This window comes from Papaver somniferum, chromosome 3 (genome assembly GCF_003573695.1).
Source record: "Papaver somniferum cultivar HN1 chromosome 3, ASM357369v1, whole genome shotgun sequence".
Taxonomy (NCBI): domain Eukaryota; kingdom Viridiplantae; phylum Streptophyta; class Magnoliopsida; order Ranunculales; family Papaveraceae; genus Papaver; species Papaver somniferum.
Window position 1 is genome coordinate 32,691,103 of NC_039360.1, and position 144,179 is coordinate 32,835,281.

A 144,179-nucleotide genomic window follows, 5' to 3' on the forward strand; every position below is an offset into this window, starting at 1 on the left:
TAATTAAAAGGAGAATTTTTGAAGTTCACACAAATAATTAAAAGAAGAATTTAAAAAAAACAAGCAAAAACACAAGTGTTCATCCGGAATACGGCATCGGAACTTCACTGGTACCACCGGAATACGGCACCGGAAAGCTCCATGTCGGTTGTTGGAATCTTCATCTCCGCTGACAGAATATTCCGTCCCGTCGCCGTTACAGTTAACAGTCAAACTGGTCAAGCTGTCAGTCAACTGGGTCAAGAGAAGGATAGTCAGCTAAGTCATCTGATCTAAGTCAGGGTCTGAGTTACCTTAGTCGGCTGACTCTCCGAGTTAGGTTTACCGAGTCACTGAGTCGACTCATTCGAGCAGAATTGCGACAGAGTTTTGTTTGTTTCTGGGTGTTTCTCCCGGACAATTTCTTCTCCCTGCAACAACCTTACATACAATTCAAAAGCAGCATTTCATCCATTCCCTGTAACACCAACTCTACCACTTCTCATCTCAACTTCTCATTCATCTCAATATAATTTCAGTGAAAACCCATATCAATTTCAACCACAATCATCTCATAAATTGATTCTCGGCTTCAAATTCAACATCTTGTTTCTTGTCAGTTCCCGTTATGGATGTGCCCCCATTCTCGATCTCAGATTCAATTTTAATCTCTATTCGACAACATTTCCTTCTCCGATTCGATGACAACAACATTTATACCAAAATCCTAGCTCCTGAGATACCAAATTCTCTCAAATTACTCACCAATTTTTTCCAATTCTGAACTCATCTCAGATTTCACAACAATCTCTCGATCATAGCAGCATCGATTTACTCTTGTCTTGGTTTCAACAGCAGTAGCCGCTGCTTTTAGTTTCAGGTGAATGGATGAATGAGAGGCAGACTCCTCTCGATTTTAGGGTATAGGCATTAGGGTTGGACGACTACACCCCAGGGATAGGAACCACCCCAGTTTGGGTACTAACATCACACACATTTTCTGGCTAAGGGCTACCCAAATTACCATCCCCTTAATTCTCAACTGGCCTGTCCCTAGTGCTATTCCAAATAGAGCTGCCCCTTAACATTGACTGGACTCCAGATAGTGTTCGCCCATGAAATAACAATTTTTCCCTTTTCTTCCGCATGACTCCAAAGTAGCTACAAAACTCAAAACATGCGTAAAATACATAATTTACAAGAAAAATAGCAAAGAAAGAATAAACTCTAGATAGTAAATACGGTGTATTCTACACCAATCAAATTCCCCCGCACTTAGACTTTGCTAGTCCTCGAGCAAATCAAACTAAAACTTACAACTTCAAAGATTTCCAGCGTCTCAAACATCTAAAGAGCTATGAGGACATAGAGTTTCTGCATGCTAGTAATGAGAAGTTAGAAATACTAAAGAACATATTCTCATTCTTAAATGTTGAGTGAGAAATAACCATACCATAATGAGAGAACGTGTGTTTGAGAGCGATCAATAAGCATTTCGCCTCAACTTCTGCCTAACCAAAAAGGGTTTTATGAAATTGCACTCAAAAGACGTACTTTATGGTTCTCACATGTGTGCAGGTAGGAATGAAGAGAGAATTCATGCAACACGTTGAATGGTGGGAAGGACAACTTCCGAAATATTTTAAAAACCCACATGTTTTAACATTTTGAAAAACCATTTTTCTGACGATCTCTAAGAAAGGAAATCAACCACTATTATTGAGGATGAGATTATTTACTCACCTTCACATTCGATCGCCAATGATGATAACACCACTCTCACGGCATCCAATAGAAACGTCTTCCGCTCTTCGTTTTCATCTTCTTGGTATATGTCTTCGGCTTCAACTATTGATGATAAACTCTCGAACTTCATAGATCCTTGACAATTTGTAACTCTTTACTCTTCGGCTTCCTTATATATTTTCCTTCCCTACGGCTTATTATATAAAAACAAAAAAATTAAAATTTTCTCTTGTCATCAATTTTTTTTCATTTTTTTTAATTCATTTTCTTTCTTTTTATTATTTTTATTATTATTTTATTTTATTTTTATGACTAGAGAAATAAAATACAAAACAAAGTGAAAATAAAACAAACCATGGCCGTGGGAAAAGTACTTTACCGCTTGATTCTTCACAACTTGTATCGTCTTGAAATCATAAACTTCAATAATTCTCACTTTTTGATTTTCTTTGCTCTTGTAAATAAGTCTTCAACATGTATATATAAAAATCCGCTCATTATATGTTGCTTTACTTGGATATAAAATTTGCTCTTTTCTTGTTCTGTTTCTTGTAAACCTTGAACGCCTTCAACTTTCCTTGTAGATTTTGATGTCGCTCCCTTGTTGATGATGATGGTGTTTCTATGGACCCGTTGTTGTCGAGAGAGAGAATGGTGCTAACTGCAAATCGAACTACAAGAAGGAGGCTTTCATCTATAGACGTCACCTTCATGATTGACAAAATTAGCACTCAAGAGATCAAAGAGTAGTGCTTCTATCGGTGGGAGGTTGGGTAGCTCACCGTTCTACCCGGAATTAACGTACGGTGACACACACTCAAAAGAAAGCTTTTTTTAGTCATCTACAAAGAATTTTTGGTCGGTTCCTCACATGATATAAATACCGGTAGTCTCCACTAATGATTGATCAGCAACTCTAATAATGCATTTCTCCCTGCTCCTAATTTGCATCACCGGCATGATTAAATCCATTATTTAACACTCTAACAAGCAAGAAATCCGAACATAGTTCCCTAACACTTCCAAGTCCAGTTATGTCGGTCAGAATTCTCTATGTAAACATACCTAGAAGTATGCTACAGACTCTAAAATCTCTACAAGTTGGAGGTTTTACGCAATTTTTTTTTTAAATATGCTTAACCACTCCCCCACACTTAAACCTTACATTGTCCTCAATGTAATTGAATCGTCCTAGTAAAGTCAAGGTGGGAAATCCTAACATGATATGGAACAAGAAAAATAAACAAACAAAAATAAAAAGCAAAAGGATAAGAAATACAAAACCTATGGGTTTCCTCCCATGAAGCGCTTGTTTTAAAGTTGACGGCCCGACTTAGCCCTTGCTTCACATTACTCCTCCAGAGGGAGTACATCTTCAAATGGAAGTTCGTCCAAATTCACATAAGCGATGTTCTCATAGTATGGATTCAATCTATGGTCGTTGACCTTCAAAACCAAGTTGTCTCTAAGACTAGTAATTTCAACTGCACCATAAGGAAAAACATTAGTAACAACATATGGTCCAATCCAACGGGACCTTAACTTTCTAGGAAATAGTTTAAGGAGAGAATGATATAAAAGGACTTTTTGTCCCACGATGAAGCTTTTACGAGAAATCATCTTGTCATGGAAAAGCTTAGTCTTGTCCTTGTATATTCGGGCACTCTCGTAAGCATCATTACGTATATCCTCTAGCTCATTTATTTGTAACTTCCTTTGCTTCCCCGCATCATCATACTCCATGTCGCATTTCTTTATCACCCAATAAGCCTTATGTTCAAGTTCAACTGGAAGATGATAAGCCTTACCATAAACCAACCGGTATGGAGACATACCAATAAGTGTCTTATACGCTATTCTATACGCCCAAAGTGCATCATTGAGCTTGGAGCCCCAATCTTTCCTTGTTGTATTCACCATTTTCTCAAGAATAGACTTGATCTCACGATTTGAAATTTCCGCTTGTCCACTAGTTTTTGGATGGTAAGGCGTACCAATCTTGTGTCTTATGTTGTACTTCTTGAGGAGAGCGTGGAAAGACTTCTTGAAATGTGAGCCTCCATCGCTAATCACCACTCTTGTATACCGTGCCTAGTGAATATGTTTTCTCTTACAAAATCACAAACAACTTGAGAATCATTAGTTTTGGCGGCTCTAGCTTCCACCCGTTTCGAAACATAATCTACGGCAAGAAGTATATAAAAATTTCCATTTGAATTGACAAAAGGGCCCATAAAATCAATTCCCCACACATCAAAAATCTCAACGGCAAGAATTGGTGTGAGTGGCATTTTATTTCGAGCACCTAGATTGTCGTTGGTTGACATCTATCACACGATTTACAAAAAACATATGAATCTTCAAACAAGATGGGCCAATAAAATCCACTCTCGAGAACTTTGAGAGCGGTACATTTAGTACCAAAGTAGCCACCACAAGCAAGAGTGTGACAAAGGGAGAGAATGGATTGAAACTCGGAGTTAGGTACACACCTTCGTATTATTTGATCAACGCCATATTTCCATAAGTATGGTTCATCCCACACATATTGCTTGGCTACCTTCTTAAGTTTCATCTTTTGGAAGTTGGACATTGTACTAGGTAGCTTCCTTGTTACCAAGTAATTCACTATATCCGCGTACCAAGGTGTTGATTCTTCCAAGAAAAGTTGTTCATCCGGAAAGCGGTCTTGTAATGGAAGTTCTTCTTGAGACATAACAAGTCTACTAAGATGATCCGCAACGTTATCTCCACACCTTTCTTATCTCGAATTTCTATTTCGAACTCTTGTAGTAATAGGATCCACCGGATTAGTCTTGGCTTATTTTCTTTCTTCTTTATTAAGTGTCGAAGTGCGGCATGATCGGAATACACAATAACTTTTGTGCCCACCAAGTATGATCGAAATTTTTCCAATGTAAAAACTATAGCCAATAACTCCTTCTCCGTGGTAGAGTAGTTGATTTGTGCATCATTAAGGGTCTTAGATGCATAATAGATAACATGGGACAACTTGTCCACTCTTTTACCCAAAACAGCTCCAACCGCATAATCACTAGCACCACACATTAATTCAAATAGAAGATTCCAATCCGGTGACTTGATAATAGTTGCACTTGTCAACATTGCCTTCAAGTTTTCAAAGGCATCCTTTCATTCCTTGTTGAAATCAAAAGGTACCTCCTTTTGTAGTAACTTGCACATCAGCATGGAGATTTTGGAGAAATCCTTGATAAATCGCCTATAGAAACCTGCATGGCCAAGAAATGAACGTATCTCCCTCATCGAAGTGGGATATTGTAAGTTTCTTATTAAATCTATCTTTGACTTGTCCACTTCGATCCCTCGAGAGGACACAATGTGACCAAGTACTATGCCATGGTTTACCATAAAGTGACATTTCTCCCAATTAAGGACAAGACTTGCGTCTATGCATCGTTTAAGAACTAGTTCAAGGTTGTCTAAACAACTATCAAAAGAATTGTCATAAACACTGAAATCATCCATAAATACCTCGATGATGCTCTCCACATAGTCCGAGAATATACTTACCATGCATCTTTGGAAAGTATACGGTGCATTGCAAAGACCAAACGACATCCGTCTATACGCAAACGTTCCAAACGGACAAGTGAAAGTAGTCTTCTCTTGATCCTCCGGTGCAATACCAATTTGGTTGTATCCCGAGTATCCGTCCAAGAAACAATAATGAGAATGCCCCACTAACCGCTCCAACATTTGATCAATGAAAGTTAAAAGAAAGTGATCCTTTAGGGTTGCGGAATTAATCTTTTTATAATCAATGCACACTCTCCAACCGGTTTGAACTCTTGTAGGAAAAAGTTCATCGTCTTGATTTCTAACAACCGTAACACCGGAATTCTTTGGCACCACTTGTACCGGACTAACCCACTTGCTATCGGAAATTGGGTAGATTACCCCCACACTTAGCAATTTGAGTATCTCTTTCTTCACAACCTTCATCATGGGAGGATTAAGCCTACATTGAGCATCACGTACCGGCTTCACGTTCTCTTCCATTAGAAACCTATGCATGCACATGGATGGACTAATGCCTTTGATGTCCTCAATTGTCCACCCAATGGCCGTTTTGTGCTCTTTCAAGAGTCTGAGCAAACGGTCTTCTTGTATCGGTGTGAGGTTCTTTGCAGTAATCACCGGAAGCTCGTCTCCATCTCCCAAGAACGCATATTTCAAATGGTTCCGAAGTGGATTGAACTCTGGTTTAGGCTCCTTCACAATAGATGGTACAAGTACTTCATCATTCAAGGGTAAATAAATATATGAGCATTACCCTTTTTTATCTTCTTGTAATGCCGTCAAGGCACCACACATCTCCACCAATTCCTTGGAGATTTCAACATCCAAGTTAGACAAGCCGTGGACGTCCAATTCAATGCTCTTTTGCAATACCACACCAAGTTCATCCTCTTGACTCAATTCCATTATTTGTTGCGCTAATGAACCGATTACATCAATGGAGTAAACGAAATGCACATCACTTGGGTAGCGCATGGTTTCAAATATGTTGAAGTGTATTATTTCCTTGTGAAATTTCATAGGTTGTGTACCCTTATCAACATCAATATTCGTCTTTGCGGTCTTCATAAATGGCCTTCCAAGAAGTAAAGAAGTGGGTGACCGATTCTCATTGTTGTCCATATCTACCACAAAGAAATCAACCAGAAAAATAAGCTAATTCACTTGCACGAGCACGTCTTCTACAAGTCCCTAAGGATATATGTTAGACTTGTTTGCTAATTGGATAATCACTCTTGTCTCTTTGAACGGTCCAAGATTCAAGGAGTCATATATATCGGCCGGCGTCACACTAATGGAAGCTCCCAAGTCAAGTAAAGCATGTTCAAACCTTTTCGTACTAATATTAATGGGCACCGTGAAACCACCGGGATCCGTGCACTTTGTAGGAATCTTCTTCAATAGCATAGCCGATGCATTCTCGCCGACTATAGTAATTTCATTATCAAGCAACCTATCCTTCTTTGTGCATAATTACTTCATGAACTTAGCATACTTTGGCATTGTCTTGATGGCATCTATGAATGGGATGTTGATTTCGATCTTCTTGAAGATATCCATGACTGCCTTGTCTTGAGCTTCTTTCTTGGATTTAGCAAAACGACTAGGAAAAGGAGGTGGAGTAGTGAAAGTAGGAACTGGTTCCTTGGATTGGTCGGTTGGTGTTGAATTCTCCTTTGGTGCGGCTTCCTTATTATCTTTGACTACCTCTTCTTCATGATGAACCGGACTCTCCACTTGTCTTCCACTTCTTAAAGTATCCGCATTAACATTCTCTATTGGATTCACAAATGGTCGTGAAGGAAGCTTTGTGGATATTTGAGCTTTCATTAAGTTCATATCGGTCGCCAATTGTCCCATTTGAGTTTCCAAATCCTTTATTGCCGAATCGTTCTTTTATTGGATTTATTGAAACATAGTGGTCATACCTTGCATGTCTTGCATCAATGCATTGAACTTGCCATCAATTGAAGAATATTGCTTGTTGACTTGTTGTGGTTAGAAGCGTGATTGTTGGAATCCACCTTGTTGCACATATGGATTAGGAGTCACCGCTTGCTTGTTTTCATAACTAAAGTTAGGATGATCCTTCCAACCGGGATTGTAAGTATTTGAGTATGGATCGTACCTCGGCCTTTTATTTGGAAACAAAGCATTTACTTGTTCGGTCTCCTCTTCATATGAAGGAACAACTACGGAAGCTATACGTTGTACCATCTTTTCCAAATTACCCATCCTTTGTTCAAGGTATGATGATGAATCACTAACTTCATGCACTCGCCTAACCTTTGGTTCATCTCTTGTGTAGAATTGTTGCGAGTTTGCATCCATACTTTCAATCAAATCGGTAGCTTGGGTCATTGTTTTGTTCACTAGTGCACCACCACCCGCGGCGTCAAGAAAAGATCTATCACTTTGTTGAAGAGTGTCGTAAAAGTATTGGAATATCATAACGTTACTGAATTGATGGTGTGGACAACTTGCCACCAATCTCTTGTATCGCTCCCAACATTCATACAATGATTCTCCCACATTTTGCTTCATCCCACAAATCTCCTTACGAATTTGAGTAACTTTTGATGCAGGAAAATATCTCTCGAGGAAAAGTTTCTTCATCCCATTCCATGTTGTGATACTTCCGTAAGGAAAATAATACAACCATTCCTTAGCATTGCCCGCCAAAGAGAACGTTAAATCTTTCAACATTGCTCCATCCTCATTAGTCTCCGGTGGAAGCATGGCCATGATTGTGGTATAGAAGTCCATAAGATGTTTGTTTGGATCTTCATTCACCATGCCATGAAACTTTGGTAACTCTCTAATCAACCCCGGCTTGATCTCGAAGGTTGAGTTAGTTTGGATACACCATTGTTGTGTGTCGAGCTTGTGAGAAGCTAGATCCTTGAGTGTACGATCACCCATTGATTCTTCTTCTATGTCCGAATATGCGAACTCACTTGATGAAGAACGAGGAAGCGGAGTGTTAACAGCTCGAATAAAGTCCTTTAGTAGAGTTCCGGATCGAAGACGTATACCAATTGGACTCGGTCTACCCTCTTTAATCATTCACCAAAGATATAGTACTTGAAATAAGATTCTCAAAAAATAAGTTAGATACGATATAGAATCCAACAAAGCAAGAATAAAGCAACAAGAAAAATAAAAACAACTAAAATCGTCCGCTGCTCCCCGGCAGCGACGCCAAAATTTGATGCGTGTCGTAACCACAACAAATTAGTTAATATTTTTCCACCTAATTAACAAGTAATATAATGTAGTCAAGTTCGTTCCCACGAGGAGCAAGAGGTTTTAGTTGTTTAATTGTCACAAAGGGCTTTGGTTTTAGATTTTAAAAACAAAAAGAAAGTAAATAAAGCAATTAAAAGTTTAAGTTGAAATCAATAAGAGAGATTAGATCAAGGAATCCTTCTTCGTTGCAAAACAATGATTCAAGTTATGTTCTTTTCCACTTTTTATTAGTCACAGATTATCACCAACCGTAGGTAAAGAAGCTAGATCAGTGCTAAACCCCTAATTCCCTTGTATCACCAGATACAGAAGTTCTCGACTACCGGATTCTATTTACCAAACCACCTAATAGTAGATCACTCAAGATGTAATTTAGTTAAACGCATTTAAGATTTATGAACTTATTAGGTTGATATTAGTTGTTAGACTCTTAGATCAAGGTCTACTTGCTAACGTTGTTTTCACACACAATTGCTCCACGGAATCCCTCCTCAAGGTCTTGTGTTTGCTACTTCTGTTAAAGAGTCAAGAAACGATTACTTATCCCCTAACTTTCTCTAGCTTTAGATAAATTAACAAATCAATTTAGTTGGCCACCTAAACAATCTATCAATCAACCATGAATGTATAAACATTCCAATTAGTGAAAACAAACGATAATCATGTGAAAAACGCCAAAGTAAGTTTAAAACAAAAACTCAAATCATGTGTTAAGAACTAGGAATTCATCATCAATCAATAAGAAAATTAGCTACTCGTGTTTTTGAAATTCACACAAATGATTAAAAGGAGAATTTTTGAAGTTCACACAAATAATTAAAAGAAGAATTTTAAAAAAAAACAAGAAAAAATACAAGTGTTGTGTGTGTAAAAGGGTATAGAAGTGTGTAGATAACTTCTCTATTTATAGGCTTCAATTTGCTTCAACTCTTCATAGGAATAGAATCCCTTTCCCTTTGTAACTTAACTTCCAAATCCAAGTCTTTCTCAAATATTCCATATTCTCTTCCATATCCAAGCCCAATTCCTCAAACCCATGAGTCTAGATGAGTCTAGAAAATTCTTCACTAATTGAGTCGCCGGAACTTCACTGGTACCACCGAAATACGGCACCAGAAAGCTCCCTGCCGGTCGCTGGAATCTTCATCTCCACTGACAAATATTCTGTCCCGTCGTCGTTACAGTTAACAGTCAAACTGGTCAAGCTGTCAGTCAACTAGGTCCAGAGAAGGATAGTCAGCTAAGTCAGCTGATCTTAGTCAGAGTCTGAGTTAGCTTAGTCGGCTGACTCTCCGAGTTAGGTTTACCAAGTCACTGAGTCGACTCATTCGATCAGAATTGCGGCAGAGTTCAGTTTTTTTCTCGGTGTTTCTCCCGGCCAATTTCTTCTCCCTGCAACAACCTAACATACAATTCACAAGAAGCATTTCATTCATTCCCTGTAACACTGTCTTTACCACTTCTCATTCATCTCAACATAATTGCAGTGAAAACCCATATCAAGTTCAACGACAATCATCTCATAAATTGATTCTCGACTTCAAATTCAATATCTTGTTTCTTGTCAGTTCCCTTTATGGATGTGCCCCCATTCTCGATCTCAGATTCAATTTTAGTCTCTATTCGACACCATTACCTTCTCCGATTCGATGACAGCAACATTTATACCAAAATCCTAGCTCCTGAGATACCAAATTCTCTCAAATTACTCACAAATTTCTTCCAATCCCGAACTCATCTCAGATTTCACAACAATCTCTCGATCATAGCAGCATCGATTTACTTTTCTTCTCTTGGTTTCAACAGCAGTAGCCGCTGCTTTTAGTTTCAGGTGAATGGATGAATGAGAGGCAGACTCCTCTCGATTTTAGGGTATAGGCATTAGGGTTGGACGACTACACCCCGGGGATAGGGACCACCCCAGTTTGGGTGCTAACAGCACACACATTTTCTGGCTAAGGGCTACACAAATTGCCATCCCCTTAATTCTAAGCTGGCATGTCCTTAGTGCTCTTCCAAATAGAGATGCCCTTTAACATTGACTGGGCTCCAGATAGTGTTCGCCCTTGAAATAACAATTTTCTCCCTTTTCTTCCGCATGACTCCATAGTAGCTACAAAACTCAAAACATGCGTAAAATACATAATTTATAAGATAAAATAGCAAATAAAGCATAAACTCTATATAGTAAATACGGTGTATTCTGATCTTGCCATGTTCTATCGTGATTGATGCTATCTTCTCTGAGATTTGCTCGAGAGTGATCTCCGATAGGAAAGATAAAAAGAAGTCATAAACATCTCCGTCTCATCGTTTGTGATTCCATAATATCTTGTTTCGCTTACATACGATTAAGATTATTTTGAGGTGATTGATAATACTAGGATGTTCTTCGGGAATATAACTCTGGCTTATCAATTGGTTCCCACGCACCTTGATTTATAAAAATACGGAACAAAAACTCTTGGGTATTTCTGTGGGAGACAGATTTATTCATTCTATAGATTTTTCTGTGTGAGACAGATTTTTTTATCAAGTGTTCGACTTTGGGTCGTAAGTAGAATCAAGTGAAATCGGCTAAGAGAATCAAGTGTGTAGTATCCTGCTGGGATCAGAGACGTAAAGATCGCAACTGTACCTTAAATCAGTGGGATATTGATTAACGTTAAAATACAGTCCAGTCGGAAGTTTATTGGTAGTAGGCTAGTGTCTATAGCGGCTTAATACAGTGTGGTTTTCAAATCTGGACTAGGTCCTGGAGTTTTTCTGCATTTTCGGTTTTCCTCAATAACAAAATTCTGGTGACTGTGTTATTTCTTTTCTGCATTATATTTTATTATATAATTCAAATATCACAGGTTGTGCGTTGAATCAATCAATTGGGAAATCCAACCTTTAGTTGTTGATTGAAATTGATTGATCCTTGAACATTGGTCTTTGGTACCATTCTAGTTATTTCTCTCATATTCAATCGGGATCGTAAATTCCTATTTGCTGATTGTAGATTGAATTGTGAGATAGAGATATAAAACTCTTTGATATACAATTTCTCTAGATTGAGTCTGACTGTCTAGTTGATTCTCTTGAAAGTATATTGGAGTTTGTCTATTCAGATTGCCGAACGAAATATTGGGTGTGGTTGTTAGACCCTGATGAGTGCCAAATATTGTATATATTTATCCCTTTTTGTTGGCATTTAACTCATCTTTTGTGCATTAATTCTACATTTTATCCCATATTCTGTATTTTCATTGTTTTCAAGAATAAATATTTTTCTTACTTAATTTTGCATTTTTAGGTAATAAATAAAGTCTGGATGACTTGCGGAGTGGAAAAGAGCTGAAGAGTGGTGAAAATCCGGAAGAAATTACGCAAGGAAGCCGCAAAGAATGGAGCGCACGTCCAAAAAGCTAGGAATGGGCTCAAGAAGGAAGAATTGTTCTTAAAGAAGATATGGGCTTGGCATACCCAAGGCCCAAAACCCTTACCCAAACCCATTTTCTATATCCAAAACCGCCTCCATTCACAGACGTCAGATTGGATCCAACTCATCATCCTACGGTCGCTCATTCATAGAGCATCAAAATCTGAAGTCTCTGTCAAACACCACAGCGCTTAAATTCCAAGCCTTCAGATTAGATTGTAGTTGAATCCAACGGTCGCTTCTTTGCCTGCGCATCAAACCCAGATACTTCCGCTTAACACTACAACACCTAACTCCATCTGGCGCCGTTAATTTCGTTGTATATATGCATCCAACGGTCGCTGCCAGCATCTTCACTTTTATCCGTTAGATCTATCTACCATCTTCACATCCCATGGCTTCGTATTGCTAGACATCAAAACTCTATGCACCCGCATCACACCGAAATAACCCTAGGATATATAACCCAAAAAACAAAAGAAACCCTAATCATAACTTCACCACCTTCTTCACCTCTACCCGCACCACCACCTTCTCCACACCGTACACCACCAACTCCACTGCCACCACCGCCGTACCTCCATGTCCGCTACCACCAACTCTCCACCTGCTCAACCACCGAAACCCCTATCACTCTAACATGCCTCTCACTTCTTTTCACTGTTTTCCCCTAGTCTAGGGTTTTGAAAATAGAGAAAAAGCATTGATAGACATGGTAGAGAATTAGGTGAAGCTAGAAAAGAAATCAAGGTATGGGAAAGGCACCAGGAGAGTCAGAGGAAGAATGGGTCGAGTTTAATTTGATGTTGCTACATCAAATTAGGTAAAAAAATCAAACCCTAGGTCTGTAAAATTAGGGTTTTTAATTTAGGGTTCATAGGTCCATTTTTGTATAAATTGAACACAAGGGTGTCGAATAGAGGGTGTGCTTGGACTAGCCAAGTCTCCAATTAGGTTTAATTTCAGTTCTAGTTTCTTCAATTTCTATCTCAGTAAAATTAGGGTTTAGTTTAATTTTAATTTTAATTCTCAATTGTTTCTTGTTATTTCTGTTTGCTTTAAGTTCCAATGAAGTTCTTTTAGAATCAATTTAATTTTCAGAAATGTTTAATTTTAATTTCATGTTATATGATTATGTCAGTTTAATTTTAATTGTTTTGATTTTTTTTGCAAATGTTATGTTAGTATCCTGTTTAGGTTAATTTTGTTCATTGTTAATGTTTGTCCCCTGTTAATGATAATCCTGTTAGTGTTAACTCTGTTTAATGTGCCTTTGTTAGTTTAAATGCTCAACTGTTGTTTCAATTCATTGTCAAGAAGTGATGGAATGTTAGGCTAGAAGCTTTGAAGCATTGCTTTGATTGAGCAGTGGGGAGAAACTAGTGCTCACTAGTGACTGTGAGCAAACTGGTTTTCTTCCCACTCTATTTGTATGCTTAGGATGCACTGTTTTGACTGAGCAATGGGAGAAATTAGTGCTCATAGCAAGCTAATTCTCTTTCCATTCCATTTGTATGCTTAACTCTCTTGCATTGTCATCACTGTTAGCTTCACCATCTCCCCTGCCCTTGGCTTAGGCCTTGGTTCATTTGCATTGTTCTCTGCTTGTTTTCTTCATTGTCTTCACTGTTTTCTTCACTGCCGTCTCTTATTTGCTATATTGCCTTGTTTTGCCCTGTTTTCTTCCCTTGGCTTGCTGCCTCCCTTCCACTGCTTGTGCAGCTGCTGTGCAGTACTGCTGCTGCTGCTGCTTTCTTTGCCTTGTGTTGCTGCTGCTGCCTCCCTTCCACTGTCTGCTGCTGCTCCAAATCTCACTTCAACACTGAGCCCAATTCACAGTTGAACTGTTGAGCCCAAAGCTCAAATCATTTCACTGAAACCAAGCCCAGTTCATTGCTTGGCTATAGGTCCAGTTCAATACCAAGCCCAGGTTTGAACCAAAAGTTGAAGCCCATTTCATCATTGGGTGAAGTTAAGCCCAGTCTACTGTGTACATAACTGAGGCCTAGCTCCCAAAAGCCTCTGAGGCCCAGTTCAGCCCAAGCCTAAGTTTAAGGCCAAAGCCTAGTTCACAGTTCATTCCCAAAGAACTCAAAGGCCCAAATTCAAAACCAAAGCCATTTCATTGTTAAAAACAAACCCATTAAGCCCAATTTACTCAAAGGGTATTTAAAGCCCAATAGCAAATTAGAACCCAAAATAGCTAGAAAACTCCAAACACACCCAGTCTCTGTGGATCGACCCGTACTTGCACGAGCTACAACTGACGACCGTGCACTTGCGGTATTACATGTAGGCCCGCGTTTCTTCGCTTCATTTTTATACGCTTCCCCGGGCCCACCAGACCCCAGCTTTGTCAATTGGTATTAGAGCAGGCAAACACATTTAAGACTTTATAAGTCTGTGTTTGTAACGATTTGAATATGGACAAAAATTATATCTCCATAAACATACCACCAGTATTTAATGGCTCAAATTACTTATGGTGGAAAATTGTTATGCGTTTCCTTCTTCAAGCGCATGATTTTCAACTATGGGTTTGTGTGGTTAATGGCTATGATCCCCCGGAAGTTACAGAAGGCAATATAACAGTTATTAAGGATATTGGTAAATACGATGTTGTCGAGATTCTTGCTGCAATCATCCATGCCATTACCCTAGTGCTCCAACATCATATGACTACTTGCACAAAGTGTAAAGATGCTTGGGATATCTTAGAAATAGTACTTGAAGGGAATACCCGTGTTTGGGAAAACCTTCGTATGACAGATGAAGTTTCATCTAATGAGTTCAATCACAAGTGTCTGAAATTGTTAATGCATCTTTTGCATTGAGTAAGACTATTCCTGAAAAGGACGTTGTGATAGAAATTCTCAGATCGATGTCATCTAGATACGATCCTAAGGAGCATGCCATCATTGAAGGAAATAACCTTGCAACTCTTTCCAGAAACTCTCTTGTTGGAAAGATAAAATTACTTGATCATGATCAGAATACAGTCAAAACGTCTGCGTTCAATGTTGTAACCATTATAAGTGAAGCTTCTAACTTGTCATGTTCCAATCAATCTGATCCTAACAGATCACTAACTATATAAATGATCAAGGATATTGTGAAGAAAAGCAAGAGATCCGAGAGACTTTCTTCTGTATCAGATGATGTTGATGAATCAGTTCAAGAAGAAATGTCTCAGTGTGTTAATAATATACATACTTTTGTAGTGTGTTCAGCATTTTCATCCCTCTTGACAGAAGTCTCCATTAACTCAAATTATAATTTGGAATGTGAGTCTACAATGAGATTTTAGATTTCTTGGATAAAAGTGAAGAATTTCATAAGGAAAATCTTTAACTAAATGTTTTGCTGAAGGAACTTGAATCATCACTTCAGGTGAAAACTCTTGAGATTGACTGTCTTAATGATGAATTCACCAGAACCCTATCTTTAAAAGAAAAAGAGATTAATTCTCTCAAGTGTGACCTACAAAGGTTGTCAGGAAACTCCGACAAGATTTCAACAATGTTATTTGGTTAAAAGGCTTTTGGGAACACAAAAGGTTTAGGGATCGAAAATAAGACTGTGAGTACAATCAACTCATTTGTTCCAGCCGGTTCTGGAACAGCTGATTTAAAAGGTTGTGATAAACAGGAGTCATCTCCACAAAGAAAAAATCCTCGCTATTTTGCTCATTTTGAGAAAGTGCAAGTCATGTTCAAACTAAGTGTTGGAAATCCAAGAGGAATAACAAAAGAATTGCCAAGCTTCAAAATGACATGCGTATGATGAATCTGACTCTGGAGAAACACAAACGCCTGGGTACAAGAAGAAGATGTCCAAAAGAATCAGAGTCAGACAAGATAAGTCTGTCTATCCAACAAACCTTGATATGTCACCTTGTGACACAAGAAGTGAACATTTTGTTCACTCCATTACTATCTAGTCATAGTAATGTAATGTATCCTTATTTTTTAATTGAGAATAAGGATCACATCAAGGTTGCTCAAGTCCTGTAAAATATGTTGGTTATTTCTCATCATTCTTTTTATAACTAAAAGTTATTTTGAGCAAGTGAATATCTTGTTGTTAAGATAGATAATGGATAATGAACCATGTAGGATTTTTCAAAGGTTCTTTAGGGTTAGTCATCCTATAAGTCTATTTATGTTCATTTGTTATCAAAATTGTACTTCACTTTTTTCTCTTTGAAAGATTCAGTCTTATGGCTCCTATAATTAGAGGTATCACAAAAAGGTATGCAATAGAAGTTGTCAATGTGTATCTATGTGAAGGAATCCAGTCCTCAAGGAAAAGAAAGGTGAATGCGACGATTAATGATCCAGGTTCTTCCTCTAACTGCCAATTGTCTATTTGTCATTCTGATAACAACTTCAGGGCTATGGTGAAAAATTTCATCAAAAAAATAAATGATTTAAAATCTCAAATCATTTCATCTCAAGAAAAAATAACTTACTATGAGAAAATGTTGTCTCTAACAAAGAACACTCTGCGTAGACTAAAAAGAGAACTTAGTGACTTAATTGATATTTCTGAAGATTTGGAGGAATTGAATGATCCCATTATCAATGGGTTTTTCAATAATGATAAGGAATTCTCAGTAGATGCCTTGAGAAATCTCTACAATGTCTAAGAAACTTCTTATGATATTTTTATTCTTGTTTTTTAAGAAGGATAACTAGGGTTTGGAATAACCATTATTGTGGGTACACATAGCTATTGCCAACGTTTTCATCTTGCAATGTTTTTAGATTTATTTGTTTAAATTTTAAAGTTAGTTTGGAAGATGATTTTTGCCATTTTAATCTTCATGGTTTCATATATTGCAAATTGTTATGGGATATATTGTTTACGTCCGTGAACCTTGACTATCCTATATGTGCTCAAAAGTTATCTCTATAATATGTCGGGTATGAAAATACTAATAGAAGATAGAATGAGCTTTTGACTAGAAAAGTTAAGCCTATTATGTCATTATGCAAATATTGATGGAAAATAGGATGAACTTTTTTTTTACAAAGATTAACTCTATTATATATCATTGTGTAAATAGTGATGAAAAATAGAATGAATCTTTGTTTATTCCACAATATTGGTCTTTCCCTGATCCACATCTTGTGTATGTACTATGTTGCTCCGTAAGCTTTATTATGTCGAGCATGTCTAATTAAATTGATCAGTTTCCTTGTGGTTAATTCAATTGATGCTTTGGATACAAATTCATGTTCTCATGTGATTTTATTATGTCCAAAGAAATCTTTCTTTTCTTGTAAAAGTAAGGTTTCTCTTGTTGTTCTTTCGGGAATGACATTTTATGGGGGAGAGTTATTTTTTGAACTTGTGCTTAATTTCCAAATCTTTGTGGGGAGTGCGGTTATGGAATATTGTAGGAGTTTTCTTGTATCTTTATAAACTCCTTGATGAATGCATTTAGCTTCGGTTGTATGATTGCATCTAAACAAGTCAGTATGTTATTGTCTTTTGGTCATGAAGTATCTCTATGGAAATTTCATTAGGATCCCACTAGTTTTCGTACCTTTGCTATTATGTAGGGGGGGGGGGGGGGTGGTTTTCATGTGAGATGAAGTAGTGACTAAGGGAAGTGGTACATATCACCACATTATTATTGTCAAAGTTGTGGTGTAATTGAACTTTGATGATGTATAATAATACAATGATATTGTATAACAATGATTGAAAGCAACTGTTTTCTCATTGTTATTGCTACGGATCTTCAACAACTATGATGCTGAATTGAACATCTATTGAATCATGGGAGTACTTGGAAGTGACGAAGATTTCAAGTGACGTTGAAGAACCAAGGAGACAAGCATTTGGATGAGAATCTACAAAGTCTTATTTATTTTGTAATCCATATGTATTGATAGTTTTGTCATTAAAATTGACAAAGAGGGAGATTGTTAGAGCACTTCTCGGCCGAACTCGCAAGCCTTGCTATCTCAAGCTTGTTTGTCAATGTTAGTGATCAAAACTAATAAGTTTTGATTTCTAGTATACTTATAATGATGTCTCAGACTAGGATAGATTGTGTAGTTGAGCATTAGACTTCACGGAGTTCATCATTGAAGATGAAGAACTACTATAAGGAGAGCTTGTGGAACTTCATCAACAAAAGGTATGTGGAGACTGGAACTCATCTATCACTTGGAAAGTCTATTTCTACTTTATCTCCTATATTGAGACAAAAGTCGTATTACGATACAGTTTTCGTTTATACACATTTGAGATTTCGAGCTGAGTTTAACTCGCTTACATATTTCTCGAAATATGTGTTGGTAAGATTTCGCTTAAATCTCGTTCATTATATTCTTGTCGAAAGTTAAAAGATGATCATGTGAAAATTGCCGAATAACATATTACATGGTTTGTGTGATGCAATCATTTGGTGTAGACTTGGAATGTTTCGTTATGATTATTTCAATTTCTTGAAGATTGTTTTGATGCTAATAGTGTGTGAAAACGGCTATTGTCATCCTCTAAGAAAGTTTAGGAATAGAGTTTAGAACAATTGGATTTGCACATAGTATGCGTACTTGCGTATATGTAATCCATGTTCGGGAACCATAGTATGCATACCCGTATGCATACATGTTGGTTTGTGAAAGTCCGGGTACTTAATAATTTCTTGCATCCATCTGTGGCTAAGCAATGCAGTTATGAGATCCATTCTAAGAAATCTTCACTCGGTGACACAGTTGGTGATGGTGGGAAACTGGACACTAGAGGTTATTTTTTATATGTTCATATGAGACTTCAACAATTTGAATTTACAGCTGATTTCCATTTACTTGATATAAGTGGTTGTGACGCAGTTTTGGGAATTCAGTGGTTACGTGCGTTAGGGCCCATTAAATGGAATTTTGCAAACTGAACCATGCAGTTCCACATTAATGGCGCAGTTGTTTCATTAATACGGAACAACAAATCCTCTGTAATGATTTTGGAAGCAAAATCAATGCAGCGTTTATTACATCAGGAAAATCATGGTTTTTTATTTCTTTCAATTATCTGCATTAACTACTTTCATGAATACTTCTTTTGTTGTTCCTTCAGCAGTGCAGCAATTACTTTCTCAGTTTGATGATATCTTCAAATTACCGACTGTTCTTCCCCCGGAACGTGTCCATGATCATCGTATTCCCTTATTACCTGGCTCTTCTCCTGTTAATGTGCGGCCATATAGATATCCACATTTTCAGAAAGAGGAGATAGAGAATATAATTATTGAACTTCAACAAGATGTATTTATACGACCAAGTTCGAGTCCTTATTCTTCTCCCATCCTTATGGTAAGAAGAAAGAAAGATGGCTCTTGGCATATGTGTGTGGATTACATATCTTTAAACAAACTGACCATTAAGGATCGTTTTTTCATCCCAATGGTCGATGAATTACTCGATAAATTATATGGTGCAACTTTGTTTTCGAAGCTGGATTTACGTTCTAGATATTACCAGATCGAATTTCATCAACAAGATATTCCAAAAACCGCTTTCAGGACACATGATGGTCACTCTGGATTCTTGGTTATGCCTTTTGGATTATCAAATGCACCTGCCACCTTTCAAAGTTTGATGAACCACATCTTCAGGCCACACTTACAGAGGTTTTTCCTTGTTTTCTTTGACGCCATCTTAGTCTATAGAAAGAGCATGTTTGAACATCTAGACTACTTTGCTACTATGTTTAATATTTTACGTACTAATAAGTTGTTTCTCAAACATTCAAAGTGCACTTTTGCACAACCATTTGTTAGATATTTGGGCCATGTCATCTCTTCTGTAGAGGTTTCAGTTGAGAATGATAAGATACATTGCATATTGTCTTGGCCACTCCCGACTACAGTTAAAGAGTTGAGAGGTTTTCTTGGTTTAGCCGGTTACTACCGAAAATTTGTGAAGGATTTTGGTAAAACCATTGCACCTTTAAGACAATTACTAAAGAAAGATGCCTTTATTTGGAATGACAAGGCCACTGTCGCATTCAAGATGTTGCAACATCCTCTCACTACAACTCCAGTTCTGGCACTTCCAGATTTTACAAAAGAATTTGTGTTGGAAAGTGATGCCTCTGGGAATGTCAATGGGGATGTTTTAGTGCAATCACATAAAACAATTGTATTCTTTAATAAACCTCTTTCGGGAAAAATTTTAAATCTCTCTATTTATGACAAATAGATGTTAGAGGTTGTTTCTACAGTTCAAAAATGACACCCACACTTGCTTGGAAGACACTTAAAAAATATATACGGATCATCTCAGCCTCAAGTTCTTTTTGGATCAGAAATTGTCTTCAATAGAACAATAGAAGTGGTTATTCAAATTGTTAGGTTATGATTATGAGATCATTTTCCATCGTGGAAATGAGAACCCTGCAGCCGATGCACTATCAAGATGTACAAACGCATATTTTCATATATCTACACCTATTTTTTCTGGTGTTGATGACATTAACCGAGAATGTCATAATGATGCAGACTTGACAGCTCTAATTCAAAGGCTATGACAAGATGCAAGCTGCAAGGCACATTTCTCTTATATTGATGGTCTATTGCGTTACAAAGATCACATAATTGTGCCATCAACCTCTGCATGGTGTGTTAAGCTGCTTGAAGAGTTTCATTCTAAGCCTATTGGTGGCCATTCTAGATACTTGAGAACTTACAAGCAACTGTAACAAAAAAAATTACTGGAAAGGGATGAAGAAATCGATAAAGGATTTTATTTCTAAATGTGATACTTGTCAGCCCAATAAGTCAGGGTCGATAGCTCCACCTGGTCTTTTGAATCCTCTTCCTATTCCCGCTGATATATGTTTAGATGTTTCGATAGACTTTGTTGATGGATTTCCAACTTCTCATCGAAAGAATTCGATTCTCGTGATAGTGGATCGATTATATAAATAGGCACATTTTATACCTCTCACACATCCGTATACTGCCAGTTCAGTGACTGAGATTTTTGTACGCGATATTGTACATCTTCATGGCATGCCAAAGAGCATTGTCAGTGACCGCGATCCAATATTTATCAGTAATTTTTGGGAAGCCTACTTTGCTTTACAGAACACCAAGTTGTGTCGTAGTTCTACATATCATCCACAATCTGATGGGAAAATTGAGGTTACAAATCGTACTTTGGAATGTTACTTACGCTATTTTTATAGAACAATGCCTAGTGATTGGGCAAAGTGGTTACCATGGGAAGAATGGTGGTATAACACCATTTTTCACTCTGCTATTCAGATCACACCGTAACAAGCAGTGTACAGTCGACCACCACCTACAATATCATCGTATTTACCAGGATCCACTTCTGTTCACGCTGTCGATTCTAATTTGAAGGCAAGAGATTACACTTTAAAGCTTCTGAAGTCACATTTACAAGCCGCTCAAGAAATAATGAAGAACTATGTTGATACCAATCGTAAGAGCGAAGTTTTGCTATTAATGATTTGGTTTTTCTTCGTCTACAATCTTACAAACAAAAAACTGTCGCTTCTCAGGCATATTCTAAACTCTCTCCGAAATTTTATGGACCTTTTTGTGTTTTGGAGAAAATTGGACCGGTTGCTTTTCGGTTGGAACTACCTATTACAAGTGGAATTCATCCAGTATTTCATGTTTCGCAGCTGAAACTGAAACTTGGTTCGACCAATACTATTGATACTAATCTGCCAGTTACAGTTTACTATGCATATTGGGAACCATAAATCATTTTAGAGCGTCGAATATTCAAGAAAGCGAATCATGCAGGCACTAAATGATTGGTTAAGTAGAAGGATCATTCGGCAGAAGAAGCTACTTTGGAGGATGCTGATAAGTTGCTGTTACATTTTCCGGATATTGATGCTTGAGGAAAAGTAAAATTTTCATGCAGGGAGGGATGTTGTGATGCCAACTCCTAAAAAATCTAGTTTTCCTTATTTAGTTTTACTTTGTTTAAATTTTCTTATTTAGTTGAACTTATTTAATTCAACATCTTTATTGCTTGATCAACAAGCTTAGTAGATATAAATATTTGGTTTCGAGTTGTAAAGAACATCAATCAATAAAAACTCAAGTTTTACTTTTATTTTTCTTCTCAAGCTGGTGGCTAACCCCCAATTCAAAGGGTTTATCCGGTTCTTTTTCTTGTGTCAAAGCTTTCTTCAGCGTTAAAAGGTCAAGGACCCTAACATATATATTGATCAGTTTTAACCCATTCTTGGTATTCAGGATTTGGGATTGATTTGTTTGTGATTGGATCTAGAGTTTTTTTTTTTGAAGATAAATGGATTGATAAAACAGAGAGGACCTAATCGTTTGATTCAGTCTCATCTGTAACCAATTCAGTGTGAATTGTTCTTCCGATGACTGAATCTCTTAGATTAGTTTATTCTGAAAGAATTACAATAGAGTTACTAAGAGTACATAGTTCATAAGATTTTTCAGTATCAAAAGCAATTGAAGGAATTAAGAACAGGGGGATCGTTATAGCCAAGGCTGATGTCTAATGTTCTTCTTCCCATTCTTTGCTAAGAGGTCAGCTACTTTGTTAGCTTTTCTGTCAACGAAATTGAAACCCAAAAAGTGTGTTAAGTTTGCTGTTTGTTTCCTGACTTCCTCCAATATTGCCAGACTTTGCCATGGGATTGTTGAATCTTTTCCTTGTAAATGCTTTATGATTGCTTGATTGTCTCCCTCAATGACCAGATGTTGTAAGTTGTTTGTGATGGCCCAATTTGTAGCTTGCAGGAGAGTTAGAGCTTCTGCTTCTTCAGCAGTGGAAGTTCTGAAGATTACTGATTCTGCTGCTTTTAAAGTTCCTGTCCGGTTGCGAATCACAAATCCAAAACCTGCATTAGTATTTTCAGAAATGCAAGAAGCATCACAGTTTATCTTAACAGTGTTCACTTCTGGGAATTTCCAGTAAGGTATCGGTTTTATGTGTCTGACTTGTGATTGGGCCAAAGTATGCAGACGTGTTAGATGCCAGTAATCATAATGACGTGTTATATCCAAGGCAAGTTGTTCAGGAGTTATAGATTTATCCTCAAAGATTTTAAGAAACCTCTCTTTCCATATAAACCAACATTTGGTTGCAACAGGAGCCTTTGAGATTGAATTAATATCACATGCTATCCATTCATTATATTTATGCAAGAAAGTATTATGAGAGTTTAAAGTTTGAGTTACTCCCTGTGAGGCCATTGGCTGAAGACTCCAAACTTCCTTTGCATAATCACAATCAAAAAAGAGGTGATAAGTAGATTCAACAACACTATTACAGAAGACACACATTTTATCAATAGACCTGATCTTTTGTCTAGTTGGTAATGCATCTTATAAGCATTTCCATATAAACAATTTAATCCTCTGATAAGTATCCATGGCCCAGACTCCTTTCCAAAACTTTTTTGTTTTGGAAGGAACTGAGCTTGAAGAATCAGAGAGTTTTGCATAAAGAGTTTTAACCGAGAATTCTCCATTCTTTGTTAATGTCCACCTAAGTTTGTCCCTTTTCAGACTTCCCTCATTTGTAGTGTAAAGTCTAATGGTTGTAATTTCCTGCACGGTTGAGTTGTCAAATAAAGAATGTAACATATCAGTGTTTCACTTTTGTGTGTTTGAGTCAATGAGCTCAGACACAAGTGTTATAGTTGTGTTTCTAGAAGGAAAGGACTCTGCCAAGGTCTCCCCTCTAGCTGGAATCCATTTATCTTCCCAAAGATTTATTAGCATACCATTACCTACTTCCCCAGATGCTATACTTTTTAATGGGTGCTATTCCTTGTAGGATGCACTTCCAAATCCAAGAAGCCTGAGATTTCTTCTTAGAGTGTAAATCTCCTGGTTTTTTAAAGTATTTACCCTTGAAAATTTGAGATCACAGGTCATCAGGGTTACTAACTAGTCTCCAAGCTATTCTACTGATCATAGCTTGGTTGACTTTTTTTGCTTCTTTAAAGCCTAGAACCCCTTGGTCTATAGGGTTACATAAAAAATCAAAAGACTTTATGTTATTTATTCTTTTAGTTATCTTTTTTGGAAGGACAAAACAACCCATGCTAAAAATGGGCATGCTAGAAAGAACAACTTTGTTCAAGACAATTTTACTTGGTTTAGACAAGATCTTTCCAAGCCAGGTTTTTATTTTTTGTTCCATTTTTTCAATAATATTTTCAAAAGCTTTCAGTTTTGATCTATCTATGAACAATGGTACTCCTAGATGTGTATCCTTTATGTTATTTTTCTTTATCTTCATTAATCTACAGATTATGCCTATGTGTTTATTATGCACTTTTTTGCTGAAAAAAGACCAGAGTTTTCGAAATTTATGACTTATCCTGATGCTGCACTAAAAGTATGTATGGCTTCTAACAAGTTCTTACAACTTCCTAAGTATGCCTTAGTGAATAGAAGCGGATCATCTACACAGTGCCCCATGAATACTCATGAACCTCCTCCAAGGGATCCAAGTATTTTAAGTGGTTCATATGCACCCGGTTACCATTAGAGCCAGGTAATATTGCGATGCCCAAGAGGAACAACAGATAAGCAGCGATAGTGTGATGAATTTGTTCGGCATTCAATTCCTTGCCCAACGTATGCCCAAACAATTCTCTGAGCTTGACGACTTTAATAATCTTTGTCATGGTATTCTTTGACAGGTACATATTTGCTTTTGTCGTTTCCTCGTCCCAACCAAACAACTTTTTAGTCATCTCATAGATCTTGGACCATTCTAGGGTCTTACCGTCATCTTATTTCTTAACGGCTTTTCCAAGGATCTATAGACCTAATATTCTTTGGACATCTTCAGGGATAATGGTCATATCGCCAAAAGGAAAATGCATGGTATCAGTTGAAGCAAAAAACCTCTCCAAGAAGCAATTCGCCGTCACTTGATCAGTGGCACATAATTTTCTACCACGGGATACAACCCAGATGCTCTTACTGCCGCTTGAACAGCCCCACACTCCCCTTCCAAATCCCATGTATCCATTTGTTGATGGCGGCAAACACGGTAGGCTTTCTTTTGGTCCTATCCAAACATACCAAACAAACTTCAATTCACGGGATGTCATATATAAACAATATAATAACAAGATGCAAACGTCTTACATAAGTTGAATAGATCCAACGAGCCCAAGATTCCTTGTAGTCAAATAAGAGTTTCGGAACTCTCGGCTGACCCCAGTGTTAGCCATCATTGCGTTCTGGAATCATGTCATATGTTTTTGGGAGTTACTTTGGTGGGTCCTTTTCCTTTTTCTCACCGACTTCAACTTCAGGTTGTCCTAAGCCATGTGAGGATGAGCCACCTGCTGGATCTGGAGGTACAAATTTCTCCCACTGAGCATCATCATCGCTGCTTGTGTCTGTCTCTAGGGGAATCTCCCGAATCATGACCTGACCACGTTCTGGATCATCTCGACTACGTCGAGGCCGAGAAGACTTAGGTTTTCCTTCACCAACATCTTTTCCCTTTCCTTTCTTTGTTTTTGAAGCTATGGACCTACGTACAAAATGAGATTTAATAAAATAAGAAAATCAGAACCGGCATGGCCGGTGAATATAACGATACTGTCGGAAAATGTTCCGGCATTGTAATCTGAAAGGATGTTATACCGGTTTTCAGGTACCGGCATTGTCTGTAAATAAAATCCTATGCCGGTAATATGGGAATTGTCTACAGAGATTTAACAAAATAAGGTGATCAAAACCGACATGGATAGTGAACATTACGATACTGCCGGAAGAGGTGTCGGCATTGAAATTTATAAGGTTTGTATGCCGGTATTCTAATAACTTACATGCAATAAAAGGGGGATAAAGGAGATATAAACCGGCATTGTATTCAAATTTAATGGTACGCCAAAACTAAATTCGAATTTCAATTCACTAAATTCAATTTCAAATTCACTAAATTACAAATTCAAATTTCCTTTTACCTAGTACAAACAATAAACATGCAAGTTTCAATTTGTGTTTCTTATACTATGAAATAAACCCTAAGAATGCTTCAATAAACATATAAATCACTTACCTCATCATCTCTGTTATTTCCTCCTCATCATCTTGTTCAATAGATGCTTCTGATTTCGATTTACCACCAGGATTACGTTTTTGTTTTTCAGGATGTTTGCGAGGACCCGTTCTTTTTTGGGTTTGAAGAATTGAATGAATTTGGTTCAGAGGATGAAACCAAATAATGGAGTTTAGTGGTTTTGGAAGTTCTTTTGGAATTGCGAAGTGAAACAAAGAAATCGAAAGATAGAACCGTTTCCATTCTATAACCGTCAATTTTATGTAATAATGGAGTTTGTAACCGTCACAAAAATGGAATGAGGGAGATTGTAACAGTTACTATGAGGGATAATTGGTGCGACTGTTACAATGGAGAAGAATAAGCAGTTATAATTAGTTGTAGAACTTTCATAAGTGGAATTAAGGGGTTTGTAACTGCCACATAAATTGGGTTTGTAACAGTCATAATTCCGGCATGGACATATGGTACAATTCTATGCCGGCATTCTGACAATAAGTTTAAATTATGTCTACAATACCGGCACTTGTAACGGTATAGTACTTGGTTCTTTTTCAATGCCGGAACTGGAAATAAACTTAAGGAAAAAACAACATTAACCACATAATCTTAAGGAAATAAATAACATTAACCCAAACAGTCCCTCATACTAATCTTAAGGAAATACAATTAGAAACATTAACCGCATAACAACGTTACACATGAAATGAAAGATCTTAAGCTAATTGCAACTAACATCATTTCTTGGGACGAGATTCAAGAAACAAAGCAGCTTCGAAATGCCTAAAAGGCTTTTTTCTCCACTCGGTATATGCGTCCTGAGCTTGATACCTATTCCCTATGAATCTTGCGAGAAACTCATTGTATTTGCGACATAATTTTATGAGGGCAATTGTGCGATTCGCTACAAACACATCCTCGTAATCCATTTTGCGTTTCTTGCACTTACCGTCCACAAACTTCGGCATATAAGGACCATCCTCAGCAACACCCCGAAAAAGGTTTGAAGGGCGGTGATCTTCCGGGAGATCCGATACTATGTAGTAATTTTTAATCCATTGGGTTTCTTCTTCAACATCCGCTTCTATCTTCGCTTGTTTTACACGTTCGTATATCTCTTTAGTTTCTTTGCGACATTTTGCTTCTATTGCTGCGTCTTCTTCTACTCTTTTCCTTCTAAGTATCTATTCTTCCATTGCGACAAGTAACTTGGTGGTTTTCTCCTTCCTTCTAAGTTTTTCTAGTATCATGGGAATTGAGTTGGTGGTGGATGATGATTGATTCCCTATCGGAGTGGATACTTTTTTCATATAAAAATTCTCTGAAATCGGTAGTTGGTGATTGATTTTCCATCAGAGAAATGTGTTGGAGCTCACCTCTTTTTTTTGTTGAGATATCAACTGCAATAGGTGTATCCACTTTAAATAGATGAGGACATAACGGCTCTTTTCCACTTTATCATTCCGGCATTATCAGTAACTTAGATTTCACGCCGGAAATGGTATTTACTGGTTTATGGTTTAAAAAGAATAGTCGTTATGCATTGAATGTTCAATTCCGGCATTTAACGGAAGATGTTCGACCATGCCGATAGTTTTAACCGGCACAGTATTGTATATAAATTCAAAGCCGGAACATGGTTTATTGTACACAGAATTTTGACACCAAATTCCGGCATAAAATAATACGTAGTTTCTATACCGGAGATATAACAATATTGAATTATGTTAACGATGTAAGCCGGAACTATAATTTATTTCAAATGTAATCCTTGTCGCAGGAAGCACGAATGCACTTAGCACGTGCATCAAGCCTTCAAACCACCTAGTGACCCAAGTGGACGAGTTTAGTCTCGTGAGGGCTTACATAGATATGTACCCACAAAACCCCAACAAAAACTACCCTAAAAACCTAACCAAATACCACTAAACCTATCAATCTTTTTAGAAACAATCCGTCTCCGATTCACCTAGTTGGTGGTACTCCGTGACTTTGCTTACAATGTGATTCATGTTGGCATCAAACATGAATGCTTCTCCCTTTTCCTATAAGTAACGCGTTTTCACGGCTTCACGCTACAAAAACAACACAAAAACTTAGTTTGTTACATAAAATTTGAAAAAGAGTGGATTTGTCAAGTTTATCATAAAGATACTTACAAGTTGTTGAGGGGACAATCTATTGCGGGTAGCGTGCTCGCTCCGGTGTTTTATTTTTAGATACTCAACCACCGCATTTAGGATGATGTCGTGTCGTTGCTCGATTTGTTGAGCAGTTCTTCCTTTCGGGTTACCGTAATCGTGAATAAATTTGTTAAAAATCTTCAACCATATGGAATCCCGCGTGTTGTTATCTATAGTTGAAGGACAAGTTTCGGCGTACCATGCTTGGGTGATTGCTAAGTTTTCCTCGGAGTCGAACGATATCATTTGTTGTATGTGGGATTAGGTATTATACTTAGCTATTTGTAGATGATTATTCTAGGGTTTAGGGTTTCTAAGTTAAGAGGCTCAAGGAGATATATAAGAACACATGAGTTTTGGGATTTTGGGTCCAAGTATTAGCTCTCCTTATATAGAGAAAAACCTCAACGACTAGTTTTTTTAAAATCACCCAAACTCCGGCATAGAAGTAAATGTGACATAGGATGCCGGCCGCCAGTACCGGTATAGTTTATCGTTAGATGTTCATGCCGGAACAACTGAATTTCTTCACATAGAAATATGCAACTATTACCGGCATGGTTGAACAACATGGTTTAGCGCCGGTACGATATACCGGCATTGCATATATTATTGCGACCATGCCGGTATTTGTGAATTTAAAAAAAAAAACGGCTAGTTTTTTGAAAAATAAGACCGTTGGAGATTCATTTCTATATAATACTCCACATTCCTTTGGAAAAATCAACACAAAGCACCCACCAAATAACAAAAATCATTCTCTCAAGAAATAAATCAATCAAGCACGGTTGAAGTTCACAAGAGATGTGAGATTCATCATCAAGCTGTATTTGCAAAGTAAGTAGATTGAACATTACTAACAATATATGGACAGTTAAAATATTCACTACTATGACACATAACTAATATAATCTTCTCTTACAGAATCATCATTGCAGGTGTCAAATTTGCAAGTCACCTTCTCATCTAGCCATGGACTGTCCTTTTATCTTTCAAAGTGTAGAAGCTGTGATGGGACATGCCGGTTTTGGATTGCAAAAACTGATGATGCTGAAAATGGAATAATGTTTCTAAGGTGTTTGAATTACCCAAAGTGCGATGAGTTTCAATGGTTTAACATCTTCTTTAACTTGCCAAGCCAACGCCGCTAGTTTTATACATACAACACATAATTTTATATTCGCAATCCAACGGTCTTATTAATTTTAAACGAGTAACCAATTAACAATACTTACTAGCAATCCAACGGTCTTATTAAGTTGGGTCATCATGGTGGTGCCTCTATGGGAGTTGGAACGGGAGGGTTTTTCTGAGGTGGAACTTCGACGTCTTCCGGGCGCACGACAAAATGTGACCATTCCAAGTGATCATCAATGTAGGTTGGGTCGGCTTCATCACCGTTGTTCACAGGCTCCCAATTAGTAACATCTACCAAACGACGTGGTTCCATATCCCTCCAATGTGTTGGTTCTGGAGTTGGATCATACTCTACCCTCAACTTTGTGGAACCTGTCATGCACTGAGAAAATCAAGAATATACCTTTCATGAAAGGATGTCATGCATCTAGGTAATTGCTTGTATCCAAGTCGCCGCATCACACGTCGAGGATCAGCCATAACGTATCCCTTTGGATGGAACAAAAGCCCTTGGTAAAGTGCAACGTCATAAAACCACTTGTATTGGAGGTTCTCTCTAGCCTCCTTGTAAGGGTCGAACACAACATCTTTGGTAGTCATCCCGTCCAGATCCAATCTCATTTCTGCCAGTCGATGATTGTTACCGGGCTTCGGATGGATGTTGAACTCGTATCTGTTGGCTCTAGGATCCTCGGGGTCATCAACGGGAATAAACTTCAAGAAGGGGTTGTCTTTGAACAATGTTGGGAAATGTTCATAAGCCTACACCTATAAAAATGTGAAATGATACACATAAAAATCAGTAAATTTTGTTACTAAATTCATGATAAGGGTACATGTGAACAATATAAATAAGAACATAAGTTTAAAACCAAAAATACCTAGAGTAAAGTGAAATCCCAAACAAATTGGTTTGCAACCGCCTTAGAGGCCCTTCTCATCTCCGTCATCAAATGTGCCATTGCCACGGTGCCCCATGAATAGGTAAAGTCATCTTCCAACTGATCCAAGTACTGAAGGTAGTTTGCACTAACCCTGTTGCTACTAGTGTCAGGGAATACCCTAGTGCCCAAGATGAATAACAGGTACGAAACGGCTGTATAACGAATCTGTGTGGGGTCTCATCCATCCTTCAAACTTCTTTCCTTTGTATATTTAAACTTCTCCTTAAGCAGGGTCAGCTTGATGGTCTTTGTCCCGCTAACCTTAGATATATAGAAGCTTTCCACTGAAGTTTTGTAGTCCCAACCAAGCAACTTGTTAGTAAGATCGTGCAACTTCGTCCATTCTAGCTCAAAAGAATGATCGTCTCGTTCTACAATTGATTTGTCGATAACATCCAAGCCTAGAATGTTCTGAGCATCATCAGGGATCAAGGTCATCTCTCCAAACGGGAAGTGCATGGTATCAGTTTCACCATGATACCTTTCGATGAAGGAATTGACTGTCACCATATCTGGCTTCACATAATTTTCAACCAAAGGATATAGACCAGAATCCTTTACTATTGCTTGGACCTCTTCATGCTCCTTAAACAAATCTCAATGATCCGCGGCTTGCTTTCGGCAAACACGCACAACCTTCTTATGATCCTACAATTAGGAGATAATACGATTAAGAGATTTTGCACAAATACAATACAATACATATGCACGAGATATAAATTCTTACATAGGTATGATATATAGTACGAGCCCACGAGTCCTTGTAGCCAAATAGATACCTCGGATCAAAAGAAGATGCGCCCCAAATTCTACCACGATCAAGGTCGGGTATCATGTCATCAACATGAGGAAGGTGCGAACCTTTTACTTTTACTTTGCCTTTCCCCTTGCCTTGTGTGGATTGTTGACTTGGAATACCTTCTTCCACTACTCTTTGGATTTGGTTTGCTAATTAAGTTGGATCAATCTCATTATCTTCCTCCTCACTTTCCTCTTCATCTTGCTCATCTTCCTCCTTAACTGCTCCGGTAGATTCATGGATTACGAGTTTACTATGGTCACGACCACTCTCCCAAACTTCACCTCTTGTATCAGCCCCCAAACGGATTTTGCGACCTTGGTTTTTCCCTCGAGGAGGCAGAGACTGAGGAGTATCAAGACCATCCTTCCTTCTTTTCTTAGTGACAACATCTTTATCTTTTCCTTTGTTAGCCTCCTTTGCTTTAGCTTCCTTTGCTTTAAATCTATTTCAAAAGAAACACGAAATAAATATAAGACAACTAACTTTCATTTCTAATACCGGCATAGATACACCACATTAAGGTATAGAATCATCACTACCGGCATCCTGAAAAAAATATCGAACATGCCGGGAGCCAATACCGGCATTGTAAATTCAAACGATTACATGCCGGGAGTAACTACCGGCATTGACAAATAAATTTTTAGGATGTCGGTACACTATAGGAAATTCCTGGATAAGAAAACACCAGTACCGGCAGCCACGTAAAATAAAAAAAAATTCCTGAACACAGTACTGGCATTGAAAAAAAATTTTCGAGGACGCCGGTAGTAGTTCTAAAGTTTTTGGATACCAAAACTCAAGTACCGGCATGGAATCTAACCTATGTACGCCAGTACAAATAACAAAATCCTAGGGTTTTCTGTTTATTAGAAGCTTACTACCGGCGTACTCGTAAAAGTTCAAATCAATGCCAGTACTAGGTTCAGAAGTGGTGTTCATCCTAAATAAAATACTGAAACTAAGTTCCGGTGCGGTCTTCAACTTAAATTAGATGCCGGGACGAACGGTGTGGTCTTCATCCTAGATTGAATGCCGGTACCGAGTTCCGGTGTGGTATTCATACGAAATTGAGTGCCGGAACTACTGAAACTCAACTGTTTCAGTTAGGATTTCGCGATTTTGACCTAAACCCATAGCTACAAATCGATTGAAACATTAATTAAACAGTTTTAAATGACTTACCTTCTCACATAAGCCATATTTCTGAGTAGTTGATCGTCCGATAACTCTTATTCTTTTCTTGCTCTTGAGCAATCAAAGCAAACCTTTTATCTAATTTCTATTGAGCAATCGATTTTGATTTCGATTAGGCATCTGATTTCTTTCATGGAGGCATTCTTATGGGTTGGTTTTAATCGACGAAGAAATTTTTGAATTAACGATTAATCGACGATGAAGAACGATGGTGTGAAAGATGAAGAAATTTTTTTTTCGAAACCTAGCCTAACTGAGAATGCCGGAACTGATAGTGTAGAAATGGGAATATTTGATTTGGTTTTTGATTTTATGTTTTAGTTGAAAGGGTATAACAGTCTTTTCATAATGTTTTTTAATTAATCTAAGGGTGTTTTAGTATTTTCGGCCCAAAAAACACCACTTAGCAAACACCTTTGGTTGGGGGAAGTAATTCATATCCTTCGATTAGTTTTCATATTCCCAGCTGTGCGTTCAAAATAAAAACAGGACATGACATAGAGCCAGAACAATCCGTAAGAAAACGCAGAAATAAATAAATAAAAAGGATTGGCACCAAAACCTCAACACTCGTCGTGTCGTCGTACAAAATGGTCCAATTTTGAAGACTTCTTTTGTCTGGGGTAACTTACCAATCTCAGTCTCTTACCAAAAGTAAAAAAAAAACTTGCCAATCTCAGTCACTTAGGCCCACTTCCCTCATAATTTTCATACTGTAATCATGAACCGCATTTTCCTTTTTTCTTATTAGTGAATCATCAATCATTCTTATATATGGTCATAACGAAAATGAACATTCATGATACACGGTAAAATCTACTCCCTCTGTGAAAAGGTGTACTTTCATTTTCTTCATTTTAGTCCAAAACTGGTCAAATTGAAAAAGTGAAAGTATCTCTTTTCTAGAAACGGAGGGAGTATATTCTTTTTGTTGAGTTATCATAGACCATATTTTGTTACACGGGCATTAAGTATGGGCAATCTACGACTCCAAGAACTTATTCCCATAAGCAAAAAAGAAAAAAAAAACTTAAATCTATTTTCTTACTTTTTTATTTGTTAATGTTTGTCATTTATATTACTCCTTCTGTCTTAGTTACTTGCTTAAAATGGTTTTTGCACCCAAATTAAGAAAAATAAAGAGAAGAATTTTTTTTCCAGAATACCCCCAAACTACTATTTAAGATACATACTCACCCCGTCCCCATTATAAAGGAGGAGTTGTAAAAATTTGTAGTCCCATTAGATAGACAGACTTTCAATTCCAAGATGGGTTTTTTCATATATTGGCCTTATTTATTATAGGTAGTTATCACCACAATTAAGTTAATGTTTCTAGTGTTGGAAATTGTACAAAGGATAAAACAGGAAAGATGATGGAAATGTAGGAAATCAAAAGAATTTCTTATTTTAAGAGAAACTCACTTCTCCGCCTATAAAATGGGGACTGAGGGAGTATTTAGTTTTTTTGGTCTAGAGGGAGTTTGTTTTAGTTGGAGAAAAAGGGAATAAAAAATATATATAAAGAGAGGAGTATTTAAGATGTGCATGGAAAATAGAATTACACAATTCTTAATGAGAAAATTAGGCTAAGGCCCAACCCATGGATAACCTATAATATGAGGCCCTTAATTAAAAGAAGTTTAAATCTAGACCCCGAGTTATTAAAAGACATCCATGCCCTTTTATACATTGTCAAGCCCAAAATTAAATAAAATTCAAATTTAAGCCCAAAATTATTAAGTCTAGGCCCAAAATTATTAAAATACAGTGTGAATGTGTAAACAGAAGTTACACATGCATATAGCATGTGTATCCAGAAGTTACACATCCTTATGCCATGTGTAATGCAAAGTTACACATCAAAAAATAGACATCAAAGAGAACGCATACAAAAAAAAATACATGTATTACTTTAATATTCATTTACAATAATTTCTTAGCATGTGTAACTAGAAGTTACACACGCATCTGTCTAGTGTAATTGAGAGTTACACATGCGTCTATCTAGTGTAATTGAGAGTTACACATGCGTCTATCTAGTGTAATTGAGGGTTACACATGCGTCTATCTAGTGTGATTGAGGGTTCCACATGCGTCTATCTTGTGTATTCTGCGTCAATTTCAGTTCCAATGAGACCTAAAATATAACAAAAGCAATTAGTTTTTATAAGATTAAGTGAAAAACAATGTATATTCAATTTCACATACATCTGAGTAGTGAAACTAGCAGTTACCGACGCAACTGACTAGTGTAACTAGGAGTTACACATCCATATTGGAATTCATCACCAGAATTGATAAAGGAAAGAACATAAGCATGATTACCAAGTATATAATGTTCAAACCACTGATTTCTGTAAAGCTACGAGTTAAAGATTCAACATTTCCGGGCAAACAAAGAATAGGAGACAAAATATAAACTGAGGCATGCTGGACTAACCTTGTAGTAGTATCAAGCGCAATTTTCATTAAGTTCTCTTGCTTTAGTTGAGTTGCATTGTTCATGATGAGCTGACCTGGTAAGATAATGCAAAGTATGAGTTAGCAACAAAAGAACTGGCAGTTTTTGTATCTAGTTTTCGAAAATTAATGAACCTGGACTAAGGGTTGACTGTCATAAAGACCAGTTTTACTTGATACTTGAATAAGTAATATTTTGGGGCTAAGCCACTTTATGATCCAGTCCAGTGCCAGTGGGATGACTGTTTGAGCCTGTTAGGATTCCAAGGGGTACACATTAGGGTTCAGGACGTAGTTATAAAATCCACTACCAGAAAGAAAAAGTTTATCTTTATCTTACAAAAGAAAAACGACATAAATATATTTTAAACTTTTACACATTCAAATAGCATGTGTAATTGGCAGTTACACATACAACTAGCATGTGTAACTAGCAGTTACACATCATATGGCATGTGTAATTAGCAGTTACACATACAACTAGCATGTGTAACTAGCAGTTACACATCATATGGCATGTGTAACTAGCAGTTACACATACAACTAGCATGTTCACATCATATGGCATCTGTAAAAATCATTAACCTAGTAGTGTTATAGGCATGTGTAATCGGCAGTTACACATGCATATGGCATGTGTAAGCCGCAGTTACACATTAGCATTTACCTGGCGCATACACTGTGTTAACTACATAGAATTTCAAATACAGGAGAACTCTATTGCAAAGCACACAAAAAAACACAGACAATACAATATGCATGAATTCTGATCGAGTGTGTGAAATGCTTGTGTAATCAGCTTGTACACATACAAAATGCATGTGTAATCAGCAGTTACACATCCATATGGCTTGTGTAATAGGAAATTACACATACATATGGATTGTGTAATTGGCAGTTATACACCCGTATGGTTTGTGCAACTGCAAAAGAAGGTTTTTCTCAGCTCATCCAATCTGTGAGGTCTACTTAATGAATGGGATTAAATGACACTTCCAGTTCATAGAAACCAAGCTCAAGCTTAAAATACAAATTGCATCATGTCTTAGCAATTGGAATTCAGAAACTTGCATTCATAAACTATTATTGTGCTTTCAGGTATCCATCCTTGGAGATATAAAAGTTTAGATTGACTTTAAGTTAATGAGTGTCACACAAAGTATTATCTGTATGAGTAAGGGCCTTCTTGCTATGAATGTGAACATAAACATGTTACAGTTTCTATTCTGTTAACTGAAGTAATGTGGAACAAATGAACTAATTCTAGGATAGAGCCAGACATCAGATAATGATAATAACATCGTCATTTAGGGCCAGAACAAGAATTTGAACTTGCATATCATATACCCTTTGCAACATTACATGTCAAGGTTGCGTATACAAAGACATAGCAGTTTGACGGAAAAAACAGATAAATAGACAACGCAAGGCATATTAGTAAAACAAAAGAAAAAAAAATGGTACCTTGAAGCTAATGATAGATCCTGATCAGCGCCTGCAGACACTTTATGAAAATTTCCCCGAGAAAAATTGTCTTTAAGAAATGATAACCTTCTCAGCTCCACCTCTAAGTAAATGGAATCTGACGAATCACCTTTAAAGAGCAAAAAGAAGTAGGTTTAATGGACCAATGAGATGCAACAGAAGTGCCAAAGTTCAATAATGTATCGTTGTTTCCTCTCGAACTCCAAGGGCCATTGTGAAGGAGATTCTGGAGACTCTTGTATTGGATCAATGCCTACATCTTTTACAGACTTAACAGATTCATAAGCCTTTACTTCTTCCTCCTTGGCCTACAAATGCATGAGCCAGCCAAGTTAATGGAGTGATCCTTGTTAGCTTATAAAGAGTGATGATGAGTGTGAGCGAAGGATGCTTCAAACAGATATATACAACAGAAAATACTAGATAATTACGTTATTCTAAAAAAATCTTTTTTACAGTGTTCGCTGTGATGCAGCTAATTACGTAGCACAGTCTCACCTGGTCATCAATAAGTTGTTTCTCATATTCTAGTTTAGCCATTTCCTTGAGATCTGCAACAAACGTTTGGATGATAGTAATATCTTCTTTATCAGAAGTCTTCTGTGAATTCCTTTGCCCTGCACAAAACAACATGAAAACCAGTATAATCAACAAAAAATGAACATAAACTAGATGCATAATTACCTTATTAAATGGACATAAAACCAACAAGTACAAGAGCACCTAAAAAGAGCTCATCAACATGAGAAATTCATTCACACTGACTTTTGACATCTGATGTTGTATCTCAAACAACTAATTCCAATTTTGATTGCATTATAATAAAACATTCAATATCTGATACAAGCAGCCAGTTGCAAAATCAAAGTAGATGAAATTCGTAACAGATAGATGGGTAATAGAGATGATGATTCGCAGATTTCAAATATGATAACCAATTTTTCAATCGAGATTTAAGATAGATAGATTGATTGATTTTCAATAAAGAAACCTAGAATTTTTTTGTAATTTTCTTTCAAAATCTTTCAAATGTTTCATCTTAAAAGCAAGATAAAGATTAGATTATAACAGATCTGAAATCTAATCTTGGTTTCGTCGTGAAAATTTAGTTGAAATCATAAGTAATTATAAATCAGGGTTGATTACAAACCCTAAAAATATTTCGTAAACAAAAATCGAAACTAAACAGTTCAAATCAAAGAAAATGATACAAGGATCATAGATCGAAGCAACAATTCTAAAATCAGATCAAAATTCAAAGTAAAATCGAACTTATTAGGTATCGGAAGTTGTCACTGAACTTTCCAGAACTTGATTTTGGTTAAAACATAATGAGAATTCAACAGGACTGCAAATATAGATGAGAAACTTATCTTTTTCTTTCGATAAGATGTTGAATCCTCAAGTTTTCTTCGAGTTTCATCAAGTGAATCTCCATTCTTCGTTATTTGCAGAGCAGTGGAGAGAGCAGAGGAGAGAAAAAAGAAAACCGAAAATGAAACCTATGCCTAGTTTTATTGCATTTATATACTAAAGGGTATTCTTGGTATTATAAAAATTATTTTAAATAAAACTTTTATTAACAGGCCCGGAATTCTAAAGTTTTGGGCCTAGAAATATCAAAATGTGAAAGAATGGAGTTGACAATGAATGATCCATTTAATGGGGCTTCTCTATATTGAACCCATATAGTAGGGGTTCTAGTATTTTTCACATTCTCAATACCATGACCTGACTCCAACATGACATGAGAGTAAATTTGGATAAAGTGGGGAAAATATGAAACTTAGCAACTAAACTAGGACAAAAAAAATTCCCTATTTAGACAAGTAAACTAGGACGGATGGAGCACTATCCTGACTGTGCCACTTGGTATCTACAATTGGCAAAACTGCACATAAAAGTTCAGCTAAATTCTAGCGTTATGGGCATGTTATATCCACCAAATTCAAATTTGGACATGCGGCAAAATCGAAGTGTCTGCTCAGAAGCTACCTTTTTATTCATGGTTATACTGACTTACTGTTATGCACATGCTGCAGTAAAGGCTGGCTTGCATAAGCATATTCTGCACGCATCCTCGAAGCTTCACAAACAAATAGGAATATCTGTTGGCAATTATGATCAATCATCATTTGAGTCTAACTTTTGGATGGGTTTCCGAGGGTGATTTACCTGAGGCAAGTTTATGATGTGTTCATATCATTTTGTTCGGTCATCGTCTTTTCTTACACCTGTTTTTTCACCAAACAGGTGCTTGGAGATATTATCGAATCCTTGGCAGGGGCAACTCTGGTTGATTCCCATTATGACAAGGATGTCGTATGGGCTAGCATAAAGTACCTACTGGAACCTCTGGTTACACCAGAGTCAGTGAAGCTGCGACCAGCCAGGGAGCTACAAGAATTGTGCCAAAGAAAAAAAATTGTTTGTGAACGTAGTGTATCATTTGACTAGGGGGGCCTTGCTTCTCTTACCATACAAGTGAAAGGAGAAACAATATCATACTGCCATACCTGCACAGTTGCTAATAAGAAGATGGCAAAGAAATTGGCTTCGAAAGCTGCATTGTAAATGACTTTGGTTCTACTCAAATTAATTCTTTTATAAAATCAAATTTTGTGCGTCTGCTTATTTGTCTTCAATCAAGCTCTTTTCCCTTTGAATGCTTACCTCTAGTCGGCTCGACCGACCCGACCCCTACTCAGGGAGTCAGAATATTGGTGCTCAGAGTTTATCTTTATAAGTAATTTGATCTTTGTTTCAACAAAAAATGGAAAAAAAAAAAAGAAGATTTATTCATTTCGTTGATAGTTCAGACACCAAAATTCTTGCAGATTTTTCAAAAAAAAAGACTGATAAAAAAATTCTGTCATTCTATCTGATCGAAAAGAAGGAAATCATGGTCAGGTGTAATACCATATAATTCATCAAAGCGGGGAAGAACAGGACGTGCCAAAATACCTTGAACAAAACCATCATACTCACGACCTAATCCTCCAAGTGCACAATGGACCAAATCACCATCAGAAACTGGATGACCAAGAAACCGTAAATCATTCCTTATCTTGAAAATTTGATCAAAGTAATCACCCACTTTAAGACTATCTTTCCGTAACGTCAACAGCCGGTGTCTCAGCTCCGGAACCTTACCACAACGCTCATCAAAATACGATTTCTCAAAATGGTTCCAAACTTCTCGAGCAGTTTTGAATCCATTGATCTGATTCAACATCGGTTCAGTTATGGTTCTACGAATTTCAGTAAGTATGTATTGATCAGTTTTAACCCATTTTTCGAGTTCAGGATTTGGGATTGATTTATTCGTGATTGGATCTAGGGTTTCAGCTGGAGGAATTGGTACCTTTGCATCAACGTAGTGGCGCATGCTTTGGCTTTTCAAGGATACACTTATAAGATGTCTCCATATAAGATAGTTGTTCTCGTTGAGATGTATGGAGATGATGTCGATCATATCCGTAAGGGTGGAATGGATTACATAGGGATTAGTTGATCCCGGTGGAGAAAGAGAAACGTAAAAAACCATGGATTTTTCTTTGGGAAGAATCTGAGACTGTAACAATAATCGTTTTTTATACCATGCTAAAGACGACTTAGCCCTTTTAGGGACTGTCAACCAAGGCGTCACTCGTCGTACAGAGCCGTCTCGGCGTTTAAGACTTTTTTTTGTTTGGTGAGTCTAACCAGCCGTTAACTTCGGTCCAATTCCATCAGTAAAACCGGAATTACCGACGGATGACTATAAATTGAAAATTTGTTTTCTTTCTTCTTCTCTTCTCCTCCTCCTATTACTCGTATCCTCCATTAAAACTCAAAATTTCATCATTTTTGATTAATCGACGATTCGAAAATTAATCAAGTGTAGTGTAATGGACTTATATGAGGTACGTTTTGAAAAACCCAGTTACGATTTGGTTTATTTTGTTCAATTTAAGTTTAATTTCTATCAAAAGTAAGGGTTTTAGATGAAAATTGAAATTTCTGGGTTTATGTGAGTTACGGTTTATTTTAACTCAATTACGAACCGTAACTGGATATTTTTATGTAATAGTTCAATTACCAACCGTATGTTCTTATATCTGAGAATTTTCTGTTACGGTTGGTAACCATTTTAGTTTACGAACCGTAGCTCAGTTACGGTTGGTATCGAGCATTTAGTTACCAACCGTAACTGGTTTTACGATTGGGTTTTCTACAAGTTTAATCAGTTACGGTTGGTAGTTCATATTTTACGAGCCGTAACTTCGATTTACGGTTGGTTATGAGCAAAATTCCAACCGTAATTAGCTCTGAAAATGTAAAAAAGAATGAATTTTTTTACGTATTTTAGATAACTTTGAGCAACAAAAGGCTAGTTGGGACATATTTAGAAGTATACCCAATCATTTTTAGGTCCTGATTCTTCATTTGTTGGTTAATTTCTTCAATTGATTAAGATTGACCTTCTTCTCTAAACTTTTTTTTTTAACTCTAAAAATCTGATTTTGATTTTGAGTTAATATAAGTGAAATCAATCATTAACACTAAACTTAATTGTCATCATCAAACTAGGTTATCAATTATGAGGGTTAATTTGTCATTTTCAGTATTTTTTTTATAAGGGACACCTTAAATGATCATGTAATGACCCTTTTTGTCCTATTAGAATGCCGCCCCTCTAATAAACCATGACGGCCCTGTAACAGGTTACCTCTAAAAAGTGGGTCCCATTCTTATTTCAGTCGGTAGAAAATCGATTTTCTCGGTCCGTCAATCTCCTAGGAAGAAAAAGCAGATGAAAAAAAAAATCGGAGCCAAAACCTCGTACTTGGGTTGTAGAGGAGCCTGCTAAACTCAAATTTGGACATATATGTGGCAACATGCGAAAAGTTCGTTCAGATACTTTTCCATTCACGGTTACTTACTATTACCATTTTTTTTGTGTTCTTTTTTTACTGATTTTCATATCACCAAGCATCCTATTTTCATCAATACTTATTTTAACTTCTTCAATTTTGGCTAATAACAATCTCAATCTCAGACCAAAACAATTCTCAAAAGCACCTACCCAACAGAACTATTAATCAATGGCATTATCCTTTTTTCTATTAAAAAACAGAAAAGGAAAAAAGCAATAGATAAAAGGAGAAGAATACAGGGGAAAAAAATATCATCAGTTATACTAGCTTATAGCTATAAGTACTTGGTCAACCAAGGTAACTCCGAGCAGTCTTTTAGCGCAAATGCCACATCATCACTGCCAAATCAAACAATGAATGATCTTTATACTCAGAAGCTGTCAAGAGGTGTGACAAATAGCAGAAACCTATTGTTGTGGAGCAACGGATCATTCTGGAATTAACAAACCTTGGAAATTGAGCTGTAATTTTTGTAACCTATGCCGAGCTCCTGCCTCACAAATAATGATTCTGCATTCGCCAAGTTTACACCTACAGTAGAGTACTCGATCAGATTTTAAACTAGGAGATTCGTAAAGATCGTGCAGTAAAATTAACTTGCGCTTACCCAACTTTTAAGAGTGTTTCGTATCCTGGGAACTCTTCCTTATTGCTTCCGCAAAGAGAGAACACATTAGCTGCCAACTGCACCAATTGGGTAAAAAACAGAAAAGACAACATTAACCATCTCAATGAGATTGATCCCAGAAACAAGTTAGTCAAATAGGTTTTCTATTTTCTACTTGTGGTCTTTCATTCTACCCGAAGAATTCCCATTTCAGATCTGTAGGGCCTATCATGCTATAAAACTACCGACTCCGCGTTGTGATTCATTAATAGACTTTTTTCAACTAAGAAAAACGAAGAACTGGAAGACAGGTTTAGAGAATGACCTTTCAAAAGTAGTCTCGCCCATTCCACTTTTGTAGAGCTCATGCACAAGAGCCACCAGAAAGATTTTACTTAGATTTGAACAGCTTTTAATAATCTGAAAAAGGGATAACGAAGACAAACCTACGTCAGGTGAAATATCAACAAACTAATACTTTATGAACATTGTTCCTACTTTCTTCGTCTGTAAGATGGTAATTAGTAACATCCATCTAGTCTATAAATTATTTACCATTTACCATCTAGTCTATAATTAGTAACATCCATCAGGTGAGCTCTACAAAAACTCTTTTTGTCAGACTATTTCAACCACAAAGTGTAATTTTTATTTAGCTCAGGGTGACTGGTTGTGAATTACTAAATTGTTCGACACCACACTATGCTTACATTCTTTCTTGAAGATATTTTTTTACTGGAAAAACAGAGTCCATAGTTAAGTTAAGCTCACCTGAATATGAGGTGCCTGAAACATTTCTTGTATGGCTGCTTCCACATCAGCCATTCCAACATGGTTTTTTCCTGCAAAGTAGTTACTTCCCAAATGAGTAAACCCCTACCCAGTAACCCAGCGCAAACACAGGATACTGCACCACTTTTTTCTAACTACTGGGGGGTTCGTTAATGAGTAGGTATACTTCATAAAAAAAGTTAGGAAACTTATACAAGACCTTGTATATACCTGCGGATGAGAAGTCCAGGGTGGATGATGATTTTTTAATTTTATAATCTACAATTTCAGCTGCTCGCCTACATATTTCCAGTGCACGACGCGCGTCTCCTGAAATTGCCGCCACCTGGAACACATGCAGTTCAGTGAATGTGAAATCTGAATGTCTGGATTCCAGAGGAACAAACAAGCGTATATCATGATTGGACTGCAGGAAATAGAAAGGATGGCCATGTATAACGCAAAATTTGTGATGATGAAGAAGATACAAAAGGAACCCAAACCTTCTTCGAAGCAAAATTCTATAGCTTGTCTGTCAAATGCTTTCATTCCTTGAATGCGGCTTGAAATGATTTCTCTAAGTTGCTGATAAGTATAGGGGCTAAAACAAAGCCGTTGGATTCCCATGCGGCTTGAAATACGAGGTAGCAGTTTCTCAGGAAGATCCATGGTGTTTGCTATTCCTGCACATGAATTATCAACAAAAGAAACATATTAAGATTTAGGTCAGTTCGGGAATAAGCAGGTTATTAAGCTTAGGAGCACAATCAGAATTAACATGTTACCTATTACAACCAATTTGGAATGTGGCTTAGTTGGCCAATCAAGGATATTGTATAGGACCTGTCACCATATACCATGGTTAAGAGTGCTTAGCTTCTTGAGTTTATGAGAACAGATCACCGAAATTTTGAAACAAAGATTTAGCTTCACAATAGGTAATTGCTTGTAAATCCTTTCCCCAACAAACCCTACCATTGATTATCTTTTGGCAGTTACTACGTAAAACACAAAAGAAAACAAAGAAAAAAACATACAAAAAACTGCCTTTCTCAATGGCCGTTTAAAAGCATCACGAGTTGCCACTTGTGGAAGTTATTTGGTCTTAAAATATTCTCCTACTCAGAAATATTCATAGACAACTAAATGCAAACTATGAACAAGAAATTGCGACAATTACCGATTGGTTCCTTGTTACTAGAAGATCAAGCTCATCGATCAGTAAAACACAGGGTTGACTGTTACAGACTTTATGATCTTTTGAAAATCTCTCATTCAGCAAGGAAAGAGCTTTTTTCCAACTGACCCTGTGCCCACTTAGTTTTTCATATATGACCTGAAAGAATTTAGTGGTCACAATCTACAAGGAGAAAATAAACAGACAGGAAATGCAAGCATTAATTCTTTTTTTTTACCAATGCAGATTCTTACCCTATAGATATTCTCGGGAGAAGCCAATTTTAAACCATTAGTCTCCACAAAACAGTACGGTCTTATAGTACCTGCATCAACTTCAGACCGCAAATTCCTCATCGCTGCAAGTACACTCATAGTCTGCATATTGACGCGTACAGATATTAAAGAATGTAATGAGTGTCCTTGCAATCAGAAAATATAAGACGGCGCCTATACAAAGAAAGAAAAGGAAAAAGAACCAGATCCTGATAGTGAAAAATATGTCCAAAGCCACTAATTTAGTTGCTCAAGACTCTTAACCCTTTTCTACAAGAAAAGCACTACAATGCCAGGTGTTACATCATTCCGATTACATGTCAGTCAGGTCCAGTTTCAAACTCCGGAATAAGTCATAGCACTATCATATATGATAGCTTACCTTGCCAGTTCCAGGAACACCATGGATGTACAAGCAGCGTCCCAGACACTGATCAATACTGACAGCGTCTTTAACAAATTCGGTTATCTCCTCCACTTCTCTGGCATACAGCAAATTTCTGTTGTTAAAATCCAAACAATAAATGGAAACACATGGAACTGCTGACGTACTTATTCCTACAAGGAGGAGATTTAGGTAGTGTTGCCAACAGCAAAGTCGCTTCTGCTTTTTCAATCTCAGTTTGCTTGTGGCCTTTCACATGCTCCAAGATCTTTTTTGTCCCTATTTTGTGAAGGCCAAAGAACTTCCCGCCTTGTGCATTCTGCATAGATGAAGAATAGAACCATCAAGCAGAAGATGAAACGTAGAACAAAGAGAATTTCAAACAAACAAAATATATATACCGCGGCAAATCCATGACCCGGGGATTGCCCACTTGATGAAAATTTAAGCTTCTTCCGTGCACTCTTTAAGTTCTCTTCAGGGTCAGAGATTGAATACAAGATTCCCAGTCTTCATCTCCAACAGCTTCTTTATCATCCTGGCACATGTGGAAGGTTAAAGCTCACAATAAAATGGCGCCTCTTATTTAACTAACCACTATTATGCTACGCTGTCAATTTAAAAGCTCACATCTTCCTCCTTGTCGATATCTGCAAGGCGCTTGAAACTTTGCCGCTGGATATCATATTCATATTCACATAGAAAGACGTCATCTCCTTCATTATTGGCTTCAGAAAATTCTTTACAATTCATTACGGAGCAATGTCTAACGATGGATTCCATCTGCATACATTGACAGGGTAATAGTGAGGATTGAGGAATAATGAAAAAGATTCAATTAGACACAATATTAAACACTACAGTATTTAACAAATATGAACCCTAAACCCAATGATATATCTAGGGGTTTGTGCAAACCAGTATCGTCCTTCTTTTACTCCGTAAGGATCAAGGGAAAATGAATATTCATTCCCTTTTTGCTGAACAAAGTTGTACATGCCTAACCTCTTAGTGGCGATATAGAGTAAGAGGTGACAGCGATAATATAACTTCCACTTAGAAGCAAATAAAAGATAGGATAACTTCTGACAGCCAAGAGTCACCTCACCTCAATGTCCGTAAAATCATTAGTGAGATAAATCTCCCTGCGTAGATTATGTGGCTGCCTTCCAACTGCAGTCTCTTCAGGAATCACATTCCATCGGCCTTTAAACCAATAACTACCATCTGGTTCCTTCCATAAGCTGATTATTTCACAGTTAATAAAATGAATGACCTGTAACATCGTAAAAGTTGAATTATCAAGTCTCACCTTTCAATATGTACAGCCGATAGATCACTGGAAAGAAGCTTCTCCCTTGCCGTTCTTCTCCTCTTTTTCCCTTTTGGTGGTTCAGGAAGCTCAACTTTCTTCCCCGCTTTCCTAGCCTCACAAAATTCACAAATCCAATCCCCATCTGGAATCTCCTTCAATGGAGGTCTAAGACATTTAAGATGAAAACCACCCAAGCAATCGTCACACTCAATCATTAAATTCCTACCAGACTTAAAGCAAAAGATACACTCCTCAACCTCAGGATCATCATTATCAGAATTAGCATCTTCTCTTCACGTAAACATCATCTCCGACATCAAACTCTCCACCATCATAGACAACTTTTTTGTAATAAACACGCCTTTTTGGTCCATCACGTCTCTTACTTTTTTCCCCTGTTGGTTTCTTAGAAACCATAGCTCTTGTATTTCTAGATGAAGTTGCCGCTTTCTCAGACTGCTTCCTTCTCTTTAACTTAGGAAGTTCAAGTGAGGCTGGAGCAAAAAGATCTTTAGCTAAAGCTTTTGCCCTCTTTGGAAAAACAGCTTTTGGTTCAACGGGACCATTTTCTTTTTATACTGAAAAAAAAGGTAAACAAGCTGTTCATGTTAAATGTAAAAAAGATTTCTTCTAATTAAAGATTCAAACAATGAGCCAAATCGTTAACCTCTAAAGAAATTCACATCTGCCAAACGTAATCTGCTTACATCCTTCCATACATGAACATAAAAAGATAGAAATTTAGCAACTACAATTAAAGCCCAGGATTATTAAGTCGATCCCAAACAACTTTTACATTAAGCAAGACTTCTTACAATTTTTACTCATGACTATCTCTGAAATCATTCACAGTAGCCACAAATATAGCCAGACCCCACGGTCAAAATAAGAAAAGAACAAGCAACAAAGTGGGGGCATATAATGTAGTGGCAGTACTCAATAATAAGGTTTGTAATTAAAACACCAGCGAGAACTCATAATGTAAAACGGATAGTTTCATTTTTAGTTTTCTCTGTTTAGGTTTCTCTCTAGGCTATCTTTCTTTTCTCTCCAAAACTGAAAAAAAAAACTTCTCTTGTAAACTCCACCAATACGAAGTCACACAAACATAATATTCACTACTAGTGTAACTTCACTGATGTACATTAGGTAAAATTAAGCATCTAAACGCTATAACAGCTAGTCTAATGTCGACTATGGCAGGAGTACATACCTTACAGTACACAGAAGTTAGTCGTAGAAAACAAACTTACCAAATAAATTAATAACATTTTGTTTAGTCCGAGTCAGAAGGGACGCAAGGACTTAATGTTTCATAAATGTAATTCCAAATTTAGAATGTACGCATGGACATAAGTAGAACGGAAACTACCAATTTTTCATGGCCCTTTCACTAAACAAGGTATAATAAAATTCCACACAAGCACCAAGAAATGAACATCCAACACCAGTTTATTTAGACATCAAAAGATGGACGTGAGTAAAGATTTTAAGTCTTAAGTCTACAATGGCATGGATGAAGTATAATATCAATAGCCAGTTCCCATATACACAATCTCAGCTAAATCATGGATCAGACATTTCTACAAACACTATAAATGCACCACTAGTTTAACCTCAATATCCATACACCAATTTAAGAACTACCAAAGAAAAATGCAGTAATCAAACCCAACATAATCAAAGCCAACAAAAATCTCCTAAATCAGAAAATGAAAACTTCACCGAAAAATCAATAATGATAAATTCTTCACCTGCTGACGGTACCAAATTCCCATCAGTTGTTGACGGACTAACCCACAAGGAAAATGCTCACAAACAAAATATGGTGCTGGAAATCTTTAGATCAAACAAGGGTTTAAAAAGTACATGTGGTGTATGCTTCCAAAGTTGACAATCTCACTGAACATTTCCCTAGCACTCAAATCAGTTCATGCATCCACCCGAAATTTTTTTTTTTTTGAAAACAGTGTGTTAAGGCTAACTACTACAGTCTTCTAATCTAACAGCTAGATTGGCATGGGAAAAATACGGTTTAGTCCAAAATTCCATATAAATATACTAGTTAGTCCTAACCCATTCAACTAGGTACAAATTACTCTTTATCTATGAAAAGTACATAAATAATCTTCGTGGTTTATAATTTAGTCAAAATATTTTCAGTTTAGTTCAAAGTGACTCAGGATGATGTCAGCAGTTTTAAATAATATATAAAAAAAAATCAATTTATCTTTCGAACCGTTTGTCCAAAATTCGCAAACTTTATATATTCGGAAAACTCTTTCCGAGAGCTACAAAAAGAATACCCATATGACTATATAATTCTCATTTTTTGAAAAACTCAGCTTACATTGGTGTACAAACATGCATGTACACATTTACAAAAATACAACTTGTTTACAACCCAAACTCATTACCAACACCAGCTCCAATGCTCAAGCACTCTTAACCCTCAAGCACTCTTAACTCTGCTGCTGCAAACAACTACAACACCTCAACCATTCAACTCAAAATTTTTATTCACCAGATCACCACTTCAGAGTTCTACCATCAGTACTCAGCTGCACCATCCTTGTACTACAACATATAAGCAAACCCATTCTTCCAGATTTCCCATAGCATCACCTGCAATTGCTTCATAGCCAGCTGCAGCTCATCCATAGCCTGTAATTGCTCAGCCAGCAACAATGCACAGCTTTTCTTCATTTCGTTATCAGCTTACTCACTGCAAACTCTAAATCACACAAAGTAACAGTATTGTCTCCATATTCATCAAATCAACAGTTCTAACACCCTTGAAATCTCAGTAACACCATCTTCTTTCAGACTTGAGAACTCTAATCAAACCAAACACTTTTTAGCTAGATTAATTAGCATAAAAAAACAACTGATAAACTAATACCTGTTGATCTACTTCCATCTCTTCAACGTGGGTATATTCTCAAAAATAGCATCTACATGATCATAAAGTCAGTTCAACTAATAAGTCAAACACATGAATAAAAAAATTACAAGAAAATTAAGAAATGTATATCAAATGGAATCAACAATTTATTTTTTGAAGACGATAATCGCATCTCGTCCATCATTTGGTTAAAGAACAACCATGAACAATAATAATACCTAATGTACACACCATATTTACAATCAACATGTGTGTATAATTATGTACATGTCAAGAATATGCCATTTCACATGTTTACTCCCTAGATTTTTTGACCACTCAGGTAGGAAAGTGACATAATTGTATATTACATATTTTTATGAAGTCCAAACCTAGCTTCATTATCGACCAATAGGTGTAGGACTATATGCACATTAGTTATCAATAGGTGTACAACTACGTGCACATTGAAAATCAACATGTGTACTACTACGTGCACATTAAGAAGCCACATGTGTACATTGTTATGTACATTAACATATCAATAAAAAGTGTCGAATAGATATCAAAACATGGTCTCTGGACATTGTCGTTCATGTACAGATGCATCTTGTGACAAACCCAAGTTGTTAGTATATGTCATAAAGATTGCATGTAGCTAACTATGGGGTTTAACATGTATCCAGTATATATGAATAGAAAGGATATAGGTAGATATCATTAAGGGGTCACATATTTCAGGAATTACCACCTGCTCTGATGGAGGCATCATAACAAAGATGGACCTACCATTAAATCCTGGATGCGGAGACCTACGTGGCAGCTATCTCGCTTCTTCGCATAAAACACAGTAATGGCATAAGAAGTAGGTGGCAAAGTCACATGTTGACTCACACTGTTCACCCTACAGCTCATCCTTTATGATACTTCCACAATAACCACAGGATTTGTTAATGACTCACAAGGACACCCTGTTTACACCATTAAAAATGAAAACACAAAAAATTAAAAAGCGTTCATCTTTTGCTAGAAACACAAGTTTGCTATTAAGTTAACACTGAAAATCTAGAACAATCATATTTACATAAACTCGACCAATTAAATTTGGATCCATAAGAAGGTAAAGAAGATAGATGGGTTAAAAGATGAATAATTATTGAAATTAACATGAAAGGAACAATAATCATGAAAACCAACAAGTGTACAATTAAGTACACCTTAACAATCAACATGTACAATTATGTACGTATTAAGGATTAATATGTGTACAATTAAGGTGGATGTTTGAATGTAAAGGTGAGACATGCACCTCAACTTGAGCACGTGAAATGTGATACAAAGGTGACGCATTAATAATAATCAACATGTGTACGATTGTGTGCACATTGAATATCAACATATGTACAATTATGCATCTTAGTTATTTGTAATGTTAAATTAAATTATCCCGTTTCTCATTCAAGGAACCCAGATAATACTGAAATGCATATTATTATTCAACCGTACTTGCATCTGCTTCAAGTAAAGCTCTTCTAATCTCTCGCATAGGTTCAACAATATTCTTCTTAGTCAAAACCTCTAAACACATAATCAAACAGATATATGCATAGAACTTTAAGATATATACATAGAAATGACACGGATGATAAGGAACATTTCTAATGCAGAAGAATAAGATTTGTACCTCAATCCATGAAGTTTCAGGCCTGGGATACGACACAATTACGTGCTTGACAGTGGAGAAGAAAAATCAGGTTTAAAATGTGCCGCTAAGGTCAAGGATCCATCAAGGAAATGAAAATCCAAGATTCCAAAGATGTGAAAATAACATAAACTCGCTTTACAGCTCCCAAGGGCTAGTTTCGCACTCGTTGGTTTCTTCCATCTTAGAAATGAGAAATAAGTACATTATCACATACATCTATATAAATATATACACAAATATGGACGCGTTCCGAACTTAATCGTAAGTATTTAACTATTGGGAAAAGAGATACACTTGCACTTTTATCCATCTATACAAAGCTACATTTGCATTTTATCCATCTTGTAATTTAAAAAAAGCTGAAGCAGAAATGTATATTAACGGACTAGCTGAAATATGAAACTGACACAACTAAAATTTAAAATGACTGATAATAATCCAGAAGGCAAGGTAAACAAAATTTCTCTTCCAGAAAAAGAGAAGAAAGTGAAATAGTTAATTGAGTTTTCCTTACCCAATTTATCAAATATCCTGTATCTTTACTATACGGAGGTCTCCCACTAATTATTTCAAGTAACATCACTCCAAATGAAAATGTGTTCCCTTTAATATCCAACTGACGGTCTTGTACAGAATCTGAAAATTTACAAGAAATATTTCCACTTGGTCCAGAGGTCTTCTTCGATCTTCCAATTTTCAAAATCAACTAGCTGCACAACAGGTGGCATTATGACTCTTCAGGAATATGCTATTAATTAGACATCCACACAAGATAGTGATAATATTAGAAGTAAACATTTAACATAAAAGGTATTTGGATAAAATCATACCAGAAACTCGAATTAAGCTGTTAATTTCAAAGAAGAAACTAATTTCTCCATTGGTTCAGATTCTTTCATCGTCGAAGAAGGTTCAAACACAGAGCACTTTATAGATTTCAATTTCAATTTCAATCACTCATGTGGCATGGATATTATCTTCAATTTCTTTATTCACCTTCACCAAAATGATTTTTTTTTTTTTTACATGTATGATCTTTATCTTGAATCGCAGAAAACAACCACGGAGAATAACGAAGCCCTAAAACTTTTTTGAAATCGCCTCTCTCTTCTAAAAATTTTAGATCTGAAATTTTCTTATAAAAATAACTAGTTTTTCTAACTAAGATTCTTCCTCAACAGATCACTAGAGACGAGAAGTAGAGAGATATGAGAAAATATTGGATCATGATCATTTCTAATCAAACATTCGGAATCGATAATAAATCGATTGACATAGAAAATCGAATGAGAGATATATGAATATTGAGTAATTAAAGTTCAAATACTAACCTGAAATCTAATAGATGAAATGAAAATTGATTCTTATCATATAGAGGTTCTGAATCTCCTCATTATTATTACAGAAATCTATGGGTGGAGAAATGAAATGAAAAACTGGTTTGCGAACAAATCAAGATATGTTCTTGTGTGAGAGGTTATTTTAATCAGAAAAGAAATAAAATTTGGACTGAATCGTTAAGCTTTGGATCAACTCGTTCTTGATTTGGTAAATTAGGACCTCCCAGTACTAGGCTTTAGGTCGTTGGACTAGAAAGTCCAAAGCCCGGTAAAAATGGGATTAAACGTAAATTTCTACATTGGTCATCCACGTCAGTTGGGCAACCTCTTAAGCCCTATGGTGATACTAATCTAACAGATAGTCGCTGAATAAAATAGCGTTGGGCGTTGAATGGTTCAGCGCCAACATATTTCCCCAAACATTTCATGACACAACGTGAGAGAGTTTAAATAAAAAATGGTTTCTATCCCTGCGGGACCACCAGACCTGTCAGACCAATATTCACGGACTATGCTTATAAAAAGCGACTTTCTAGGCGCGGACCGTTAGAGTAGACCAATTTGTCCTACCTCTCCTCCACCACAGGATCTGATAGGGGTGGGGTTTAAGGTGTTAGTGGGGCCAGAACAATTTTGTTGGATGGTTGGATTTTATTGGTCCACAATTGGACTATGAAATTTGGTCTACCATTAGGTTTTTCCTATAAAAAGCAATACACAGCAGCAGTTTAGTATTTTATGGGACCATGGTTTTGTCCTGGTCCAGGTGTCCCATTTTAAACTGTCCATTCTATAGTCTAAAGGAACCATCTTCTCCTACTGTTTCAATATTTCATTGAGCGCTGAATGGAACAACATATAAGTGATTTTTTGAGCGCCTAATGATCCACCGTTTCAATCTCACTGCTACTTGAACTGCGGGCAAATGCTAGGAGAGAGAAGTAGCAGGTAGAGGTGTTAAATTTTTTCCAACACTTATTTTTTGATTTACAGCACTTTTTGGTCAATCTAGAAGTTCAATCTAGCTCATAGGGGTTAGCCTAAGACACCAACACTACCAGAGTCTTCTTATAGACCAGGCCATCTAGGCTATTGCCCAGAGTCTCACAGTGTTAGGGCCCAAAAATTTAATTTTCCTACAATTTTTTTTTATAAATACAACCCTAACTAAATGCAATTTCCTTTTTGTGTAATTAGCTAAATACAATCGTAATTATTTTTTGTAATTTTCTTTTATATGCAACAGAAAAACATGTTGATTGTTCCTTTCGCCCTGATAAATTTCTATTAATAGGCGAATTTGAATATTTTTAACAGACCTTCTAATATTTTTGGTCAGATTACGTCAGATAGTCACCTTTGTAATATAATTATTTGGTTTTTATGAGTCCAAGACATTGCAACCTGAAAAACTTGTTGGCGAGATGGTACAACCATAAATCCATGTATCGCATCAATTTGTCTTCTCCCAAAAGAACCGCTGCCTATACCGTATACTTCAATGCTATACTTGAACCCCCCATAGATTTTAATCAAGTTGGTATCATTGTGGTGGGTTAACTTTATCCAACAACTTCGGCATCAGGAGATTATAAGATTTCCGGACTTACGTACACCTTGCCAAATGGGTTTAACCCAGATTTTTGGCTTGATTCATCTAAAGGTTTATCCTCGATCTTTCTGGATCACTTACAGAATAATTATTATGATTAGGGTTTGAATAATAGGTGATTTAGTGAAAAAGAAAGATAAAAAATCCTAATTAAAATCTTACGGTTACGGTAACCATAAAAAAATGATTATGGTGGGCTTGGTTGCAAAATTCACAATTCCAAGTGGCATTAAAAGTTTCAGGATTCATGCAAATCCCTCGTGCATTTGATAACTCAGTTAAAATACCTAGGATTCATATAACTTACTTATTTTAAATCTATGTACTGTTTGGCATTATCCTCAAAATATTGAAATTATATATATGGAATTTTAGGATTAAAAAGTGGGTCAACAAATCTCTTGATAAGTTTTCCAGAAAATCTTAGGGGAGAGGGGTCAGACTTCATATGGAGGATTTGCTGGAAAATTGATTCTCATAGTTTCCTTAAATACAAAAATTTATTTCTTTGGTAAGAGTTAGACTTGCAATGAGGTTATTTCCACAATTTGAAGTTGTAAATTATTATTAGCTCAAGTACATTCTATTAAAAGAATTAATACTAAAGATAACTTCAAATTACTAAGAATGTACAGCGTGTACAAAGAGGCAGTGTCTATAAGAAGATCTAAAATCTAAAATTTCAAGCTAGATAAATTCTTAGAAAGAGCTTAAACTTTTCCATACAAAGGAATTAGTTAAGAAAAAGCAATTCTTAAGTGTGTGAAAAGTTTTCTTTGAAAATTAAAGAAAATTGAATGAGTCCAAAGCTAATAGTTTATTAGGTTGACGCGTTTATCTTTTAAGTCCATGAACTCAGGTGATGACTTCGTGAACTCATAAAAGAGAAAATAGAATTCAGAATATTTATAGGTTCAAAAACTCAAACGCGAATGAAATTATATGAAACATTAGAGATTTTAGGTTCGCGAACTCAAATGCTCAAAAAGTTGCAAGATAATTTTTCTTGTACTAGGTTCGCGAACTCACCCTTATAGGTTCATAAACTCAAATTGCATTAAGCCTTAAGATATTTCTTCAATAGGTTCGCAATCTCAAATGTCAAAAAGGTCTCAGAAGAAATTTCTATAATAGGTTCGTGAACTTTCCTATTTAGGCTTGCGAACACAATTGACTTATTGAGTTTAGTTTTTGAGTTTTAAAAGCAATAAATTCACGAAATCGGAACTCAAGTAAGTGAACATTATTAGTGGTAAACTACCAAAAACAAAATTTTACAAACTCAGAATGAATTTGAAAGTCTTGAGATTTACTTTTAAACACTTGTGCTTTCTCTCAAGCTTATTTTCGAGATCTCGATAAAAAAGACCTTGGGAAGTTAAAACATCACTAGACTTAACAAAAGCTAATTCTAGATATGATCTTCTTGGAATATGATCATTTACTAAAGTCCTCAACTTTTGCTACGATAAAGATATATAAATATAATATAGAAAAGAGTTAGAAAAGAACGACCAGTCTTCATTTTTTTACCTCGATGAAGTTTCTTCAAATTGAAGTCTTCTTCATTTTTTCATTCTTCTTGAGTAACTTGGAATATCCTAGGAATCTTTTATCTATTCTATCCCAAACTGAAGCTGACTTTAATAAGCTATCTCAAAATATATTTTGACATCCAAGCTTGAAAACATGCTCGACATACCAAGGTATGTGTGTTCAAACGAGCATTCACTCTAGCACACCTTCTTGAACGAGATTGTACATATATGTTAATATTATGCTTGAGTCGATAAATTCGAATATTGTTCTATTACCTATTATCAGGCATATTTTTTTCATTCGCATACAAAAAGAATTCGAGGTAATAGGTGTTTACCTATATTATACAAATTGTAAATTCTTCTTTACACATTAAAATTCTTTTAATTAACATTTGCATAAAATCTAAAGCGAATTTCAATTTTTGAAGAAATTTTTTATATTTTTCAAAAATGACATATGAAATTTATAGCATGATTTATTCTCTTGCATTTTTATTTTTTTTGAAAGTAAACAAAAAATCATATAATAACTATGATAGGAATTATAAAAATGATATAATTTATGCCTTAGAAAAAAAACAATATAACTGAAATAAAAGACAATATCTGCAATTTCTCACAAGCCGTGTGAAAAAGATAATTATTCCTCACGATACCACAAGAATTCTCTTAATTAAATAATCATTGAAGAACTTATTCTTAGCTACATCATTGTATCCTCTGAAGTATGTTTCCACTGCATTGTAACACTTAATAAGAAATGTAGGGTTTCGATTTCGGAAAGTTTTATAGTACTTCTGGAGATCTACCCCAAAACGTTTCTGTGAATCATTATTAAGTCTTGCGAAATGACATAATTATTCCTCAGATACCTCGGGAAGTCTTGAGATGAGAAAGGTTCATAAGCAAGCGGCCCAGTACCAAGGTCATTACTTGACCACAAACCCACATTCCAGTTGACCACATGTATTCCTACAATTTCGCCGTACAAGTCCATGTCGTCGTCGGTAATAACCCCCGCAAGTGCTTTTATTCTTTAAGAGTCCATCCAATCCGCTAAACGACACAGGAACGCCATACTCTTTCCTGCAAGGTTGTGAAATTGTAAATCACGGAGCGAATCGTTTTTTAATTTTGTGAATCGAATCGCATATTAAAGCGTGAATCGAAGATTTATGGTCGATTATTAAACCGTATATTTTCTTATAAATAATACTGAATTATGCTAAGTTTCTCATAAAGACCACATTCTTTTGCAAAGCTTTGGTGCTTTATCTAATATATACAAATAAACTTTGTTAAAAATCAAAAAAACCAAAGTAGATCACTGGTTAGAGATTACTGTTATGACTTTGGTGGTCTTGCGTTCGACCCTCCACCCCCTCATTTCACCCTTCATTTTTGAAAACTAATGTTTGACTTTAGGAATTAATCAAGAATCGTAGTTAATGATAGTTGACTACACGATTCAGTGGAAGAACGATTCCACAATGCAATTCAAATCGATCTGCTTCAAAATGAATGGAATCGTATAATTTAAATCGTGAATCGTACGATTCTTAAAACCATGCTTTCCTGCATCCCACCAAATGGGATGCCTCCGGATACATAGAGGATATTTTTCGAATTCGCGACATAAACTTGTACCCCTTTCAAATCTTCCAATAAAGTCCTGGCCCTCCGGGTAATTGATAAAGCCACCAAGACAATGCCTTGCAATGTTTCTAAAACTTTAAAAATCTTGTACCCAGTCATTAGTATTATAAATTGCGCCAGCAAGCTTCACCGAATAAACCCCTCGATGATCAAATTTTATAAAAACATTCTCTATGGTAATATTACCATGACATACTTCCTGGATGTTTAATTCTTTAATAGCATTTCCCAATGAACTGAAAACTAGTTCATCAGTTCATAGATGACTGGGATATAAGTAATTATTTACCATATATTTTTTGTCTATGCTCTGCAAAGTACGATCATATCCATCAAATAAGTGATATACTTTTCCATGAAAGCTTTCTTTTCCAAAATAACGAAGTATATGATCAAATGCACAACCTTCGTATAAAACTTCGGGAATCACTTTCCCAATTTATATATCTCCAGGAATTAACCAAGCAGTAATTCTCAGACTACCGAGATTACCACGATACTCCTTGTAGATGGTGGATTTTCGACAAGGGCAAATCGTAAAATCATAACTATACATATTCTGGATCCGGCAATTGGATGAATATTGAGACTCATGTCTCTCAATAAGGTGTGAAATCTCATGTCATAAAACCTCTGACTGAGAAGGCCGTCTCTCAGAGTATATGTAGATGTGTAGTCTCCCAGCTTAGGTCACGACACATCTCATGAATACTGAGAAATTTCAGTAATTATTTCTGTATATAATCGAAATATTGGATGGTTCCTAGACAGCATGCCTGCTAGTATAGAGCAACAACATCTTCAGGATGCAACCAGGTTTTCCCTGACTATACATGAGAAATATGACACTCCAACAAGTTCATATTGCTCAACTTTCAGACAATTAATGCTCCTAGATAGGAAGCCCTGCTAGTATAGAGCCCTCAATTAATTATCTCTAATCGTAGTTGAATATTCAACTATATTCTACGATTCTTCGAATGTTTCGTTACTTTAATTTATGGTTTTCCCAGCATAATTCCATGGGTTAGTAATAGATATTCAACGTACAGGCATCTGAGCATCGAATAAGCCCTGACTAAAATGGTGCAAGTGTGTTTAGCAATAATGCACAGACCAGCATCTGAATGCGCAGACGAGCATTTCAGAACACGAAGGAATGATGAACCTATGCAAAATAGGAAGAAAAATAATAATAATAAAATATTTGCAAAGGCGCCAGGGGACTGGGATCACCAGCCGGCCAGTCATGCCGTGACCAGTCCCGCGCCCAATTTTATATTTTATCATATTTTATTATTTTTCTCTGATCTCATGAAAATCCTTTCATTTGAGCAAATCTCCTTCGTTTCAAGGAAATTTCCTAATCTCATGATATTTCCTTATGTCAAAGAAATAATAAAATTAGGAAAGGTGTCGCGGGACCAAGCCACTAGCCGGCTGGCCGTGGCCGGTCCCACACCTCACGGTTCCTTATTATTTTATTATTTCCCTCATCCCATGGAAATTCCCTGATTTCATGAATTTTCCCTAAACCCATGAAAATTATTATAAAATTAGGGAAACCGTGGGACCGGACTCTAGCCGACCGGTCACGCCCTAGCCGGTCCCGCACACCCCTTATTTTATTATTGTTACTTGTTTTGTTTTCCTCATTCCATGAAAACTCCCTGATTTCAACAAAATACCTTGGTTTCAACAAATCTCTTTGATTTTATGAAAATTCCCTAAAATCATGAAAATTACATAAAATTGGGAAGAGTACCCTAATACCGTGCCTGTTGGCCGGCCGGCCATGCCCTTGGCAATTGCCACTCCCAGACTCCATCAGTCCCTATTTTGTTATTATTTTATTTCTCTCATCTCATGGAAGTTCCCTAATTTCATAAAACTCTTTAGTTTCATGGAATTTCCCTCAATTCAGAGAAAATACATAAAATTACATAAAACTTGGAAAAATGTGTGGGACCGTGCTTGTCAGCTGGACATGCCCTAGCCGTGGCCGGTCCCACGCGTTGCAATTCCCTATTTTATTTATTATTTTTCATCATCTCATGTATTTTCCTAGTTTCAGCAAAATCCTGGATTCTGCATATTTTCTCAAAATGTTGCTCAAACGCGTATCGAAAAATATTGAAACTCTTAGGACTGAGATACGGACACTATGGTGATACGGGCACATCCCCTTGACCGACCAAGGGTGGCCCTAAGGCTTGCAAACAGTCGGTCCCACGCGTTTTAATGATTTAAACCTAATTTGCTCAATTGCTCATATTAGGTTCAAACAATTGAGGGTTTGCTCAAACGACCATCAATTGGTCCCACGGCCACCAAGGGACGGTCTCATGACCTCTTGGTCGGTCCCTCATCTTTTCATGACTAGGTTTTATTATCTGACGCTCACACAAGCATTATTTCAATAAATGATTAAACCATCATTTAATCATTCTTTCACCAACTGGTCCCTAAGAGACTTTGGTATTTTGCTCATTCGAGCATCTGGGCATTACATGGTGGACTTATCATCCCAGGTAGCCGGTCCCTTCGCTCTGTGCGGTTGATGATCAAATAAATCATCAATTTAATTAAAAATAGGGTTTTTGAATCCAGAGCTCTGCAAAAACGTGATTCTGAGCAGATTTAAATACTGATAATTTTATGTTGATCCCATGATCAACACTTTTATTTATCATACTCGACCCAGCAGCCAGTATCTTAAATTAATATTTTATTTGGTCCTGCTACCAACAATTTATCAAACGAGCAATATTTTCTCAAACCAGCAATATTTGCTCAGACTAGCAATATTTGCTCAAATCAGCAATATTTGCTCAGATTAAAGAATATTGGTTCAACTATCAATATTCAACAATTCAGCAACACTTGCTCGTCTTAGGTTATCAACATGATAATGCCTCGTCTCGGAAGACATTTAATTCATGAGTTTCAGAACATTTGAAAATCATGTTCAACTCAGCAATACATGGACTCATCGTCCCATAAAGTCATCAACTGAATCCACAATCACGAGACATCAATCGTGTCACATGGGGGGATATTAACTAGGGTTTTGGTCTGGCGATCTACGGCACGTGTGTTCATACACACTATGAGAATGTGAGCAAGTCGTGCAATCAGTTGGAAGAGTCAGCAAAGTAGTGGGTGGAATGTTAACCAAGTCTCTGCACGATAAGCAACTGGTTTTGACAGGATTTCCCACTTCCCCACTCTCTGATTCCAGTAACTGTCACACTTCATGGGATCATGGTGTTTTCAACTTAGCAATATAAAAGACCTCTGAATCATGATTGAAAAGGACAAGAATTTCTCGACAAGTTCACACAAACAATCTTTCGTCTACACGAACTCATCGTCTGAGCAATCACTCTCAATTGAGTAAAATTCAATCATTCAGAACTTTCCTACGCTGAATTCACAACACACCTACAATCTCATATCACCATTGATCTCTCACATTTCTCAGCTTCCCTCCTACAAATCAACCCATCCTCTCTTGTGACCGAATTGAATCTGGAACGGCCATTGTTCTTGGTTTAGGCCGGAGTCCTACAGATTGATCTCTCGAACTTAAAGCACTCCCTTCTTGCAGTGCATCTGTGTGAGGTTCAATATTTCGCTCGGTTCAAGGAGTCTCCACACGGAAGTCTCCTCAATTCCGTAAAAACCAGCAAATCGTTCACTACACCATTTTTTCCGATTCGAAACGGTTTTTTAGCGTTACGAATCGGGGTTGTAACGGTTCCTGACCGTTACGAAAAGGGGTGCTACAATTTTTTCGCAACGACCCTTGTAACAGCTTAGAGTCGTTACTACGTGGTACCGTCGTAACATGCTCAAGCCGTTACGAATTTATTTAGTAACAGGACGTTGTAACAAGTTAAAGCCGCTACGAATTTTTTTGTAACTGTAAAAATATTACTGTCGGTCAACCTTGACCTGGTCAAAATCAGTCAGCAATGACCAATTTTTATCGGATCAAGGTTGACCGGCAGCTCATTCTCGACCGGGATACGCCGGAATTCCAAATAAATACACATTTCATTCTACCGATCATCCATATCTAACAATAGTTTCAATCAATTCATACTATACTCAATCAATTCATATCTACACATTCATATAAAAAACACAAGTTTTTCTAAGTACCAATTTTTTTTTTTTGTTAAGTATCAAATTCTGAGGGAATACACAGATAGAAATTTACTAACTTCCAAAGTTCAGTTCATAGAAACTTAAAAAACTTTCTAAGTTCATAACTTATATCTAAGTTTTCCCATGTCACATGCTAACAGGAACAGAAACACGACTCACATAAAAGCCTTCTCATGCCGCAAACTGCTGACCAAACAACCCAGCTACATCCCCACAAGATAGACGCAAGATATACTGAGAATGTAAACTACACAAACCATGACATATACTCTTTTTAGGACTTGTAACCTACAAATCTACACAAACATGACTCACATAACATCGCGAGATCCAATTTCAATTCTTAAAGGAACACCCTTATGACAAGAAAATTCATTTCTAAATATTATGAGAAGAAAATACTAGGAATATGAAGGAGAAACAACTGGCATGTTTAGCCAAACTACGCAGAGAAAGCAAACATTTGAAGACTGAAACTCAGACACAACAAACATTGGAAGATTACAATACCTTTAATTTTTTTTGCACAAAAGCATATTGTAATTACAAAAGTAAGAATAAAAAAAAAACTACTATGAAAAAGCATTCAACATATAAGTTATCTTTTATTGATCATCTGAAATGTATAAGAAACTGCATTCATATACTTTGGCAATGTGCGACTTGAGAGATCGAGTACCTTTTTAATATTTATCAGCACCTTCATCAAACACACCAGAACTTCCAACTCTGAAATCCAGTTGTTTTTGATGCTTTAATCTACGACGCTCATCAAAACTTTCCCACCCTTCAAACTGCTTGTGTGACATAATACTTGGATACATAAGACTATCACCTCTTGCACAATTTTTAAATAAAAAAAAAGAATCAAAAGTCAATACCTGACTGAGAATATCAATTGTGATTTATGTATTATGAAGATCAAGAGTCGAGAGCTGGGTGCACATTTTGAATAGCGTGGAAGGAAGGGATTTGAGGCCATTATTACTCAGATGCAGAGCCTACAAAACATGCGACTAAGTAAATGATGATATGATTCAGATAATTGACAATGGTAGGAAAAAAGAAGATTGGAATACCTTAAGATACCGTAAACTCCCAACTGTGTCAGGCAAGTCTACCAAGATATTTGATGCAAGATCAACCTGCACCAAGAAAAAATTTCAGATCACAAATCCAAGTTATACTTGTAACAAATACGAATTTTTGGATAGTAAAGTAAGATCAGGATACTCGTGTTCCTGGCTGCGCTACCTAGCTGTCTTGTTGGAAACACAGACATACAAGTTATGACTGATATGCGCGCTCAACAATATCCTTCCTCTTTATTATAAAAAATTTGTGTGCAATCTCAGCACAAAAAGTCCTGAATCAGGTAAGATAAAGGTGACAATTAAAAATCAATACCAATACCATAGAGAAGAAAAAGAGAAACCTAAGCACAGAGAAATGCCGGAGGAAAGTGAAAACTCATCTTTACATGGTAAATCTTACTACAAGGGAGATGAAATGGAAAGTGGTTTTACCTGTTGTGCATCATCAACAATTTGAGCTCCTTGACATTGTGCACTATAAATTTATTGAAGTCATTGGGTAGGAGGTAACACCCTTGAGATACAGATATCTTCAACTTGGATAGCTCGTCCGACCAAACCACACCTCTGAAATCAACCAAAAATCTCTAAGGTGTTAACATCAATGAAATATTTGGACGCAAATTATCCATTTACGTATGAAATTTCCTCATTTGCCTTTTAAATCTACAGTTAAAGCATAATAAATGTTTCATTCAAAACAAAGACGTCGTTGAAAGTAATGAAACTATAGAAAGAATGATAAGCTAGAGCTAATTATAGTCAGACTTTAATTGAGGTTGGTTATTACTCTTAAAGATGAGTTACATGAAAACTTTTAAACTTATTTCCATTAGACTAAACCCTACCTGTCATGTATAATTATTAAAGATACATAAACTTAACAATAAACCTTATTTTTGCAATGAACAATACATACCACAACTGAAATTGTAAATCAGAATCAGAAATCTAATATGCTCTCAGTTCAGATTCATAAATAATAACAGATTCATAAATAATAACTATGTACATCATATTGAGAAGGTTTCTAGTCTGTTTACGACGATTCAAATCAAACCCTAATTAAATATGGCTTCGTCTGTAGAAAATCAAACCCAACCCTAAGAATTTCAATACCAAATCAACGAGTAGCAAGAAACCCTAAAATCGATTGAAATACCGAAACCCTAAAATCTAATTTACAAAACCGAAATCCTACAGATGATAAATACTTACAGAGATCTGTGAAATCGAAAACCTAAGCTCGCTTAACAGACGATTGAAGATCAATTCTTCAAAGATTAGATGATTTGATAACAGATTAGAGAAAACCCTAAAACTGGTGATGATAAAACTGAAATCGAAACCCTAAAATGATGATGATGACGACGATGATGATTAAAGAACTGAGATCTTCAGTTGAGAAGAACTAAAATCAGATGTGGTTAATCTGTATTCATGGGGAAGAGAAGAGAAATGGGTTTACTCGATGAGAAGGGGGAGAAAAAAAGAAAGAGGAAGGCAAACGAGAAATGTAGTTCACTACTCGATGAGAGGGGGATAAAATCATATCTTTAAGGGTGAAATTATCCTCTAGTGTAATTCATGTTGGGTGGAAAAAAATGGCACATGGCTGAATGGCACACGCGCAAATACACATGTTACCCGAGTCTAGTGTGACCAAGCGTGTGAGCAGCACGCGTAAACAATTAGCCTATTACGAATCATAAAAAAATTCGTAACGGCTTCAGCGTGTTACAACCAGGTTGTAACGGCTTTTTGTAACAGAAATATTCGTAACGGCTGCTGGGCCGTTACGAATTTTAGTTGCGAATTTGGAAAAACGGTGTAGTGGTTTTTCCCCATCTACACTCTCAAATGCCAGAACTTCTGTTAGTGGCAGAACCTAAATCTACGTAAAGGGGTGAAAGAAGCCGATCTTCCATGTGCATCCCTGAATTAATTTTTCCCTTCTCAGGTAAAGAGAGATCTCTATGGTTTTACGTACCTGAGAGAAGATTTTTTCTGCCGACTTACAACAGTTTGGTTTTTTCCTTGCATTTAATTATTTGCATATGAATAGTTTTATTTAACTATATATACGAAAACATTTACTATTCAAAGTACTACTAATTTAATAATCAAAATATTTCTCACTTGTGAAAAATACATTGTGCCGTTATACGAACATTTGTTGATGAATATCTTTTTACATATATTTTTTCTACTGCGATATGATTTATTTTATTTTCGTATAAATATTTTTTTAACATATAATATCATTATAAATTTGGACATTTTGTAACCATTTTTAAGATATAAATTTCTTAATTTCAAATAATTCATATAAAAAATAAATATTGGTTTGAAATGCTAATTATTTTACCAACGCCAAGACAGGAAGATCTTAAAAACATATATATTTTTTTATATTAGATATAGGTAAACATTCATAGGAGGGTCAAAGTGGAATGTTGTTTGGTGAAAAGTCATATTTTAAAGGTTGTATGTGCAAACGCTATTTTTTTTAAAATAATTTCTTTTCTAGCATACTGGATACACATAAAAAGCCCAAATTTAGAGTTCGCCTAGAGCCTCCGGGAACGGTGTGACGGTCCTGAACACCACCATAGCTCAGCTAACATTAGGGACAACAGAACTTCGTTAAATGACTCTCCTAGTTCTATCCAAAAGGGTTAATTAATTCATATGCACCCGAGTAGTCTAACTATATTTGATGTACAACAGAAGTATGGAACTCAATATGAAGTGTGAAAACACCACTAAAGTACAAGTTAAAATTAGAAACCAGATAGTCTTTCCCTCAAATGCGTTTCTGTAATCTAATTCTATAGAGACATGTTTCATGCTTCCTCCAAGACCATTCTTTAGGATAAATACTACAAATAAGAATTGAATACTTTTTTCTGATATAATTCCATCACATTAAAGACTTTCGAGAGACAATACAATTTCTATTCAGAAAGCTAAGTACGTACTTTAGACATATGGAACTAACACAAATAGTGATTAAAAGAACCACAATCGAAGTTTCAAACCAATGACAAATGAAACTTATTACTACCACTGAGCACAAATTGAAAGAAATTCTCATAAACCCATATCAGCATCCATTACCAACAAGAACAAGCCCCATATTTTTCATGAAGAACCTTTGTTCCAACATTAATAGCATGTTTGGATACAAATCAGTTTCTGACTTCTACTTCTCGAGAAGGAGAAGTCAGAAGCAAAACAATTTTGCTTCACAAAAAGTTACCTTTTCGACTTCTATAAGTCGTTTTGAAATTTGACACGCAAATCGACTTCTGACTTTTCAACTTCTACAAGCCGAAAAGCTACTTCTGATGTGCTATCCAAAAAGGCTATAAGAACCCTAATTCGTGCATCTATAACTCAAAAACAGAAAGAATAAATTCCTTTACCTTAATTATGAAACTCAAGTTGATAAGTACCCAACTTCATGACTCTTCAATCCTTCAGAAACTCACGACAATCATCACCATTCATCTTTGTAATGATCAACAACAGCAACAACAACTCTGCTTCTTCAAACCAATTTCCTTGCCACTTCCTTACATTCAAAACCTAGAATTTTTTTTCTGTAGATAACTAATGAAGGAAAGTGTAAGAAGAGGAAGCAGTAGACATAGTGAGTGACAGAAGTAAAACGACTGCATGCTTGCGCTTTGGGAACCCAAATTTTGGATAGGAGCTGCCAACTGCTAGGTTTTAGATTTAAGGAGCCACCGATTTATAAAAGCATCGTACACTGCGTTTTAATAACTTTATATATTACAAAAATAAAATTCTTTTAACCTACCTAATGGGTTCGAAGAATCACAACCTGAGTCAAGGATATTTATAAAGTGAGTCGCTTGCAAGAAAAAAAACAAAACAAGTGAGTCTCTCATATGAGACGGGTTAAAATATAAACACTTGTAACTCATGTTATTAGTGAGTATCTAACTTACTCAAATGCCAGTCTAAGCTAAGATTACTTAACATATCAACATTAGCCGCTCATGTTATTGTTCAACACCTAACTTATTCAAATGCTTACAACTGGCATCAACATCAACGTAGTTTATTCTTCGACTTACTAAAATTTAACTCACTGACTGACTTATTATTTTTATTAGACTCGATATTATCCGGTCTTTTAATTTAATCATTGAACAGATCAACTGGATTCAACAAGTCGTTATTACTACTTAGCCAATAATAATAGTGACACTCAAACTTTACTATTAGTATTAGAATGTGTTAAACGGGGGATATCACAGAATTTTGGTATGGCGGTCGACAACAACATGAAGTGTGGAAGTACACTTATGATAAGAAAGTAACTGAGTATTAAGAATTGTTGATAGAGATTAAAAAAGTGAGGAGAGTAGTGGTCGGAAATAATTTTTAGTCTTTCATAATCTAGCGGACACGACTTCACCACAATCTCCATAGCTTCCATTTCTCCACTTATTCGTAATTTTCACTTCTTATCGAGAAATCAGTATGTTTTACTACAATTATAAATATAAACTCAATCTATTTACAAGGACATCACAGACTTACGATTAAAAGTATAGTCCTCTACACAGTAGTTCATTAATTCCACACTGCAAACACACCATACACCGATCTCTCATACTTTCTCTGCTTACCCCCTATTTTTTTCACATTATTATTTTCATCTTAATATAATTGGAGACCACGGCGGGAGATCAATATTTCGGGTGCAAAACTCATATCTCAATTTCTCAAAATGGATAGTCTAATATCAGGTTCAGTAATTTCTAATCCTAACCTCAATTCTGGTAATACTAGTGGTGGTTTTTCCTGATATCACTCCTCTTAGTAAGATAATCCAACAACGGTAACACCAATTATCCTTCCTCTGACCCTGCTTATGAAGAGGTCGAAAATACCTGCAAGCTCCGCCAGCATAGCTGATTTGATGCAGAGACATGAAACTCCTGTCAAGACACAATCGGATATGGCTAACACTCAGAAGGGGGTACTTACCTTCTACAAGAATCTTTCGGAGAAACTGCTGCCAGAACAATGCCAACATCATATGGAATAAACCAGAAATGCTTTCAAGTCTAATGTTGATGGTAGCATTTCAAGGGTACACATACAACACGAGGATGAAGCTCGTGTTCTTGCTGACCGTGGACAAAAAAGAATAATAAAAAATCCAATTTCATTACTCATGGGAATCTAGAACGACTCCCACAAAATCGTGGAAATGAGGGCTCGACTTTATTTCATCCATACCAATCAATGTAGTTAATATCGGTCGTACCAGATGATATATCAGGATATATCAAGTATTGGTGTTTAACCTAGATGATATACAAAATATCGGCGATACACAAATATCCCTATTAGAGCGACTTATATCGGTCATAGTATCAGCCGATAATATCGGTATAGATATAAATGTATTTATTAACAATGTTTTTTTTCGTATTTTTGTTTTGATTGTTCTTCCTATATAGATTATATGTTTGGGAATGTCCGATTATCAAGTAAAACTAGTTTCATTGATGTTTTTACATTATAAATGTCTTCCATTAAAACTTTCAATAACATAATTCACATATACCTATAAATTATAAAGTTATAAATTTAATTGTGTATCGGCAAAAACCGATATAATCAGTTTTCTAGGTGTATCGCACCTTGCCGATACGAGACTGATACATGATACTAACTATTTTATCTGAGACATGACTTAGATATAGTTTTGGTCAACTAATATTGACAACAAGCTTGAGATAACAAAACTTGTGGGTTCAACCGAGCAATGCTCTAACAAAGAGGTAATTTGATGGAACCATCTTGTACCCATACCTCCGACAACTCAATCACCTTTTTTATTTTGAAAAGGAGAAAATTTGAGAACCTTAGGGATTCCCTTGATTGTTCCTTGGTTGTTGCTGACATGGAGCTGGAACTAGAATTTTGGACGTCGCTGCTTTTACTTGATTACCATTCGAGGTGCTCGCGCGGATGCAGGTGTTAGGGTAAGGGTTGGTGCTGGAGCCTACAGTTTGGTTTGTTATGTTTCTACGGACGCGAATTTTTTCTTTCCTCCTTAAGTGACAATGCCTATAAATGGTTAATATTATAATGTTAACAAGGCGTATACTACCAAGAGTCTCACGATCTATTTTGTTGGAGGCCTCATGAAGATCATAGAAAGTTTGTAAATGTAAGTTCTTAACAGATTACGATAAACCGGTATCATCCGTTGATGCAGAGTTCGACTAGTTGCAACTCGGTTACATTTGGAAATGTTGGTTCTAGTCAAAACCGAGTTGTAACTAGTTAAAATCTGCATCAATGGGATGATACCGATTTATCGTAATATATTAAGAACTTGTGCTTACAAACTTTATCTGATCTTCATGATGCCTCCAACCAATCAAATATTGTTGCACCCACTTTACTAAAGAGAACCGGACCTGCCACAAATGAAATAGCTCGTGAGACTCTTAGTAGTATATGCCTTGTCAACATTATAATATTTAACCATCTGTAGGCATTGTCACTGAAGGAGGCAAGAAAAAAGTCGCATCCGTAGAAACATAGCAAACCAAATGGTAGTCTCCAGCACCAACCCTTACCCCAGCACCACCATCCGCGCGATCACCTTGAATGGTAATCAAGTAAAAGCAGCGACGTCCAAAATTCTAGCCTCAGCTTTGTGGCAACAAAAACCAAGGGAAACACTAATGTTCTCAGATTTCCTCATTTTCAAAATAAAAAAGGTGATTGAGTTATTGGAGGTATGGGTACATGATGGTTCCATCAAATTACCTCTTTGTTAGAGCATTGCTCGGTTGAACCCAGAAGTTTTGTTATCTCAAGCTTGTTGTCAAAATTAGTTGATCAAAACTATATATTGATTTCTAGTCTACTAAGTCAAGTCTCTGATAAAGTAGTTAGTATCATGTATCGGTCTCGTATTGGCGAGGTGCGATACACCTAGACAAATGATTATATCGGTTTTTATTGGCGATACACAATTAACTTTATAATTTTATAATTTAAGGGTATATGTGAATTATGTTATTGAAAGTTTTAATAGAAGGCATTTATAAGTAAAAACATCAATTAAAATAGTTTTACTTGATAATCTAACATTTCCAGATATAAAATCTGTATGGGAAGAAAAACTAAAATAAAAACACGAAAAAATATTGTTAAAAAATACATTCATATCCATACCGATGTTATCGGCCGATATTGTGATCGATATCGGTCTATCTAATAGGGATATTCGTGTATCGCCGATATTTTGTGTATCATCTAGGTTAAACATCAACACACGATATATTTAGATATTATCAGCTAGTACGACCGATATTAACTACATTGGTCTCGGACTAGGTTAGAATTTGTATTCGAGTATCGAATATCACCCTTGAAGACTGAAGATCGACAAAGACATTTGGAAAACTTCGGTATCAGGTATGTGGATATTTAACCATTATATTTTATTCACCATCTTACCATTATATCTGTTGTGACTATGTCATATTGCTTCTAGTGGATTTACAAAGAATAAGTTATGAGTCAAGCTTGTCTTGTGAAAAATGTCGAAATATGATTTAGCAAAGATGTTCAACATTCCTTAACAATATTAGTTCTATGAATAATTTATGGATCAACTGAAAATTGTCTATGCAAATGATTTTATCAGTTGTGAATGTTTTTGAAAGCGCTGGGATACCAAAATACACCACCTACTTTTTCTTAGGCAATCTATATGGAAAAACTCAACACAACTCCGAGAGTAAAACTTAATCAAGGAAAGTGCCTAGAGGTATCTCTCTCTCTTTCTCTCCCTCTGTCTTGTTGTTAGAACGTTTACAGAATTGAATCCCTGAACCTAACTACAAAGAGAGTTCTTGGACGGTACCAAAGACCAATATCCAAGGATCAATCAAGTCTTATCCAACTAACAAGGTTGGACCTAGATATTGTGATTGATCAATGCACAACCTGTGATATTTCAATTATAAATATAAATAATATAATGCGGAAAAAGAAATAACACAGGCACCAAAAATTTTGCTAAGGAGGAAGCCGCAAAAGCAGAAAAATCCCAGGACCCAGTCCAGATTGAACACCAAATTGTATTAAGCCGCTACAGACACTAGCATACTACCAATTAAATTATGTCTAGAATGTAGTTGAGCCCGAACTCAATCTCCCACTGATTCAGGTATAGTCGCGCTCCTTATGCCTCTTGAATCTCAGCATGACTCCGCGCAATTAATTCCCTTAGACGGATCACACCAACTAAGAGTTGCTTCAACTCAATTGAAGACTTTAAACCAAATTTTCCCACAGATTAAGCCTATAATTGATTTCCTGACTTATGATCTAAACAAATGATCAGATCAAACGAAAGATCCAGGTGTTGGAAATTGATAGCAATTTAGACAAAAGTCTGGCTATCCTTGAAATTCGGACTTATGTAACCCAAAGTGCAGCCTAGATTATTATTCACCTCACAAGTATAAAACTTGCGGAATCAACAAAGTATGAGACGAGGATACTTTGTTGATTACTATCTATCTTGATTGATGGAGCAAGGATCTACAAACAATCAAGATCAGGATACTCAAGTTATCAAGATAAAAGATAACTGGACCTGGCTTCACGAATCCCGCCGAAGTCTTTGTAGTTGCTAAACCCTAAAAGGGTTTGTGGATAGGACGACTCTAGATAAAACTAGGACACACCAAAAAGTAGTTTCAGGATTCAAAGATCCTAGTTGCCAAGAGTTTCCCTTATATAGACTTCAAAGCCTAGGTTTCTTTAGGTTTAAGCTAAGATAGATTTGGAACCAAGCAAACAATATCCACCGTTAGATAAAAGCTTTTAGTCTTATTCACATATACTAGATATACACTATGGTTAGGTAAACCGAAACCGAACCGTGTATAATGACTATGTTCAACATGGTTACCCAAACTAGCCGATTTGAACTTAAAATCTTAACACTCATTTTCATGTTCACTAAGACATTAATATTGAGTCATAATCATGTGATCTAATGAGTCTAATGTTAATTAGTGAATTGATCAAATGCAAATCACTTCACAGAAATTATTTAATCGTAATTGAATTATAATCGACATAGTTTGTAAATGTATAAAGTACAATTACTTAAATAGTTCATGAATCGGCTGAGTTACAGTACGCGGACCGGTTTGTATACTTATATACAATTATCGAGTTCCGGATTCTACAGAACCTTTTAGTTCATAAACCAGTTTGAAAACTTATGCAATTACTGAGTTCCGGACTCTACAGAACTTTTCAGTTCACGTACCGGTTTGCAAACTTTGAATCAAATCAAAGTTCCGGGGTCTATAAAACTTTTTAGATCACGTACCAGTTTGCAAACTTAAGACCTTTGTTGGTTTCGGAGTTTACAGAACATTTCAGTTTGCATACCGGTTTGGTACTAAACTGGTTCTATAACATAGAACTGTATTGGATCGTATACTGGTTTGATTATTTAACCTGGTTACCTTACCACAGTTCCCAAATGGTTTGTATGCTAATACACATTCCTATCTGGATCATGAAATAAATAGATTTTCCCATGATGTACATACGAAATCACACAAATCTGAAAGTTGATATATAGCTACTCCACTACGTGTACGAATACATGTATTACGGCTTCAGACATATAACAATTTTCTCAATTTGTAATACTGATAACACTGTCTTGTATTCAGAATATAGTAGTTATATGTTTATCTAAATAGATTCAAAACATTCCTGAATAACATCAATGACAAATATCACTGTTCCCGGCTATTTTCGAATGATAAATTTGAATCATGATTTGGTTCCGAACAATAAATTTTTCTCCACTGATGTGATTTGTAGATAGTGGTAAAAGTGGTTCGATTCTCAGACTTGTGAAGGATATTAATTAGACTTAAATCCTAATATTAAAATATAAAACTCACTAAAAATTATAGCAAACTCAATCAAAGATGATATCAATACTAAAAGAAACACTGAGGCTAAGATTCCACTATTTTCCAAGTTCAAAGTGATTAAACCAATACTTATATTTATGCAATTTTCTTGTTTAATTTGATATTAAAATATTGCAACAAGTAGATTTTCAAAAGTAATAATTGTAAATACCAAGTATGAAGCATCAAAAGTCTTAAAACTAAGCATACTCCATCAAAATAGATCACAATCACTCAAATAAAAATCATATTCAATAATAGTTCAAGGAAAATAATCACATAATTATTGCAAATAAAAAGATAAAATAGAATATACCACTTTTTGTTGGAAAAATAGCTTCCTCTATCGCCTTAGCAATGTGGTTTAGCTCCTCATATTAATCATGATCTCAAAATATGTGTTTGTTGCTCAAAAGATGATTAAAAGAGTGAAAAGTAATAACACAGACTGTTTGCAACAGTGTATTGGTGTTGCAAAACAGGTGTTACAATGGAACTGTTACAGAAAAACTGTTGCTTTGTCGCTGATTTTAAAACCCTAGAATAAGACTGCCCTGAACAGCTTAATGTTCTCCAGTTGTTAAACACCGACACTTTTCTGCGACTGTCTACCGAGGGTCAATGTTCTTCGCGTTCTTCTTCTTCAACAGCAGCAGCAACAGAAACAGAGTTTGGTAAAGCTCTGATTTCTTCTTCTCTGGCTCTCCTTAGATTCCCAAACTCTCTACACCTCTTCTATATGACCCAAGACATCTATTTATATCAAAAATACCGATTAAATATCTCCCAAATCTTCCAAAATCTCTTTCCTTCTCTTCACGGCCAAGTTGCGACAATTTCTTATTTTAGGATTTCTACGCGTTTCTGAGCTTTCCTTTTTATTCTAAACTCTTCCTTAGATAGATACAAATCTTTGGGAAGGTTTACAGCGTTTTAATCACTCTAAAATTCCCTAAAACAGGTCACACACGTGACTTTCCATATTTTCTTGTTGTGAGAAAATCCGTCGATTGAGCCCAATCTAATCGATTTAAACACCCATATCAGATTCCTAGACCCATAAGGAGTCTATCCTATGAAAATTAAAGGTTTAATCGACCTCAATCTCCTCCAAATCACGATTGCCAAAACTGCTCTTTAACTGCATTTTGTTTCCCGCCAAAATCCTTTTTTTTTGAATGTTGAAGATGGTTGCCCCTTATCCAGAGTAGGGGTGCGATTAGAAACTGCCTGGAAATAGGATGCCCCTTAGTAATTAGGTTACCCCTTACCAAAGTGAGAGTCCGAATAGCAAATGTCCTCCGGGTGCTTTCCGACAACTTTTCGAGCCAAATTTTTTCCAAAAATGTTTATTAGCCAAAAATACCTACAAATAAATAAAACACCATAATAAGTACAAAAATGATCCCTAACAATATATAGAATCGAGACAAATCGGACACAAAAATGTGTCTATCATCCACCGAATTTGATCAAGCATGAACAAATTTTCATTAAGCTTAGTCATTATATTTCGAGAAATTCATAAACTAAATAATTAGTTCTCGACTCGAGATTCTTGTCTATGCAAGCTAGTCTAATTAGTTATGCGACAATCGTCTCAAGGATAGAAAGGTGAATATAACTTCAGAAATAGATGGTTCAGTCTTCACTTACCTTTTGTTGATGAAGTTCTCCAAAAGCTTCGGTTGATCTTCGCCTTCAAACGCTAGAACATAAATAATGACTGGCTCGTATCTCAACTCTACTATCCTAGACCGAGACTTAACTAATTGTAGATTCGAAATCAAGATACATTTTTGACAACTAAATTTTACAACAAGCTCTAACAGTTTGTGAGTTCAACCGAGCAATGCTCTAACAGTTTGAAACATCATACGATAAAAATATTGAACTCACTGATATTTCTGCTTAGGGTAGGTTAGCGAATAAGTTCGCAAACCATAGATATCTGAGTTTCAGAAATACAAGAAGGTTGGTGAAATATTCGCAAACCGCAAGTTCAGTTGAGTATAGTTCACGAACCGTGGTGAACTGAATCTCAAAGTTGGTATAATAGGCTAGAAGTCAGTGAACCCGGTTCACGAACCGCTGCAACCTGGCTCGGAAAGAGCTATGCGGTTCACAAACTGTCCCACCAACTGTCCCAGTTTATATTTTGTCAAATGCTGAAAGACTTATTTTTAATATGTTTATCATTGCAAGAACTCCCTGAAATATTTCCAAGACTTCATTAATCACTTAAACACTAATGTTTCTGCATCATGATTAAAATCTTAGATGTTTAAATGAACATCAAATTGTTTTTAGTTTTTTGGATAAGTTGTCGAACCGAACAGTCATTATACACGGTTCCGTAACCAGACCAAAGTTTATATTCTTCTATTGTATTTTTCAATAATAGAGTTTCTTGATTCTTAAGTTATCTTAGCTTGAATTCTAAGCAACCCCCGATCTAGCGAAAACTATAAATAGAGATGCTCTTTAAACTGGGAATTTCAATCCCCTCACACTTTGTGTCCTAGTTGATTCTAGAGTCGTCCTCTGTTGACCTAGGTTTCCCCTGAGAAATATGAATAGGTCTACGACTAAAAGACTTTGCTTTGGGGATTCGTCAAGCCAGGTCCTACCATCTTTACCTTGATAGTTCGCGTATCCTGATCTTGTTTTTCTGTTATCGAGGTTTTCGTAATCTTTTTCAGGCAAGATAGATAGTAATTGCAAATATCTCTTTGTCTCAGTCTTTGTGATTCCTCAAGATAGATATCTGAAAAATTGATTTTAATTGATCTTTTGAAGATTGTTCTTGAGAGGTGGTTAAGAATCTAGTGTTCTCTTCGGAAGTCGTAAGTTACGGATTTGTCAAGCTTGCTAGCCTTTTGTATTGTAAGCAAATTTCCTCACCTTGATCTTTGTTCTAAACGGAAATCAAATAACTTATCTGTTAGAGGAAGATTGGTATCAAAAGTCTTCACTTAGGCTGAAATAAACTCTTATGCTGTAAAGGACGTCAGCTAAGGGAATCAAGTGCTTAGAGCCTTACGATCAGGAGATGTAATGAGCGTGACTATAATTGAATCGCTTGCAGGGAGTATTCGGTCTCGACTACATTCTGGTCCGAAGTCTGATAGTAGGATAGTGTCTGTAGACGCTTAATACAGTATGATGTTTAAATCTGGACGAGGTCCTTGGGTTTTTCTGCTATCGCGGTTTCCTCGTTAACAAAATTTCTGGTATCTTGTGTTTTTCCTTTTTCGCATTATACTGTCAATTGGATTTACACAGATTTGTACGAATTCAATCTAAGTGGATACGTCCTCTTAATTATAATCGGTTACGAGACTTGTTCCTTTATCTTGAAATATAGATAACAAGTTTAATCACTTGGAAGAATTCTGATTAGATTATTTGGATACGACTAGATTGATTTTTGAGATCGTCCAAGTACTCTACTTAACAATCAGTTTCACGAACTCTGTGTCTATACACATACTGATTGAGTAGAGGTTGAGATATAAACTCTATATACATATTGAAGGATCATTCAGTTAGTCTACTTGCTATTATATGAAGTTTTGTCTATATAGGTTGTCGAACAAAAAAGTTGGGTGTATTTGGTATGATCCCCTGCGTTTTCACTCTTGTTATGTGACCATCAACTGCCCAGAAAATGGCGTATCCCAATTATTTTCATTTACACGGATTCGTTAATCATTAATGACCAGTCAATGTAATGGCCTGAAACGCATACACCATAAAAAAAAGGTCAGGTGAGTTATACTTAGGGACTTATTAGAGCATTTCTCGGTTGAACCCACTAGCATTGGTATATCAAGTCGGTTGTAAAATTTAGATGAAAAAACTAATTCTTGATTTAGTCTCCTAAAAGTTAGTTTCATACTAGATTAGGTTTAAGAAGTAGTAGAATATAAAATCAAAGTTATCCTTGAAGAATGGAGATTGAAGATTACACGAAGACATCGTGGAGAACTTCATTAAAGGTTATAACAAACACTTGATTCTCTTTTTTACCCTACCTCTATATTAATCGAAACAAGTGCTCATTCAATGGAACAATTCCTATGATGGTAAATATACACTTATGTATACACTCGAGGATATTTGAGCCCAAGACTTTTGTGAGAATGACCCTTTTTGTTGGAAAGGTCCTCATATTATAGTGAATGAGTATACACCAAGAATCACTCTATTCCGAGTTATAACGAATAAGTTATGAGTGCTTTATTAAAGCAACACTTATTATGTGTTTCTAAGGAATTTAGTGAATATGAAATTGAACACAAACTTTTGGAAAAAGTTCGTGAACTAAAACGAGAAATACATGACTAAAGGGATTTTTTGAGTCAAATACTTGGTGTTTCCTTTTCCAGACAAGGTATCTTTGTTTGCAAGCAATCTAGCCTTGATCATTCACTATAAATAGAGGTTTCATGTAACCTAATGTGTTGTGAAAGTGGTAAATAATATTTGTTCATGATTTGTGAAGATTTTGTTTTAGACTTAGTTTCTAATGCTAAAATAAAGAAAATTAAATTGAAAGTGATTTCAAGATTTAAAAACAACCAAGACTCTGGATTCCACTACTATTCATGATTGAATGATGTTATAAAGATTTCAAAGTAACTATGAAAGTTGTTTTAGACTGCTTGAAATCCAATCAACTCCTATTGTAAAGTAACTACGTAAACATTAACATCGATTATAAATGAATTTGTAACTACTCATATCATTTCTTATATATAATCAATTTCTACTGCTTTGGTGTCTTCTCATTTGTCTTCAATCAATATCTTCATATGACTTTCCACTTTTTGTTAAATCTTTATTGTATTTCTTATGGTTTGATACCAAGACCTCTAGCTCACATAGTTTTCGCCTAGAATTTCCATATTAAGCATTCTAGTATACGACAAATTTTGATTTTGGTGCCTATGAAATGGTATACCTTTAGAATTGGTTCCTAGCTTTGTCAAAATTTGAGTTTGAAGCCCATTCAACGGATTGGCTTTGTTTGAACGTGTTGGATAATAGCCATCCAGTTTACAGTTAAATATGTGAAATGACAAACTAAGATAGTTTAGCTAGACAAGAGGTTTATAAGCTTTGGTAGATAAAAAATTGTGCAAACATGAATATAAGATACTCTGGATTTGCGTGTGAATTTAAATATATGACCTTACATATTTTCATCTTAATTGATCATATATGTTTGTATGGAAATGGTTTTAAAAAGATTAATGAGTTCAAAGAATAGAAGTTGAATAATAGATCCATGAAGAACATAACATATTGTGTGAAGAAGGAAATTTACTTATTATGAACTCAGTAGCCATGAGAGAAACTTATAAATGACCCTTCAATATATCTAAAAAGATCACAAAGATCTCTTTACAGAAAGAGGCATTTCCTTCTTCCTGTCTCGTTGTCATCAATGGGTCCATTTCCCCTGCTAAAGTTCCACCAGTTCCTTGAGTAGTTCTTCGTCTTGTATGATGATCTCCATGGAGTTCTTGAGCTCAACTACACTTTTTATCCTAGTTCGATACTTAGCTATAGTAGACTAGAAATCAAGACTTATAGTTTTGATCACTAACATTGACAAACATGTTTGAGATAGCAACGCATGCGAGTTCGACCGAGCAGTGCTTTAACAACCCACCTTCCTTTTTTACTCATTAAAAACTCTCTCTGTAATTACAATCATTCTATTATATATCACATACAATAATTGCTTTACAAAACAATCCTTTCCAGAGTTTGAAAAGTTATCAACATTCAGAATGTCGAACTGGTGTGATTGGATCAAACATTCAAATTGTCGAATTATGAGTCATATCTTCTATCAATTATTAAAATTGATAGGTTATTAGAGTTTGTGTATGATTAATATTTTTATATGTTAATCCTATTCGAATTTGCGGGGAAGCAGAAGATTTGAAAGGATATGTATAGTGTTGAGGATAATAGTTCCACATAGACCAATCCCATAGCATTGATCCTCCATATAATTGGATGGGCCACTCCACTCATTGCCAATAGTTTTTGAGTTGGATACCCACATTCTATCATGGTATCAGAGTTATCCTTGAGCGAGTAAGTCCAACGGCGACCCATATTTTGTCCACGATGTAGGCCCAAATTCGTGCTATACCGTGGAGGGAGCTACCGCATGAAGTAGAGACTCCAAACTCCTCTCTACCATGATTGGAGCCACCCCTACAAAAGGTCAATGTTGGGGATTAGTCTCAACATATGATCTTGGTTTCACAACTTCTTGTGATGCCCAAACAAGAACATCATGAAGTTTCTCATTCCTTATACGGAAACGACATCTCCTTTCCAGATGACCTTTATTTCCGCAATAGTGGCAAACATAAGGAATGTTCTTACCAAGATCCGTGTGTGGTGACTTTGGAGGTTGATATACTTTACTCTTTTGAACCTTAACTGCCGGTGAAGGTATTTCACTTTTTCCATCAGTGGAAACCTTTTGTTGAGAAGAATCACTAGCCTTGACAAATTTTACCTCTTTTCTAATACTTGGAGGATCTATTCCCTTATAGCCCAATCCTCGTGTATCACACTGATTTTTACTTGCTCCTAGCATATTGGTTAATTTGCTTGAACTAGTATTGAACTTTTTCAAGTCATCTTCCAACATCTTGATTTTATCAAGAGCAGCAGCTAAATCAGCCTCAAGACGTTTTTCTCGAGCGAGAAAAGCACTTTCTCTGTCATCAAAACTTTCTTGCTGAGAGTTAATCCTTCCTTCAGTTTCTGCAAGTTTCTCTTCTAACAACAAGTATTTTTGATATACACGATCACATTCAAGTGACTTTATACTCAGGATTTCTTCAGTATCTTTGAGGACTGATTCGCAAGAGCGATTCCAACCATAAAGACCTCCGTAAATCCTTTTCAATTTCTTGTTTTCTCGACAGAGAGGAGTCAGAAGAGGTGTGACATGAGAAGTAGTAATCTTCTTCATTTTCCACGAATCCAAAAACTTAACATACTCTGAGACTTCCTCATCGACATCTCTATCAATATCTGAATCACCTTCATCAGAAAGTTCATCCAACTGTTCTTCTAGGAGTGTTTCCCAATCAGCACTTTTTACATCAACATAATGTTTAGATATTGACATAGATGTGACAGTTCTCTCAGGTGAATCCAAGCTTTCAGAATCATCTGGTAGTTTCTGAACTGGTGCGTTATTAAAGATAGACTCGTCCATACTCAGATTGCTACAAACACATACTTATAAGGTCTTTGAACGTGTTTGCCTGCTCAGATACCAATTGAAAAAGCGGGAGTACAACAACCGCACCCAATATTTCGATTAACAATATGTATGGACTAACTCCAATATACTTTAAAGAGAATCAACTAGACTCAATCTTAATAAAGTATATCAAAGATTTATATCTGTCTTTCTCGATTCAATTCTTACTCAAGCAAATAGAAATCTGCGAGTCTAATTAAATACAAGAGAAATCACTTGAACGGTACCAAAGACCAATGTTAAAGTATCAATCAATGTAAATCAACAACCAAAGGTTGGATATTCTAATTGATTGATTCAAACACACAACCTGTGATATTTCAATTATATAACAAAATATAATGCGGAAAAGAAATAACAAAGACACCAGAATTTTTGTTAACGAGGAAACCGCAAATGCAGAAAAACCCCGGGACCTAGTCCAAATTGAACACACACTGTATTAAGCTTCTACAGACACTAGCCTACTACAAACTAACTTCGTTCTGGACTGTAGTTGAACCCCAATCATTCTCACACTGATCCAAGGTAGATTTATGCTCCTAGGTCTCTGATCCTATCAGGATGCTACGTACTTGATTCCCTTAGCTGATCTCACCCACAGCTAAGAGGTGTTACGACCCAAAGTCGAAGACGTTAATAAACAAATATGTATCACACAGAAAAGTCTACGTTAATAGATAAATCAGTATCCCACAGAAATACCTACGAGTTTTGTTCCGTCTTTTGATAAATCAAGGTGAACAGGAACCAATTGATAAACAAGACTTATATTCCCGAAAAACAGCTCCGTATTATCAATCACCTCACAATAATCTTAATCGATGTGGCGAAAGGAGATATTGTGGAATCACAAATGATGAGACGAAGATGTTTGTGATTACTTTTATATCTTGCCTATCGGAGATATCAATCTCAAGTCAATCTTTATGATTTTACTCGTACGATAGAAACAACAAGATCAAATCACACAACTACGAGAAAGTAGTATCTGTCTGGCTTCACAATCCCAATGAAGTCTTCAAGTCGTTAACCTACAGGGTCTCGAAGAAACCTAAGGTTAAAGGATAATCGACTCTAGCTTATACAACTAGTATCACACAGGAGTTGTGGAGATTAGGTTTCCTAGTTGCTAGAGGTCTCCCTTATATAGTCTTTCAAATCAGGGTTTGCAATCAATGTTAGCTTAGTAACGAAGCATTCAATATTCAACATTAGATGAAAACCTGATTAGATTCAAGCTAATATCTTTCAACTGTTAGATCGAAAACTTAGCTTGTTACACACAAATGAAATGCACGTTTTAGGTTTGTGTAACCGTACCCAAACATGTACATTTGTTGGTTCAACAGTAGTTAACCAAATGGTTAGCCATATGATCACTTTCATATCAACCATATTCTTCTTCACCATAACTAGTTCAAATGACTCAAATGAACTAGTTAGAGAGTTGTTCAATTGCTTAGATCTTATAGAAGTATACAAGACACAATCGAAGCAAAAACGATTTGATTCACTCGAATCGATTCATGAACTTTATAGCCACGGTTTGCAAATTGCATTCCTTAGTTTATATAAGTATAAGTTCACAAATAATCGTCTTTAGAAATAACCAACTCAAGTACGCGGACTAAGTTCGCGGACTTAAGTACCCGGAAGGAGTTTACAAACTCCAGCAAATTTTCTCGGGATGAGAACCTCTGAAAGTTCGCGGACTAGGTTTGCAGACTCTTGTTCCGGTTTCCTGATCAACAAAGTACGTATACTTTGGTTCAAGGAATAAGGGATTATACATATATGTGTTGCCACACAATGTTTATATCCAACATTGGTTATATAATCTAAACTCTCATTTCAATTTTTGAAACATTCTTAGAGGACTTTATATAGTTGTTATTCACAAATGATTTTTCGTCAAAGCCATTTTCAAGTGATTGAAACTTAACATGACTTTCGTCACTAGGTAAAGATGAACTTGGCCAAAGCGAAATCTTACCAACACATATTTCGAGAAATAGATAAGCAAGATAAACTCAGCTCGGAATAACAAATGTGTATAATCGAAGTCTATATAGCAAAACGACTTTTGTCTCAAGATAGGAGATAGAGTAGATAGACTTTTGAGTGATAGATAAGTTCAAGTCTCCACATACTTTTTAGTCGATGAAGTTCCACCAGTTCCTTGAGTAGTTCTTCGTCTTGTATGATGATCGCCATGGAGTTCTTGAGCTCAACTACACTTTTTATCCTAGTTCGAGACTTAGCTATAGTAGACTAGAAATCAAGACTTATAGTTTTGATCACTAACATTGACAAACATGTTTGAGATAGCAACGCATGCGAGTTCGACCGAGCAGTGCTTTAACAACCCACCTTCCTTTTTTACTCATTAAAAACTCTCTCTGTAATTACAATCATTCTATTATATATCACATACAATAATTGCTTTACAAAACAATCCCTTCCAGAGTCTGAAAGGTTATAAATATAAACATTCAGAATGTTGAACTGGTGTGGTTGGATCAAAGATTCAAAATGTCGAATTGTGAGTCTTATCTTCTATCAATGGTTAAGATTGATAGGTGATTAGAGTTTGTGTACGATTAATATTATTAGATGTTAATCCAATTCGAATTTGCAGGGAAATATAAGATTTGAAAGGATATGTATAGTGTTGAGGATAATAGTTCCACATAGATCAAACCCCTAGCATTGATCCTCCATATAGTTGGATGGGCCACTCCACTCATTGCCAATTATTTTTAAGTTGGATGCCCATATTCTATCATGGTATCAGAGTTAGCCCTATGCGAGTAAGTCCAACGGTTACCCATATTTTTTTCCACGATGTAGGCCCAAACTCGTTCTCTACCGTGGAGGGATCTACCGCATGAAGTAGAGGATCCAAACTCCGTTCTACCGTGATGGGAGCCACCCCTACAAAAGGTCAATGTTGTTGAGGTTCCAAACTCTGTCCTACACGTTCGGGGGCATGTTAAGGATAATAGTCCCACGTAGACCAAACCCCTACAAGGGCCGATACATTGTTTTTTTTATACACTTCTCAAAATATGGGCATCCAACTTAAGGATAATAGTCCCAAATAATAATAAATTTATTTCATAGACACCAAACTCAAAATTTTCCCAAATATAATTTATACACTTCTACATTCTATAGAGAAAAAATACATGGGCAAAACCAAACATAGACAAGGGCTGATACATTGTTTGCCTCTGCCGGTATGGCGGCTTGTGAGTTTTTTTTTTTCACTCGTGGTACAAAATGGTCACCAATTTTTAAGAATTCTTATTATTTTGTTTGGAGTAACTTACCAATCTCAGTCACTTAGGCCCACTTCCCTCATAATTTTCATACTGTCATCGTGCGCATTTTCTTTTTTTGTCCTTCATGTAAGAATCATCAATCATTCTGGTCATAATAAAATGAACTTCCATGATACACTGTAAAATCTGTATTATTTATCGAGTTGCCATAGATCATATTTTTGTTACAGGGGCATTGAATATGGGCAAATGGAGTTATTTGTCAACCAGCTCCTAGAACTTAGTTCATACTCTTCTTCCTAGAACTTACTTCCATACGACTTCAAAAACAAAATAACTTAAATTTTTCTTTTTACAATTTATTTGTCCTGCTTGTCATTTTTTATTACTATTCTGTCTCTGCCACTCGGTATTGCCAAAACTGCACACAAATACTAGCCTTTTGGTCTACAATGTGCATGCTATATCCAAATCCAAACTTGGACAAAGGTGGCAAAATGCTAAAGGGTCTGCTCAGAAGCTACCTTTCTATTATTCATGGTTACTGACTTACTGTTAGGGGTAGACTTGAATGAATTTGCATTACAATTCCACCCACACATCTTTCAACTTTTTTTTTTCTATCACTGTCTTCTACAGTGTATAAACTGTACTATACATACTCTTCTTCCTATTCCCGATCCACTCATCAGATATTGTTCTTTTTGTTATTCTATGAAAAATAATAATGAAGAACTCAAATTCTTCAATACTTTGAAGATTACTTGTTCAATTGGAAACATTAAAACAACAAAAGAAGAAGAAGAAATGGATGGTCGGCTATAAGACGATACATTTCATCAAAGCAGGGAAGAACAGGACGTGCCAAAATACCTCGAACAAAACCACGATATTCACGACCCAATCCTCCAAGTGTACAACTGACCAAATCATGATCAGAAACTGCATGACCTAAGAACCACAAAACATTCTTTACCTTGTAGATTTGATCAAAGTAATCACCCACTTTAAGGCCATCTTTCCGTAGTGTCAACAGCCGGTGTCGAAGCTCCGGAACCTTACCACAATGCGCATCAAAATATGATTTCTCAAAATGATTCCAAACTTCTCGAGCAGTTTTGAACCCATTGATCTGATTCAACATCGGTTCACTTATGATTCTGCGAATTTCAGTAAGTATATATTGATCAGTTTAAACCCATTCTTCGTACTCAGGATTTGGGATGAATGTGTTTGTGATTGGATCTAGGGTTTCAGCCGGAGGAATTGGTACCTTTGAATTTACGTAGTGGCGCATGCTTTGGCTTTTCAAGGATACATTTACAAGATTTCTCCAAATAAGATAGTTATTTTCATTGAGTTGATGATGGGACATGATGTCAATCATATCCGTTAGGGTGCTGTGGATTACAGTTGATCCCGTTGAAGAAGTAGAAATATAAAAAACCATGATTTTTTGGGAAGAATATCTGATACCAAAACTCTTGATCGTTTTTTTTATACCGTGCTACAGACGACTTGGTCATTGTGGTTGACACAAAATCGCAACGCATTTATTCTTTTGTTTGTTTGGTCCAACTTACCACTAACTTAGGCCCACTTCCCTCGTAATTTTCGCATTGTCATCAATCATTCTTCTACTTGGCATAATGAAATACATCTAGAATACGTAGCACATTTTTTGATAATTTTGCCTATGCAAGTAGTGGTTAAGATTTACTCTCACAAAAGATGAATCAACGGTTATGAATGCCCAACCAAAAATAAACTTACACCCATTAAATTGATGTCTCATTAATTACTCATGATGAAATGTTTATTACAAATTCATCTCCCTTAACTAATTTAATAAATACATAATTTCATTAATGAAATTATTAGTGATTTTCTCACAAGTGATGGTTGTGATTGAGATTATAAATGCATTTAACGGACAAAACTTATTTATCATATCACTAATGTCTCATTACTTTTTATAATAAATATTTTATTATGTGATAATAAATGTCATAATAAAAATTATAATGCATAAATTACTCCATTAATTATTATATAAATATATTTTTATTGACTAATGCTTAGATTTGCTAACAATTATATAAGTGGAGTGGTGGTCATGATGGAGTCGTGAGCAGTGGAGATGGCAAAAATGTTATGGCATTATGGACAGTGGTGGCGGAAGCTGTTTCGGTAGCAATAGTGGTGGTGACAACTATTGGTGAACAACGGTGGCCGGTGAAAAATAAATGCACTCATGTCCTTCAACCATAATAACATGTATTTGATTTATCTTTTTCAGTTTCTCCAAATTGAGTTAGTTGCATAGTCTTAAATCATTATCACTTTATTGCTTGCTCATAGGTCATCTTTTATTTACTTTTCTTATTTTGATGTGACTTTGAATCTTAATTAGAACCAACGACTAAAAAAGAAGGTTATTTCATTGAATATAGTATGATTTATTTTAGATGTTCCACCGGGCTTTCGACAAGCATAATTGGGAGGCGATGGTTTTTTTTTCAATTCTTCAATGGATTATGTTATTTCATGAGGTTCACTTCCCCAAATATTATTTTCCATGGTTATGTATCTTATTTATTTTTACTTTTTTTTAGTTAAACTTTGAAAAATTGGAACCTATTGAATTTTTTTTTTGAGTCTGATCGTTATTCTTATTCTTTTTGCGCAAATTCTCTTGCATTTGTGATTCTGGTTATTTTCTCCTTATTGTTATTTCCATCTTCATTTTCAGATTACTACAAACAAAGTTCCTTAATGCTGGTGGAAATGAGTATTGAGAATCATAAATCATATATCTTATACCAAATAAGCAACTCATCTTAAGGTTAACCACCTACGTATTTTGTTCTTTATATGAATTATAATGTGTTGTATGTTTTGCAAATCATCCATTTTATTCGTAATCTATTAATGTTCCTACGTTCCTAAAGGCATTCAACGTAGGGGAAGAAACAACGAGCACAATAACACTTTCAAATGCTTTATTATTTTGTCCTACCAATCGGATAAGGGATTCATCATCTTCGGATAACTAATTTGTTAGTGATACTGTGTCTGTTTCTTCCTCGGTATCAAATGTATGATGTTAATTTAAGTCGCTGCATCCAAAAGATTCTTTTTCAGAAAAATCCAATATTCCTATGTGACTTCATATAATTTAGATGCTTTAATAGATTAGTTCTATATTCACCTCCTAAGTTACATGGCTTGGTCAAATAACCACCCTGATATAATCTATGGATCATAATTTTTCTTTCTATTTGATTTCATTTCGCCACACAAATCACAAGCTAACCTTCTTATTCTTAGTCTCTATTATATTACTAATTGTTATCCTTGAATGAGTCACGCTTTATTTGTTATATTCTCAAATTTTGATCCACTGCTAAATATTTTATCTCAACTTTGTTGTCATGGATTTTTAGAATTTTACTCTTTTGTAGATCAGTGACAACGATATCATGGTTTTAAAACAATACTGTTATAAATAAAACATATATTTCTTTTGCGCACATGTTTACTACTATAAGATAGTGCAAAGAAGATATTGATAACGTACACATGTTTACCGCTATAATTTTTTCGTCGAGACTGTTTTCCTACCTTACTGAGAGGTTTTCTTGGGCACACTTACATGATTTTAAATTTTTAGGTAGCAAACACAAAAATAATGCCAATTGATGAGTCATAATATTATAGTTAACAAAAGTTAAGAGCTAACAAAATTTGGTTGTAAGAATTATTACATCCAAGAGATTCCATAAGGCATTTCACACAAAAATATTTCTTAATAAATGTTTTAACATCATTTTTATTAAATGATGGATAACTGAGCCTATTGGTATTAGGTTAAGTGGTTAACCATTTGACTAGCTAACTATGGCTTCATCATTTTTATGCGGAAAATAACCACACATTTGGAAGGTCAATATCGTAGAATGTGTAGAAGTTTTTAGGTATTAGAGATCTTATTGTGTTATTGAATTCATAAGAACATAGAATGTGATATTTATTACTGAGTCCATACTGGGTTTTAATCTTTTTGGACTATTCTTCGAGTGGAAAAAGTCAACAAGGACCTGGACATTTTTAGGGCCTACCCAACTATTCAGGACGAATGAACTCAGATGACATAATTTTTTAATAACTAACATAGTCCAATGTTTTGATTTTGCATGGTCACTAAAATAAGGAAAATTCAGAAGTGCGGTATCGTTTCAAATGACTCATAAAATACCTTTGTAAGTTGTAAAACACTATAACTTTTTTTTCGGAAAGAGAGTATGAACATTAATTATGATAAATTTGTGGCTTGAGGATACAACTCTAACATATTTGGGAAGATGTGAAAATTTCAAACATACTAGAAATAAATTATGTATGAGTACATCGGAAAGGATTTGTACACCGGAGATCGGAAATATCAATCAATTTTTTTTTCACTTTTAATAAGGGGGGTAACACGACAAGTAACAAATATTAAATCAAATATCCAAACATCGGAAAATACAAATCAAATAAAAATCATGCACGACACGAATTAAGCACTAGTAAAAGATAAACTGCAGTAAAATGAAAACGGACGACATATATTTTTTGTTAAACTAAAGAAAAACAGGATGTGACATAGAGCCAGAACCATCCGAAAGAAAAAACAAAATACATAAATAAAAAGGGTTGGCACCAAAACCTCCTACTCCGACTAGCAGACAACACTCGTCGTACAAAATGGTCCCAATTTTGAAGACTTCTTATTATTTTGTTTGGTGTAACTTACCAATCTCAGTCACTTAGGCCCACCATCCTCATAATTTTCATACTGTCATCATGAACGACATTTTCTTTTTTTCTCCTTAAAGTAAGAATCATCAATCATTCTTGTATGGTCATAATGAAATGAACGTTCATGATACATGGTAAAATCTATACTTTTTATCAGAGTTACCATAAATCATTATTTGTTACGGGAGCATTGAGCAGGGGCAAGTGAGATTATTTGTCGACCAGCTCCCAGAACACCCATATCCCATAGGCTTCAAAGAAAGAAAAAACTTAAATCTGTCTTTTTACTTTTTTATTTGTCATGTTTGTCATTTTTATTAATATTCTGGCTCTGCAACTCTTTATGAAAACAGAAATGATTAACACACTGTGATTTTACACCATGCGGCGCACCGAAGCATTGCATGTGAGAGGGTCTGGTGGGAACCACTTCTGTCCGCACCTAACCCGATGCTAAGCACCCGCATCGGGACCGTCCATTGCCCTCGTTATGCATTTCACGGTGTAAAACCGTTGTGTATGTATCACAGATGTTATGAAAATGATATATATCCTCCATTTCTTTTCCCCGCCTATATGTCGTGCAGGTATTGGTTAATCCAATAATAATGGGATCCTTGCTAACCCCAATCCAAGAGATCAATGACTAAGATCATTGCCACCTAACGGTGGAAGAGAATGAGGGAAGGGGGTGGGGAAGTGCAGCAGCTTCGTCTAACTCCGTATCAACAATTGCCAAAACTGCACATAAAAGTTCTGGCAAATTCTAGCCTTTTGGTCTACAATCTGCATGCTCTATGCAAATTCAAATTTGGACAGATGTGGCAAAATACGGAAGGTCTGCTCAGCAGCTACCTTTCTATTCATGGTTACTGACTTACTGTTACCGTTAGACTTGAATGAATTCGCATTACAATTCCACCCACACATATTTCAACTTTTCTTCTTTCCATCACTGTCTTCTACAGTGTGCAAACTCTACTGTACATACTCTTCTTCCTATTCCCAATTCACTCCTCGGATAGTTTTCTTTTTGTTTTTCTAAAAATGAAGAACTCAAACTCTTCAATACTTTCAAGATTACTTGTTCAAATGGAAATATTAAAACAACAAAAGAAGAAGAAGAAATGGATTTTCATATCGCTTTTCATCTTATTACCATCATCACTACTTATTTTAACTTCAGTCTTAGCTAATAACAATCTCAATCTCAGACCAAGAAATAACATTTCTCCACCTACAGAAAAACCCAGTTTTGTAGAATCAAAGCTATCAATACTACCAACATCAACAAAACCAGTACCAAGATTAGCTTATTTGATCTCTGGGTCAAGTGGAGATGGAGAAAGTATGAAGAGAGTTGTGAAAGCGTTATATCATCCATTAAATCAGTATGTGTTACATTTAGACCTTGAAGCTTCATTGAGTGAGAGATTGAGTTTAGTTAAATTTGTTGAAGATGAAGATGTTTTTAGTGAGATTGGTAATGTTGAAGTTGTTGTTAGAGCTAATTTGATTACTTATAGAGGACCTACTATGGTTAGTAATACACTTCATGCTGCTGCTATTTTGATGAAGAAAGATGTGGAATGGGATTGGTTTATTAATCTCAGTGCTTCTGATTATCCTTTGGTTACACAGGACGGTAATTGCACTTCCTTTACCTTAAACTCTTATTTTTTGGTTGTCTCACTTTTTTCATGTAGTAGTATTTTTGTTTGAACATGCTGTGTCTTAGTTGCCGTAGGCGACACCACATTGTGGTGGCTGGCAGTTGTTTTGGTGTTTTTAATTTAAGATTGGATCCCCCAACTAGGAGGAGGATGTATCTGCTGCTTCCATATAGCTAGAATGTGTCCTTTGATGGTTTCCTCTGTATGAATTGCGAATTGAGAACGAATGAATAATGTGTATGGCATTTCTTCATGGGTTCTTTGAGTTTTGATTCCTGCAACTATAATCCTGCAACTATGTTTAAGGATGCATTCGTATACCGAGAAGGCTAGAATGTGCATTATAATCGGGTTTCCTCTGTATGGGTTGCAAATTAGTTAATGATCTTAATTGCCATGGACGACACCACACTCACACTGTGGTAGCTGGCAGTTGTTTATGGGTTCCTTAATTTGAGTTTGGATCTCTCAACTAGGAAAATTAATGATGTTATAGCCAGAATGTGCATTATAATGTGTTCTTTGAGGGTTTCCTCTGCATGAGTTGCTTATATTTTCTTAGGAAACTTTTCTTGTTGGGGATTTTGGTGTTTCTGTAACCTGTTAGCATATAAGACACTGTCTAGGTTCAGGAAATGGTGTCAAATTTAATTTAGAATCTATTTGTGTGTTAGGAACAAGTTAATGGTTTTATATCACGAGGTATGTTCCTTGGGTGCTGTTTTTTGATTTGAGAAAGAGGTTTTCGGTGTACTTGCATAATTAGCCTTTCATTGTTCCCTGGTGAGGATAGCAGAATTACCTACCTTATGCCATTCACTCCACTGTCAGTGATTTATGGTTTATTAGTCATACTTCTAAAGATTGAATGAGAAAAGGCTTTAACTTGTACTAACTAACTAATTTGGTTTGTTTTGGTCTTTGATGTGCGTTGGATGTCAGATCTTGTTCATACCCTTGCAGCTATGCCAAGAAACCTTAACTTTCTCGAGCATACGAGTGACATTGGATGGAAAGAGTATGTACACTCTATGTCAACAATTGATAAAATTTCCTTTAATGTATACGGGATCTGAAAGAGCAAGCTGCAACACCTTACAAGACACCTTAACTGTTCTTTGGTTGGTTGCTACAGGGCACAGAGAGCCCGGCCAGTGATTATAGATCCAGGTTTATATAGCTTACGGAAGTCGGATGTGTTTTGGGTATCAGAAAAAAGAAGTCTACCTACAGCATTTAAGTTGTTCACAGGTGAGTTTTTTTACGTCGGTGTTTTTGAGTTTTGGTAGAATGATCCTATATTTCTCAGATTCCGTGTCTTGTACCTCTAGAAATGCTCCATAAGTATTTTAGGACAGGTATACTTAAACCTAGAACTCAACTTACTGAAACTAGTTAACCAAGAATTTAGATTTCTAGATAGGTTGCTAGTCAGTTGCTGGTTTTTCCACGGTATTTCGACTTCCAACACATCGTTCAATTTTCAGCACCACTGGGCAATATGCAAGGAAATATCAATAGACGTGCATTAACTCTTTGAACAACTTGAAGGGTAATTCACTAAAAAAAATAAAGTTTACGAAGAAATGTTCTTGACTTGTATGATTTGTGAAAATTCTTCCTGGTTAGGTTCTGCTTGGATTATGCTATCTCGTCCGTTCATGGAGTATTGTCTATGGGGATGGGACAATCTCCCAAGAACAATCCTGATGTACTACGCCAACTTCCTCTCGTCACCTGAAGGTTACTTCCACACTGTGATATGCAACACTGAAGAATTCAGAAACACCACAGTAAACCATGATCTGCATTTCATATCTTGGGACAACCCTCCCAAACAGCATCCGCATTTCCTAACCATGGATGATTACCAGAGGATGATCAGCAGCAATGCTCCTTTTGCCAGAAAATTTGGTCACAATGAGCCAGTTCTTGACAAGATTGACTCAGAAATCTTGGGCCGTGCTCCTGATGGTTTCGTTCCTGGAGGTTGGTTTAACAACAAAGATAATAATACAAACACAAGTACTCCACATTATGATGTTTCAGATGCGACAAAACTCAAACCTGGACCAGGCGCTAAAAGACTCCAACGGCTCATCTTGGGTTTGTTGTCAGCTGAAGATTTTCATAAGAAGCAGTGTACTTAAACAGTTGGCATAGGCAATAAAGGTTTCCTTAATATACCACGGCGAAGTGGCGTAAGCTAACAATGATAAATATCCTATCTTTAATTGTTTTAACAATAAGGGAAAGACATGTATATTACACTGTTTAAAATACGAGCTAAAGCTATCTCACAAATGTATGTCCGGGTCAACACTAAGGAAAAGAATGCATCCTTAAAACAACATAGGATGTCCCTTGTATTATTTGAGCAACCAATTCCGGTACAGCGAAAATTCTGAAAATTTCACAGGAAAAAAACTCACTCCAACATGAAGAACGTATGCAACAACATTCTAGGACATTGCTTGGTAGCTGTTTGCTGAACGATGAGCCGATCAATACATTTTCTTATTTCATTCTATTCTTTCAACGATTTGAACCATCTTTTTTCCAATGTTATCACCACGAAGGATTCCGACAAAAGCAGAGGGAATACTCTCAAGACCAATTGAGATATCCTCCAAGACATGTAGTTTAGCACTGCGAATGTAATCAGATGTAATTGATGCGAATTCAGCATAATCCTTCATGTAATCAGGAGTTATGAATCCTTGAATAGATAGGCGCCTGTATATTACATCTATCATATTTGGTGAAGCTCGGTTTGTTTCGTAGGCGTATTCAGACACAGCACCACATGCAACCACTCTACCGAACGGGTTCATGTTAGCAATGGCAGCTTCTAACATCTTTGAACCTACGTTATCAAAGTATATGTCTATGCCATCCGGGAAGTACCTATCGGAAACAAGTTCAAAACAAGGGCATTCATTACTCGTTTTAAAATTCAAGGACAAACTGGAAATGCTTAAGAATTGCAACCTTTGAAGCGTTGAGGTAAGATCAGACTCATCCTTATAGTTGAATGCATCATCAAAACCAAGTTTGTCTTTAAGCATTTCTACCTGCAAAATTAAACCGATGTCAAACATTGTACAGCCATAATGCATGGACTTCAAATTGTGCAGGCAGATGGCAACAATTACCTTTTGCTTGTTTCCGGCAGAGCCAACGACATAGCAACCGGATAATTTGGCATATTGTCCCACCAGATTTCCTACTGATCCAGAAGCTGCAGAAACAAAAACTTTGTCTCCTTTTTTAGGCCTACCAACATTGTAGAACCCGCCATAAGCTGTTAACCCACTTAACCCTGCAACAAGCATTTTAACAGCATTTGTCAAACACAATAATAATTCAGTTTAAGAAAATAGGTGCTAGTTGTTTTTGACTTGGCATCTTAGAGGCCTATAATGTGGACTAGAAATGAATGGTTAGTTTTTACGTTAGACGAAAATTGGCTAGTGATTGAAGTACCTAAAACTCCAACTTGGTGAGACAAAGGGAGATCAGTTGAGGTTTCTAACTTCCTTAGAAAACTTAGCTTGAATTCTCCTTGTATTAAGCTGTACTCTTCCCACCCTAGAAATCCTGCAACTAAATCATGTTTTTCAAACTTTGAGTTTGTAGATGCCACAACTCTCCCAACACCATAAGCATCAATTACCTGCATCATGCACTTAAGAATCAACCAACTTTTAGATTTAATAACAAAGCATAAAGAAGAAGAAAATATCAAAAATGAGTTTAGATACTTGGCCGGGAGAAAGAGCAGAAGATGATTTAATGGCTTTATGAGAAGAACTTTGTTTCTTCATTCTATTAATTTGGTAAGGATCAATGGATACGTAGAGATTCTGAACTATAACTTCGCCGTCGTCCGATAATGCAAGTGAAATGGTAGTATTCTTGAACTCAAAATCCGACTCCTTTGGTTCTGCATCTCTCTCTAACTGATTCTTCACTGTCACATATCTGTTTTTTACTTCCATCACTCTCACTCCCTCTTTTTATTTCTGTTAACCTTTTTTCTTTCCTTCTTTTTTCTCTTCTCTTATCAGATAACAAGACCTAAATACGCCTTTGCATGAGGAATTTTATAGAGCAAGAGAAATAAGACAGACCAATTCTGCTACATCAATTAGGCCAATATAAGATTTCATTTTTGTATCCTTAATTCCTTATAAACCATTTAAGGTCAAGGTTCACGGACTAGGATTGGAAACTACTGGACATTTAAATCAAAAAACACATGCAAAAAAGAAAAAAAAAATCTGAGCTGCATTATTATTAATACGACGATTAAATCCATGGAGATCCATGCATGATTGACTCAGCTTTATCTTCGATTGTACTAATACATTTCCTTCCACACAAAAGCTTCATGTACGACGATTCCGAAGCTGAAGACGTCCACATACTAGTGTACCTTTGCGAGTATAACCACATTCTGGTGCCAAAGAGCAGGGCTTAATTGGGCCCCCGAAGACTAATTAGGGGCCTAGATTCCTATCCCCACTCATGGGAAGAGGATAGGGGGGTCTAAATACAATGAAAATACTAGATTACTCCAACCCTTAGGATTGTGACACATGTCAACCTATTAATATATTTTTTTTATTGTTTTCTTTTAGTTTTAATTTTTTTTATTCGTTATTTTTTTAAATTTTTTTTGCCGAGATTTGTATGAAAAATCGTCATGGTAGTGAAGTGTTTCATTAACGATTCTCAAGAGTCGTTAATGTTTAGAAAATGGCTCCCAAGGGTTGTCATTGTCTCAATGACGACTCTAAACAGTCGTTAATGCATATAAAAGGGTCGCTATCTTCTCCGAAGAGTCATTAATGGCGGAAAAATACATCAAAGGGTCGTCACGGTCTTATTCAATACTGTTACGACCCTTTAATGTATTTCCGCCATTAATAACTCTCCGAAGATAATAACGACCCTTTTATATGACTTAACGACTGTTTAGAGTCGTCATTGTCTCAATGACGATTCTTGAGGATCGTTTTTCAATCATTAACGACTCTTGAGGATCGTCAATGAAACAATGACGACTTTTGAGGGTCGTTTTTGAAATAGTAACGTAATATATTTTTTAATTGTTACAGAAGCGATTTTTTCCTTCTGGAATATTGCTTCGCCCTCGGGCCTTTTTCAATATATGTGTTTGAGGAGGGAGAAAAACGAAAAGCTAACCAACTAAAAGGTGTGTACGTAGTGAACTGTTGTTGGCAATTTTGAACTCGGGATGACTAATTAAAAATAGGTGGGTCTCAGGGACTGTGAGAGTCGGGACGCTATGCGAGATAAAAAATCGGTGGCTCTATCATCTCCCCTAATTAAATAGGCTTGAGGAAGTAGGGTTCGTTATTCTTCACACCCTTTGCTAGTTAAATAATAGATGAATAGAGTTGACGTTTCTCATTAGAGCAAATCCTATGGGTAGTGTAACCCTTTCATTTTGAAAGAGTGACTACCAATTTGGTCTAATTAGAGGCTGTTATTGGTAATTTTTACCCCACTTTTCCCCAAACACGTTCATCACTCGTTCAATTGAACGAGTGGTCGGTAATGAAACACTATATGGGGACTGTCCCCCGTATAAATAGATTTTCTAGAGTTTTCTTTTGATTGGGAAAGTCCCCCGTCTAAGTAGTTTTTTAGGATTTTTTATTGACGGGGAAAGTCCCCAATCTAAATAGTTTTTTATGTGTTTTTTTTTTGACGGGAGAAAATCTTCCAATTAGTGTTTTCTTTTATTTTTATCCATAATGGCTTCATTCGTTTGCGTGTACTCTTTTATATGAAAGAAATAGTCTTCATTTAGGGAATATCCATATGATATGCTATTAGTAGTACACAACAAAGAATATATACGCTCGACATTTCTTAATCTTAATAAATTGAAAACGTACTTTCAGGGAGACCGGATACTAATCTTAGCTCGGTGTCAAGAGTTGATGTGTGCACACCTGAATATCCCATGTGAGACCGATCACTGGATCCAATAATATGCAGACACTGCACTCTACTCTACAGCCATATAGCGGTGTACTCTACTCTACAGCCGTATAGCGGTGTTTAGAGAGTGAAACCATTTATGTCTTGGTTTGGGACGCGCGACAAGGTTTATACTTTTAAAAGTGAACTAGATTTATGCCCGTGCCACGCACCGGGCATTTTTTTTCACTTCATTCGCCCCTCCACGTGGCAATGCGTTTTGAATTTGGCGTGCATGGGGCGACATTTTTCTTCTTTTTACTTGGTATGCAGCCAGTGACAATACGTTTTGGATTTGATGTACACGGGGCTTTGCTCCCCCCCCTTCGTGATGTGCTAAACCTTTTTTTTTCTTTCAAATAAATTGACATGTAACCTTGCTACGCACTGGACTCGATAATTGTGCATTGTGGTTCGATATTGCTACGAAATTACTCTAAATGAATATGTTTTGTACCATGTGCTGTCCAATTCACTGAACATGATTGATTACAGAACACATGTTATAGAAAGGGAAATCTCAACTTCATAACGCAATTTAAACTAATCCACGTAGAAACAGTAACATTACCTAAAAATTTCCTAAAATCTTCATTGTAAAAACCTTCTTTGTTGGATCTGGCATCATTTTCATCAACGATCTTTCCCTTCTACGCAACGAAACAGATGCAAAATCAGTAAGTATACCAATCGAGAAAGAAAAAGAGATGAAGTGGAGGAGAAGAGAGAAATGGTTAAGAGGAAGAAAAAGAGAAATGTTGGAGCTTAATAATGAAGTGATTTCAAGCTTTGTTCAAAAAAAAACAAACTGGTCGAATCGATACGCACACTCAGTGGCATGCCACTATGTTCCTTTTAAATCACCTGTACATGTTAAGATAGTTGCAAAAGAAACATCAGTAAGGCCAAGTTTCAAGCATGGTTAAACAATCAACATACATTGTTAAAGTTTTACAGCCTCACTTGTCGTGAGGGTGTTCTGCAAGGTATGGAAGTCATTTTAAGAGTACAACATCTCTTGGTTTGTCTCAACATGTTCACAACAGGACGGTCTAACCATGGGATAAAAGAATTTCTCTCCAAGAGAAGTACGGAAATTACCTGGCGATGCTGCACTCTTGAATTTGAAGTGCAATTAATTGATTGTCGACCAACATGTACTCCCAGAATTCTTTGATAATCTCCAACTCATTTAATATCAGAGCCAGCCACTACACCATTTTTAGTGATTTGTAACAGCGGAGTTCTGTTACAAAGAGGGGTTGCAACAGTTTCCATCCTGATACGAAAGTCGATGTTGCAAATTTTCGCAACGACTATAAAGTGGTTGCGAATTTTCGGTCGCATCAGTTTCAAACAGTTACGAAATTAGGAGGTCGCAACAGTTTTGAACAGTTACGAATTTAGCAGCTCGCAATATCATATTGCAGTTGCGAAATTTTTGCAACATAAAAAAATTAGTGGTTTCGGTCAAAACCGGTGTTCCCTATAACAAAATCAGCTTAAAGCAAAGTTTCCCTGCAACTTTTTCAGCAAGTACTGAAATTCACTGGAATGCAGGAAAAAACCAAGCATGCATAAATTCTACACCAAATAATTGTCTATTATGAACAAAGAAATCTTCCAATTCAAAAAGATAAGGATACATGGGCTTACTCTTCAGTTTATAAGAATGAGAAAGGATGTAACTAATAGAAAACATAACGTTATTTCTTAATTGTTTTGCTTCAAATAATGACAAGTAACATCCGAATAAATAATCTCAGTAGAGAAACATACGGGTGGCAGGGAGGGAGTGTCATAGTCCAATTTCCAGCTGAGATTCCCTCCTAACTCCTAACTATACGGAATCATATACTTTTCAATCTGAGATTCCCTCCCAACTACTTGTAGCCTTCAATGATCACAAAGCTTTTTCAGCTGCTGTACACCTTCCCCTATGTTCCTTTTCCAATTCCTGAAAAACAATTCAAAAACATAGACAAGTCTAAATAACCAAAGCACATAACCATAAGTTTCTAACAGACATAGGCAATACGTGATCACTTCATACATTAAATTATGATGCTACCATCATTGAACTTGGGAAATTAATGAATCATCAAGAAAGAGATCTTCTTATAGACCTGTGCAAAGAATGACAAGAACAACCAACTTAGGCAATTAAAATTTCTTAATTTCCAAGCTGTATCTAGAAATGAACAATTCTGTGTGTAGTATCAAAAAATGACAATTATATAAATATTTCCTAACTTTTCAGAACATGCAAACTCTGCAGTTGTAATGTTAAGTGTATAACACAGATACAACTTTAAAGGCACAAGACCTTGAGACAAGTTCAATATCATTCTTTACTACATGTTCAAACAAGTATAACTTCTTGTTGCTTCATAACCATCCTTTAAGTAGGGGACTTATTGCTCATATTTTCGACCTGCAAATCCCATATAGACCATATAAAGAGAAAGTCAATCTAAATAGTATAGCAGATAACAAAGAGGTTTTTCAGTCATCTAATATAATCTATGGATCAATTTTTCTTTCTATTTGATTTCATTTCGCCACACAAATCACAAGCTAACCTTCTTTCTTAGTCTCTATTATATTACTAATTGTTATCCTTGAATGAGTTACGCTTATTTGTTATATCTCCAAACTTTGATCCACGCTAAATATTTTATCTCAACTTTGTTGTCATGGATTTTTAGAATTTTACTCTTTTGTAGATCAGACACGTATCTGACAACGATACATGGTTTTAAAACAATACTATTATAAATAGAACATATATTTCTTTTGCGCACATGTTTACTACTATAAGATAGTGCAAAGAAGATATTGATAACTACACATGTTTACCGCTATAATTTTTTCATCCAGACTGTTTTCCTACCTTACTGAGAGGTTTTCTTGGGCACACTTACATGATTTTAAATTTTTAGTAGCAAACACAAAATATGCCAATTGATGAGTTATAATTTATAGTTAACAAAGTTAAAGAGCTAAGAAAATTTGGTTGTAAGAATTGTTACATCCAAGAGATTCCATAAGGCATTTCACACAAAATATTCCTTAATAAATGTTTTAGCATCATTTTTATTAATGATGGATAACTGAGCCTATTGGTATTAGGTTGAGTGGTTAACCATTTGACTAGCTAACTATAGCTTCATCATTTTTATGCGGCAAATAACCACAACATTTGGAGGTCAATATCGTAGAATGTGTAGAAGTTTTTAGGTATTAGAGATCTTATTGTGTTATTGAATTCATAAAAATAGAATGTGATATTTATTATTGAGTCCGTACTGGGTTTTAATCTTTTTGGAATATTCTTCGAGTGGAAAAAGTCAACAAGGACCTGGACATTCTTAGGGCCTACCCAACTATTCAGGACGAATGAACTCGGATGACATAATTTTTTAATAACTAACATAGTGCAATGTTTTGATTTTGCATGGTCGCTAAAATAAGGAAAATTCAAGTGCAGTATCATTTCAAATGACTCATAAAATACCTCTGTAAGTTGTAAAAAAACACTATAACTTTTTTTTAGGAAAGAGAGTATGAACATAATTACGATAAATTTGTGGCTTGAGGATACAACTTAGGCCCACCATCCTCATAATTTTCATACTGTCATCATGAACGGCATTTCTTTTTTTCTCCTTACCGTAAGAATCATCAATCATTCTTGTATGGTCATAATGAAATGAACGTTCATGATACATGGTAAAATCTATACTTTTTATCAGAGTTACCATAAATCATTATTTGTTACGGGAGCATTGAGCAGGGGCAAGTGAGATTATTTGTTGACCAGCTCCCAGAACACCCATATCCCATAGGCTTCAAAGAACGAAAAAACTTAAATCTGTCTTTTTACTTTTTTATTTGTCATGTTTGTCATTTTTATTATATATCTGGCTCTGCAACTCTTTATGAAAACAGAAATGATTAACACACTGTGATTTTACACCATGCGGCGCACCGAAGCATTGCATGTGAGAGGGTCTGGTGGGAACCACTTCTGTCCGCACCTAACCCGATGCTAAGCACCCGCATCGGGACCGTCCATTGCCCTCGTTATGCATTTCACGGTGTAAAACCGTTGTGTATGTATCACAGATGTTATGAAAATGATATATATCCTCCATTTCTTTTCCCCCCCCGCTATATGTCGTGCAGGTATTGGTTAATCCAATAATAATGGGATCCTTGCTAACCCCAATCCAAGAGATCAATGACTAAGATCATTGCCACCTAACGGTGGAAGAGAATGAGGGAAGGGGGTGGGGAAGTGCAGCAGCTTCGTCTAACTCCGTATCAACAATTGCCAAAACTGCACATAAAAGTTCTGGCAAATTCTAGCCTTTTGGTCTACAATCTGCATGCTCTATGCAAATTCAAATTTGGACAGATGTGGCAAAATACGGAAGGTCTGCTCAGCAGCTACCTTTCTATTCATGGTTACTGACTTACTGTTACCGTTAGACTTGAATGAATTCGCATTACAATTCCACCCACACATATTTCAACTTTTCTTCTTTCCATCACTGTCTTCTACAGTGTGCAAACTCTACTGTACATACTCTTCTTCCTATTCCCAATTCACTCCTCGGATAGTTTTCTTTTTGTTTTTCTAAAAATGAAGAACTCAAACTCTTCAATACTTTCAAGATTACTTGTTCAAATGGAAATATTAAAACAACAAAAGAAGAAGAAATGGATTTTCATATCGCTTTTCATCTTATTACCATCATCACTACTTATTTTAACTTCAGTCTTAGCTAATAACAATCTCAATCTCAGACCAAGAAATAACATTTCTCCCCTACAGAAAAACCCAGTTTGTAGAATCAAAGCTATCATACTACCAACATCAACAAACCCAGTACCAAGATTAGCTTATTTGATCTCTGGGTCAAGTGGAGATGGAGAAAGATAACAATACAAACACAAGTACTCCACATTATGATGTTTCAGATGCGACTAAACTCAAACCTGGACCAGGCGCTAAAAGACTCCAACGGCTCATCTTGGGTTTGTTGTCAGCTGAAGATTTTCATAAGAAGCAGTGTACTTAAACAGTTGGCATAGGCAATAAAGGTTTCCTTAATATACCACGACGAAGTGGCGTAAGCTAACAATGATAAATATCCTATCTTTAATTGTTTTAACAATAAGGGAAAGACATGTATATTACACTGTTTAAAATACGAGCTAAAGCTATCTCACAAATGTATGTCCGGGTCAACACTAAGGAAAAGAATGCATCCTTAAAACAACATAGGATGTCCCTTGTATTATTTGAGCAACCAATTCCGGTACAGCGAAAATTCTGAAAATTTCACAGGAAAAAAACTCACTCCAACATGAAGAACGTATGCAACAACATTCTAGGACATTGCTTGGTAGCTGTTTGCTGAACGATGAGCCGATCAATACATTTTCTTATTTCATTCTATTCTTTCAACGATTTGAACCATCTTTTTTCCAATGTTATCACCACGAAGGATTCCGACAAACAGAGGGAATACTCTCAAGACCAATTGAGATATCCTCCAAGACATGTAGTTTAGCACTGCGAATGTAATCAGATGTAATTGATGCGAATTCAGCATAATCCTTCATGTAATCAGGAGTTATGAATCCTTGAATAGATAGGCGCCTGTATATTACATCTATCATATTTGGTGAAGCTCGGTTTGTTTCGTAGGCGTATTCAGACACAGCACCACATGCAACCACTCTACCGAACGGTTCATGTTAGCAATGGCAGCTTCTAACATCTTTGAACCTACGTTATCAAAGTATATGTCTATGCCATCCGGGAAGTACCTATCGGAAACAAGTTCAAAACAAGGGCATTCATTACTCGTTTTAAAATTCAAGGACAAACTGGAAATGCTTAAGAATTGCAACCTTTGAAGCGTTGAGGTAAGATCAGACTCATCCTTATAGTTGAATGCATCATCAAAACCAAGTTTGTCTTTAAGCATTTCTACCTGCAAAATTAACCGATGTCAAACATTGTACAGCCATAATGCATGGACTTCAAATTGTGCAGGCAGATGGCAACAATTACCTTTTGCTTGTTTCCGGCAGAGCCAACGACATAGCAACCGGATAATTTGGCATATTGTCCCACCAGATTTCCTACTGATCCAGAAGCTGCAGAAACAAAAACTTTGTCTCCTTTTTTAGGCCTACCAACATTGTAGAACCCGCCATAAGCTGTTAACCCACTTAACCCTGCAACAAGCATTTTAACAGCATTTGTCAAACACAATAATAATTCAGTTTAAGAAAATAGGTGCTAGTTGTTTTTGACTTGGCATCTTAGAGGCCTATAATGTGGACTAGAAATGAATGGTTAGTTTTTACGTTAGACGAAAATTGGCTAGTGATTGAAGTACCTAAAACTCCAACTTGGTGAGACAAAGGGAGATCAGTTGAGGTTTCTAACTTCCTTAGAAAACTTAGCTTGAATTCTCCTTGTATTAAGCTGTACTCTTCCCACCCTAGAAATCCTGCAACTAAATCATGTTTTTCAAACTTTGAGTTTGTAGATGCCACAACTCTCCCAACACCATAAGCATCAATTACCTGCATCATGCACTTAAGAATCAACCAACTTTTAGATTTAATAACAAAGCATAAAGAAGAAGAAAATATCAAAAATGAGTTTAGATACTTGGCCGGGAGAAAGAGCAGAAGATGATTTAATGGCTTTATGAGAAGAACTTTGTTTCTTCATTCTATTAATTTGGTAAGGATCAATGGATACGTAGAGATTCTGAACTATAACTTCGCCGTCGTCCGATAATGCAAGTGAAATGGTAGTATTCTTGAACTCAAAATCCGACTCCTTTGGTTCTGCATCTCTCTCTAACTGATTCTTCACTGTCACATATCTGTTTTTTACTTCCATCACTCTCACTCCCTCTTTTTATTTCTGTTAACCTTTTTTCTTTCCTTCTTTTTTCTCTTCTCTTATCAGATAACAAGACCTAATACGCCTTTGCATGAGGAATTTTATAGAGCAAGAGAAATAAGACAGACCAATTCTGCTACATCAATTAGGCCAATATAAGATTTCATTTTTGTATCCTTAATTCCTTATAAACCATTTAAGGTCAAGGTTCACGGACCAGGATTGGAAACTACTAGACATTTAAATCAAAAAACACATGCAAAAAAGAAAAAAAAAATCTGAGCTGCATTATTATTAATACGACGATTAAATCCATGGAGATCCATGCATGATTGACTCAGCTTTATCTTCGATTGTACTAATACATTTCCTTCCACACAAAAGCTTCATGTACGACGATTCCGAAGCTGAAGACGTCCACATACTAGTGTACCTTTGCGAGTATAACCACATTCTGGTGCCAAAGAGCAGGGCTTAATTGGGGCCCCGAAGACTAATTAGGGGCCTAGATTCCTATCCCCACTCATGGGAAGAGGATAGGGGGGTCTAAATACAATGAAAATACTAGATTACCCCAACCCTTAGGATTGTGACACATGTCAACCTATTAATATATTTTTTTTATTGTTTTCTTTTAGTTTTAATTTTTTTTATTTGTTATTTTTTTAAATTTTTTTTGCCGAGATTTGTATGAAAAATCGTCATGGTAGTGAAGTGTTTCATTAACGATTCTCAAGAGTCGTTAATGTTTAGAAAATGGCTCCCAAGGGTTGTCATTGTCTCAATGACGACTCTAAACAGTCGTTAATGCATATAAAAGGGTCGCTATTCTCCGAAGAGTCATTAATGGCGGAAAAATACATCAAAGGGTCGTCACGGTCTTATTCAATACTGTTACGACCCTTTAATGTATTTCCGCCATTAATAACTCTCCGAAGATAATAACGACCCTTTATATGACTTAACGACTGTTTAGAGTCGTCATTGTCTCAATGACGATTCTTGAGGATCGTTTTTCAATCATTAACGACTCTTGAGGATCGTCAATGAAACAATGACGACTTTTGAGGGTCGTTTTTGAAATAGTAACGTAATTTATTTTTTAATTGTTACAGAAGCGATTTTTTCCTTCTGGAATATTGCTTCGCCCTCAGGCCTTTTTCAATATATGTGTTTGAGGAGGGAGAAAAACGAAAAGCTAACCAACTAAAAGGTGTGTACGTAGTGAACTGTTGTTGGCAATTTTGAACTCGGGATGACTAATTAAAAATAGGTGGGTCTCAGGGACTGTGAGAGTCGGGACGCTATGCGAGATAAAAAATCGGTGGCTCTATCATCTCCCCTAATTAAATAGGCTTGAGGAAGTAGGGTTCGTTATTCTTCACACCCTTTGCTAGTTAAATAATAGATGAATAGAGTTGACGTTTCTCATTAGAGCAAATCCTATGGGTAGTGTAACCCTTTCATTTTGAAAGAGTGACTACCAATTTGGTCTAATTAGAGGCTGTTATTGGTAATTTTTACCCCACTTTTCCCCCAAACACGTTCATCACTCGTTCAATTGAACGAGTGGTCGGTAATGAAACGCTATACGGGGAGGGTCCCCCGCCAAAAAGTTTGGAACCTTTTACACTAAACCGGGGACTGTCCCCCGTATAAATAGATTTTCTAGGGTTTTCTTTTGATTGGGAAAGTCCCCCGTCTAAGTAGTTTTTTAGGATTTTTTATTGACGGGGAAAGTCCCCAATCTAAATAGTTTTTTATGTGTTTTTTTTTTGACGGGAGAAAATCTTCCAATTAGTGTTTTCTTTTATTTTTATCCATAATGGCTTCATTCGTTTGCGTGTACTCTTTTATATGAAAGAAATAGTCTTCATTTAGGGAATATCCATATGATATGCTATTAGTAGTACACAACAAAGAATATATACGCTCGACATTTCTTAATCTTAATAAATTGAAAACGTATTTTCAGGGAGACCGGATACTAATCTTAGCTCGGTGTCAAGAGTTGATGTGTGCACACCTGAATATCCCATGTGAGACCGATCACTGGATCCAATAATATGCAGACACTGCACTCTACTCTACAGCCATATAGCGGTGTACTCTACTCTACAGCCGTATAGCGGTGTTTAGAGAGTGAAACCATTTATGTCTTGGTTTGGGACGCGCGACAAGGTTTATACTTTTAAAAGTGAACTAGATTTATGCCCGTGCTACGCACCGGGCATTTTTTTTCACTTCATTCGCCCCTCCACGTGGCAATGCGTTTTGAATTTGGCGTGCATGGGGCGACATTTTTCTTCTTTTTACTTGGTATGCAGCCAGTGACAATACGTTTTGGATTTGATGTACACGGGGCTTTGCTCCGCCCCTTCGTGATGTGCTAAACCTTTTTTTTTCTTTCAAATAAATTGACATGTAACCTTGCTACGCACTGGACTCGATAATTGTGCATTGTGGTTCGATATTGCTACGAAATTACTCTAAATGAATATGTTTTGTACCATGTGCTGTCCAATTCACTGAACATGATTGATTACAGAACACATGTTATAGAAAGGGAAATCTCAACTTCATAACGCAATTTAAACTAATCCACGTAGAAACAGTAACATTACCTAAAAATTTCCTAAAATCTTCATTGTAAAAACCTTCTTTGTTGGATCTGGCATCATTTTCATCAACGATCTTTCCCTTCTACGCAACGAAACAGATGCAAAATCAGTAAGTATACCAATCGAGAAAGAAAAAGAGATGAAGTGGAGGAGAAGAGAGAAATGGTTAAGAGGAAGAAAAAGAGAAATGTTGGAGCTTAATAATGAAGTGATTTCAAGCTTTGTTCAAAAAAAAAACAAACTGGTCGAATCGATACGCACACTCAGTGGCATGCCACTATGTTCCTTTTAAATCACCTGTACATGTTAAGATAGTTGCAAAAGAAACATCAGTAAGGCCAAGTTTCAAGCATGGTTAAACAATCAACATACATTGTTAAAGTTTTACAGCCTCACTTGTCGTGAGGGTGTTCTTCAAGGTATGGAAGTCATTTTAAGAGTACAACATCTCTTGGTTTGTCTCAACATGTTCACAACAGGACGGTCTAACCATGGGATAAAAGAATTTCTCTCCAAGAGAAGTACGGAAATTACCTGGCGATGCTGCACTCTTGAATTTGAAGTGCAATTAATTGATTGTCGACCAACATGTACTCCCAGAATTCTTTGATAATCTCCAACTCATTTAATATCAGAGCCAGCCACTACACCATTTTTAGCGATTTGTAACAGCGGAGTTCTGTTACAAAGAGGGGTTGCAACAGTTTCCATCCTGATACGAAAGCCGATGTTGCAAATTTTCGCAACGACTATAAAGTGGTGCGAATTTTCTGTCGCAACAGTTTCAAACAGTTACGAAATTAGGAGGTCGCAACAGTTTCGAACAGTTACGAATTTAGCAGCTCGCAATATCATATTGCAGTTGCGAAATTTTTGCAACATAAAAAAACTAGTGGTTTCGGTCAAAACCGGTGATCCCTATAACAAAATCAGCTTAAAGCAAAGTTCCCTGCAACTTTTCCAGCAAGTACTGAAATTCACTGGAATGCTAGGAAAAACAAGCATGCATAAATTTCTACACCGAATAATTGTCTATTATTGAACAAAGAAATCTTCCAATTCAAAAAGAGAAGGAATACTAGGCTTACTCTTCAGTTTATAAGGAATGAGAAAGGATGTAACTAATAGCAAACATAAAGTTATTTCTTAAATTGTTTTGCTTTCAAATAATGACAAGTAACATCTGAATAAATAAATCTCAGTAGAGAAACATACGGGTGGGCAGGGAGGGAGTGTCATAGTCCAATTTCCAGCTGAGATTCCCTCCTAACCCCTAACTATACGGAATCATCTATACTTTATCAATCTGAGATTCCCTCCCAACTACTTGTAGCCTTCAATGATCACAAAGCTTTTTCAGCTGCTTGTACACCTTCCCCAGTATGTTCCTTTTCCAATTCCTGAAAAACAATTCAAAAAGATAGACAAGTCTAAATAACCAAAGCACATAACCATAAGTTTCTAACAGACATAGGCAATACGTGATCACTTCATACATTAAATTATGAATGCTAACCATCATTGAACTTGGGAAATTAATGAAATCATACAAGAAAGAGATCTTCTGTATACCTGTGCAAAAGAATGACAAAGAACAACAACTTAGGCAATATAAATTTCTTAATTTCCAAGCTGTATCTAGAAATGAACAAATTCTGTGTGTAGTATCAAAATAATGACAATTATATAAATATTTCCTAACTTTTCAGAACATGCAAACTCTGCAGTTGTAATGTTAAGTGTAATAACAACAGATACAACTTTAAAGGCACAAGACCTTGAGACAAGTTCAATATCATTCTTTACCTACATGCTCAAACAAGTATAACTTCTTGTTGCTTCATAACCATCCTTGTAAGTAGTGGGACTTATTGCTCATATTTTCGACCTGCAAATCCCATATAGACCATATAAAGAGGAAAGTCAATCTAAATAGTATAGCAGATAACAAAAGAAAGGTTTTTCAGTCAATCTAAATATAATCTATGGATCATAATTTTTCTTTCTATTTGATTTCATTTCGCCACACAAATCACAAGCTAACGTTCTTATTCTTAGTCTCTATTATATTACTAATTGTTATCCTTGAATGAGTTACGCTTTATTTGTTATATTCTCAAACTTTGATCCACTGCTAAATATTTTATCTCAACTTTGTTGTCATGGATTTTTAGAATTTTAATCTTTTGTAGATCAGTGACAACGATATCATGGTTTTAAAACAATACTATTATAAATAGAACATATATTTCTTTTGCGCACATGTTTACTACTATAAGATAGTGCAAAGAAGATATTGATAACGTACACATGTTTACCGCTATAATTTTTTCATCGAGACTGTTTTCCTACCTTACTGAGAGGTTTTCTTGGGCACACTTACATGATTTTAAATTTTTAGGTAGCAAACACAAAAATAATGCCAATTGATGAGTTATAATATTATAGTTAACAAAAGTTAAAGAGCTAAGAAAATTTGGTTGTAAGAATTGTTACATCCAAGAGATTCCATAAGGCATTTCACACAAAAATATTCCTTAATAAATGTTTTAGCATCATTTTTATTAAATGATGGATAACTGAGCCTATTGGTATTAGGTTGAGTGGTTAACCATTTGACTAGCTAACTATAGCTTCATCATTTTTATGCGGCAAATAACCACACATTTGGAAGGTCAATATCGTAGAATGTGTAGAAGTTTTTAGGTATTAGAGATCTTATTGTGTTATTGAATTCATAAGAACATAGAATGTGATATTTATTATTGAGTCCGTACTGGGTTTTAATCTTTTTGGAATATTCTTCGAGTGGAAAAAGTCAACAAGGACCTGGACATTCTTAGGGCCTACCCAACTATTCAGGACGAATGAACTCGGATGACATAATTTTTTAATAACTAACATAGTGCAATGTTTTGATTTTGCATGGTCGCTAAAATAAGGAAAATTCAGAAGTGCAGTATCATTTCAAATGACTCATAAAATACCTCTGTAAGTTGTAAAAAAACACTATAACTTTTTTTTAGGAAAGAGAGTATGAACATTAATTACGATAAATTTGTGGCTTGAGGATACAACTTAGGCCCACCATCCTCATAATTTTCATACTGTCATCATGAACGACATTTTCTTTTTTTCTCCTTACCGTAAGAATCATCAATCATTCTTGTATGGTCATAATGAAATGAACGTTCATGATACATGGTAAAATCTATACTTTTTATCAGAGTTACCATAAATCATTATTTGTTACGGGAGCATTGAGCAGGGGCAAGTGAGATTATTTGTCGACCAGCTCCCAGAACACCCATATCCCATAGGCTTCAAAGAAAGAAAAAACTTAAATCTGTCTTTTTACTTTTTTATTTGTCATGTTTGTCATTTTTATTAATATTCTGGCTCTGCAACTCTTTATGAAAACAGAAATGATTAACACACTGTGATTTTACACCATGCGGCGCACCGAAGCATTGCATGTGAGAGGGTCTGGTGGGAACCACTTCTGTCCGCACCTAACCCGATGCTAAGCACCCGCATCGGGACCGTCCATTGCCCTCGTTATGCATTTCACGGTGTAAAACCGTTGTGTATGTATCACAGATGTTATGAAAATGATATATATCCTCCATTTCTTTTCCCCGCCTATATGTCGTGCAGGTATTGGTTAATCCAATAATAATGGGATCCTTGCTAACCCCAATCCAAGAGATCAATGACTAAGATCATTGCCACCTAACGGTGGAAGAGAATGAGGGAAGGGGGTGGGGAAGTGCAGCAGCTTCGTCTAACTCCGTATCAACAATTGCCAAAACTGCACATAAAAGTTCTGGCAAATTCTAGCCTTTTGGTCTACAATCTGCATGCTCTATGCAAATTCAAATTTGGACAGATGTGGCAAAATACGGAAGGTCTGCTCAGCAGCTACCTTTCTATTCATGGTTACTGACTTACTGTTACCGTTAGACTTGAATGAATTCGCATTACAATTCCACCCACACATATTTCAACTTTTCTTCTTTCCATCACTGTCTTCTACAGTGTGCAAACTCTACTGTACATACTCTTCTTCCTATTCCCAATTCACTCCTCGGATAGTTTTCTTTTTGTTTTTCTAAAAATGAAGAACTCAAACTCTTCAATACTTTCAAGATTACTTGTTCAAATGGAAATATTAAAACAACAAAAGAAGAAGAAGAAATGGATTTTCATATCGCTTTTCATCTTATTACCATCATCACTACTTATTTTAACTTCAGTCTTAGCTAATAACAATCTCAATCTCAGACCAAGAAATAACATTTCTCCACCTACAGAAAAACCCAGTTTTGTAGAATCAAAGCTATCAATACTACCAACATCAACAAACCCAGTACCAAGATTAGCTTATTTGATCTCTGGGTCAAGTGGAGATGGAGAAAGATAACAATACAAACACAAGTACTCCACATTATGATGTTTCAGATGCGACTAAACTCAAACCTGGACCAGGCGCTAAAAGACTCCAACGGCTCATCTTGGGTTTGTTGTCAGCTGAAGATTTTCATAAGAAGCAGTGTACTTAAACAGTTGGCATAGGCAATAAAGGTTTCCTTAATATACCACGACGAAGTGGCGTAAGCTAACAATGATAAATATCCTATCTTTAATTGTTTTAACAATAAGGGAAAGACATGTATATTACACTGTTTAAAATACGAGCTAAAGCTATCTCACAAATGTATGTCCGGGTCAACACTAAGGAAAAGAATGCATCCTTAAAACAACATAGGATGTCCCTTGTATTATTTGAGCAACCAATTCCGGTACAGCGAAAATTCTGAAAATTTCACAGGAAAAAAACTCACTCCAACATGAAGAACGTATGCAACAACATTCTAGGACATTGCTTGGTAGCTGTTTGCTGAACGATGAGCCGATCAATACATTTTCTTATTTCATTCTATTCTTTCAACGATTTGAACCATCTTTTTTCCAATGTTATCACCACGAAGGATTCCGACAAAAGCAGAGGGAATACTCTCAAGACCAATTGAGATATCCTCCAAGACATGTAGTTTAGCACTGCGAATGTAATCAGATGTAATTGATGCGAATTCAGCATAATCCTTCATGTAATCAGGAGTTATGAATCCTTGAATAGATAGGCGCCTGTATATTACATCTATCATATTTGGTGAAGCTCGGTTTGTTTCGTAGGCGTATTCAGACACAGCACCACATGCAACCACTCTACCGAACGGGTTCATGTTAGCAATGGCAGCTTCTAACATCTTTGAACCTACGTTATCAAAGTATATGTCTATGCCATCCGGGAAGTACCTATCGGAAACAAGTTCAAAACAAGGGCATTCATTACTCGTTTTAAAATTCAAGGACAAACTGGAAATGCTTAAGAATTGCAACCTTTGAAGCGTTGAGGTAAGATCAGACTCATCCTTATAGTTGAATGCATCATCAAAACCAAGTTTGTCTTTAAGCATTTCTACCTGCAAAATTAAACCGATGTCAAACATTGTACAGCCATAATGCATGGACTTCAAATTGTGCAGGCAGATGGCAACAATTACCTTTTGCTTGTTTCCGGCAGAGCCAACGACATAGCAACCGGATAATTTGGCATATTGTCCCACCAGATTTCCTACTGATCCAGAAGCTGCAGAAACAAAAACTTTGTCTCCTTTTTTAGGCCTACCAACATTGTAGAACCCGCCATAAGCTGTTAACCCACTTAACCCTGCAACAAGCATTTTAACAGCATTTGTCAAACACAATAATAATTCAGTTTAAGAAAATAGGTGCTAGTTGTTTTTGACTTGGCATCTTAGAGGCCTATAATGTGGACTAGAAATGAATGGTTAGTTTTTACGTTAGACGAAAATTGGCTAGTGATTGAAGTACCTAAAACTCCAACTTGGTGAGACAAAGGGAGATCAGTTGAGGTTTCTAACTTCCTTAGAAAACTTAGCTTGAATTCTCCTTGTATTAAGCTGTACTCTTCCCACCCTAGAAATCCTGCAACTAAATCATGTTTTTCAAACTTTGAGTTTGTAGATGCCACAACTCTCCCAACACCATAAGCATCAATTACCTGCATCATGCACTTAAGAATCAACCAACTTTTAGATTTAATAACAAAGCATAAAGAAGAAGAAAATATCAAAAATGAGTTTAGATACTTGGCCGGGAGAAAGAGCAGAAGATGATTTAATGGCTTTATGAGAAGAACTTTGTTTCTTCATTCTATTAATTTGGTAAGGATCAATGGATACGTAGAGATTCTGAACTATAACTTCGCCGTTGTTTTATAATGCAAGTGAAATGGTAGTATTCTTGAACTCAAAATCCGACTCCTTTGGTTCTGCATCTCTCTCTAACTGATTCTTCACTGTCACATATCTGTTTTTTACTTCCATCACTCTCACTCCCTCTTTTTATTTCTGTTAACCTTTTTTCTTTCCTTCTTTTTTCTCTTCTCTTATCAGATAACAAGACCTAAGTACACCTTTGCATGAGGAATTTTATAGAGCAAGAGAAATGTGAACACATAAATCACGAAGCCATCCACGTGTTCACAAACAATATTCGCATAACATTCTAATTCTAAAATTGTACGTCGAATGTGTAAAGGGGATGGTTATATCGATTCATCGACTCAAAGCCTTCGAGCTTGTCATTGTCTAGTCGAATATTATCATAAATAATGTTCGTATAAACGAATAAACAAAGAATCAAGTATAAATGTAAAGCACATGAAGTTCAATGCTGAATGTAAAGTGATGAAATGTAAATAAGACAAAGATTTACGTGGTTCGGCACTAAGGCCTACATCCACGGGACTGGTGTTTCACTATGTATTGAATGATTACAAAGATAGTCGAATGACTTTAGAGTATACATAGGTCTGCGGAAGTAGGGGGATTACTTACTCTTCCTATTTCTCTCTCCTATATTCTCCTATCATTACTCTGGATTGGTCGACCCCTTCTCTCTTAGTGGAGAGGGGTATTTATAGGGTTGGAACGTGGGTCCCACTTCTGAGGTGCCGTTGTAATCTTATCTTCTTATGCTTTGTGCCCATTACGCAGAGGTCTTCGGCGTATGCTGCGGCCTAAGCTTGAATACGAAGGGTTATCCTCGCCTCTTCCACGAGATGATTGACACGTGTATATCTCTTTGGTATTTAATGCGGGTAGATGGATGTCTGCTCGTGTCAGACAAGTGTCTCTTTGTCTGGTCACATCTGTGTCAGTCAAACTTCCTCTCAGCCGTTGATCTGGGATCTTCCTCGGGATTGGGTGTATTAACACCCAATGGGTATTATCTGGTGCTCCTCTAAGACATCATATCTCTGTGATCTTCTGTCCCTGACCGTCAGATATGCTGACCGGTGGCAACTTCTGATGAGATGCTTGTTATTATGTTTTGATATCTTGTTTTGCATGCCTTCCACGTGTCTCTTTCTGTACACGTGGTGGATGATGAAAGGTGTACATACAATTTGCCCCTCTTCTTCTGACTTGGGCGAATTTTGCAATTTAGAAGAAGAAAGGTCTCCCTACACGTTTTATCTCTCCTGAAATAACTTCCCCTATAAATACGGGCACGTTTCCCACTTTTCATTAACTTTCCCCATAACTTCTCCTTGGTACGAGGGACAGTTATTGTCTTCTCTGGCTTTATAAATAGGAAAGAGAATGTGAAAAAACTTTTATCCTCTTCTTGTCAGTGTTCATCCTCTTCTTGTTCTTTTGTCATTTATTATCGTCATTCTTGTGAGGAAGATAACAGCATTCAATTTTTTGTCTCTTTTGCTCTCGACTGTTGTTGCCCCTGTATCGCAGACAACTAGATTTTGATATCTCCGATCCTCCTTTCTTCGACGGTGGTTGGTGCTTGTCGTCCTCTTCTATACATGTATGGGGTTTTTCATTAGCTGCTCATCATTGATTTATCTATGTATCTACCCGTTTGTTTCCTGCTGCTGTATTCTTGGCTTTGTGATGAAGAACACACATGTCGAAGCATATATGCTTGCCCCTGTTCTTTGTTACAAAGTCTGTGAGTCTGTATCTAAGTATTATCCCTGGAGTTTGATGGAGTATTTCTGGTTATTTTTAGTTCTTAGGGTTTTTAATTTTTATCCAGATGAACCATCAATTATGGGTTTTTTGATCTTTAGTGATCTCCTCGTATTCTTCTCTAAACTGTTTTTGTGTTTCCTTGTAGATATGTCTGATCGTCCGCGGGCTCCTTACCAAACCCCGCCGTCTAGTCCCCAAGATCCCCTCCGCGTCGAGATTCTGACAGATCTCCACTTGGGGAAGGTCCTTACAAGTCTTCGCAATCGGATCCTCGGGGTCATAGGGTTTCATCTTCCTCTGGTGAGAAGGTTGTGCCTACTAAGAAAGGGGATGTGCCGAAGGGTCCTTTTGGGTCTAGGTATGCTGTTAACCGTGCCCCTTCTCGTCCTCGTGAAGATTCTAGGAGTACGCAGGCTCCCCCTCGTGATGAATCTAGGAGCACGCGGGCTCCTCCTCCTCGTAATGAAACATTGGATGTTCCGCCCCTTCGTTCTATGGCTCCTCCTTCAGTGCCTCCGCAGAAATCTTTGCCGCCTCCTCCCACGGTTTCTTTCAAAGGGAAGTACTCTAAGGGTACTATGTCGAGAGCTGATCCATCTAAAAATCTTCCTTCTAAAAGGAAAGCTTCGGAATTGAGTCCTACTTCTGATTCCGCAGACGAAGAACAAACTGTCCCCGTGATACGCAACATTTCAGTTGGTAAGAATAAGGTCACTTTCAAGCATATTGATCTTGAGATGTTCAAGGAAAAACATGAGCTTCTAGCTTTTGAGGTTCGCTTTTACGCCCCTGACGATGATATCACTTACGATCTCCTTGTTAAGTATCAGTTTGACGAGTTTCATCTATTGACTACGGTTGGAGCCTTCGAGGCGGGTCTCATGTTGCCCCTATATAAGTCGGGTGACTCCTTTTATTATGACGTGTTGGCTAGTCGCGAAGGCTCTTCCACAAACACTCATAATCGTTCCGTGTCACAAATATCTGGGAATTATCTTCGTTCACTGAAGGAATGTTACCTGCGAAGCAAGGGAGAGACTATGATGACCTGCTATGTTCCAAATCCTGCTGAGAGAGAGTGGTACACTCCTCAGAATTTTAACAGTTCTTTTGGGGATTATGTCAACAGTAGAAACCGTAATCCGTGGAGTGTTAGTCTTCGTAATATTGCTGCTCCTCGTGGTGAAATTCGTCTTTTGAGTGAGGTGAGTGATGCCAAGCTAAAGTATGTTCCTTCTAATGAGGGATCTGCTAAACGGAAACTCTTTCCTGCTCGTGAAAGGATTAAGCGTGACCATGATTATGAATGTCATGCTACTGTTATTGAGGTAGTTGGTCATTGGGCTTATGGTTGGATTCCTGGTCCGCGCGGTTGGCGTCCTTCTGAAAACAACAATCCTCGTGAAACTCCTCCTGCTCGTTATGGAGATTTCTGTCTTTGGCGTCTGAATTTCGCGGGCATGAATTTTCCTTACGCTCTTGATGTCGTTGATGGAGATGAGGAGGAGGGTTCTGGTGCTACCCATCCACCGAAGAGTGCTGCTGCTTCCAAGGTATAGTTTCTTCTTATATTCTCTATTCTATTTGCCCCTTTTTCCTTGCTTGAAATAATTTTCATTTTTGAAGTGAGGGAAAAAATGAGCCTTCGTGGGGATGTGTACTGGTTTGTAGGTGTCGAAGAAGAAAAACTTGGACCCAAACAATCTTCTACTGTGGTTACCGGTGAGGCTGAGGTTTATGAGGAGTTACGAATCCTGTAAACGAAGGGTATGCTGAGGATGAAGAAATGTCTGATGGAGAAGAGCGTACCGATACTTCTCACCCTGATGACGAAGGTGGTAATGGTGAAGAAGAAGTTGTCGCGGGTGGTGATGGTGAAGAGGAAATTGGCGCGGGTGGTGATGGTGAGTCTGAGGGTAATATTACCGTTGGTGGTACTGTCGGGGGTGGATCTGCCCCAGTTGTTGATAATATTGTTGGTGTGGGTACTCTGCCCGTTATTTCCCCTGACTTTTTTTTTGGTAGGATATATTCCGCGGGGGAATCCTTTGATGTGAATGCTGCCATGGGTCTTGCCGAAGACTTCTCATTGCTTTCCCCAAATGATGATTGGGATGTGCTTGGGGATATTGGTAAAGAAGATGCCACCGGTCAGCAGGCTGAAAACGCCGGTGGTCATACTGAGGCTGGTGATGTCGAGACTTGCGCGAGTGAGGGGAGAACAACCAAAGGGAAGTCTGCGGTTGAATCTCCTTCAGAGGATTTCCCTTACTCGCTAATGCCTGAAGGCGAAGATGCCATTTTGGCTTGGCTTAAGAAGAAAAATTTGATGTTCGTCCCCAACCCTGCCCCAGTGGTCCCTGGTGAGAAGAATTCTGACGCTTATACTCGTCAGATGATGCAAGTGTCTTCTGAAGTCCGCGTTGCTGAGATGTGGGAGAAGAATCTGAGAGCTTCAGAAGCTAACCTAGTGGTTGACCCTCCCTCCTCTTTTGCTGATATGATTACCATAGCTGATGGGTACCAATACGGTTTTCCCCAGCAGTGTGTCTTAGAGGTAAATCCTTGTACTGATTCCCTCATGATATACGAACATTCTATCATTCGCGATATCCGATCCCTTGGGTATAATAATGTTTGTCGTTTGTGACATAGATGATGAGGAGCGAACATTGTAACCATGTTCTATACCAATTCTTTAAAGCAAAGTCTTTAAAGTTGGAGGCTAAGCTTCGTCATAGAGAAGAAGAACTATCTGCGGCCGAGATGGAAATAAGTGAACTGAAGGGTCGCCTGAAGGAAAATGAGCGGCTGGATAATGCCGAGGAGAGTCTCCGTTCGGAACTTGTTATAGTCCGCAACGAATTAGAGCAATCTCGCAGAAATGTATCGTCCCTCACAGGTTCGTATTTTTTATTGGTCTTTTACTCCTCGTGATTCCCTATTTGTACTTTGGTGTTCTGTCTCAGTATCCCCACCCTATCTTCAGTGGGTGGAGTCCCCGAGCTCATATGGCTTCAGAAAAAAGGGAACGACAGAAATCCCGCATTGCAGAGTTGGTGGGTAAGTTGAAGAGCGAAGCCGTAAAGTGGAATGCTCGTGCTGATGAGCACAACGCCTTAGAATCTGAGTGGCGTGAAAAGCGAACACTGATGGTTGATATGCAAAATAAGTACATTCATGACTGTCGTCTGTTTAATGATACGCTGCTATGCACGCGTGACAACCTGCGTGATGCTTGAGGACATGCTTCGGACTTAGAGTCTAGAGTGCGCTTTTTGGAAGGAGAGTTACAACAGGCTCGTTATTTCTAAGGCCCCGGGGTTAGGGATAGCATGCTGCATCTTTCCGAGGAAAGAGATAATGTTAGGGCTGAGGTTGGTGCTCTTAGTAAAGCCCTAGCAGCGTCTCGAGCTGATGTTGCTCGCTGGTAGGTCCGGAAAGGTGTGTAAATGAACGTGATAAAAACGGGCCTACAGTAATACCGCAAGTGCACGGTCGTCAGTTGTAGCTCGTGCAAGTACGGGTCGATCCACAGAGATCGGGTGTGTTTTGGAAGTGTTTTAGCTAATTGGGTTCCTAAATTGTTGTTGGGTTTTGAATACCCTTTTGAGTGATTTGGGCTTAATGGGTTTTTTTTTTAACAATAAAATGCTTTAGGTCTTGGGCCTGTGAGGTAAACTGAGCCTTGGACTCAATTGGTTTGGTCTTGGGCTTTTGAGTTTAGGCTTATGGAATAAGCCCACAAGTTGGTTGAATTGGGCTTTGATTTTTAATGAGTTGGGCTTCAACTTTTAGTTCAAACCTGGGCTTGGTAACTGTGGATTGGGCCTTAGTCTTTTTGGAATGAGCTGAGCTTTGAGCTCAGTTGGATTTTGGACTCAGTTGGCTGCAGGAGCTGGACTTGGCTTGGCAGCAGCAGGAGTGGCAGGGCAGCAGCAGGAGCAAGAGCTGCACAGCAAGGCCAACAGCAACTGCAGCAGAACAAGCAACAGCAGCTACAGCAGCAGCTTGGCAGCAGAACAAGTGCAGCACAAGTAGTAGCTGCAACAGAATGCACAAGCAATGGAAAGGAAAGCAAAACAGGAGAGTTGCAGGGCAGGAAGGGAAGCAAATAACATAAGGCAGCAGTGCAATGCAGCAAGGCAAGTGCACAACAGCAGTGACAGAATGCACAAGGAATGGCAAGAAAACAGCAAACACAAGCAATACAGGGCAAAAACAATGGAAAAACTAAACAGCAATAAAACAGAACACAAAGGCAAAACAAAATGACACAAAGGCAGTTAGCCTAAGGCAGGGGAAGATGGTTAAACATGGAGCTAAACTAAGGCAGTACCTACTCAAGTCATTGTTCTTGTTTCATTACAGGGAGGTTTATAATGGATGATTTTCTTGGCTAATCTTTACTCACTTGCCCCTAGCATCAGCTGTCTTTTTACAGCACAGCTGATCACAGGCTTGTTGTTCAAGAAGCTATCTATCACCCTAAGACAGTTAAACACAGTCCTTCAAATGGACTGAATTCTTAGCTACCATCATTCTTTCACCCCCAGAATCAGTTGTCTTCTTACAGCACAACTGATCACAGATGCATTCACTCAAGTAGATATTATCAGTCCTATGACATTTAAGCACTTACAAGAACAATTAACATGATCATAACTAACTGAACTAACAATGAACACATACAAACATCTAACACATTACAGGATGCATTTAACAGGCATTAACAATTATCATAACAGAAGACAAGCAGCAAATTGAACTAAAAAATCAACATTAACAGAACATGGAAATTGAACTGAACATGAAATTGAAATTGAGTTGTAAACTGAAAATTAACAGGACATGAGAGTCCTGGATGTAGGCTAGTCCAAACATCACTATTACAACACACACATAAGGCTATTTATAGTCACAGACCCAAATTTCTCAAAATTATAAAATTAGGGTTTATAGAAAAATCCCCAAATTTCAACAGTGAAATTAGCTCACCTAAACGTCAAATTGACGTCGACCCATCCTTTCTCTGACTCTCCTGTATCACTCCATGCCTTCAATTTCACTCTAGCTCAACCTAATTTACCAATTTTGCACGCCTAGGGTTTCTGAAAGAGAACGTGCAAAAATTGAGAAATTAGATGGACTAGGGAGATGGGAGTAGATGGTATTGGTTACTTTGAGTGATAGGGTGATGATGGTGGAGGTGTGGTGGTGGCAGTGAGTTGGTGAAGAAGGTGGTGGTGTACGGTGGTTCTGCTGTGGAGAAGATGGAGGAGGGGCTCGACTGTGTTTTGGGTAGGGGGTGTGTTTGGTTAGGTGGTAGGGCTCGGGTGCTAGGGTGTGAGACGAAATCATCGAGTCTTGATGTTCTGTGACTCTGAGCTGCGAGATGCGAAGATGGTAGGTAGATCGGTCGGTGATGCGGAGGCAAGCGATGAACGACCGTTGGATTATATGATACAACAAAATCAACGATGCCAGATGGAGTTAGGTGTTGTAGTGTTAGGCGGAGATATCAAACTTTGATGCACAGCAAGGGAGCGACCGTTGGATTCAACTACCATCTAATCTGAAGGCTTGGAATTTCAGCGCTGTGGTGCTCGACATAGACTTCAGAATTTGATGCTCTATGAAGGAGCGACCGTCGGATGCTTCTGAGAGCTGATCTGATGGCTGAGAACGGAGGCGCTTTTGTGTGTAGAAAATGAGGTTGTGCGCACCATTCTTCGCGGTTTCCTTGCGTAATTTCTCCCGACTTTTCACTACTTTTCTGCTCTTTTCGCTCCGCGACTCATCCGAACTTTATTTACTACCTAAAAATGCAAAATTAATTAATAAAAATATTTATTCTTGAAAACACTGAAAATACAGAATATGGGATAAAATGTAGAATTAATGCACAAAAGATGAGTTAAAATGCCAACAAAAAGGGATAGATATATACAATATTTGGCACTCATCAAATACCCCCAAACCTGAATTTTACTTGTCCTCAAGTAAAACAGAACTAAGGAAATCCTAACTATACCACTGTCGCTGGTCTCTCGAATGCATTTAGCGTATGCACTAAGCCTTTTAAACCACTAAGTGTCCCTAGTGGACGAGTTGAAGTCTCGTGAAGGTTTACCAGAGGTGTGCCTACAAAACCTAAGGACAAAATATAAGCTCAGATTCCATCAAACGTGACATGTGCAAAACAGTTAAGCTCACAGCAAAATGGAGATGTCAATCTAGCTATCGAAGGCACAATCCTAGCACTGATAACAAATAAGGACATGTGATAAGAGTGTAAAGTGTATCTACACATGTGTAAAGAAAGATCTGAAGTCATGACTACTAATCACCAAGAGATAGTTTCTCAGGCTAAGAACTGAGGTCGAAATCTAGCTAGCTGTCCGGACTTTACGAGAATTGTGAATGAGTTGGAGGTATTTCACAATTTCTCGCGTTGTACATCAATGGCATACACCCTCCTTGCTTACAACACAAAAGATAACTATTTACATGACTCTTATTTACATTGACTATTCTCTTTTATTTTTGGAACAAGAGATGATGGAATTGATAAATACTTGATTTTTTTGTATTTTTCTGATATTTTTTTCTGAATATATATATCGATTTTTTTTTTTTTTTTTTTTGAACAAAGAAACACTTTTGATACATATACAAAAGGAAATAAAAGATTACATGACACTTTGCAAGAGGTAGCCCTTTTTGATGCACCCAGTTAAATTCGATGGTTGTCTTTCTTAATGTAACCTCCATCTTCTATCCCAACCAACCAAAGAACAAGCTAGTCCAGTTTCGTTCAGTATTCTAAAGTGATTGGCAATCGTAACTTCCTATCCAACACCTTGAAGATCGAGGCCATACATGTATTGGTAGATCGTGCGCGTGCAAGTTTCTTATCACTATGTGAATTGTGCTAGAATCAGGGTGCCTAAATATCTAGACTAAGACTCCTAATAATAATACATATTTGCACAAGAATCAACATTTCAAGGTAAATGAGCTCCATTTTTTATGATTTTTTAATTTTTAATTTTTTTGAATTTTTGATTTTTCAATTTTTTTGGAATTTTTCAATTTTTTCAAAAAGAAGAAGGAGTTCGTTTTTCAATTATGGCATATTATCGTGGTATCTACTCTATACCCCCAAACCTAAACTAAACATTGTCCTCAATGTTTCAAAATATGGAAAAGATTAAAATGCAACATATGGAAAAGGACATGCTGAGTAGAGTAAAAGGAGAGAGAATACCCGATTTCGGCGAAAGCAGAATTAAAACTCCGTTATTCAAGGCAAAAATCCAACATATTTCAACCGAGATCATATTGGATTAGCAAAATATATACAACAGGAACAAAAGGGTTTGAAATTTTATCTACTGGATTATATACAAAAATATTCACCATACACTAACAATCTAAAGAGTTGAGGATCAACCCAAAAGACGAAGTGTAGAGACAAAGGAAGTTTTAAAACACTAAAATTGGACTTAAATGGGAATGAGAGTGAAAAACCGAATGAATTACCCCTAAACCAAAATTGTTCAACAGGTTTACTTTTAAGCACAAAATCTAACAATTTTAGGGGTTCAGGATTCAAAAGGTCTAACTCATAATGGACTGTTTTCGGGATGGGCAAACATGCAATTTCCAACTGTGGCTCTTTAAAAGTGTTATATTTTGAAGCAAAATAGTCCAAGAGGACTTGGGAAGCACACAGTTCCAATCCTAGATTAGGAATTTTCAGAAAAATCGGTTTGACAATATGGGTACAAACCAAATCTAGGTTGGGTGGAAGACCATCAGATTGTGACTTAGGTAGAAGAATAGGCACGTCATTATTAATCAAATCAAAATCTTCTAACTCATCTACACATGTCACATCATGCTCACAATCATCAATCACATTGGCAAGATTACAATCAGAATTATCAACATCATCAACAGATTTATTTTCATGTATCGGCACATCAGGGGAAACATCACATGGAATACTAGAAGAAATATCATGCATTAAGGTCGGGGCAGAGAAGCCTAATGTATTTGAACCCAAAGGTTCCATAACATTTTCAGTATAGACATGTTCTTCTAACATAACATCATAATCATCATCATCATCATGATAGGCATTTTGCAATCTAGGATAATTTTCAATCCTAAGGTCGGAGCTATTACAAGAATAAAACTCTAATTCATGAGGGTGACTCATATCATGTGGTGTTGTTCCTGTTTCCCTAACGGATTCCCATTGATGGGTTTTTTTTGCAATCTCGGCTAAAAAATTCCATGCATCATCCACAGATTTATCAATAAATTCACCATTACACATAGATTCAACCAGGTTCGAGATTAAAGTCTAGTCCCTCATAGAGGATGACGACAAGTCTCCACTTCTCAATTCCATGGTGCGGACATTCACTCAACAAATCATTAAAACGTTCGAAATAGTGAAAAACAGTTTCCTCATCCTTGGACAAAACAATTGATATTTTGACGAATAGCGATGGTCCATGGTGTGGAAAAATTTTTTGGAAAAATTGATTAGTGAGTTGTTCCCAAGTGGTGATTGATTGTGGTCTCAAACCGTAAAACCATGTTTTTGGCTCTTTCTTTTAAAGAAAAATGTAAACAAACGCAATTTCAGAGAGTCTTCGGACAAATGATCAGGTTGCATAGTCCGACAAATTTGTTCAAACTCTACATGAGTATAGGGGTTCTCAGAATCGAACCCTCGAATATAGGAAGTATTTGTATCATGTTTGCATTTATTTTAAAAGGGTATTGGTTGAGGTAAGACAATACATGATAATGGAATTTGTATTGATGGATACATGTATTCATGGAGAGCACGAGGTTGGTCCATTTTGAAATGACACAAAGCCCACTATTTGGTTTTAAATGGGAAAATTTTAAAAATTGGTTTTGATGGTTGGATTTTTGGGAAAAAATTTGGTTTTGGTGGGATATAACAGAAATTTGGTTTTAAAATTGGGAGCAAAGAAAATAATTTTTTTTTTTTTTTTTTTTTTAACAATAAAAAGAAGAAAATAAAAATTTGGTTTTTGAAATGGGAGCAAGCCCACTGTGCAAGCCTCTAATGAAATGAAGGCTGCGGCCTACGAAAATCCAAGTTTTAATTTTTGAAAGTTTAATTTGGCCCAGTTGGTTAAGGCCCGACGTTTGTTTTAAAACTTTGGTTTCGCGGTCCACTTTTCAAGTCCACAATCAGTTATAAGCTCAGCTGGGTTTAAACCCAGAGTCCATAATACAAGTCCAATGGAAGAATTTAAACAAGCCCACACAAAATAAATACAAGCCCACAAATTAAACAAACAAGCCCACAAATAAATTATTACAAACCCAAAATAGGAAAATAAAAAGCCCAAAAAATTGGGTTAGTTATTACAAGCCCACAATTAAATGAATTTGGAAGCCCACAGGTTGGGTTCTCTCAATGGAATGGGTTTAGGCTTACCTTTTTAGCACAGCCCAGCTGCTCTGATATTGTTGCAAAAACCCAGTTGGGTTTTGGTTCTTTTCCTTGGTGGCGTCCCAGCAAAGGAAAAACAGGTTCAGAATCAGCAGGTCCAACAGCAAATGAAATGAAGCAGATGCAGATGCAAATGCTATGAAATGAAGTACAAAATAGCTAAGAAAAACACAGATAAAACACAGCACCAATCCCCGGCAGCGGCGCCAAAAACTTGGCAGGTCCGGAAAGGTGTGTAAATGAACGTGATAAAAACGGGCCTACAGTAATACCGCAAGTGCACGGTCGTCAGTTGTAGCTCGTGCAAGTACGGGTCGATCCACAGAGATCGGGTGTGTTTTGGAAGTGTTTTAGCTAATTGGGTTCCTAAATTGTTGTTGGGTTTTGAATACCCTTTTGAGTGATTTGGGCTTAATGGGTTTTTTTTTAACAATAAAATGCTTTAGGTCTTGGTCCTGTGAGGTAAACTGAGCCTTGGACTCAATTGGTTTGGTCTTGGGCTTTTGAGTTTAGGCTTATGGAATAAGCCCACAAGTTGGTTGAATTGGGCTTTGATTTTTAATGAGTTGGGCTTCAACTTTTAGTTCAAACCTGGGCTTGGTAACTGTGGATTGGGCCTTAGTCTTTTTGGAATGAGCTGAGCTTTGAGCTCAGTTGGATTTTGGACTCAGTTGGCTGCAGGAGCTGGACTTGGCTTGGCAGCAGCAGGAGTGGCAGGGCAGCAGCAGGAGCAAGAGCTGCACAGCAAGGCCAACAGCAACTGCAGCAGAACAAGCAACAACAGCTACAGCAGCAGCTTGGCAGCAGAACAAGTGCAGCACAAGTAGTAGCTGCACAGAAGCACAAGCAATGGAAAGGAAAGCAAAATAGGAGAGTTGCAGGGCAGGAAGGGAAGCAAATAACATAAGGCAGCAGTGCAATGCAGCAAGGCAAGTGCACAACAGCAGTGACAGAATGCACAAGGAATGGCAAGAAACAGCAAAACAAGCAATACAGGGCAAAAACAATGGAAAAACTAAACAGCAATAAAACAGAACACAAAGGCAAAACAAAATGACACAAAGGCAGTTAGCCTAAGGCAGGGGGAAGATGGTTAAACATGGAGCTAAACTAAGGCAGTACCTACTCAAGTCATTGTTCTTGTTTCATTACAGGGAGGTTTATAATGGATGATTTCTTGGCTAATCTTTACTCACTTGCCCCTAGCATCAGCTGTCTTTTACAGCACAGCTGATCACAGGCTTGTTGTTCAAGAAGCTATCTATCACCCTAAGACAGTTAAACACAGTCCTTCAAATGGACTGAATCTTAGCTACCATCATTCTTTCACCCCTAGAATCAGTTGTCTTCTTACAGCACAACTGATCACAGATGCATTCACTCAAGTAGATATTATCAGTCCTATGACATTTAAGCACTTACAAGACAATTAACATGATCATAACTAACTGAACTAACAATGAACACATACAAACATCTAACACATTACAGGATGCATTTAACAGGCATTAACAAATTATCATAACAGAAGACAAGCAGCAAATTGAACTAAAAAAATCAACATTAACAGAACATGGAAATTGAACTGAACATGAAATTGAAATTGAGTTGTAAACTGAAAATTAACTGGACATGAGAGTCCTGGATGTAGGCTAGTCCAAACATCAACTATTACAAACACACATAAGGCTATTTATAGTCACAGACCCAAATTTCTCAAATTATAAAATTAGGGTTTATAGAAAAATCCCCAAATTTCAACAGTGAAATTAGCTCACCTAAACGTCAAATTGACGTCGACCCATCTTTCTCTGACTCTCCTGTATCACTCCATGCCTTCAATTTCACTCTAGCTCAACCTAATTTACAATTTTGCACGCCTAGGGTTTCTGAAAGAGAACGTGCAAAAATTGAGAAATTAGATGGACTAGGGAGATGGGAGTAGATGGTTGGTTACTTTGAGTGATAGGGTGATGATGGTGGAGGTGTGGTGGTGGCAGTGAGTTGGTGAAGAAGGTGGTGGTGTACGGTGGTTCTGCTGTGGAGAAGATGGAGGAGGGGCTCGACTGTGTTTTGGGTAGGGGGTGTGTTTGGTTAGGTGGTAGGGCTCGGGTGCTAGGGTGTGAGACGAAATCATCGAGTCTTGATGTTCTGTGACTCTGAGCTGCGAGATGCGAAGATGGTAGGTAGATCGGACGGTGATGCGGAGGCAAGCGATGAACGACCGTTGGATTATATGATACAACAAAATCAACGATGCCAGATGGAGTTAGGTGTTGTAGTGTTAGGCGGAGATATCAAACTTTGATGCACAGCAAGGGAGCGACCGTTGGATTCAACTACCATCTAATCTGAAGGCTTGGAATTTCAGCGCTGTGGTGCTCGGCATAGACTTCAGAATTTGATGCTCTATGAAGGAGCGACCGTCGGATGCTTCTGAGAGCTGATCTGATGGCTGAGAACGGAGGCGCTTTTGTGTGTAGAAAATGAGGTTGTGCGCACCATTCTTCGCGGTTTCCTTGCGTAATTTCTCCCGGCTTTTCACTACTTTTCTGCTCTTTTCGCTCCGCGACTCATCCGAACTTTATTTACTACCTAAAAATGCAAAATTAATTAATAAAAATATTTATTCTTGAAAACACTGAAAATACAGAATATGGGATAAAATGTAGAATTAATGCACAAAAGATGAGTTAAAATGCCAACAAAAAGGGATAGATATATACAATATTTGGCACTCATCACTCGCCAAGTGGAATCTGAAAGAGATCTTGAAGTGAATGTGTATCGACTCCATAAAAGGATGGGGGAGATGAATGACGAATTCAACCATCTTCGTCACTTGGATTCAATGAAGCAGGTAGACTTAGACGCGAGTCAATTTGCTCTTACGAACCTTCAAACGGATTATAAGAAACTATCCGACGAATATGACTTTCTTGATGAGGCTCGGGACACAATTGTTAATGAGTATGAAGAGGCTTCGGATAATGTCGAAGGTATAACCTCGTTTTATCGAGTGTGATTCTGTTATTTCTTCCTTTTAACCCCTTGGTATTTCTTGTTTTCAGCACTCAAGGGACAACTTCACGCAGCAAATGATGAGCTTAAAAAAACTCAATCTGCCTTAGTGCAGAAGGAAGGAAAAGCCAACTATTTCAAAGGGTTGGCCGCGTCTCGTGAGGAAAGCAGCGGAGATTGCCTCCAAAGAGGCGGAACGCCTATCTGCATTGTTTTCTCAGGCCAACCAGCGGACCGTTGTTATCACTTATAAATCTCGATGTGAGTTGGCTGAAGAGACCAACAAAGTCCTAGATAAGATAGAACTTTATCTTAAAGTCGAACATGGTCTTGTCAAGAATTATCCGCGTCGTCCCCTTTCCGCGCCCTTGTCTGGTTCTTCTTGGCCTTCTTCAGGTGGTAGCGTACCTTCATCTCGCAGAGACAACCCTGTTGATGGAGCTGTATCGTCCAAGTAGATTTCTTTTATTAGTCATAGAAAGTTGATCCTTGTTGATTATATAATTTCGGATCATTTTTTGATGTGTTTCCTGCTTTATCTTATTTGCTGAACTTGTAATCAACTCTTTATGAAATGGATCATCCTTTTGGCATACCTGCGTTATCAATTCATTTTTATTTTAAGTATTGTGAAGTGTTAAACTAGAAATAACTTGCTTTGTAAAAAGTTGAGAGTGTTTGGGTGCGACACCGAAGGTAAATACCTTCGTGATCGTCTTGAGACCTGTCACCCCGCTGGCGAATCCTGGGCCAGAGGATTCCCAAACGGTGGGGGCCGAGGCAGCGTTCTAGGATATGGAATGCTTATTTGAAATATTTACATGCACCCATTCCGTCGACCCGCTGCCTTAAAATTGGTTGGGTATCTCTTTCTGCTGGGTGCCTTCCCCCTGGTCTTACACTCATAGACACTGATAGGGGAGCCCTGAGAGATTGTAGATTAACTACTTTCCCCAATATTGTTAATTTATTATGTAATGTACATGCGTTCACCCAGCGGGCCTTTTGACCATTTCGTTTGCTTGAAGATTTCCCAAAAAGTTTGTTTGATTGATAGGTTGAGGCCTGCTACTCCTCGTCCAGAGATAGAAACATGTAAAGCGGTTACGCTGCCTTCTTCTTCTGGTATTCTTCACGCAGATGCAAAGCTGCGCTGCTCCTATGGGTAGTACGGTTTGAGCCATTTAGCATTCCAAGGGTGCCGGAGGACCTCGCCTTTCAGATTGCGAAGATAGTAGGAACCGTTTCCCGCAATGTCGTGTATTATAAAAGGTCCTCCCCATGTAGGTGCTAACTTTCCCCATTTCTTCTCTCGTTGATACTGCGGGATTGTTCTTAGCACATACTGCCCTTCTACAAAATTTCGAAGCTTAACCTTTTTGTTGTACTCTCTCGCTATCTCCGTTGATAATTTTCCATCTTTTGCAATGCTGCTTCCCTCCTTTCTTCCAGGTCGTCCAGTCTCTCTAACATCATGTCTGTTGTGAGATTTTTCTCCCATGCTTCGGTCTTTGTGGTTGGCATGAGGATCTCTGTTGGGATGACTGCTTCAGCTCCATAAGTGAGGAGAAATGGGGACTCCCCAGTGGCAGATCTTCGTGTTGTCCTGTATGCCCATAATACATTGTGTAGCTGTTCACACCATCGCCCCTTGTGTTCGTCTAATTGCTTTTTGAGGATAAGGGCGAGGGTCTTGTTAGTAGCTTCCGCTTGTCCGTTGCTTTGAGGGTATATGGGGGTGGACTTGTTTTTCCTTATTTTGAAAGTGTCGAAGAGCATGTCTATGTTTTTCCCCTGTAATTGTTTACCATTATCGGACACGATTTCCGCTGGTATGCCGAACCTGCAAATAATGTTTTGGAATATGAAAGTAAACACGTCCACGTCTCTGATCCTGGCTAAGGCTTTGGCTTCCACCCATTTACTGAAGTAGTCCGTGGCTACTATCAAAAATCGTCTTTTCCCTGATCCTTCGATGAAAGGCCCAACGATATCTATGCCCCATTTTGCAAATGGCCACGGACTATCCACAGAATTCAACGTTGTTGCTGGTGCGTGTATCTTTTTGGCGAAACGCTGACATTCTTCACATCGTCGGGACATTCTTGCAGCATCTTGTATCATTGTGGGCCAGTAATATCCTTGCATTTTTGCTTTGTCGGCTAGTGATCTCATGCCGCTATGATTCCTGCGTCACCATAATGGATGTCGTTTAGAATTCGATGCCCCTCTTTCCTGGATAAGCAACGTAGTAACGGTCCGAGGAAAGATTTCTTGTACAGGATCCCATCCCGAAGATCATATCTTCCTACTTTGGAGAGTATTTTCCTGGTTTGTTTGTGATCCGCGGGTAAGGTTCCATCCTTGAGAAACGCATGGATCATCATTCTCCAATCATTCTTTTGAAATCTTCGTCTTGATTTGCTCTTGACAGGATATCTTCTTCGTCAAAATCGTCACGGATGTCTTCTCCCACCTGATCTTCGATATTTTCTTCCAATGCTGTTCTTGATTTGTAGCAAAAGGAAAATTGTGATGCAATCGAAGGCTCGTATACCCTTGTTATTTTGATAGCTTCGATACTCTTGTCCTTCAGCATGGATGATATATATGCTAGGGCATCCGCGTGCCTGAGATCCCTTCTGCATAAGTGCCGGAACTTGATGTTCGGAATTTGTGATGCCAATGTTTGGACCAAGGCCATGTAAGCTGAGAGGGTGTCGTCGTACACATTGTATTCGAGCCCTATTTCCGTATGACAAGCTGCGAATCATTGTCAGTCTTACATCAGTTACCCCCATCTCTATTATCAAGCGGAGGGCATGTACGACTGCCTCGTATTCGACGATGTTGTTAGTATGCTCTTTGAATTCTAACCTGAGTGCCTGTACGATCCTTTCTCCAGTTGGGGTGGTGATGACAATGCCTATTCTCCCCTTCCTATTTTTGGAACCATCAACGAAGACTTCCCATTGTCTTTGACTCGCGGGTTCGAGGACATCAACTGGATCCTTGCTTCCTCGTCGGCTTCTGGTATTCCCCTAATCTCTTCATCGTTGTCCAGGGGGAGGTCTGCTAAGAAATCCGCCAAACTTGGGATTTTTGGGAATGTTGAATTTCATGAATGATGTTGAATTGGTCCAGGTGGGTGTTCCACTTGGATATTCTACCTACTTTTCCCGCGCTTTGAGGACTGCTTCCAGTGGTGCTTTGCATGGGACGCGGATGAAGTGAGTTAGGAAATAGGTTCTCAGCTTTTGAGTAGCCCAACTAATGCCAGGATGAGTTGTTCGATCTTCGTGTAATTCCTTTCCGCAGAATTGAGGGTCTTGCTGACATAATAGATAGGTTGTTCTATCTTCGTATTGGTTTTGACCAACACTGCGCTAACTGCGTCTTCTGTCGCTGCTATGTACAATGCCAAAACCTCATCAGGATCAGGCTTCTGCAGGATTGGAATTGAAGCCAGGTATTCCTTGATTCTTGGAAGGCTTCTTCGCATTCTGCGGTCCATTCAAACTTACTCCCTTTTTTGAGAATATTGAAAAAATGTTTGCATTTGTCCGAGGATCGGGCAATAAATCTGCCCAAGGCTGCTAAGGACCCATTGAGCTTTTGCACTTCTTTTAAATTCTTCGGAGATGGCATTTCCACTATGGCCTGAATCTTCGCGGGGTCTACCTCAATACCCCTTTTTGTTACCAGATATCCGAGGAATTTCCCTGAGGTGACACCGAAGGTGCATTTTTCTGGATTTACTTTCATGTGATGTTTCCTCATTGCTTCGAAAATATCTCTCAGGTCCTGGTGGTGATCTTTGCGCAGCCTACTTTTGACGAGCATGTCATCAACGTAGACTTCTAGGGTACTACCAATCCATGGCCTGAAGATAGCATCGACCATTCTCTGGTAAGTTCCCCTGCGTTTCGAAGTCCAAAGGGCATTCTAGTGTAGCAATAAAGGCCATGCGGGGTGTAGAATGTTGTGTGTAGTTGATCTTCTTCTGCCAGGGCTACTTGGTTGTAACCAGAATATCCGTCCATGAATGACAGCTCTTCGTACCCTTCCACTGCTTCAACCAGTTGATCTATGCTGGGGGGATAGCTGTCTTTTGGACATGCCTTGTTGAGGTTAGTAAAGTCGATGCATATCCTAACCCCTCCATTTTTCTTAGGAACGACGACCATGTTGGAGATCCATGTAGGGTATTTGACTTCCTTGATGAAGCCTGCTTCTAGTAGTTTCCGAAGTTCTTTTTCTACTGCCTTATGATACTCTGGTGCAACTTTTCTTATTTTCTGCCTGAAAGGTGGCGTGCCTGGTTTGATGCGCAGCTCGTGTTGGATTATTTTGGATCAATCCCCGGCATGTCTCCTAACTTCCAGGCGAATACATCCGCGTATTCTTTAAGTAATTTGGTTAAGGAATCTTCTCTTTTTCGTCCATTATGGTCCCTACTTTGATCATCTTCGGGTTTTCTTCCGTTCCTATGTTGATTTCTTTTACGGGCTCCACTGGTGTGAACACCGGCTTCGGGTCCCCAAGGACTGGGACGTTCTTTAATTGCTATTTGGTATGTTTTCTGTCCTTCGTTGGCTGTGTTAATGAAATTATCATCTTTTGTCAAGACCTTCCCGCGGTTTCCTTGAGGAACATGTCTATGGCCTTTTCTTTCGCAGCTTTATTTTTGATCCTTCTGGCGTTTTTCCGCTTCTTTATTTTGATCCTTCGGGTTTTTCGCTGCTCTTTGTTCGTTGTTGATACGATCCTGAGTGGCCTGGCACTCTTTTGCAGAGACCCGATCTCCCTTGATTTCCATTACTCCCTCGGGTGTAGGGAACCTGAGATATTGGTAGTAAGTTGCTGCCACTCCCTTGAGTTTATGTACCCACTTTCGTCCAATAATGGCGTTATAGGGGGATGGGGCGTCTACCACGCTGAATCGTGTTTCTACTTTCATGGGCCCGGCGTTCACCTGCAACACGATGTCTCCCAATGGCTTTGTGGGCGCTCCGTTGAACCCGTAGATGGTGTAATAAGAGGTCATCAGCTGTTTCATGGAGCTTCATCCGTTTGAAGGCGTCGTAGAATAGAACGTTCACTGAGCTTCCCCCGTCGATGAGGATCTTTTTGAGGTTACATCCGGCCACTGGTAGTGTGAGGACCAAGGGATCGTTATGGTCTTCCATATCTTCTTCGATATCTTCAGTATCGAAGATGATAGGTGCGTCCATCCACTCTTCGTGCTCGTCCACCTCTACGCCATCAATCTTATATAATTCGCAGTGGTCTTCGAATTGCTTTCGTAGCCTCTTTCCTATCTGCGCTGTAAGTGAGGGCCCTGCGGCTTCGGAACACGAGATGGTGTTGATTGTGCGGTTTCCCTCTGGAAGTTGGACTTGCTTGGTTCGTTTGGATCTGTCCTCGGTGACTTCCTTTCGTATGTATTGCTTGAGTTCGCCAGCATCAATCAATTTTTGGATCATTATTTTGAGGTTTTTGCATTTCTCGGTCTGGTGTCCATTGAAGCAATGATACTCACAGTAATCTTTAGACTTCTCGGTCCTTGGGGGTTGTTTTCCCTTAGACCACAGCCACTCCAAATTTTCCCTTCCTTTGATCTCTCGCAAGATCCGAGCGTATCTAGCATTGAGCTTCGTGTAAACCTGATCTTCGAATTTTCGATCGTCTTTTCGTCGTTCATCTCTTCGTTCATTCCTATCTTCATGCGGTCGTTCCACTGAGCTATTTCTTTTGGCCCCGCTGGTTTGTTCTGCGGAATTGATACGGTGAGACCTCTGCGTTTGTGCCCTCGGGTTCTCACGCTGGATTTCTTTAAGACGATCATACTTCTCAATAATTATTCGAAGATCTTCTTCTGTCTTAGGTACGCTTCCGTGGATCTCAACAAATAGTGGACTCATTCGGTCTAATCCCCACTTGTAGAAGTTGATGCTTACTACGGGATCCATACTCCCTATGGCTTGGAAGATCTTGTGCCATCTTTTGGTGTATTCCCTCGTGTTCTCCTTGTAACCAATTTCCAGAGAAAAAAGTTTATCCATTCCGGTGTTGACAGCTTTGTTGTACATGTAGATTCTCAAGAATTTCTCTGCGAGTTGATCGTAGGAGTTGATGAAATCAGGTGGTAGGTTGTCAAACCAAGACAAAGTCGATCCCTTCAGACTTGATGGTAAATACCTACAGAGGACGGCGTCGTTTTGACTCCATCGGGCTAAGATACGATTATAATACCGGATATGTGCCGCGGGATCACTGGATCCGTCATAACATTCAAAAGTTGGGACAGGGCACTTTAACGGAATGTGGGTATTTGCCAGGCGATGAGTTAAGGGTGTGGAGTTAGATTCTTTCATCACCTCATCAAGCCTTCCTCCGCCTTGTCTGGCTTTTAACTGCCTGATATCAGCCATCACCTCATCACGCAGCTCTTCCATTACGCGGTAATGTCCCACGTTCTCATACTCAGTTGAGCGTTTCTTTCTTCGAACTTCACTGTCTTAATAGTCTAAGTCTTCGACGGCATATTCCGGATCGGATGCACTGCTTCCCATAGAGGTGTTTGCTAGGATGATCCTTCGGTCTCGATTAGGCTCTGGTGCCTTAGAATTTGCTTCGTCCAGTTGTTGGCTAGTCTTCGTGCTTTGGGAAATCCTATCTTTCAAGTCTTGGTTCTCTCTGGCCAGAAGAGCTACGGCATCTGTCTAGACCTGCTGGCTCTTTTTAAATTCTTCGAGCTCTACCATCAGTCGGTGGGACTGGTTTGATCCCTAATTGGGAGTTCCAGCTTGTACCCCTACGACCATAGTTCCCCCTTTGTCTACTGTGTGTATTAAGGGTGGTAGAGGATCAGCTTCAATTGTTGGTATCTCCAAGTTTGGTCCCCTCGGTTGAGCTTCCACCCGCGGTACTAAAACCACTGGTATGGTTTGATTCTGACCGTTGGTTGACGGCATTCCGAAGACTGGTGGATGTGCGGGCTGATGTGTCATAGATTCTGCCACCCCTTCTCTTTGTTGATGGATTTGGTTTGAAACCAAAGTCTTGTTAGCTTCTGTAGCCTAGAGGGACGCAACAGTTGCGTTGTTCTTTGTGGCTGCTGCTTTGAGAGTCGCGGCTGCAATGGAGTTAGTGTTCATAGGTGAGGTGATTTCTGCAGCATCCTGCCTCTGAGTAGCTTTTTTAGCTTTGTCTCATTTCTGCTTGCTTCGGGTCATGACCGAGGTAATCCTCGGTGTCTCCTTTGATGAGGCTTTGGTTTTTCGTGCCTCTAGTATCTTTTCCATTTTTAGTCCTTTTCTGCATAGGGGAATAAATAAAGAGAACTAAAGATATCCACGAGGATCGGGTTAGTGCCATTCGTATCCGCAAAATTTGTGAAATAAAAGGAAATGAGCTGTCCAAGGGCCTTAATAAAAGAGAAACATAAAGACTCCGTCGGTCTAGTTTTCGCAATACAAATCCTCTAATAAAAAATCACAGAACTTGTTTTCAGACTACTTTTGAAAAGGAAAACTCTTGAAAAGGCAGATCCGTAGCGAGAACTCATGAATCTGGATTATTAAGTCTTAGTTTTAAAAGAAAAACGCCTCATGTGCAAATCTGTGATAGATAGCCGTGGATTTGTCTGCTTTGAAATGGTGTTTTTGAAAATGAAGACCATGAACCCAGAATAAAAAAGGTTTTGAAAGCACGCTGAACCCAGAATACGACACAACCATAAAGCGCGTTTAAGGTGAAATCACAGGATAAGATAAATCTTTTACCGGGACAAAGTCTCTGTTTCTAGCGCCAGATTGTGAACACATAAATCACGAAGCAATCCACGTGTTCACAAACAATATTCGCATACATTCTAATTCTAAAATTGTACGTCGAATGTGTAAAGGGGATGATTATATCGATTCATCGACTCAAAGCCTTCGAGCTTGTCATTGTCTAGTCGAATATTATCATAACTAATGTTCGTATAAAGGAATAAACAAAGAATCAAGTATAAATGTAAAACACATGAAGTTCAACGCTGAATGTAAAGTGCTGAAATGTAAATAAGACAAAGATTTACGTGGTTCGGCACTAAGGCCTACATCCACGGGACTGGTGTTTCACTATGTATTGAATGATTACAAAGATAGTCGAATGACTTTAGAGTATACATAGGTCTGCGGAACTAGGGGGATTACTTACTCTTCCTATTTCTCTCTCCTATATTCTCCTATCATTGCTCTGGATTGGTCGACCCCTTCTCTCTTAGTGGAGAGGGGTATTTATAGGGTTGGAACGTTGGTCCCACTTCTGAGGTGCCGTTGTAATCTTATCTTCTTGTGCTTTGTGCCCATTACGCAGAGGTCTTCGGCGTATGCTGCGGCCTAAGCTTGAATACGAAGGGTTATCCTCGCCTCTTCCACGAGCTGATTGACGCGTGTATATCTCTTTGGTATTTAATGCGGGTAAATGGATGTCTGCTCGTGTCAGACAAGTGTCTATTTGTCTGGTCACATCTGTGTCAGTCAAACTTCCTCTCAGCCGTTGATATGGAATCTTCCTCGGGATTGGGTGTATTAACACCCAAGGGGTATTATCTGGTGCTCCTCTAAGCCATCATACCTCTGTGATCTTCTGTCCCTGACCGTCAGATATGCTGACCGGTGGCAACTTCTGATGAGATGCTTGTTATTATGTTTTGATATCTTGTTTTACATGTCTTCCACGTATCTCTTTCTGTACACGTGGTGGATGATGAAAGGTGTACATACAAGAAATAAGACAGACCAATTCTGCTACATCAATTAGGCCAATATAAGATTTCATTTTTGTATCCTTAATTCTTTATAAACCATTTAAGGTCAAGGTTCACGGACCAGGATTGGAAACTACTAGACATTTAGATCAAAAAACACATGCAAAAAAATAAAAAAGATAATCTGAACTGCATAATTATTAATACGACGATTAAATCCATGGAGATCCATGCATGATCGACTCAGCTTTTCCTTCGATTGTACTAATACATTTCCTTCCACACAAAAGCTACATGTACGACGATTCCGAAGCTGAAGACGTCCACATACTAGCGTACCTTTGCCAGTATAACCACATTCTGGTGCCAAAGAGCAGGGCTTAATTGGGCCCCCGAAGACTAATTAGGGGCCCTAAATTCCTATCCCCACTCATGGGAAGAGGATAAGGGGTGTCTAAATACAATGAAAATACTAGATTACTCCAATCCTTAGGATTGTGACACATGTCAACTTATTAACATATTTTTTTTATTCTTTTTAGTTTTTATCTTTATTTTTTTTAGTTTTAATTTTTTTTAATTTTTTTTGCCCAGATTTATATGAAAAATCGTCATGGTAGTGAAGTGTTTCATTGACGATTCTCAAGAGTCGTTAATGTTTGGAAAATGACTCCCAAGGGTTGTCATTGTTTCAATGACGACTCTAAACAATCGTTAATGCATATAAAAGGGTCGTTATCTTCTCCGAAGAGTCATTAATGGCGGGAAAATACATCAAAGGGTCGTCACGGTCTTATTCAATACTATTACGACCCTTTAATGTATTTCCGCCATTAATAACTCTCCGAAGATAATAACGACCCTTTTATACGACTTAACGACTGTTTAGAGTCGTCATTGTCTCAATTACGACTCTTAAGGGTCGTTTTTCAATCATTAACGACTCTTGAGGATCGTCAATGACGACTCTTGAGGGTCGTTTTTGAAATAGTAACGACTCTTAAGGGTCGTCAATGAAACACTTCACCTCCATGACGATTTTTCATACAAATCTCGGCAAAAAAGGAAAAAAAAAAAGAAATTGCAAACAAAAAATTTGAAAAAAAAAAGGTGAAAAATCAAATTAAGTAAGATTAATAACTAATCAACTCAATTAACACTAATGATTTGGGGGTAGTTTAGCCATTTAAAAAAAATGGGATAAGGGATAACCCCCAATTATAATTTCATGACTTTTTTTGTCTTGTAACTAGGGGCCGCTAATTATTTTCCAGGCCCCCAAATTCAGCGGTGCTAAAGAGGTTTGTGTGGCCACTTCCCTCATAATTTTTCCTCTGTCATCATGAGTCACGTTTTCTTTGAATCGTTTTTTTGGGCACTACTCCATTTTGGAAGGGGACTACTATTTCTTTTTTTTGGTGCATAATTCAAGTAAATTTGAGTCACCCCTTATCCATATATTTATTTTAGTTCCAAAATTATCCTTTTTAATTAAGTCGGTGTAATGATTAGTGAGTTAAATAATGATTAGTGAGATTAAATTAATAAGTTGATTTTTTTTTTCAAAAGAAGAATTATTGAGAGGGAGAAAAAGAAGATGAAGATGATAATGAAGATGAGAGTTTTGGAAGAAAAAAAGTTAGATATTTTTTCTAAGAGACACAACAAGAGTATGATGTTTTGAGTATTCACGGATACTTCAAATTTAGTTAATGGTGCTTGAATTGGCCAAAACATTCCTAAAAACGAACAATTTACAAATTGATTTCGGTTTGGTTAAAAAAGTTCGGCTACGATATCCGAAGAACAGGTAGCCGAACTCATCTGCAAGTGTACTTCGTCTAATTTTTCTGAAAACACAGGTAGTCGAACTCAGCTTTAACGGAGTTTTTTCTTTCAGAGAAAAGTTCGTTTTAGGAGAAGAAAATTGCGGCGTAACCGAACTAGCAGTTCGGCTAGGAAAAATAATTGCGACGTAACCGAACTCAATATATAGGTTTTTCAGAGAAAAGTTCGGTTAGGAGAATAAAATTGTGACGTAACTGACCTTTTTGCAATGTAACCGAACTTTTTGCGACGTGACCGACCTTTTTGCGACGTAACCGAATTTTTTGCGACGTAACCGATCTAAAAGTTTGGCTAGTTCGTCAAAGTTTTTCACATAATTCTTAGATGAACTTCTCTCTACAACTTCCATTTTCAACTTACTTTGATGATTACTTCTCATTTTTTCAACCAAAAACGAATGACAAGTAATGGGTTTGTGATAATATCTTTGTAATGATTTGAATTAAGCTATACATATATATAGGTGATGGTGGTGGTGGTGGTAGTCATAGGTGGTAGGTGGTGGGCGGCGGTGGTGCGAGGAGGTGCTGGTTATATATATATATGTGGTTATTGAGTTGGTTTTAAATTAAATTAGGTTAAGGGTAGGTTAGTCATTTCCTCACTTTAGGACATCCCTTATAACTATACGGTGATATTCTTACCAAATAGTAGTCCCCTCCAAAATGGAGTAGTGCCCAAAAACGGGTTTTTTCTTTCTCTGTCTTTGTAACTATCATCGATCATTCTATAATGGTCATAGTGTTGTAGGGCTTACGGTCCATAGATGAGCGGCCCAACTAGATAGTTAGGGTCTTGCCTCTCTTGTATATGATACACTAACAACGCGTAATGATAGAGACTCTTGTGAATAAGAAAGTTTCCGCCTCTTTCTGTTTTTACCTAATTATCACTCCCATGCGTTATCACCACAATGATGTACCGCAAAGCTAAAAGTTGGATCTAATTTGCTTTTCAAAAATTCCTAACAAACTGCCCCAAAACTCTCCCAACACCGTCTAGACTCAGCTGGTGTGCCAAGTTCCCGGACCCCTGCTAACTCCCTCACCGTAGGCCCACCATCTCCTCTCACATGACGGTGTTGGGAATTTTTGGGACAGTCTATTAAGAACCATTGTTTGTTTTTTCAATCCCTTGCGAATCATGAATACCAACATCATCATCTTCGAAAGAAAAAAAGATTGGTTATCATCGGTTCACAGTACCATCTTTGGAAATCCTTCTCAACCATTTATTATTTTTTCCTTTTCAATTAGACATCAATCAACACGTCAGAAGGTATGCCTATCTATTTAATTTTATATTGATTTTATACATTTTCTTCTCTTTTTTGATTGTCACGTGGGATCTGGTAATTGTCTTGTCTGACATGTTTACTTGTCTCCATAATATGTTTTCCTTTTGAGATTACTATCTAATGTCGATGTATGTTGTTGCTCTATAACATGTCTTCATCGCCCTATGTGCCCAATAATTTTAGGATTTTATCCCATCCATACATAATGTTATTGCCATAGGCTATGTATGGTATCTAAGTACTGTTGGAATATTTTCAACGCCGCTAACCAAAGGGGAGTCCTGGGGGGCATCGTCCCCTGCAAGAATTTTTGAACTGACGGTTTTATTTGGCCGATAAAAGCTTGTTCGAAAATTTCGAATCCAAAAGACACCATTGATGTCTGTTGATGAAGGAACCTGACGTTTCGTGAATAGAAACTTGTTGGCGAATAAAAACCTATTCCCAACAGGTGCAAAACCCTTTATAAATAGCTTCTCCCAGTTTCGTTTAACATATAAGAAAAATCAATCTGTTTTCTCTGTTTCAAAAAGCATCATCAGAAATCAGAAATCTCTTTGTGTGTTCTTGATTGAATCAAGGGGTACAAACCTTGAATTCAGTTTTTGTTGCAGGGCTTTCATTGTATCCTGAAGGCAATATTTCGCATACCTGTTGTAATCGCCAATTGTTATTGGGAGGGTAGAAATATTTGTCTAAAAGAAATTTGTACAAGCCTTAAAAGTTTTGGAGTGCAACACTTTCTTCTCTGATTCATTCATCCTTTGTGAAACCCAATTTTTTCCAACAAGTACTGACTTATGTTCCCCATTCCGATTGTCTGATTGTGTTGACTGCTTGTACGGATTTGAAGTGCTGGGACTCATATGTGTAGGACTTTTATAATGTTTTCTTTTTTCTAGACCATGATCTAGATCTGTGAACATAAAATGGATACATTTTTTATATTTTTTATTTCATTTCTCAAACCGTTTGCTCCTGATCCATCCGTTCTTTACTTTTTTTCTTTTCAAATTGTGGATGGCACTGCATGATAGTTTATGATATACCTGTCATGAAGTATGTTAATGATATAAATACTACTCCTTCCGGGTTTTTTTTAATAGACTGGTTTTATTTTTAGTGAAATTTAAAGAAATTAAGAGAAACAATCATTGAAGTGGTCCTCATGACACTTGTCAATAAAAGAAGTGAAGTGAAATGGTCCCCGTGACACTTGTTAGCAAAAGAAGTAAAGTGAAGTGGTCCACATGACACTTGTTATCAAAAGAAGTTAAGAGAAAAGTGGTCCCAAAAAATTAAAGTAACATTTGACTTTCCCAATTAAGAAACTGACCTATTTTTTTGAAACTTTTATTTATACAAACTGGCCTATTAAAAAAGAACGGAGGGAGTAGTTAATTTGAATTGATTTATTCTTATCCATGGTGGTATACGGTTTAATGTAGTATTACTGCTTGTCTGTTTTATTGTAAATCTTTGGATTGACATATATTTTATTATGATTACTATAGAACCGATTCAAATCGAGATCATTACAAGATTTATTTGTTAGACAATCAACAGAGATTTTAACAGTTACATCAGCAACACTATATCTTTCCCCTTGCATCAAACTATGTAATTCTCCTATTTCCACCAAATCCAAGCAAACCTTTCCAATAAACCAAGAGCTAATTAACAGGACATGGTTAAATGGTCATGTTAGTTTTGTTAAGAAAAGAACTAAACCAAGTAACACTACTGTATAAAACAGATGCGTTAGGATCTTCAAGTGATCCAACCATTTCTCAAGGTTTTGTATGACAATCAAACTATCTAATCTAAAAACTAAAATAAAGTAGTCTCTGATTTCTGGAACGGTCTGAATTGGTCGTCGGAATCTAAAAAGGAGTCTTTATGTCTGAGGTAGACATTGTTGATGTAACCATTGTATCTTTTGTAACCACTGTTGGTGCAGTGTCATTATCAGTTGATGTCATTGTTGAAGCAGTGGCCATGGTTGCTGCAGTTGTTGGTGTCGGAGGTGAGGTTGAAGGTGAAGTTCTTGGGATAAATATTATGATTACTATTTTTTTCTTAACCCCATGACTTGTTTTTAATTTGTTTTTGAAAGTTTTTGATGAATGATTGGTTGTGATGTATTTAAAAAAAAAACACAATTTTTAATATTCTTTCTCCTCTCTCTCACTCCTTCTTCTCCAACAAAACCATCAAAAACAACCTTGTCTGCTCAGATCTGGTCCATTTTTGGGCTACATCTGAGCATATTTCTTCATTATTCCTTGCTTTCTAGGTTAGTTAGTAGATTAATTTAGTTTTTATTATGTTTTCTGCTTATCTACTCCATTTTGGTGGTTTTATTTACTCTTTTGAGGTTTATTTTCGCTTTAACATACACGTTTAGGTTCGGGTACCCATATCTAAATGAAAGTATATTTCATTTATGTGTAACAAGCTAAGACCATCTAACGGTGGAGAGATATTTCTTTGGTTTTAAGCAGACTTAGCTTGAATCTTAAATCAGGTATTCATCTAATAGTGAATATTGAATGCTTTGTTACTAATCTATCTTAGCTTTGAATGAAAGCAAACACAGGTTTAAAAAACAATATAAGGGAGAACTCTAACAACTGGAAAACCTAATCCCGATAATATTCTGTGTCCTAGTTGCGACTAGAGTCGAATCTCCTTTAATCTAGGTTTTTCCAAAACCATTATAGGTTAACGACTTGAAGACTTCATTTGGGATTCGTGAAGCCAGACCCAACTATCTTCTCTGTATTTGCGTGATTTGATCTTACTTGTTCTATTGTATTGAGTACTATCTTCTCTAAGATTAACTCGAGATTTATCTCTGATAGGTAAGAAATAAAAAGCTCTTCGTCTCATTCTTTATGATTCCGCAATAACTTCTTCTACTACCATATAGTTAAGTTATTGTGAGGTGATTGATATTTCTAATCTGCTCTTCGGGAGTAAAAGACTGGATTGTCAATTGGTTCTTGTTCACCTTGATTTATCAGAACACAGAACAAAAACTTCGTAGGTACTTTTGTGGGAGAAAGATTTATCTATCAGAATAGACTTATCTGTGGGAGATATATTTGTTTATAAATCTTCGACTTTGGGTCGTAGCAACTCTTAGTTGTGGGTAATATCAGTTAAGGGAATAATCAAGTGCGCAGAATACGGCGTGGTTTAAGAGGCGTAAGGAACGCGACTGTACCTTAATCTGTGTGAGACTTCCAGTCCGAAGTTAGATTGTAGTAGGACAGTATATGTAGCGGCTTAATACAGTGTCGTGTTCAAATCTGGACTAGGTCCCGGGGTCTTTCTGCATTTGTGGTTTCCTCGTTAACAAAACTTCTGGTGACCGTCTTATTTCTTTTCCGCATTATATTTATTTATATAATTGAAATATTACAGGTTTTGCATATTTCAATCAATTGGAAAATCCGACCTTGATTGTTGGATAGTAATTGATTGGCACTTGGGCATTAGTCTTTGGTACCATCCAAGTTATTTCTCACATCAATCGGGCTCACAGATTTCTATCTGTTCGATTGCAGATTGTATTGAGAAATTGAGATATAACTCTTTAGTATATTTCTTGATTGATCTCGCTTTTTAAGTTGGTGATCTCGGAATTATATTGGAGTTAGTCCATACAGATTGTCGAACGAATTATTCGGTGTCGTAGTTATACCCCTGCATTTTTCATGTATATTTTGTGGTTGCTATCTTGTTGATAGTCTCTGTCTATATCATATCATGCAAGGTATCTCGTATATAGGGTTGATGTCGAAAATATTGTGATGCACTTGGTACCCTCGTCATTTCAAAAAATATTATTAGACAATCTAACTAATGAGGCATGTGTCACACTCTGAATCGTGCATTTAGCCGTAAAAATTATCCGCTCAAGGATTATTAGAGTGTGGTCAGAGCTTGCCGTCTTTCACACCTAGATATCATCACTCTTGTGAACCAATTTTAATTCCGGTAATTATTTTCATCCAAGAATTTTATATTACAACAACCTAACTACATTAGGTAAAACTTTTGTTTTACCCGTCAATAAAAGATACCATTTTTTTTATTTTTATTTTGTGAAGGAAAGAGGGGCTTTGAAGAGCCCCTAAATTTTATTTATTTGACTACCTCATTCAAATTGAGGTTTTAAGGATTACATAGAAGAGGTGGTAAATATGCACACCCTTCTGTTTGATCATGATACATCCCATATTGACACATCAAGTGTGCAATATGATTTACATTTTCTGAGATTACAAAAAATCAAACAACATGGAAGAGATTAAAAAACGTCTTAATCCTACAAGTGATAAATTTTATTCCCCAAATGATATCTTGGTGATTCCCCAAACTGGCTTGTTGACCATTTATTGCATCCCCCTTAATTATCACATCAATAAGAATAGGATTTTTCTTCAATTTAACTTCCAAATCACATACCTTTGTCTCGTCAATCTGAGAAGAAGTTGTATCAAAAATCAGTATGGTATTCGGATTTTTGTAACGGAAGTTCCTGAATAATCTTCCACACGAATAACAAAATCATATTTCGTCCAACATAATCTATTTTCTATGTTCTTCCTTCCACTAGTCTGGAATGATGAGAATGTTGAGACAATATTTGAAGACACACTCGGCTGTAACAAATCCATATATTGATTATATAATAGAATCCCATGAGAAAGCAGGTATTGGAGCAGTTGCAGAAGATTTGTGTATCACAATCAAGGTTTGTTCACATCTGAGATGGATTTGGACTTCTCAAAATAGTGTTTTCTGTTCAAGTACAAGGTATGAATTTTTCTGTTTTGAGAAATTATAACTTGTACAATTTGTAGCTTTCATTACTCGGCTAAGTGTTTCCAAAGGATGCTTTGAGAATATGTGGAAGTGTTTTAATGACAATTATGTGATTGTGGTGGTTTGTTTTGATTCAATCAGAAATTGTAAACACGAATCTTTCCCAAAGGTGTTTTGTGTTTATGAAATTTGATGTGAATCAAGTCTCATATGAGTGAAATATTTTCATATGAGAATTTATTCTTAAACTTATTAGGACTCATTGTATGTCGTAATTTCTGCCCAAAGGTGATTTGCGATGATACGGAGTCTTGTTTTTGAGTTTAAGATGTTATTGTTTTGCTTATTGACATGTTATTTACTTGGTTTATGTTATAGCTGTATAAAGTGATAATAAGCATGTATGTGTTGTGTGAATCTGAATTTCAGTAGAATTGTGATTGTGGTTTATCATTAAGTTTATTCCATGTTGTGTTTGAATCTGAAATTCAGTGGGAGTGGTGTTTGTAGCTTGTTTATCATCATTCTCTTATTCTTGTAAGGTGTATATGCTCATAAAGTAATTTCTGGTATGAAATATGGTTCTCATTCGATATCGTCAATGTCCTAAAGTTCTTGGTCTCATTAGAATACGAGCATAGTGCTTAATTCGACCAAGACAATGGGGATATAATTAAGGAGAAAAAGCGGGTGACGTAAGAGCATATGTAGTGCTGCTTGTATGGTTTTAAGCTAAGCCGATAAAGTTACAAGTGCAATTAAGTTGGAATAAGGCTGATCTAAATGAAGTTTTCAAGTTCAGTTTGGTTTTGGCGTAAAGCTAAGCCAAGAAAATATTTTTCTGTTTTGAAAAATAAAATGTTTTACTTGGGAATAATTGGTCGTCTTGTTTTCTGATTGTAGAAACGGCTTAGGCATCTTAAATGTAACGTGTAGGTATCTATAGTCGAAGGCTAGCGTGCGGGTAGCATAAAATTTTGAAAAGTTTTGTTGCTTAACCAAGTGGGAGATGTTAGACTTTTTATGGTTTGCGTAACAAATCATGTTTAGATTAAGCTAATGCATGTTAGTATAAGTTAATCTGTTTTTTTTTAAAGCATGTTTATGGTTTAAATCATGCACTTAAGTCTTGTATAAGGTTAATGCTAGATAAGGTTGAAACTAGCATGACATGGCTCTTGTCCTATGAGATGTCCAATGTAGCCATGAGGTGTCCTCCAATTCATGATGGAAAGGTTGGAGTGACATGTGACAAGCATTACTAGGAGTCACTTCTAGCCTCATATGTTTTATAAAGCAAATCAGTTTTCATCCATCATTAGAAAAATGTGAGGAAATAGAAGTTGATAATAAGTCATGAAAGTTTAAGTGTCTTGTGTGTTCTATTTCCTTGAACAATAACCTGTTTTTATATGAACTATGTGTATTCTTGCTACATATGGTGCTGTTTTCAGTGAATTTTTGAGTATGATAATACTAGTTTCAAGTCTAATTTCAGCATGTAGTTTAGCTTCTATGATATTTAGTGGTTAAGCATAAAGTTTAAGGAGCTGAGATTCCAAATAACAAACCGTTGTATAAGAGTAATAAAATAACATATGGCATCTAGTAGCCATTGATAAAACTTATAAAAATCAAATAAGTGAAACAAAAATGTACAACCAAAATATTGCAAGAACACAATATTTTTATTGAAAAGGAATTAAACAAACTGTTATTTCCTAGATTTACTCGGTGAATATAAAATCTCAAATCCAAGAGTAAATCTAGATTAAATAGGAAGATGATGGAGGAAAAATAGGTTGGAGAAAATCTAGGATAAATGTTTTGGAATAACGGTTATGCATTAGCGAGAAAGAGGGTTTGGTCAACAAAAACTAGTAGTTACCTAGACAATTACTTACCGTGTACCATTTATTTTCATTCTAAACAACCAAACTATGAAAAGTAAATTTCTCTAAAATTGTCGAGACACGTAGAATGTCTTCTTAAGTCCCATGACATTCTTTTTTTTGAAGGAACATGAGCAAATACTCCCAATTTCATATATTCATAAGGATTCTTACAAGAATCAAATACATCATAATTGAAATACATGGACAAATACAAAATCTATGTATTCTAAAATACAACAAAAGTACTAAATTCATGTAGTTCGTCGAGGAAATCGATGTTATTTGAGGGCTGGTGTGAAGTTTCTGATTCCACCATTTGAATTGTTGTTCTTCATTGAGAAGAGATTTATCTTCTTCTTTAAGATTTGATGCTCCTATAACAGAGGAGTAATATGCGCTGAGTATCGAAAAAGCTATCACATCCAGTAGACATGGATCTTTACAATAATTTAAATCAATGTCATGCCAATGTGATTCATCTTCGAAGATGTATTTGAAACGATTGTAGTAATCGATAGAACTTTCGTGAAGGCTATATGAAATTGTTATACAAACATATGATAAGAAATCAACATAGCATA

At 37.0% G+C, this 144,179-nt stretch overlaps 6 protein-coding genes, 1 long non-coding RNA gene, 2 other non-coding genes and 2 pseudogenes across 11 annotated transcripts; 1 reads left to right on the forward strand and 10 right to left on the reverse strand.

Moving 5' to 3' along the window:
- Positions 1 to 3,075: 3,075 nt before the first annotated feature.
- Positions 3,076 to 3,645, reverse strand: LOC113359255. The gene is made up of 2 exons (XM_026602921.1): positions 3,336 to 3,645; positions 3,076 to 3,209 (listed from the first exon to the last, which is right to left on the reverse strand). Exons 1-2 carry the CDS (start codon positions 3,643 to 3,645, stop codon positions 3,076 to 3,078), a joined length of 444 nt encoding a protein of 147 aa, XP_026458706.1.
- Positions 3,646 to 22,466: 18,821 nt separating this feature from the next.
- Positions 22,467 to 23,276, reverse strand: LOC113359256. The gene has a single exon (XM_026602922.1). It carries the CDS (start codon positions 23,274 to 23,276, stop codon positions 22,467 to 22,469), a length of 810 nt encoding a protein of 269 aa, XP_026458707.1.
- A 10,902-nt stretch (positions 23,277 to 34,178) lies between these two features.
- LOC113361114 (putative inactive kinesin-like protein KIN-7B) lies at positions 34,179 to 37,585 on the reverse strand. Of its 2 annotated transcripts, XR_003364949.1 has the most exons (5): positions 36,735 to 37,585; positions 36,216 to 36,544; positions 34,887 to 35,003; positions 34,732 to 34,807; positions 34,179 to 34,428 (listed from the first exon to the last, which is right to left on the reverse strand). XR_003364949.1 is itself a non-coding variant. In XM_026604470.1 (2 exons), exons 1-2 carry the CDS (start codon positions 36,912 to 36,914, stop codon positions 36,371 to 36,373), a joined length of 354 nt encoding a protein of 117 aa, XP_026460255.1. In that variant the 5' UTR covers positions 36,915 to 37,585; the 3' UTR covers positions 36,130 to 36,370. The 2 variants fall into 2 exon arrangements, 1 of the variants encoding a protein (XP_026460255.1); XM_026604470.1 differs by lacking the exons at positions 34,179 to 34,428; positions 34,732 to 34,807; positions 34,887 to 35,003 and having other exon boundaries at positions 36,130 to 36,544.
- A 3,707-nt stretch (positions 37,586 to 41,292) lies between these two features.
- On the reverse strand, positions 41,293 to 47,616 carry LOC113355771 (annotated as a pseudogene).
- Positions 45,016 to 45,093, reverse strand: LOC113362504. Its single transcript, XR_003365756.1, has one exon. It is a non-coding gene; the product is annotated as a small nucleolar RNA snoR28 (small nucleolar RNA).
- A 310-nt stretch (positions 47,617 to 47,926) lies between the features above and the next one.
- Positions 47,927 to 51,776, reverse strand: LOC113355772. 2 transcript variants are annotated; one of them, XR_003362600.1, is made up of 5 exons: positions 51,105 to 51,776; positions 50,789 to 50,984; positions 50,254 to 50,454; positions 49,359 to 49,540; positions 47,927 to 48,639 (listed from the first exon to the last, which is right to left on the reverse strand). It is a non-coding gene; the product is annotated as an uncharacterized LOC113355772 (long non-coding RNA). The 2 variants fall into 2 exon arrangements; XR_003362599.1 differs by having other exon boundaries at positions 47,927 to 49,540; positions 51,105 to 51,774.
- Positions 51,777 to 62,262: 10,486 nt separating this feature from the next.
- Positions 62,263 to 62,352, reverse strand: LOC113362506. Its single transcript, XR_003365758.1, has one exon. It is a non-coding gene; the product is annotated as a small nucleolar RNA Z101 (small nucleolar RNA).
- Positions 62,353 to 88,109: 25,757 nt separating this feature from the next.
- LOC113355773 (beta-glucuronosyltransferase GlcAT14B-like) lies at positions 88,110 to 91,078 on the forward strand. The gene is made up of 4 exons (XM_026598720.1): positions 88,110 to 88,750; positions 89,721 to 89,796; positions 89,914 to 90,029; positions 90,408 to 91,078. The coding sequence occupies exons 1-4, from the start codon at positions 88,153 to 88,155 to the stop codon at positions 90,926 to 90,928; spliced, it is 1,311 nt and encodes a 436-aa protein (XP_026454505.1). The 5' UTR covers positions 88,110 to 88,152; the 3' UTR covers positions 90,929 to 91,078.
- LOC113355774 (2-alkenal reductase (NADP(+)-dependent)-like) lies at positions 90,981 to 92,999 on the reverse strand. The gene is made up of 5 exons (XM_026598721.1): positions 92,543 to 92,999; positions 92,265 to 92,454; positions 91,934 to 92,100; positions 91,770 to 91,852; positions 90,981 to 91,685 (listed from the first exon to the last, which is right to left on the reverse strand). The coding sequence occupies exons 1-5, from the start codon at positions 92,777 to 92,779 to the stop codon at positions 91,301 to 91,303; spliced, it is 1,062 nt and encodes a 353-aa protein (XP_026454506.1). The 5' UTR covers positions 92,780 to 92,999; the 3' UTR covers positions 90,981 to 91,300.
- Positions 93,000 to 99,892: 6,893 nt separating this feature from the next.
- LOC113355775 lies at positions 99,893 to 101,804 on the reverse strand (annotated as a pseudogene).
- Positions 101,805 to 108,925: 7,121 nt separating this feature from the next.
- On the reverse strand, positions 108,926 to 110,860 carry LOC113355776 (NADP-dependent alkenal double bond reductase P2-like). Its single transcript, XM_026598722.1, has 5 exons — positions 110,528 to 110,860; positions 110,250 to 110,439; positions 109,919 to 110,085; positions 109,755 to 109,837; positions 108,926 to 109,670 (listed from the first exon to the last, which is right to left on the reverse strand). The coding sequence occupies exons 1-5, from the start codon at positions 110,588 to 110,590 to the stop codon at positions 109,286 to 109,288; spliced, it is 888 nt and encodes a 295-aa protein (XP_026454507.1). The 5' UTR covers positions 110,591 to 110,860; the 3' UTR covers positions 108,926 to 109,285.
- Between the last annotated feature and the right edge of the window lie 33,319 nt (positions 110,861 to 144,179).

Coding starts and splice junctions, on each gene's coding strand:
- LOC113361114 (XM_026604470.1), bottom strand. CDS start 36,914: ATGCATCTAGTTTATGTTCATTTTTTGTTGATTATACTGGTTTTCATG. Junction 36,545..36,734: donor AACAACTTATTGATGACCAG/GTGAGACTGTGC, acceptor ATGCATTTGTAG/GCCAAGGAGGAAGAAGTAAA.
- LOC113359255 (XM_026602921.1), bottom strand. CDS start 3,645: ATGGTGAATACAACAAGGAAAGATTGGGGCTCCAAGCTCAATGATGCA. Junction 3,210..3,335: donor CCATGACAAGATGATTTCTC/GTAAAAGCTTCA, acceptor CTTATGGTGCAG/TTGAAATTACTAGTCTTAGA.
- LOC113359256 (XM_026602922.1), bottom strand. CDS start 23,276: ATGTGTGTCTTCTGTAATAGTGTTGTTGAATCTACTTATCACCTCTTT.
- LOC113355776 (XM_026598722.1), bottom strand. CDS start 110,590: ATGAAGAAACAAAGTTCTTCTCATAAAGCCATTAAATCATCTTCTGCT. Junction 110,086..110,249: donor TCACCAAGTTGGAGTTTTAG/GTACTTCAATCA, acceptor TGCTTGTTGCAG/GGTTAAGTGGGTTAACAGCT. Junction 109,671..109,754: donor CTTACCTCAACGCTTCAAAG/GTTGCAATTCTT, acceptor TGTTTCCGATAG/GTACTTCCCGGATGGCATAG.
- LOC113355774 (XM_026598721.1), bottom strand. CDS start 92,779: ATGGAAGTAAAAAACAGATATGTGACAGTGAAGAATCAGTTAGAGAGA. Junction 92,101..92,264: donor TCACCAAGTTGGAGTTTTAG/GTACTTCAATCA, acceptor TGCTTGTTGCAG/GGTTAAGTGGGTTAACAGCT. Junction 91,686..91,769: donor CTTACCTCAACGCTTCAAAG/GTTGCAATTCTT, acceptor TGTTTCCGATAG/GTACTTCCCGGATGGCATAG.
- LOC113355773 (XM_026598720.1), top strand. CDS start 88,153: ATGAAGAACTCAAACTCTTCAATACTTTCAAGATTACTTGTTCAAATG. Junction 89,797..89,913: donor AGTGACATTGGATGGAAAGA/GTATGTACACTC, acceptor TGGTTGCTACAG/GGCACAGAGAGCCCGGCCAG. Junction 90,030..90,407: donor AGCATTTAAGTTGTTCACAG/GTGAGTTTTTTT, acceptor CTTCCTGGTTAG/GTTCTGCTTGGATTATGCTA.